This window comes from Podarcis melisellensis, assembly GCF_964234715.1.
Source record: "Podarcis melisellensis genome assembly, chromosome: 1".
Classification (NCBI taxonomy): Eukaryota; Metazoa; Chordata; class Lepidosauria; order Squamata; family Lacertidae; genus Podarcis; species Podarcis melisellensis.
The window spans coordinates 11553144-11697322 of NC_138528.1; the positions used below are offsets into that span (position 1 = coordinate 11553144).

Below are 144179 nucleotides of genomic sequence, written 5' to 3' on the forward strand. Positions count from 1 at the left end.
TACGGAAGAGCAGCCTACGTCTGTGAACGTAACAGAGCACCTTGCAAGACACAAAAAAATGAACATTGTTCAAGCTGCATACCAGGAAAAAAAAGTGTTTGTTGGGAGAAAGATGTACTGAAACATGACAGATCTTCCAGAGGATTTACTTTTAAAAAATCACAAACTGCTGTGGAAATGAAATGAAGATTTGGGGGTTTTTTTGGAGGGTGGTGCAACCAGAATTGACAGATTCCCATCCCCTCTCAGCCCTAAGCTCTAGGCAGCGAAGACCAGCCTTGGTATTGGTGGCCCCAGAAAAGCACGAAGGTACGGACGGTGGGAAAAGCAAACAGTATATATAGGTATTAAAAACCACACACAGTGACAGCACAGATATGGTTAAGGTGCTGAGGAAGAAGAACTGCAGCAGCAGTGTGCGAGAAGCTGCCATGGCTGTAGCGGAGGCCTGGGTGAGCAGCTGGGCAGCTGGTTTCCATTTAGCAGCTGCCGTGGTCTCAGCTGAGGGAGGGGGCTGCAGCTGCGTGCTGGCCATGAATAGCCAGAGCGGTGTGCCGGCTGGCGAGGCTGGGGGGTCAGGCTGGGCTTCTGAAAAGCAGTGGGGAGGTGGGGGTGGCTGGCTTTGTGAAAGGTTTCCTAGCCCAGCAGGGAAGCTGCAGTCCTTTGACTTCTGGGTTATTTGTTCCCAATGAGGCTTTTCAGTGGGGCATGGGGACGGAAGGGTTAATGGCAAAAGGGGAACGTGGGGTGGGGTGGGGGGTCCCATGGCCTAAAAGGTGAGAGCTGAGTTGTAACACACACACACACACACCTGCTTATGTAGATGGCATGGATCAAAGTCGCTGTTTTCTGCTGCTCTGGAGAGGGAAGGAAAAAACCCCACCTCCAAACAGCTGGAGCTAAGGGATTTTGCTACAGGTGCCTGAGCAGCTTTTGAAGAGGATACAGATGTCGCTGCCCAACTGATGATTAGGATGGCCAGGTGGAGGAGGAGGAGGAGGAGAAGGGGGCTCTTGCACCTTTTAATGGCAGTGCAGAAGAGGGAATTTCAGCAGGTGTACCTGTTAAAATTCCCTCTTCTGCACAGCTATTAACCATTCCTCTTCCACAGCTGCTGCTGCCCCCTCCTCCTTTTGATGATCTCAACAATCACTCCTAACAGCAGATTACCAAAGGGGGGGGGGGAGCTGAAGCAGAACTACTAACAAAATATTAAACTATTCAGAGGGAACCCTGAGGTTTGCGCATGTGTAGATGATGACTTCCCCCCTTCCAACCCAGAAAAAGACCCTGCTCACAAGAGGACTGTCCATGCTCAGTGGATGCTGTGGAAAGCTGAGCATCAGCTGGGGCCGTCTCTCTGAAGCCCAGTATCTGATGATTCAGCCACAACCGGGAGATGTTCTTGGGATGACAAATGCATAAGAGGACAGGGCTCCTGCGCTTTTAAGCATTGCGTACAAGATGGAATTCCAGAAGGGGCAGTTTCCCATGCAAGGGACACCTGATGAAGTTCCTTCTGGGACACAAATATTAAAGTTGGCAGCAGCCTTGTCTTCATTTTACCTCTGGACCTCAGCTTCCCATCACTAGCACAGTATTGAGCATAAGACCAGAAAAAAGCTAGGTTCAGATACCCAATGAAGTCATTAAGCCAATCATAAAATATACACATTGATGCTCATGGATTATAAGTGATAAACAGAAACTGAACCAGGACAAGATGGAGGTTAAGAGAGTGATGGACTCTAGAATAGGGATTCAGCTTGTTTTGAACAGGATACTGACATTTCCTTTTTAAAATCAGGTGTGTTGTTTTGGAGTACTCTGATCTAGAAGCTGAGACTGTCACTGTGGCAGCTGGTGTCTCGGCTCGCATCCTGGGACATGTCTTGGTTATGTCGAGACTGGATTACTACAATGCGTTCCTCTCTTCTGAAGACTCTTTGGAAAGGAGAGGATGTTAATGGGCACTCACCCAGGTGATATGTTTATTTCTATTATACAACAGCTCCACTGGGTGCCAAATTGTTTCTGGGTATGGTTCAAAAATTTGACTGGATTAAATATTTGTATGCCACTTTCCCAACGACACAGTTGACCTCAAAACAGCTCGTGACAACAGCAGAACATTAGAAAGGTACATTACCATCAATATAATATCACAGCTCCATTACCGGAGAAGCAAAAACAGTTGAATGCCGTTCAATAGAACCACGTAACTCAAAATAGTTTATCAGAAAATGGTGCTGAGTACCAGCTGAATTTGATTACCTTTTAAGGTGACCGGTGACTCCCTTTGAAACTGTGAATCAGGGAAGGGCAGAATCAAAGAACTGAGTTCCTCTGAACATGTTCTAAGTCTAGGAATTGATTTTCAGTACCAGAACTGAGCTAAGCCAACAGTGTGACGCGGCAGCTAAAAAAGCCAATGCAATTCTGGGCTGCATCAATAGGAGTATAGCATCTAGATCAAGGGAAGTAATAGTGCCACTGTATTCTGCTCTGGTCAGACCTCACCTGGAGTACTGTGTCCAGTTCTGGGCACCACAGTTCAAGAAGGACACTGACAAACTGGAACGTGTCCAGAGGAGGGCAACCAAAATGGTCAAAGGCCTGGAAACAATGCCTTATGAGGAATGGCTAAGGGAGCTGGGCATGTTTAGCCTGGAGAAGAGGAGGTTAAGGGGTGATATGATAGCCATGTTCAAATATATAAAAGGATGTCACATAGAGGAGGGAGAAAGGTTGTTTTCTGCTGCTCCAGAGAAGCGGACACGGAGCAATGGTTCCAAACTACAAGAAAGAAGATTCCACCTAAACATTAGGAAGAACTTCCTGACAGTAAGAGCTGTTCGACAGTGGAATTTGCTGCCAAGGAGTGTGGTGGAGTCTCCTTCTTTGGAGGTCTTTAAGCAGAGGCTTCACAACCACATGTCAGGAGTGCTCTGATGGTGTTTCCTGCTTGGCAGGGGCTTGGACTCGATGGCCCTTGTGGTCTCTTCCAACTCTATGATTCTATGATTCTAAGTCATAGGTAACTAGGAAGCTGCATTATACTGAGCCAGGCCATTGGTCCATCTAGCTTTGGATGGTCTACACAGACTGGCAGTGGTTCTCCAGAACTTCAGAAGGCTCCTCTCTCCCAGCCCTAGCTGAAGATGCTGGGGACGGAACGAGGGACCTTCTGCAGTTCAGATGCTCAACCACAGCGCTTCTGCAATCCTTTCACACAGAAGTCCACACCTGGTAACGCCCAGCTTTCTTCATTTTAGCATCCAGTGATCCCTTCCAGACTCCTGAAGGTTGTTGTTGTTTTGCAAGTGTATTATGCAACAGCATGCCATTGACACAAGAATAGTGCATTAGATTTATAGCGGACGGTTTGCACATCATCCTGCTTTAGGAGTTATCCTGCGATGCTTCGCCAATGTTCCCGCAATATTGTCGTCTCAAGGGGAACTCTTACGTTATATAGAGCAAGGAAAGTGGGGCAAAACCACCTCCAAACCATTGGTGGTATAGAAACTTGCGGGATTTCGGCAAGGAGTTACAGGACACGCACTGGTGGGAAACGAAACAGTATGCGCACCCAGAAACTCTTGCAAGTGCAAGCAAACTGGAAGTGGGTTCTCATGTAACCGCCCCGACACCATCAACAGCACAAATAATCATGAATGCAGAATAGAAAGGACATCTGGAGGGGTCCTAATTTAAGGAGGAAAAGCCTTGTCAGTCTACATGCAAAAAACCTACCATTCTGACCTGCATTATGTTCACCCTGCCATAAATGGCTCAGATGCAAGACACCTGACAGACCATCTCTTCTTAGACCAGGTTGCCTACTCTTGAAGGTGTACTGCAGACCCCTTTCTCTGTGACCCACCTATTGCTGAAGCGTGATTGGTAGAGATGTGCAAGAAAGGAATTATTGGTGGTTGCGCCCTGATTTTTGGATTAACCTACCCAGCAAGATCTGTTTGGCTCTCATTGTTTTTCTCGGACTGGCTAAGACCTTCCAGTTTTTATCTAAGCCAATCCAAGCCATGCAAGGGCAGATGTTATCTGTGGATGGCATTTGACTACTCAGAGCAGACCCAATGAAATTAATGAGCGTGACTAAGTTTGGACCATTCCATTTCTATTGGTCTACTCTGATCAAATAAATGCACACTGGAGACTCAAGGGCAGATGTTTTGGACTACAGTAACCATCAGCCTTGGGAAGAGACTTAAAAGGCCTTAAGGTGCATGGGGTATACAGACCAGTGTGTCGGTGCCTGTAGAAATTAGCCTACTGTACAAAGGGACTTCTATCATTGCTTTCTCAATCTGGCCTCTGGCCCCTGCGCACCTCTAGCATGTGGCCCTCAGGAGGCTGCTTAGAAAGAAATGCGGCCCTTCCAATTGTAAAAGATGCTTCCCTAAAACAGCATTGATTTGTATGGCTCTTTGGGACTTTTGTGGTCCACCACAGAAGGTTCAGGGTAGGGTCAAATCCTGCTGGATCTGTGTGCCAAATAGTCAAGGAGAACAATGTACGTGCTGAAGACTCCCAGCGGTTGATCACATAGCCTACCTCCTCAAACACGAGCCAGACTTTCACTCTGGTTTATACTATTCCACCTCCGCACTTTTTCGAAAGGACCAGGCTGCAAACCTGCGTTGACTTACTTGGGAGATGGACCGACGGAACTCTGTGGATGCCTCTCCAGAGTTGGCATCGAGGGTTTGGCACAATGGAGAAACCATATCCCCAGCACACCTGCTCCTCCTCTTTGCCACTGCATTGCAACGTGCCTGCTCCATCTTTCTCCTGCTCTAGCCAGAGGAGATGAGGAAGGTGAGAAAGGGGTCCTGGTTGCTACCACCAGCAAATTGCTCATTGGCTCCATCTGGCAAGCAGGCAGATGGAAGCAACAATGCAGTAGAACAGCAGCAGCAGCAGCAGCAGCTGGCAGTCATAACACTGAGAGGGTGGGCTCACTGAGCAAGGAGGGGCCATTGAGGGTGTCTTGCTCAAGCCCCCTCCCCCCCCCAAACTAGGACTGGGTTATTACTCACTGCAAGTCAGTTACCTCAGGCCATGCACTAAATGTTGCTACACTTTGGTAAGTGGGGGGGGGGGTATTCCTGTCTCATTAGGATCATTTTCTAATTTATTAGGCCAAGGCCCTCTTAGGAATGATGTGTGTACTTCTGCCAAAATGATAAACTTTGCAGTTTGTTGGGGCTCTAAAATACTTTGTGGGCTTCCTCCGCTGACCTTATTTGACACAGTGTGATATTCCTAATTCCCCCTAAAAAGCCCATACTCAGATGCATGCTTACTTGGGAGTAAGGTTTATTATTGTACCAAGGGCCTTTCTTCCAATTCCTACTTTTCCTGCTGGGAGAGTTCCGCTGCTTATTCGAAGGCTCGACACTTAAAAAAACAACAGTGAAACGAGACGTTGGTCGCTGGAGTTCAGAGGGCATCCCGGATCCAAAAATGGATGACCACCGCTTGGTTCGGGAGCCGATCCTAAGGCCCCTAGCGAGAGACGTTCCCACTTGAATAAAATATTGGGGTGGGCGCATAATAGATCACAAGACGTGGCTCAACCATGCCATTTGAATGGCAATGCCCATCAACTTTAGGGGCCCGGCCCAGCCTGCTCAAATATTAGAGTGAACAAAGGGACCACGGCACCTTGTTAGGTATAAAGAAGCTTAGGATCGCGTTGCGCGCGCCACGCAACCATCAGCGCGAAAGGCTCTACCTGCACGCGCGGGAAATGAGAAAAAAAAAGAGGGCAGTCCCTTTCCCTTCTTGCTCCCTAGTTCGCGGGCGGCGGCGCGAGCCGACGTGCCGGGCGCAAGAAGGCACACGCCCGATCCGCACCCCCGTGCAGCCGCGCACGTGCTGGGTCGGGCCCGGCCCACGCGCAACAAGTGGCTTGCGCAACAGCCCGCCGCGGGGCGGACGGCGAGCGGCAGGTCGGCGGCTGCGGCGCCTCCGACGGCTCGCTGGGAAGCGCGCACGCTCCGGCGTCCCCGCCTTGGCCCGGCCTTGCCGCTCGCTCGCCCAGCCCTTTCGGGAGCCGCGTGGCCACACCCGCCCGCCGCCGCCGCCTCCTCCTCCTCCCCGGGCCCTTCCCCCTCATGAATATGAAGGCAGTGGCGGCGCCGTCTAATGGGCAATGAAGCTGTCACTCCGGCACCTACTTGTTGGCTGTTCGCGCAGCAGAGGCGCACAGAGGAGCGAGCGCAGTGGCGAGGCTGAGCTGCCGGCGGACCCGCGCTTCCCTCTGGCTGCCGCTGCGGCTGCAGGAGCGCGCCAGGCGCCCGCCAGGATCTGCCCTGCCTCGTCCGTCAGCCCGGGGCTTTGGCGATAAGGAGCGGCGGCGATCTGCAGGCTCCGGCCGGAGCTCTCCACCTTGCGCGCGGCGCCCGCCCTGCTGCCCTTCCCGCCGCCGATGCTCCGAGCAGCGGCCGGTCGATGGATTGTCTTCCCTGATCGACGGCGTTCAGCTCGGGGTAGCAGGCATGCTGGATTCTGGCAGGCGGCACTGGGTTCTCCTCGCGGCGGCGCTTAGGCTGTGGCTGCTCCTAACTTTATGGGTGCAGGTAAAACAACGCGGTCTCTATTTTTTGCGGAGGGGGGTTTGCTGTCTTGCAAATAAAAGGGAACAACGGGAAAGGGATAGGGGAGCGGAGAGGACCTTTATCGCAGCGCCCGCCTTACCTTTCTTCTTCAGCCTCCTGTGCTGCAGCGGGGATTGCTTTTGGGATAATATTTCCCCTCCTAAGAGAGTGGCAATCTGGAGCGCACCCTTTTTGCGAAACTTAAGCCCGATCTCGCTTAAGGGGAAGAGGGGAGAGAGAGAGGAGAGCGTGGCTTCTGCTGCAGATCTCAGCCAGCCTCCCTTTCCAAACGCGTCGCTTCCAAGCCGGCGTGTTTGCTTTGGAAGAGCTCAGGCAAAGTTGCCGTGTGCAATGTTTGCATGGAGAATTTTGCTCTTCTTCTCTTTCCTCCAATTATGATTTATAATCCATTCATCTGCCCACCCGTGGAACGCTCGCTTTTTTTTTAAACAGAAAACAAAACCGGTTTGCATAGCTCGACTGGTCACCCTTAAGACTTTGCGGTATGAATCCCAAATCATTTTATTTGGGAGTTGCTTATTTCAGTTGCAAATGGGAACATTCTGCAGTTCCCTTGCACGGCTTGTGAATATTTCCCCCCTCTCTATTGCCACAGCTAGCCGGAATTGCGGCACCGTGTCCCGTCCCCCCCTCTCCCCCCAGCTCTCGATCTCATCTTTTAATAGCACCGTCTAGTTGTAATAGTTGTTCGGGAAGGCTTGCTTTGCCGTAGGAAACTCCAGAGTGTCTGTTGGCTTGTAAATCTCCGCGCACTTTTTCTTCCCAAGACACTGTAGTAATGAGGTTGTATGTGTCTGTCACCCCTCCTTCCCTCTCCCTCTCCCTTATTTTTAGGTGTCCCAGTCCACGGGCTATTTCGAGCTGCAGATTAACTCGGTGAAGAATGTAAACGGAGAATTGTTGAATGGGGAGTGTTGTGATGGCATGAAAAAGCCCCAGAACCTGGACTGCGCGCGGGACGAGTGCGACACTTACGTGAAAGTCTGCTTAAAGGAGTATCAAGCCAAAATCACGACCACTGGAGCATGCAGCTACGGCTCCGGATCTACTCCTGTTCTCGGTGGAAATACTTTTTATCTCAACAACCGCAATTTTCATCAGGGGAAAAGTCACGACATGGGCAGGATTGCTATCCCTTTCCAGTTTGCGTGGCCGGTAGGTCAACTTTCCTTTTTTAAAAAATATGTATGTATAAAAATGTGTGCGCGTGTTTGGAGATTTGCTCATCATTAAGCAATAGGCATAAGTGGTTTTGTGCACGGTATATAGGCTATGCGCTGAATGGTGTTTGGTGTGTGTGGGGGGGGGGAATAATTATTTGGGTGACCTTCCCTTTGTGGCTAGCTGCAGTTCTGTAACTTGAGGTGCTTTTCCTTCCGCCCTCTGTGGTTTTATGCGAAGTGCATGGCTCAACTTGAATCGCGGTTCATTGCTTGGAAAATGCGAGGCGTTTTATTCTAACTGACAGACGAGAGGCGCGCACTGATCGTTTTCTCTTCGCTTCTCCCCCGGAAAGGAGAAACGAGGAGCGGTTGTTTGTTTCCTGGGGGGTGGGGGAGAGAGCAGCCCCGATGCCGCTAGGCTTACATTATGGATTTGCAGGAGGGCTTCCTCAGAGCAGCGACAGACAGTAGCAGACAAGTGACTTGCACCGCGCGGATCTGCAAGGATGTGGCAGCTGGTGGTGCAAATGGCTGGTTATTTACTGGGAGCGGGGGAATCGGGCAGTGGAGATTTTTTTTTTTCAGGGAGCCCCAGGTGTTGGGGATAATGAACTCCTAGCAGCGTGTTGCATGGAAAGTGGGGAGGGGGGGCGCTTTTGCCTAATAAAAAAAACCTGGGAAAGGGCACACCCAGAGGCATCTCCTCATAGGGGCGTGCCTGCTCCTCATAGGAGCAACTGCGAGCGGCGGGGAGGAAGGAAGCGCCTTGCGTGACAGCCTCCTCCCCGCGCTTTGCAATATCCAGGTGTGAGCGGCCGAGGCTGTTTAGAGGGGGGGGGGCGTACTGTAGATGCGAAGGTGCTGCTGGCTTGCACGAGCTTTGATCCATACCCTTGGGTGTTTGGGGGCACAAGGCGCTGCTTGATTATTTTTGTTTTCTTAAAAAAAAAGGGGTGGAAATGCTGTAAGCAATTCCCGCCCGCTGTCCCCCCCCCAAAATGGGGCGTGTATTTGCAAAATAAAAATAAAATGAAATGGTACCATCTCCAGCAGGGGGCGCCTTGCGCTCGTGCCGTTTAATTGAATACATGCATATATAAAATGCACAACACCATCCCGCTCTCAATGCAATGCCCAGAGAACATAGGGCGGGGGTGCGTGTGTGTGTGTGTGGAGAAGTGTGCCGGCAGGGCGTGGAAAGAGGCGGCGGCGGCGGTTTCGCAGTGCAAAGCAGCTGCGCTTTAGCCGCGGGCTACGGGGAAGCGCGGGGCGCGCGTGCTGCTGCTCGCTTAGGGCGCGAGCGGCTTGGCTCCTGGGACCAGACCTGGCGGGGAGGGCGGGGGCGGGGCGGGAATGGCTCGCCCGCCTGGCGCGCGCCTCGGCAGCGACCGTTGGAGCGGGGCGGGCGCGAGAGGGAGCCGCCAGCCTCTCCCTCCTCCCTCCCAGGCTCTGGGTTCAAGTAGTGCGCGTGGTCGCAGTAGGGCGCACTTCTCTGAGGGAGGAATTCTGTGGAGAGAGCAAGGCACCTCTTCTCAACTTGGGGTCTTTTCAAAATGCATCCCTCCATGCCCAGAGTTTTGCCCATGAAAACCACATGCAACTGCCCCTGCCTTCTGATTTATTTATTTTTTAATAGGAGTAACCAGAGAGGCGCACGCCTAGTGAAGTAGTCGTGGCACAGTGTGGTGGCCTACAAATGTATACTTGGGGTGAACCTGTTGACATTGACACGCTACTGACTGACTTAGGGATGTTAATCTCGATGGGTTAGTCGTACGCAAGCCTCTGAGCAAGTGCAGAGTGACTTGTGTCCGATACAAAACGACGCTTTCCTCAGACGTTGGGTGGCTCGTGGAGGATGCAACCTGAGAATTTGTCTGAGGCCACAGGTCTCTTTTTTATGAATCTTAAGCCCGGATTGAATCTGCTTCTAAGTTTATCCATATGCACACAGCCAGGGTGGGGGGTGGGAGAGAAAAAAACACAATTCCTTCCTGTCAGAGGCCTGTGACTGACAGAAAACATCCTTAACTCCAACAGCTGCTATTATTGCCACGATGTGTGATTAAGAGAGGTTATTCTGATCCGGTGAACTTTGGCGTTTTGGCCATTAAATTACCAGAGTTTTGGAGGTAGAAGTTTGGCACACTTCATTTTGTGTTTATAAAATTGTGTCCCCTTTTTGATCTTGACCTGGTCTAAATGGGCAGACCATGTGAAAGCTCATGAGGGTTTGGGTCTGGTAAATACCACATATACACAACCTTGGGTTCCATGATTGAAGGAAAGTGGGGCTAAAATATAAGTAAATGTTCATGTGTTGTAGCCTTATGAGGCTTTGCCCTCGGGTGGGAAAAATATTGCGCCCGGGGTGATTATTGGGTATCCTGTTCCTTCAGTGTGACTCAGAGTTTTACTATGTCTTCCCCCAAAAAATGCGCACATCAAGTACACAGCAACTGTATGGGTTTTTTAATTGCCATTTTCAGCCTCTCAACAGCTGTGTGATAGTCCATTTCTCATCAGCTGGTGTGCACATGTGTCAGTCAAAGAGACCTATGGAAATACTGGTAGTCATGTAGTTTGGTCTTCTCTTGCTGTGTCCACAGGATGACATCGCAACTCCACAATAGCAGGTAATAGAACAAGGTGTGTCCTGTGTGCTATGAAAAGGAGTTGTCTAAAACACGTTGGTTGATCTTTAGAAGAGCTTTGGAATGGATGCCTCTGGACTCTTATAGTACATAACTGTAAGCAGTAAGCCCAGCTGCCAAAGACAGACTGGTAGATGGTTTTGTATATATTGGAACACATCTTTTTCATGCTTCTAGATAGAAGTGTGTTCTGTTACTTAGAGAATTTGCTTTGCAGACTCTGGGGTGGGAGTTAGGCAACTTAAGTGTTGTGGAAGAAACTTGATGGCAAGCTGTGTTTGTTCTAATAGTTCTAATTTCTGTTTTAATGGTTAAACTATTTTAATGGGCATATTATATGTTTTAATGATGGATGTTTTATAGGTTTGATGAAGTTGTTTTACTGTGTATCTTGTACATGCTCATTATTATGCATCTTAATTATGGGCGGCTGCATTTTTGTGAGTGGCTTTATAGTTTACTTTGCTGTTGGCTTTTTTATGTTTGCGAACCACCTCTGTATTTCTTCTTGAAAAGAAAGATGGTATATAAATTCCAGTAGTAATGCTGTTTGTTAGGGGCCGGGCTCTGAGCTTAGAAATCTGAAGAAAGGATTGTGTGTTGAGTCGTTTCAGCGCTAACAAGTACAGACCATGCCACCTTCTGTATTCAGCAGAGTGTATGTAGTAACTTGCTCAGTCTTGTGGCAATCCTCTGGACAAACATGCAGTGGAGCTGATTGAGAGCAGCGCATCCAATATCCGTCTCCTACCCAAATATTTGTTGCTGGTATTCATTTTATGGATTGCTAGTCTGATTGCCATGGTCACTCTCTTTAAAGGGTACCTGGTTGAATAAGACTTGTGGCTGGCCTTCATATTCTCAGCAGGGGATACTTAATGATACCCATTCAGAATCTTCACAATTATTGCTAAAAACAAAGAGTACAGTTTTCAAATTAGTGGGAAACCCAGGTCTTTATGTGGGATAGCACTTCCATTGCCAGGAGTATTGCAGTTTCTAATAAACCAAAACAGATGGTTTTCATCATAGCAGTTCTATTCTGTCGAATACAGTTGTGTGAATGTGATGAAAACCTGTTAGGTTGCCTGCTACAATTAGTAGAATTGCCAAATACACTGTGTGCCATATGTGCCCTTATGAATTTTAAGAAGTTGTAGTTCGGTCTAGAGACTGAACGTGTACCCCTCATGCCTCTCATGGGAGAGTTCATGTAGCCAGGGGTGGGGGAAGCAAATATTCCCACCAAGAAAGCTGCTTATTCCCCACTCGGCAAAGTCCCATCATTTTGTAAGACAGGCATAGCTTAAGAATTTCTGAGATCATCTTCCTTAGTCTCAGCTCCACCTATCCACACTGTTTATAAGCAGTAAACAGGAAGATAGCTATACCTCTACAGCTCTGCTATGGAATACCTTTGCACTGCAGTTAGGTTCTGGGATATTTCTTTAGAATGTGCAGAAACTAAGCATACCTGTTGTCTTGCTCATATCCTGTACGTATTAACTGTGTTTGTGCCTTAGAATGCACCATTACTCTCCTGTAATAGCCCATTGAAGATTAAGCCCAGTAGTGGGCAACAACTCATCCAAGTCAGAAATCCCTGAATGGCCTCTGTGGAAGCCTGAGGCACCCTGGGAAATAGACAGAATAGCCTTTTTGTAGAGCAAGTGATTTGCATTCTCTTGCACCTGCACACTTTGATTATGTAGGTGCCACAGGATGTCATGCTCATCGAGGCTAGGATGAATTTAGCATTGAAAGAGAAGTGTGCTGTTTAGAAGTGTTGTTCTTTGTAGGTATATGTACCTGAATATTTCAAAGTGGTGAAAATAAGTCTTGTTTGTCTAATCTTAACTTTGCTCCTCCTCTGTATTTTTGAGGACTTTAACAGAACTATAACTTTTACTGAGACCTCCGGGTATAGGGTAGTATGTAAATTCAGTAAATAATAATAAGAGTGCCCTAACTCATGATCTCCAACAGCCCCCACCCTGAGTCCTCTTTTGCAAGGTGATTCAGGTGAGGAGAGGTGCTGACTCATGTTGCTTCTGTTTCAGCCCCGCTGAAACAGAAACAAGCCCTATTGCTCCTCTTCCCAAATTTTCTGATCTGCACAATGGGCATGGGGTGTGCTTTCACCTCTTGCAGTGCTTTCCAGTAGGCACTAAGTGGCATGGATTTCTCTTCTTTCAAGGCTTGGACTGCACCACAAGTCTCATCTTCTGCAATGCTAGTATGAAAAGGAAATACCTTTACCTAGTGCTGTTGAATTCCTGGAGAACTTGCAGGAAGGGATCGCCACTGTTAAGCAGTTTAGGGGTTCCTTAGAGCACTAAACGCAACTGGTTATTGTATTTCCATTTTTGTGTCTTACGTTTGTTTATATTAACATTTAGCCATTGAGGTTACGTTTGTCCCTTGGTCTGTGTTGACGATGGCTACAGCTATTGCAGATAAATGAGTATAGAACAGGCAGGCTCTCAGATACCAGAGTCCCAATCTCTTTGGACTAGTCTGGAAAAAAATTGTGCATTATTGCAGCTACTGTACTTGTATGATTTCTGAGTTTTGTTCCTTTTCTTCTTTGTAATTCAGTAAGAAATATTGAAACTGCCTTTGGATCTTCTGTTTCCTTGTGCATAATGTTGCAGGAACACTTATTCCTAAACATTTGATGTGTACCTTCTACCCTTTGATCTTACCCCTATTGGATTTCAAAGAGACTGGTGCTACATTTATGGTTGTCGGTCTAGTCAACAGAATGGTATAGAACAGCATTTAATTCTTGCATGGTGCAGCCAGCTACAGAAAACTCCCCTTCTTCAGCTTGGATAGAGCCTGCCCTTTTCTCTGATGCTAAAACTATCCCAGTTAATCTAAAGCACACGTGTGTTTTTATCGTAATCCTGGCTTGTAAATCATCACTTTCATGGTCACCTGTGGAAAATATAATGCATTCAGCCAGGCATATTGCTTGCCAGTTCCTTCTCCTGTCCTCCAGGCTGTTGGTATGCTACAAAATAATTTACATGGGTATAAGTTGGCAAGACGTCAATATATTTGTAGGTGAGTAACTCAGTAGACTTACTAAAAGGCTTTTATTATGTCTGAAAGGTGTTTGCAATGTTTGGGGCTGTCATTCCATGCAAATTTACTTGAGGATAAGTTCCCAAGTGACACTTCCTTCAGAAGTGGTTCGTTCCGGCTTCCAAGTTATGCATCTACAGTAGAACAGTTAACTCTCAGCTCTTCAGATAGTGTTGTACTTGGAACTTCTACCAGCCCTAGTGATTAGGGCCAGTAGTCAGGGATGATGGCAGATGCAGTCCTGGCTCCTTGCAGTTCATTTCTGTTTGACAGCTCTCACAATCCGGTGCTGTTGGCACCTTGGCTGCCTTGCTGTACAGACAGCTTTAACTTTAGATAATTTATGTGCAAGTTTAAAAGCACATGTCCCAATACTGATCCTTGGAGGACCTAACGTCTTACTTCACTTAAGTTGCAATCCTAAAAAATCCCATGGATTCAGCGGAACTTATAAGTTTTTCTGTTGTCATAAATCCAAAGCCTTTAGCTGTTGAAACATCTTGATCTCTTTAGAAGTGCTTAGACTGCTACCTTGGGGAACATTTTGTAGAAATCTGGTAGAGTGAGTCAGGTGTGGTTTGTATATGCAGCTGTCCTTTCATTACCGCTCTTCCATACTCCTTGCCCTAAACTTCGTTTAAAGTTTTCTTGCTTGAAAAGCTTTAACTTTAATTGACACTTTATTAGCTACTATACAAACACTGTGGACAAACTGTTAGATAAGCAAATGACTAAAACCGGCTCTTAGAACACCACACAGTTGGTTTACTGTGGTTTAAATGTAGTTTAAATGTGACTTGATCTAAAATCAAAGCTTTAGTTGCTTTTTAGTTTCTTGGCTTTCATAAACTTTTCAAGTGAAGTTAATGGTCCTGCAAATGGTTTATAGTTTGAAAGCCATCTACATGGCTTCTGGTTTCATAGTTGGCACAGAACTTTACTGAATGGCTACAATACAATCTCCTTTTATGTTAGGTCCATGCTTGGCAGGCAAAGAGTTTTCTGGGAATTTCTGGACCTCAATTGCTAGGGAATGCATTTTTTAAAAAAATGCTGTCAAGATCGTCACAAATTATACTAGAATAAAAGTTGCTATAGCAACCAGTAAACGACATGCTGCCTGATACCAGCACTTAATTAGGGTTGTTTATCCTTTACTTTGTGTAATTTGGCTTTTAACATCCTTTCTTCTCTATTGAGAGGAACCTCTTAATCTTTAGGGCATGTTCTATTTGGTATTACCTGTATTTGAGTTGGTTTCATAATTCAGGGGGTCTGATATATCACTAATAATTTGAATTACCCCTATCATTAGGTACCCTTTTTGCAAGGGGTACATCCAGCATTTGTATTGTTTTCAAGGACAAGTAAAGGGTTGCTCAAGAGAACCCTTGGAGCACTTGGCTTTTACTACTGTAAAATTCCAGGGCTTACTCTTGTAAAGGTCAGAAACGATCTTGTTGTCTTGTTCCATTTAACAGGTTTCTTCAAGCCTGCACATTCCTCTTAGATCATCCATACAATAGAACACATCCTCTGACTCAGGTTAACGTGATGCTAACAGAGTGCAGGAAAGATGAAGGGGCACAAAGCCAGAGGTGCCTAAGGGGCAAGGGATAAGTTTTAACAAAGCCACATGACTCAAGCCAGCAGCATCATGAGATGCAAAGGGAACTGGAGGTAGCATTTTACAAGTTTCCAGGCAGTTTGACATGAGAGAGGATGGTGGGGTGAAAAGGGGAACCTTCTCCAGTGTGCAAAATGAAGCAGACCAATATTCTGTGTACTACTATAAACAACTTCACTGGTACATATTGTGTACAGCAGTATTAATTATCACTATCTTTCCTGATAAAATCTTAAGATTGGGTTTACTGTCTTTTATGGCTTTTACTTAACCTCTGTTTGGCCTTCCATTCATGATTGCCTTGTACATTCATTCTGATGAGTAATAACTCTTTTGACAAGTCTTTCTAGATGCATTGCATCACAGTTAATAGAAATGGGCCATAGAATAGTTTGGGTCTGCACGGCCAGGCCCTAGGTTCCTTCACCTCTCTTGGGTCATTTAGACAAGTGGGCACCTATCAATCACATGACATCACAATGACGACAGGTCACCCAAATTAACATTTTTCCTTAGTGGGTATGATACAGCCATGCCTGCAAAGGAAGATGCTTTGCATTGCCAGCTTCGGTTCAACATCAAGTGTGGGCAGGTGGACATGGTTTGGGGAAAATTTTATTATGGGCCAGATTGGGACCTGTGCTAGGTCTAATTCGGCTCACAGGCACTGCTATACAGTATAGTATTCATTCTTCCTTTTTCATCCCTTTTTTATTCCTAAAGTATTTTTCTCCTGGCTGTTATTACCAGTTGTAGGGTGTCTGAGTTGTAGGGTTTCTGTTTACTTATCTGATGACAAAATCTTCTGATTGCATACTGACAACTTTTTCAAATCTTCTATAAACCATTGCCCTCTATTTCTAGCTGCTACAATCTCTCTCTCCCTTGAAAATTCAAATAGGTGGTGGGGCAGCAGTATTTCCTCACCAAATACCCTGTGCTTTGGTTGGGTTTCTACTAGTCTGTGAGAAACTTTATGTTCAGAGTCCTTTAACTGCTAGATTTCTCAGTCTTCAAGCTTGTCTAATGTGTCTCGACTACATGGGAACCTAATGTCAAGTTTCTATGCACTTTAGCAGTTCTCTTAAATGAAAGTTGATGGTTGCTTTTCAACTTCAGCACTGCTAAATATTCCATTTGAAATCAAGGGGGAAACAGATAATAGAGCTGTTTAGCCCCCAATTTTAAACTGCTTTTAATGGAGCTCTTTGAAAAGACCTTAAATTAAGAAGATAAACATTTGTATTCTGTGCATCACCAAGAGTAGATTTCACCTTTTTAAGACTATAATTTCACATTTTAATAAAAGGCGAAAGATTTATACGATCTGAGGTGAAACCAGAGTATTTTAAGAGAGATTCCCCAGCTCTCACCTCCAGAAATAATTCTTGACAAAACTCTCCTAAAAATCACAGGTGCTGACTGAAAAGGTACCCCCACTTGTTGATATATGAACATATGAACTCCTAAACTTTTGAACTTTAAATTGGAGGATCTCTCTTCTGACACCCCCAAGGACGCAACACAGCGGAAGGGAATAAGCTGATTTATGTGTGCAAACTAAGGACTGTTATAAGACGGTGGGTAGCAGCCAATCAGGGCAAACTAAAACCTGACCAAAGTGCCGCAATTTTACTATCTGCTGTGTTAAGTACTAAGTACCAAGTATTAGACTTTTTGTAAAAGTAAGGATGTCAAATTTTGGGGAAAAACCTGAGGGGGGAACACCAGTAGAAAGAAAGGGATCAAAGCAAGAGGGGGATTTTAAAGCAGAGATCCTGAGAATGTTTGCGGAGATAAAACAGAGTGAGAAAAATGTAGAGTGTAAGTTAGAACAAGTCGAACGCAGAATTGGGGAAGTAGATAAGAAGCTAGACGAAACAGTCAATGAATTGAAGAGCCAATTGAAGGAGGTATTTAGGAGGACACAGACAGTGGAAGAAGGTTTGAAAAAGACAAGAATAGAAGTGAGAGAAGTAAGACGTGAGGAAGAAAAGATTAAAACTGAGATACTGGATTTGAACAAAAGTCAAGAGGATATAAAGGATTGGATTGCCTTGAACGAACTAAGACAGAGGGAGGCTAATCTTAGGATGAGAGGTATACCGGAAGTCCAGGGAGAAAATATAAAAGAGAAATTAATAGCAGAATTAGCACCATGGCTGGAGACACTACCAGAAGAGGTTGAAAAGGCAGTGCAATTGGCTTTCAGGTTGAAAGTCAGGACACCAAGAAACAAAAAATTTGTAGGAGACTGCCTAGTTGTATTTAAGGACAGAGAAGTAAGAAACAGGATCCTCCAAAAAAACAGAGAAAAAAGGTTAAACATTGAAGGGAATAACATAACAATTTTTAAAGATATCCCAGTCAGACTTCTAAAACGTAGGGACCCCTATAAAGAACTGGTACAGATACTTAAAAGAAACAACATAGAGTTTAAATGGGAGTTCCCTGAAGGCATCTCCTTTACATATAGGAGTAAGAGACAAAAACTGACAAATCCGGAAGAAACAGATAAGTTTCTAAGGAAATACAAAGAATTAAAACCGCAAAAAGGCCAGGGCGGAGGGGGGGAGGGGGAGCGGGAGGGGACCCGGAGGGAGGGGCGGGGAGTCTAGGAGGGGAGGAGGAAGAGGAAGGAGGGACGGAGGAGGAAGTCTAAAAGGAAACAGCAGTTGCAGTTTTTCCTTACTCTACCCCCTTTCCTTCTCTCTATCCCCTCATTTTTCTTTTTTTTCTCTTTTCTCTCATCCCCTTTAATTAAACTAGAATGGTGTTAAAGGTCTATAGCTGGAATGTTAATGGGATGAATGACAAGGGGAAGAGGAATAAAATTGAGCATATCCTGAAGAAAGAAGGCCTGGATGTCATCTGCCTCCAGGAGACCCATATAGCGAGAAAGCATAAAAGAATTTTGACTAATCAAAGATTGGGAAATGAATTTATATCATCAGATCGGAGCAAAAAGAGGGGGGTGGTTATTTACATTAATAAACAAATAGAAGCGAAACAACTATTCAAAGATGAAGAAGGAAGGATACTAGCAGTACAAATTAGCTGGCAGGGAGAAAAGATAATAATAGTGGGAATATACGCGCCAAACGACAACAAGTCAGAGTTCTATGGGAGGCTAGAAGGAAAATTACTTGATTACGCCGATCAGAAAATTATACTTCTGGGTGACATGAACGGTGTAATATCGCTAGAGTTGGATAGGCAAAGAGCCACAAAGGGTAAAGAAGGGAAGCTACCTAGAACCTTCTTCTCTCTGGCCCGAAACTGCAATTTAGTGGACATTTGGAGATTCAAATACCCCCTGGAAAGACAATACACCTTCCATTCAGAACCCAACGAGTCATTATCAAGACTAGACCAGATATGGATCTCGAAAGAACTAGTTCCAAGATCGGTAAAGGTGGAGATCCAGGCTAGAATAATCTCGGATCATAACCCAATAAAAATGGATCTGAAAGGGCAAGAAAGTAGATTAAATAGATGGAAACTAAAGGACTACTTGCTGGATGATCAAGAGATAGTAGAAAAGGCCCAAAATAGACTAAAAGAATATTTCGAAGACAATTTAGATAATAGTATAAAGGCAAAGGTGGTGTGGGACGCAGGTAAGGCGGTAATGCGGGGTTTTTTCATTCAGCAGAGTGCAATTAAGAACAAAAAGAGGGAAAAAGGGAAAAAAGAAATTGTACAACAAATAGCGGAGAATGAACAGAAATTAATCCAAAACCCAAAAAATAAGAAAATAAAAGAGAACATTAAGGTATTACAAGCCCAATATGCATTACTAATAAATAGAGAGATAGAATGGAAAATTAAAAGACTAAGACAGAGGAGTTTCGAACACGCCAACAAATCAGGGAAGCTACTAGCGTGGCAACTAAAAAAAAGGAAGGAACAAAATACAATAAGTAGGATAGTGGTGGATGGAGAAATGATAAATAAGCCAAAAGAAATAAGGAGAGCCTTCTCGGACTTCTATGGAGGACTCTTCAAAAACATTGAAAAGAACAAAATGAGAAAAATAGAGAGATACCTAAAATCCAAAAATCTAAATAAAATGCCCACAGCAGCAAAAGAGGAACTAAATGCCCCAATTGAGATTGAAGAAATTAAAGCAATAATAACAGCCCTAAAAAATGGGAAAGCCCCAGGCCCAGATGGGTTTACAAGCAGGTACTATAAAGAGATGGAATCGGTTTTGCTGAATCCATTACAAGAAGTAATGAATAATATTCTTAAGGAAAGAGAAATACCAGAGACGTGGAAGGAGGCACTGATCACATTAATCCCCAAGCAAGATTCAGACCTAGAACAAATCAAAAACTATAGACCGATCTCCTTGCTAAACACAGATTATAAGATCTTTGCAGGAGTTTTAGCAAGGAGACTAAAAGCTATTCTAGCAGAAAGTATTCATAAAGACCAAGCCGGCTTTCTGCACATCTGCAGTTTCAGAAGACAAAGCTTCTAGTTTGTGGTTAAGATTTGTGGCTGCTTACTGGGCACATCTACATTACGTCTAGATTCACTGAAGCTCCTTCTCTTGCATGGAATAGACGTTTCTTGTCCACATACACACCTAGTGATACTTACATATGAAAGGGGAAAGTATGGCTGCTTTGTTGAAAGATATGCATTGGGGTCTGATGGAACCCTCAAGCTCAGCATAATTATCATCCAACCTCTACTTAAAGACCTCCAATGAAGGAGAGTTTAGGGAAGCTTTTAATAATTGATGAATTATTGTATTTTAATATTTTGTTGGTAGCCGCCCAGAGTGGCTGGGGAAACCCAGCCAGATGGGCGGTGTATAAATTGTTGTTGTTGTTGGTTGTTGGTGGAAGGTTTCACTTTAAGATACCAGATTTGTAACAGAACTTAGTTAGCGATCCTGGCATGTTTGTGAAGAAGCAAGCCACACTCCTGGATTTAGTCATAACATGAAGCTGTTGCCTTCCTTGTTTCTTCGCCTGATTGTGTGAAAGGAGAAACAAAACAGGAGGAGCAGTCAGGCAGTGTGTGCAGCGCTATTCATCCCAAGGTTCTTCACTTGTCATTTTATGCAAATGTGCCCGTTTCCTGTAAATGGAGAACTGCTAGGAAGTCAATGCCCCCCTTCCTGCATAAACTCAAGAACATAATAATATGGGAATGTGTGGCATTATGTTTGTACGCTGAATTGATGATGGACGCTTCCTGTTGAGTTCAGGTGGCCAAAAAAAAAGATCAGCAGTATGCTTTACATCTTTACAAGTTACTATTTGCCATCAGTTTTGTTCTTGAAGAGTCTAGACTCTGGTGGGTGAACATATTTGCATTTTTAGATCTCCTTCTTTGCTCTATATACACTGGGTTTCTGATATGTGCAACGCCACCTGTGTTTTTACTGACCATACCCTATTTGGATATTTCTGGCTTCTTTATTTGCATTGCCATAGTTATGGTTAGATTTCCCTATAATATATCTTTTAAAAAAGTTGTCTGATATCCGCACTCCTGTAAGATCAAAGGTGTGCTTTATGGCCAGTGTTTGGATTTCTAACTGCTTTTCTTTGTAAAGTTTAGTGAATACAGAAGTACACTATCGAATACAAAGCAGGTTCAGTTGGACTTTCTGACTTCAACTTTGTGCTACTGTAAATTAAATAGATTAAACTGCACCATATAAATATGTGTTAAATCCATGCAACTGTTTGAGTTGTTCTGCATTATATAATGTTTATGTAGTGCCACCTTAAGGCATTATACTATCCCGGGGGGTTACAGTCTAAAATTAGGTGCAACAGGGAGAAACAGAGGCAGGGGTAAACAGTAGAGAGAACTAATAGTGCATATATATTTGTAGGGTAGGCCATTATTAATACCAACAATAGACATGTGTGTTCATACACTAACAGAGCATTGGTGACTTGCCAAAGGCCACCTGTTGAGTTGATGGCAAAGACAAGGGGTGGTATTTAACAAATGTTTTACTATTAAAATTAAAGGACCTCAGTTAATCGTGTTCATTAATTTCAGTGCATCTTTTCTGAGCCGTTTTCAATTAAAATTTTGACTTTGGATTGCCAATGCACCAATATTGCAATGCCATTATACAAATTTATGGTGTGTCTCTATTTGGAGTACTGTATGCAGTTCTGGTAGTCTCACCTCGAAAAGGATATTGTAGAGTTGGGAAAGGTTTAGAAATATGAAAGGGCAACTAAAGTGATCAAGGGAATCGAGCGACTCTGTTATGAAGAAAGGCTGCAGTGCTTGGGACTTTTTAGTTTAGAGAAAAAGTGAGTGTGAGGAAACATAATAGAAGTTTATAAAATTATGCCTTACATGGAGAAAGTGAAGAGAGAGAGAAAAGTCTCCCTTTCTCACAACACTAAATTTCATGGATATCCAGTGAAGTTCGATGTTAGAAGATATGAGATATGTAAAAGAAAGTGCTTCATGCAGCATTTAGTCAAACTATGGTACTCCCCCAGGAAGCAGCGATGATTTAAAGTCGGTTGGGAATTTAAGGTGGGTTAAATTGATGAAAAGAACACACACTTTCACATTCTAGATTTTGGAAATGCAGCTGGAGAAACTTCCTGAGACCTGTCTTGCTATCAGAGTAGATAGTACAGAGTTAGATGGACCAAAGGTGTGCTACAGTACAAGACAGCATCATGTAGGCGGAAGAAATTGGAGGACTAGGGTCAGATTATGCAAAATGATCTGAAGATGTGTGAAGAGTGATATGCAATAGACTTCCAATTTGTGTGCATTAAACTTGCACAATTGCAACTTTATGTGCTTGGTGGCTGGCCAGATGACATCTCACATATTAAACACATGTAGGGCAGAGAGCTTAAAAGCTCTTTCCATGATGGGTTTTCCCACCTTGCTTGGTAGGCATGGCCTGCTCAGTGTGTTGGCTACAGAAAGATAGGGATGGTCACGTGAGGGCGCTTCCAGGGTTGTTCTGAGTAGACATGGTTCGGGGTTTATGCTCGGTGCCCCAGAATGTAATGCCTGCACAAGTTGTGAGTCTACTGTACTCAAGTTTGGAAAATGATTCTAGTATTTAGAATAGCAGAAGACAAAACAAGACAGGATCCAATTAGAATGGGCACCAAAATAGTGGGTGAAGTTAAAATTGAAGCTCTAAGCAGCACATGTTATGGCAAGTAATCCTGGACTCATAATTTGTTTGCAAATTAACAAGTTACTAGAGACACTTTTCCAGTAGAAAGCTCATTGAGCACTTTTGTCTTTGCATTGCGCATTACTGTAACACACGCTTTGGGTAGAAATAATTAATTGGAATACTGTTACGTGAATCTAATGGCCACTCATATTTAGAATGTTGTTTGCTTTCTTCTTCTCAATGATTAGAACTGTTGTTGATATACTCTCTTCATTAGATGTACAGAGGCCAATTAAGTATCAAAGTATCTGTGTATGGGTAGGATTATAAACTTCACTGGCTTATGAAAGAGGTTCCCCACCCCCCAGAGTTTTTAATGTACATCATGCAATAAAACTTGCCTTCCACACTTTTATTTATTCTCTCAACTTGCTTATTATATAGACCATGGAGAAAACATTACCAGCAGGCCTCCTGAATTACAGTGTCTTGTTTTAGTAAATATCTGCCTTAAATATTCATAGTCTCAGCTATGAAACTTTGAACCTGTAGCCTTGTTTTGGTTGCTAATTTGGAACTTTAATTATTTTAAAGATGTTCACCCAGTTTTCTGCTGTTGGTTGTATTTTGGAGCTGTTCTAAGACCATGAAGTATGCTTTGAGGCTTTCACTAATTCTTAGCTAGCTGAAATCTATAGGGGTCCACAGAGTCTGACTTACTATCCTCTCTCCCCATAGTTTTGCATTGTCCTGGAACTTGGCAGGTAGTAGTTCTGGTTGCAGGTATTGCTCTGACTGCATGTGTGACATATTTTAGTATCCAATTTGAATGTTTGCCATCAATATCCAAGTTGGGAATCTACTGTGTCTAACTGAATAGCTCTTATTGAGTCATGGATCATGTGAATGTGGTTGGATTCTGGTCAGCTGCTTGCAGTTAACCCCATAAACCACAGTATATGTGGATAGTACACTTGTATATGAAGAGATATCACTCAATGAGCTGCTGTGGCGAAGAGGGCGCTGCACTGTCACTTAACAATTCATTAACAGTTAGTCATATTTCCATGAAATATTCACTGCATTGTTGCTACTACCCATGCCTAAAACTTATCCTGGGGTTTGTGTATGCACATGTATAATAAATAGTGAAATGGAATATGAACTCGTATAAAGGAATGTACTTTGAAGCTTTGAAGGGTTTGTTGGTGCCTGTTAGTATGATTCATCATTAAAATTCTGTAACCTTTTTACTGACCTACTAGCTGCTAGGTATAGGTGCTGGCAATAACCTGACCTCATTCAAACATCACTTGGAAAACTATGTTTTAAATGTGAATGTACAGTGTGTTCATGCACACAGCTGAAATTATGGAAGCTTCACTCAACTGCTACTGGGAAACGAGCTATAATTCAGTTTACCATTTTGTCTGAATCTCCAAACAAACCCATCATTGGCCAAAGTCTCATATTGGCTTTCCACGAAATAAATCACAAGCCTGGGTTTGGACACAACACTAAACCATACCAGGGCTTGTTTTCAGCCAGGGTGAGGAATGAGTGAAGCACCGGGAATTCCGTACATTCTGCATGTATGCTGCATGTTCATACTTAAATGACAGTTTAATTGTAACCCTGGTTTAAGGTGATGTGTGAACTAGACCTGTCTTTTTGAGCCTTTGGCTCAGTGAATAAAACTGTTAATACAAAATCTTTTAACTGGAAAGATCATGTTGGAGGACTGATAACTAAATTATAAACTTAGGCTTGCTTCATGGGGAGGTTGCTAAGAAACTGATGAATAGTCTCTAGAGTAACCAGTTATGTGTTGTCTGGCCAGAGGCATGAGCTTGCTCTCTGAAGACTTTAGCTCTCTTGCTGGCTCATAGCTTGCTTCATATCTAAGCACGCACCTAGCTTTGCATATTTTAAGTAGCTTTACATATCTTTCCGAAATAGGAACCTCTGTTCCTTAATACTGATTCTGGAGCCTTAGCATTTAAAGTTCAGCACTGTTTTTTTCATAACATAACTTGCAAAATCTAAGAAAAGATCTTGAGTTAAGAGCTAGAAATTGAGATGCTAAATTTAAAAAATTTCAATTTCTCCTGATGCAGAAACTACAGAACTGGAATAGTGTCTTCTTTTTTCCAATAATGCTCAATCCTGCACATGCCACTTTCCTGCTGGAAATGATCCTTCTGATAGTTTGGAAAAAGAGAGACAGCTGGAAAATGGGATGGAGAACAGTCAAACTTCTTTTCTCCCTCCTTTTGCACCATAGTCTTGATCTGTGAGTGGGGGCTGCTCTGATCCATCACTGGGAGGCCCTGTAGAGGAAAATAAACAGGGGGAATCCAGAGTATGTTCAGGCATGCTATTAAAATGACATTTAGTGGCTCTGCATATTGAAGTGAGCTTTAGTGTCTGTCCAACTGTCCAACTGAACCATGACTTCCGCAGACCAGTTAGGTAGAGTATATGGTTAAAAGGGAGCCAAGTCTTTGCCCTGCAGATTGATAACACTCTTGTCCATCTGAGCCCAGCCTGTGAAAAGCAGACTGTGAGGAGAGAAACTACTGCATGCATGCATACTGGTGTTTTTCTGCAGCAAACAAATGGGAGACACACATCTGCTGTGGGACATAGCTGTGTACATGTAATTTGGCTTGCTGTGGGAAGTGCAAAGTTGCCTTAATCTTCATCTCTTGTAATTTATTCCCTGTGATCTAGAAATATGTACATTCAGCCCCCCTTACCTCTTCTAAATTATTATGAGATTCTTCCTGGCTTTACGTCATCCTGCCACATACCAAGAAACTACTGACTTCAATTGTCCCATCTGCTTGCTTATCCATTGTTTCCCATCCCCTCAGTTAACATCATCTTTTGTCCTTTCTGTTTAGAGCAGGCTCCCTCAACCTTGGCCCTCCAGATGTTTTGAGATTACAATTCCCATTATCCCTGACCATTGGTCCTTCTTGCTAGGGATCATGGGAGTTGTAGGCCAAAAACATCTGGAGGGCCAAGATTGAGGAAACCTGGTTACCTTATTGGTCCGAATATAAGCCACACCTTTAAAATTGGAGGGGGGAATACCCAAATATAAGCCACTCCCTTCCTCGCTGCTCCTGGCTACATACTAGGAGGGAGGGGGAGCCACACGGCATTGCCAACGGCCTTTCCCCATCCTCGCTCTCTTCCCAGCCTTGGGGGAGAGGATGGGGCACTACACGTGGGGTGGGGCGCCACTTTGCCACGCTCCTGGCGCTGTTTGCCCTGCGCTCCTGGCTGCATACTGTAAGGTTGCGAATATAAGCCGCACTTTAACTTTTCATGGTTGGAATTTGGGGGGAAAGTGTGGCTTATATTCAGGCCAATACGGTACATGGAGCCATGCAAGGCACACTGGTCCATCATACAGGGCCAGCCCAAGTTAACTGTTACTTTAATCACTGTAAATTTGGTGTTTTAACACTTCCATATGCACACCCATTATATAGCAAAACTACCAGTTGTTGTTGCTGTTTAGTTGTTTAGTCGTGTCCGGCTCTTCGTGACCCCATGGACCAGAGCACGCCAGGCACTCCTGTCTTCCACTGCCTCCCACAGCTTGGTCAAACTCATGTTAGTAGCTTCGAGAACACTGTCCAACCATCTCATCCTCTGTAATCCCCTTCTCCTTGTGCCCTCAGTCTTTCAATACCAATTGTAGTCACCCCATTAGAATTGGTCGGAGTTTTCCGTAGTTCACTTGGCGCTTCCTGCAGTGGAGTGGGAATGGAAGGAACTGAGAAACAAAAATCTTATATGACATTAAAATGTGAAAAAAATGTGAAGTGAACATTTGTACCTTTAAAGGTATTGTAGAAGTGAGACAAGAATAGCAGGCATTGGCAGACTAGACTGGAATCCAACCTGCATTCCAGTTCTTTACACTAAGTGAATCCTGATTGAAATGAGCTCTATTGAAATAGAGTAAGTGTGCTTAGGAGTCCACCTTAAATGTGAATTACCAGGAATGGAACTTTTTCAAATTCCTCTGATGGTGTTTCCTGCTTGGCAGGGGGTTGGACTCGATGGCCCTTGTGGTCTCTTCCAACTCTGTGATTCTATGAGCCGTCAACAAATTTTGGGACTATTGAGACATGTTTTAGAGCCTAAATTTATTTATTTGTTCTAGGAGTAAAATGTTGACACTTGCAGTCCGCCAGTATTTTAATTCTTTTGTACATGCATGCATGTGGTATTTCAGTTCTGTGTTCTGAATGAAGATGTAACTAAGTTAGAACAGCTTATGGTAACAGTAAATGGCATGCGTGTAACTCAATATTCTGGATAGTTCTGCAACTTACATTGGCAGTAACAGATGGCTTCCTTTTTTAAGGTGCCCTAGTTGGAGGCATTAGACTGAAATGATCTTGCAGAATTGTAGAACAAGATTTGTTAGATACAGAAACAGTAGGTCTCTATTGTTTCATCCCCTGTCCTGCTGTGCTGTGGCATTATTTCAGTCCTGCAAAGCATTACAGTATATTAAAACTGGAGTGAATGAAGCCTGGCACTGAACTTTTGTCCATAGTAAAGTAGCTAGGAATGGGGGAGAAATTTTATTGAGTTCACACATCCATCCTTCAAAATTCACATCTCTGAATTTTGCAATATGATTACCCAGCCAACTAATTGTGTACAAAAATGTATGCACTATGGTGCAGTGTAGATAAAACAATATACAGTAAAAGATAATATACAGAAATGTATCGTATTGGGAAAAATGAATACAAGTGTGTAGATTAGGGGAAATTAGCACTAAAATGCTGATTAATTTTAACGATGAAAACATTTTAAATCTTGAACCTATGTGAAAATGAGCTGAATTTAAGATTGGAAAAATGAAAAAACAAATCAACAGTCCCTGAATGTAATGAGTAGCTTAAATATAGTTCTAGACCTCACATGCCAAGTCCTTAAAAAAAATTCATTCGTCTCCAGGCATGATGATACTTTGCTGTCTTAGAGATAACCCATCTCAAGCCTGGAATGAACATTTGCTTTGGGAGACGCACTGTGTGTATATGAATGCCCTGTCGCAGCTGCACACAAGGTCTTCTGGGCATATCTAGTCTTGGTGATAATGCCTTTTCCACCCTAAGGTTCTTCCATGAGGAACACTGTGGGGAAGGCTAGCATTTTGTCAGTGAGGAACCAACTATTCCCATAACACATTCTGGAAAGGGTCTTAGTCAGACCTGGCAATTGAGACTATAACACTGCTTATTCGCTGTATATATTGATAAACTGATAGTACCTTTTGATCTCCAGAAGTCTCTGCAGGGAAGCATGGAACTGTATGTTGGAATATGTGTTTTCTCCATTCTCTCCTTTCCCCAATAACTCTGTAGTCAAGGGAACCCTGGGTTTTGTCAGTATAAATTGCTTTCACATTGTGTAATTTCAGTCAGTATAATAGCACTGCCTGCTACTGCACAGCTCACCAACACACACACACACACACACACACACACACACACCAGTGAAGGTGAGGAAAAGAGAAGTGGTGGATGTCAGCAGGGGCAAAGCAGAACTGGGGTGTAGCTGTTGGAAAGTTGGCAGAGAGGTCAGTGAGCTGTTATTACACTGTAGTGTGCAGTGCCACCTGTCAGCAGACATGTGAACTACATGGTGATGACACCCTTAACAATTTTATTATATGTAGTAGGGGACTATTCTCCCCAGACAAGACACTGCTTGCTGAATTGTCCACCCAATCAAGAAAGCTTCCCAGCTTCTCCCTTCTCTTCTGTAGACCCATTTTCATCTTCATTCCCATATCCATGCCGCCTTCTCCCCCACCTCCTTTTTTTGAAACCCTTCTTACATGTAGACCAGAATTGTGATTCCAGAATTGGCCTCCACAGTCACTTACGGACTCATTGTTAAAACCGTGTTTATGGAAGACAATCTTACTTGGCAACAAGTGATTGCCAAAGAAGAAGACACGTAAACCATCAACATCCTGCATATTCTTCCTCTCACACAGTGTAACTCCTCACCACCGTTTTACCTTTTGCTGAATTATGAAGCCAGTATCCTCTCCTACTCTACAGCCCTCCTGCTTCAGCAGTTAATAGTCAGAGCAACCCTGGAATTGTCCATTTAAGCTCTTACCAGGCTCTGGGAAGCATAGGCTCTGGGAGGCTCCATCAGGAGACCTTCCCAGAACCTGGTAAGCAAGCCTGAGAACTCAAAAGCTCTTTCTGTGGGGGGAAACTTGGTGCATACAGAGCTTTTAATCTGTGCGATGTCAGCTGGCCAGCCACCAAGAGTGTGTAAAGCTGTGATCACAAATGTTAAATGTGCACATGCTGCAAGTCTACTGTATGTGGGTGCTAGCTTGTTAATAATAACCCATGTTTTAAATGACTGAATTGAATCTGGAGCTTCATATTGAAGACAATACATGGTAACAGTAGTAAAATAATATTTGGGGGAACTGAGAGGGAAAGGGGGTGGCAGCTGTAAAGGTTTGAGTAGAGCAAGCAGAGGGGAACATTGAGAGGAAAATGTGCGTTAAAACAAGGTTTGAGTACAGCAAGAAGGGAGTTTAGAGTTTGTTCTGCTAGCTTTTTGGAGTTGGCTTCTATATTGTACCTATCTCTGCTATTTCTCCTTGCAATTTTCTTTTAAAGCACCCCTCAGTGTTCCTCTCATTCCAGTCTATTCAAACCCTTCTTGTTGTTTTAAACCATCATTTCCCCCCTCTGTGTTCATCCCTTCTTGCTCTCATGTCACATCCACTACTACTGTGCAACCTTCCTTCTCTTTTGCGCCCCTTCCCCACCCAGACTTCATGCAAATGCAGGCTTGTGATGTGGCACTACAAAGATTCCAGCGAGGGCAGTGCGGTGATGGACTGCTCCAGTATAGTATACGAAGATAGACAAGCTAGAATGGAAATCATTCAAGGGAGAGGGGAGGCCAATTAAAGTCCTCAGCAGAGTTGATTCAGTGGACATTTTTTGCATCCGTGTCTATGTCTTCCTTTCTGTAGCCTGATGGAATACTGTAGCTTGTTTTTAAATTGCCTTACTCACCAGCATATCAGATGACTTGTATTGAGGTTCTGATGACAATATGTAAACTTAAAGGATTTTGTTTAATTGGTTTTGTTTACTGTAAACACATTGTAAAAATTGTCAGTGCCATATAAGCCATTTCAGGCTAAATGAATGACCACTGGTTCTATATCATCTGAGTAGCTGACCCACTGTTTTTTGTCACGGTTCTTTTTCAAAGATAGGAGCCATGAGATATGAGCATGCAATGTGATTGGCGTTTCTGTTTGGAAACATTGTGTGTGGGCTTGTGTGTGCGCGCGCACAAACAGTTCATTTGATTAACTAATGGCTTTGTTATTTAAGGCATTAGCATTTCTAAGTGGTGTACATAAAATACAGGGGGCAAAAGAAAAAAACCATCTAAAAAAACCCCAGATATTATCTTAAAATGCTTCCTGGAAAGAAGTCTTTGTCAAGTGCCTGAAGTTAAGGAAGAAGGGTACCTATCTAATCTCAGTCGGGAGAGCTTTCCCTTAACTTGGGTCCTACAACACTAAATGTATGTCTTCTGGCAATTAGGAATCACACATCCGAGCCAAGGGTGACCACCAACAGAGACTCTCACTAAGATCTCAGTGATCAGGCAAGAGTATAAGGGAACATGTGGTCTTTATGATATCATGGACCCAAGTTGTTTAGGGCCTAGTAACATATGGGCAGCTAGTACAACTATTCACCACAGTTATGTGCTGGCAGTAATCTATCCCCGTCAACTGTCTTGTACCAGCTGCAACAACTGAACCAGGTGCAAGGATCCAGGTGCAAGGGTAGCCAGACATATAGAACACATTATAATAATTCAGTCTTGAGATTACTAGTGCGTGAATCATCATGGCCTGACCAAGAATGGCCATAGCTTGTAAAAGGTGCTGCTAGCCCTGGAGCATGGTTCCAGGAGCACTCCCAAAGTATGAAACTGTTACTTCAGAGGGTTATTAAGCCCTATCAAGGATGAGCAAAATTCCTGGACATGGGACACACACATCCTGGGGCCTCCACCTTCTCATGCTTCAGACTCAGTTTATTAGTCCTCATCCATTCCACAACTGCATCCAGACATCCTTCTATCTAGGCCATGCCCAGTCTCTTCTGACTCAGATGTTTTGAAGAAATGAAGCTGTATATCGTCCATGTTAACCTCAAGCAGCAGGGGTTGGTGGAGATGCTGTCCAAGGTTTCAGATATTTTAAAAAAACCTATTCTACTTTCTATATACAAGTGGTATAATTCTTCTTTTCTTGATGGACACACAGCAAGGTAACCTGATTCTGTATTTGAGGCATCTGAGAGTTCTTCTGTCCATACACAGATTACTAATGGTATCATGTGATCACCCTGAAGATTTTGAGGATGCAAATTACCTTGAATGCAGGAATGCATATGACACTCCTTTAGTATCAAAAGCACAAATAATGCCAAATGAATATTAAAAGACCCATATCACTGTTTAATTCTGAAGACTGTTGTGTGTAAAATATTCATACTGTGCATGTTGGATGAATAAAACCTTGTTTTAAAAGTGTTTAATTCCAAAGGAGAAAATACTTTATATGGGGTTTCCCCCCCAGTGTTCCCCAATTTTTCCAGATTTTCTAATGGGGAAAAAATGAATTTTTCCAATCCTTCACATTTCTTGTGAAGAGCTGAAAACTATTGTGTTGCACTTTCTTCTTCAAAAGTGGATCTGCTTTATTTACAGGAAAAGAGTTGGTCGTCCCCCCGCCGCCGCCCCCCCCCCAAGGTTTTACTACACAGGAATTAGTTTGTCAAAGTGGTTTCCTATTGTGGGTCTGGGAGGTGAAAGTGATGCTAGTGATAATCTCTGGCCAAGATTTAATAAAGTCTGAAATTGGGGGGGGGGCGGAGCCCCACTTCTGAAACCTTGATATAAATTGCTTTCCTTTCCTGGCCAGTACAGAATTTATGGTGGTTCAGTTTGTCTCTAAGTTTGTTCTACACACTTCAGAGTGCAAAACCTGTACATCCAGGACAATTTCTCCTTCATTCTTCAACTTACATGTGTGTACTGTAATGAGTCGCACATGAGCAAGGCTTCCTCAGCAGCATTGGGTAGCCTCTTCATTGGTTTACTGGTCAGAGGCTTCAGATGTCACCCACCCTAAACTGTGTTTCCTCCCTTCTCTGATAACTGAGAGACTCACTGCTTGTGTGCAAACATGAATTAAACCAGCAGTATCAATTAATCACTCTTCCATCACCAGTATCTTGCTCAGTTGAACAGAGATGATTCATTCCCCAAAACAAAATGTTAATCTTTGACGATGCATTTATCCATTTATCATAGGAATATCTTTCAAAATATGTTCATTGTAATCTCTGACTCAGGACATACTAACTTACGCAAACTTTAAAATCATGAATACTAATAACCTGGTAGTTGATGTCTTGTGGTGTTACCTCTTAGCAAAGAGAAATGGCTCTGCTGTGGACACACACGTGTTTCAGGCCAGAGGTTAAGTTTCTAGCTCAATATCTCTCTAGAATATTTGTTGGGAGCCATTCACATGGACCACATGGACTTGCGCAGTTAGGCATTTTGACACACACACAATCTAACACATAAGGCATTATTAAACCTGGCCAGTTTTGTGTTCTATTAACTGGAGTACATGTGGGAGAATAAAAAGTTTTGCAATCAGAGCCATAGCTAGGTGATGTTGTGCCCCTGGCAGAACCGTTCAGATTGCGACCTCCCTAGCCATGGACAAATTAGCTCTTTTTATGCCTTTCTTCCAAACCCCCACCCCACCCATTCAATTCACCCTCTATTTAAAACCTTTTCTTATGAGGCAATAATGGATATTTTACTTGACATTATGGACATATTTTTGCCAATTTTGCACCCCCGCCTGTGCCCCGGCGGGCGCCCTCCTCACCACCCCTCCCCTAGCTACGGCCCTGTTTGCAGTAGACAATGCAAAGCTTGTGTATTCAGGTTGGTAGCTGGAAGCATGTAGAATACGCTGCAAGTCAATAAATTCCTGGCCTAACATGGTGCTATATATGTCAACTACATATTTATTTACACCGTTCGTGGCATGCCATTCTATCCATTTGAGACACTCATTGTGGCTTGCAGTCCTAATTATAAAACCTTATTTGCATTAAGGTGACTGCTTCAGGCTCAGGTTAATGGGGCCGCATCCTGTGGATCCAGACGATGGTGCAATCAGTTTTTCCTGTTTAGGTGTTTGTGGACAAGACCTGAGGAAGTAGTCAGCCCTGATCAGATATGTTGGCATGTTGTGATGCCAGTGTTGCTTACCTGGAAGATATGAACAGCATTCACATATAAAACAGCTCTAATGACAAGTTAATAAGCTTGAGCAACTAGATGTGCCATTGTTACTTTTCTGGTAGCGTGTAGTCCTTGTACTCCTTCATGTTGCTAGCAGTTACCTAACAAAACAAGTATAAAAATGGCAGTTCTGATAATAGATATACAGACCCCTCGCCTTGGTTTAATGGTCAGTATTGTGTGTAGTGAGTATTTTTGTGAGTTTCTTGCAGGGTGGTAAGCTGATACAGACGCTATGCCTGGTATGACGGGGGGGGGGGGAATTGGTCTCATGAGTGCTCTATGGTTCTCCTTCTGTGAAATTAGAAACCACAACCAGCAATTCCACATACAGTGGTACCTCGGGTTACAGACGCTTCAGGTTACAGATGCTTCAGGTTACAGATTCCGCTGACCCAGAAATAGCACCTCTGGTTAAGAACTTTGCTTCAGGATGAGAACAGAAATCGTGCAGTGGCGGCAGTGGGAGGCCCCATTAGCTAAAGTGGTACCTCAGGTTAAGAACAGTTTCAGGTTAAGAACGGACCTCCAGAACAAATTAAGTTCTTAACCCGAGGTACCACTGTACCCCCCCCTCAATATTAATGCTTACTTTCATGGCTCCCATGTTGTTCTACTGATGAGCAGGGATTTTTAGAGTGAGTCTAGGCCTGTGGTAACACAACCGACCTTTTAATCCACTTGACTGATTCTGAAATGATTGGCTTGCTTTCATAATAATATGCTTACAAAATGAGGTACGAGAAGCATTTTTTAAAAAAGAAATTTAAAGCTCTTCTATCTCTGCTCATCTCTCTCTCTCTCTCTCTCTCTCTCACACACACACACACGCGCGCACACACACACACACACACACCAATTCCAGAGTGGATGACAACTAAAATTTTTATATATGCACAGCAGAAAGTTGCAACCAAATAATAAAGCAGAACAATTAAATTTGACATTAAACTTCAGTCAATGCCTGTGTAAATAGGCAGGTCTTTTAACAGATGCCAAAAGCTGCCATTTGTTTTAATTGTACCTCAGGAGTTTTAAAGCTGGGGTGCCACCACTGAAAGGTTTGATCTTGATTCTAACATCGTGTTATATTCTAGTGCTTTGTAGTATTTTAAACAGGCTCTTATCCTCCTGGCCTAGGCCATCTGAATTGTATATGTTTCAGTAAATGTGGGTTGAGTATATTATTACATAAGCTTGTACTGTACACAGAGTGGGGAAATACATAATGAAAATGTGGACTTTGTTGGATGCTGCCCAGTGTAAGCATCGGGGGGGGGGGGAATCTGTATTTGGCCAGGGCTGTGTGATAGATGTATGCTCACTTGGTGAGACCTATCTCTGTGTTGCATAATAATATTCTAAAATGTGGTTTGAGGTATGCTTCAATCTTGTGTGGATATTTCATGCCATTATTTGTGATCACTGCTAAAGCTGGCAGGTGCAAGAGTCATGGAAAGTCAACTGTCGAGAAGTTTTGGTGTAGGGACAGCCTCCAGTCTCTGCAGTTTTAGGAGAATTCATGAGAGGGGAAGGGGATTTGTTTACTGCTGTGTGTTCTATCCAGGACTGGAGCTTCTGTCAGTGGGCCTGGAGGCTTAGTCTCATCTGATCACCGCAGTTGTAGAGCCCTTGATCAAAGGAAGTATCTGTGCAGGGAACCACTACAGTCAGAACTGGTAAAATTCCCTGGGTACCAGAATCAAAGTTCCTAGGCACCTGGGCCTTTGAGCCATTCGGCAGCACTGGTTGTGTACATTCATTAGTGCTGGTCTTACGACTCAAAACTAGTGCTGCAGGAGCTGCTACACTTTTGGAATTTGTACTTGATCTGGGATGGCTTAGTGCCAATTCAGATGTATGCACTGCTACGGGAAGCCATTATTCCAAGCATCCAATGAGAAGGGCCAGCATTAGGGGTACTGTAAGCATATTTAGAATTCACAGGAATTGCTGCCAACAGTTGAGAATACTGTCCATAACCAAATGTTAAAACTCCATATTCCTTTGCAAAGTTGTCTATTATTGTCCCAAATTGTTGTTAGAATGAAGAATAGGGAATGGAATGGGAGAGTAAAAGCAGGTCGTTTCTGTAGCTGATCTGCTACAGCAAGGATTATCCACTATTCTGAGGTGTCAGACCAGTTCTTGGAGGCATTGATAGGCTGGATGTGGGCCAATACATTGAGGTTATATCCTGTATAGCCAAGTATGTCTTGAAGTTGCAAGTCTGGGAGGTGGGGAGATTGCCAGTCCTGGACAGGGTTGCGCTTGCTTGGATGGAACAGGTCTGCAGCAGGGGAGTGCTCCTGGGTTTAGCTGGAGACTCAGGTGTCCTTTATATTGAGATGGTGGATTTAGGATGCTTTGATCAGAACCACTTTAGCTACTATGCAAGTCCTGAACATTTTCAATCTGTTGGCTATAACAGCTTATGCAGGCAGAAGATGTGATGTCATTCTCACTGATATTAACTCTCCAAGTGTACTTTGCGAAGTTTGACATCGTAAAGAGCTTCGGGTGGCAGCTTGAACAGTTCTTTAAATGTAATATTTGTATACTATGCAGAGTTGGAATTGTTTAGATTGGTAAAGGGTGTGTAGAGGAGTTTTCATTGGTGGCCATTCTGGAAGCTAACTTAAAATTTACATTTTTATGGTTTTGAGTAGCTTGAAGCTGAATTGCTATTGTGTTGTAAAAGTTGGGTATTACAGAGATTATGTTTTAACAGTGAAAGTTTCAAATTGTGTTGCATACTCCTTTTAGATCTTCACTTTTTTATCTGAAAGAAGGCTTTCCTCCCATTCATCACCATAGCATTTTGTTTTCTAACATATACAGCCTTAACTTTTTTTAAAAAAAGGAAAAGAGGAATATTCTTGAAGCTTAGTTTGCAATGTATTTCAGAGAAGGCTGAAAATATAACTAGAATTAGGAGGTGAGAATGGTGATTATTTCAATAAGTAGGAACTACAAAGAGGAGCCATATGTTGTACCCCTCTCTACAACTGTCACTTCTGTGGAGGGAGGGGAAAGTTTATAATCCGAAATTGGCTGTGTTAAATCTCTAGTAGCAAGTTCTGTAAACTAACTAGTCTTAACATCTGTAGAACCCCTATTGCTGAGTCAGCTTTGCCATATGTTCCATATGTCTGACAAGGTATAGGTAGAATCTGCAAGACTAGCCAGTGAATTCCATACATTCCTCAGGCAATAGTCATCTCCCACTTTTGGTTCCCAGCAATTCAAAGACATTCTTTATCTGAACCTGGTAGCCATCATGATGTGTAGCCATTTATACTTGAGACTGAGGCCCACCTCCATGCAAGTATATGGAGGGTATCCTTTTTCTGGAAGCTATCATGAAAAAAAGACTGCAGGGAGGATTCTGTTAATGCTCATTTGGGGGCTTGGTATAAAGAGTTATCTGTTTTAGCAGGAGTAGCCAACATATAGTCTCATGATCAAGGACGATGGCTTTGTAGCCTGTAAAATATGGAGGGCACCAAGTTTGTGGCCACTGCTCTGGACTGCATTGCATGATATGAGGAGCACAATGAGTTCTAGAGGTCTCTTTGATTCTGTATTCAGGGAAGTTTTTAACGTGTGATTTTACTGTATTTTTGGTTTTTATGGAAGCCGCCCAGAGTGGCTGGGGAGGCCCAGCCAGATGGGCGGGGTATAAATAATAAATTATTATTATTATTATTATTATTATTATTATTATTATTATTATTATTAGTATAGGTCCTGTTCAAAATGGGCCTCCAAATCAGATTTAATAGGAAGGAATCCAATATGGGATGGTCTTCTCACTGGTGCTTTCTACTACCACATGGCAGTGGGACTACAGCTGTGTTATATATGTACATATATAAAAACCCTTTATTATGTGACTTACAGGAATGGGAAGGAAAGTCAATGTCGTTTCTGTTTAAAACAATAAGCTAGCTGAAACAGCCATTCGCCCAAATTGTTCTCCATTCATCAAAATTATTTGCGGTGCAGTTCTCCAGCCAAGTAATACGTACAAAAATGCATATTTTAGGGAAGATACAAAAGGTGTTATATGGGGGGGAGGGGTTTAAAGCGAAACTAGGCTTTATTTCACTCAGGTCAAAGACCCAGTTGTCACCCCCAAGTGCATTTATATACAAATACACACACACACACACAGGCTGAAAGCCTCAATGTTGCCCCTCTGGAGGCTTCACCTGGGGCAAAAAATGGCTAGCCCCCCTGTAGTTACAGCTTGGGGAGGGGTAGCTTTGCAAAGAATGTGTGTTAGAAATTTGCGCTAAAATGCTGGTGGTGAAAAATAATAAACTGATGTGGAAAACTGAATTCAATATTGAAATAATGAGAAGCAAAAATGAACAGATGTGTCCATCCCTTAGTGACTTACCTCACCTACTTGAGTTATCTGCTTCAGATTATTTGTACTTGTGACACAGCTGTCTCCGATTGTGTTGGGGCTGTAGTGGCCTGAGATCATTTGTGGATGGCATTGCTTGGCAGCAGGAGCTTATGGGCACATGTAGTGACTTCTGTGGGGGTTTTCCCTGGCGCTCCCCTCCTCCGCCACTACTTTTTTAAAAAGGCAAGCATATGCAAAGCTATGAATTCCACCCACTTTAGAGGCTTCCCCGACTTGATATTCCCCGCTTTTGTACAGGGCTAGGGATGTGTGCTTGCAAATTCAGTATTGATAGTGCTTGATGTTGAACTTGATGTTTCTGTCTGTTCAGACTTCAGTATCACACTTTAAGTTAAAGTTCTATGATGGAGGAACCTTTCCTGGACTTGGAAAACAACTTGTCCATGGCACACTGAACTGTTACCTCTTGTGAAGCGAGTTTCCTCATTAAAAAAATACCAGATATTTATAGTGAAACCTGAGAAGGCTGGTTGTTAGTGTGTGAGGCAGGGAGGATTTAGTAACCAGTACAATCTGTGGCATCTTAAATTAGCTCAGCCAACTACTCCGGACGGCCGCCAGTTGCCTGCACCCGTGCCATTCTTCCTCCCCACCCCCATGCTACTATAACAGTTGTGCCAATCTCCACAGCAGGAGAGGGAAGGGACAAATAAAAGTGCATGTACTGCCCTCATAGTGTTGCCTTGTTTATAACTCTTCACCCTGCTCTAGGCCTGTTGGCTCTGAAGCGAGAAAGAACAAGGAGAACCATGTGTGTACACTTGTAAAGGTAAAGGAACCCTTGACCATTAGGTCCATTCGTGACTGACTCTGGGGTTGCGGCGCTCATCTCGCTTTATTGGCCGAGGGAGCTAGCTTACAGCTTCCGGGTCATGTGGCCAGCATGACTAAGCCGCTTCTGGTGAACCAGAGCAGCACACGGAACCTCCATTTACCTTCCCACTGGAGTGGTACCTATTTATCTACTTGCACTTCATCATGCTTTCGAACTGCTAGTTTGGCAGGAAGTGTACAGTCATACCTCGGGTTAAATGGGCTTCAGGTTGAGCGTTTTCAGGTTACGCTCCGCAGTGACCCGGAAGTAATGGAGTGCTTTGCTCCCGGGTTTCACCGCATGCACAGACGTTCAAAATGACATCATGCGCGGAAGCGGCAAATCATGACACGTGCAGACGCGGGTTGCGTTCAGGATGCGAACAGGGCTCTGGAACGGATCCCGTTCACATCCAGAGGTACCACTGTACTTTCATAGAGCTGCCCTGCTTCAGATGGAGCTATGTAGTGATCTAACCTGCTGAGATAGCCTGCTGTTCTCGACAAGCCTGTCACAAATAAGTATGTAGTGTCCTGCTAAAGGACATACGCATCCCCCTGTTCCTTGTTTCAGGTTTTTGTTTGTATATTTATACCCCACCTCCTCCAAGGAGTTCAAGATGGCATGCACCATTCTCCCTCCCTTCATTTAATCCCCACAACAACAACCACTTGAGGCAGGTTAGGTTGGGAGGCTCAGTGACTGGCTCAGTGTCACCCAATGAGTTTCATGGCTGAGTTGGGGTGGGTGGGATTTGAACTCCGATCTTCCAAGTCCTAGTCAGACACTCTCACTTAGGGTGGTCCAACTTTTCATACCAAGCGGGCCACAGTAGACAGAGAACCTGTAAGCCACACAATGCTTTGCTATCCAGGGGTGAGTGAGGGCTAAATTTGATGCTCTCCCTAGCCCTTTCACTGCCTTTCCAGAGGGCTTTCCTAGAGCTCTCCCATCTCTTTCCCAAAGTTGGGAAAGTGCTAACTAGGCTTTTGGAAGGACTCTGTCAGAGCCTTCATATCTCCTTCCCAAAGCCCAGCACCTCGCTTAGCCAGGTTTGGTAAGGCTGTGGCGGGGTGTGTGCATCAGATGTTGTAGAGTAGGCATGTCCAACAGATCGTGGTCCACCGGTAGATCATTGGACGTCTGTGATAGATCACTGCCCCCCCTAAAGAAGCTCATCAACTTTTGCTCCCCTAAAAAAAAAGCTCAAAAACTTTGACCTGAACTCCTAAAAACAGGGGTTTCCATCCTAAAAAAAGCTCCAAAACTTTGACCTGAACCCACCCATTTGATGCAGTACTTCTGAACGTTCAACATGCTTCACATATCTTGATTGTTATGGTACCCTGTAAAGTAGATCAGTGTTACATTGGATATAGGTGTACGAGGTTGGGAGTGGCTGGCCTTGGAAAGCAGAGGGAAGAAGGGGGGGCATGCCAGCAATTGGGAGCCAATTTTAACAAATCTGGGCTGGGCAACAAGTATTGCTCCTTGTTCGCTTCCTGCCTGCTAGTCCTTAACCAGGCATCCCCAAACTCGGCCCTCCAGGTGTTTTGGGACTACAACTCCCATCATCCCTAGCTAATAGGACCAGTGGTCACGGATGATGGGAATTGTAGTCCCAAAACATTGGGAGGGCCAAGTTTGGGGATGCCTGTCCTTAATAGTCACTAGCTAGTTATTCACCTCTGGAGCCATCAGCGATGTCTAGCAGGAGCAGCAGCCTTCACCCAAGCTGCATTGCACCAATGCTTCAAACAGTGTCAGAGTCAGCCTGATAGTGCATATACCTGCCGACAGGATCAGCATAGGTGACTATTGAAGCAGATGTGCACTCAGGAGGGCCATCCCTCAGTGGCGGAGTATCTGCTATCATGCAGAAGATTCCAGGTTCAGTCTCCAGCACCTCCTGTCTGAAACTCTGGAGAGCCTCTGCCAGGCACTGCAGGCGATACTGAGCTCTGATGAGTCTGATGTTGGTGCAAGGCAATTCCCTGTGTTTCTGCACTTTGATAGGAAACAGGGGGCCCATCGCAACTGCAATTCTGGAAGTCTCAACAGCCGTGTTTCAGCAGATCCACTGGTGTATTTAGCTTGAAGCTTTGGTGTGATTCTGGGCCACACTGTATGGTGTGTTCAAAGTGGGTGCCCTTGATGGAGTAACGTCACAGACATAAAGTGTACTAGGAAGCAGTATAAGACACTCTCAATCTCATCCTCTAAATGACGTCTCAGGGCAGGGATTAGTGATTACCTGGAAAAATTAAGCAAATTTTGCTGCTTTCCAGGTGATGCCGATATTGCTTTGGTGTTACTAATAGAGAAGTATTTATGCAGACATTACCGTTTTCCCTGTCACTATGAAGTGGTGATCAAGGTTGGATGCTAGTTATTAATGGGTGGAATCAGGGATGTGGAATGGAAAAAATCAAATTATATTTTTCAGGGGGAAATTTATAAAAATGCTTCTGCATAAATGAATGGCTAGTTGCAGTACCAGTCAAATCGTGCGGTTTTCACACAGGCTTGCAGATTATTCCTATGAAGCACACAGGTGTTGTTGTTTTTAGTTGTGCTTAAATGTATACTAACACACCCTAAAAGTTATGCATGATGTATCTGTTTTCTATGCATTTGTTTTGCTTAAATTTTAAGCAGTGCAGGGAAGTATATACGTTGCTGCCGCTGCTGCATTTGTCTTGTGTCTTTAAAAAGATACATATTAGCTTTTAGTTTGTTTGAATATAGCATTTAAACCACTGTAAGTGCACTTAATTGATTTTTTTTTTTAGCACATACTTTAGTTCAGCTCCTCTCAGCATTCTGAACATTTTTATGGATTTATACAGTGCATAAACTGAACATGGTGTACTTTAAACAAAATTAGTATTGGGGGTTTGGAAAACTTATGGGTTCAGTTTTTTAAAGAGAAAAAAATCACTGGGGAAATCAATCCAAAATGGCCTAGCATTCCAACCCTTTTGTTATCGGTACCATCAAACTTTTAGACACTATGATTGATTCTGATACTTTGGGATCTGATCAGAAAGGACTTGAGAGCCTGCAGTGTGCAGTCTCTTGCCTTTGTAAACTAAAAGCCAGTGTTTCTGTAGAGGGGGGTCAGCCTGCAACTGTAATTGCCTTTTAATGCCTATGCTAGCTGAAAACCTTTGTTTTTAACTTTTTCTGTTTTTACTGTATGGTTTTATGCATTTTGTTATAAACCGCTGTGATACTTTTCATGAAAAAGCAGTCTATAATTTTTTTAAAAAAGAAAATGAATGAATGAGTAACGCAGTCTTTCATTTCTGGAAAGCATATCTGCTTTACTGAATTCATCCTGATCTACTTGTTCCTAGTGAACTTTCGGTTAATGAACTTTCAGAAGAATACCTGGGCCTAGTTCCCTTTTATGCATACCATGTGTGTATAAGGAGATTGCTCTTGAAGTCTGAACCCTGATGAAAACTATCTAAAATTGCTTGACAGCCAAGAATGTCTTTATTTGTTCTGGAGTTGTCCTCCAGGTAACAGCTTAACATATTTGTATATACAAAGAGCAAATATTAAAATACTCAACAGGCACTGTAAATTGAAATGAAGCGCTGGCTCCTTTGAAATCCAATAAACTCACAATAGCCAAATCTCTGCATTAAGGTAGCTGAAGCATAAAAAGAAGTTTTGATATGATTTGGGGGAAACTTCAAGACTGAACAAGACACCATAGTTTACTTAAGCAGAACAGTCCTCAGTGAATAAACCAGGCTTTGGGTCATATGTCTTCATTTTATAAGCATGTGTTGTGTTGTGTTTACATGCTCTGGGAATGCTTTTATATATTCCCAGTTCGAGAAATATGTAACTTAGCTGTGTGCTTTTCTAGTGTAGCACAAGATTGTTAATGTCAGTCTTGCTGGAAAATGCTCCTAAAATTGATCAGGAGTTGTAAAATGTTTTTCTGTTTTAACAGCTGACAATGCATATATGCTTTTGGGGGGGACATTGTTTACTGTGCGCAGAACATTTTTCATTGAGTTATGCATGTGCTGTTGCAATGCACGTTACGTTGTATGAGCACCGTGTTTTGAAGCAAGCACTATTTTGCCCCACAGAAGCAGTGGTTGCTAGAACTAAAGCTAATAATATGTTTTTAGTTTTGCAAATGGAATTTTCTAATATTTTGAATAAACTCATACAGTATTCAGCTACACTTGCCAACAAAAAGATATTCTAAATGTTAGCTTCTTAAATGTTCAGCCTTAAATTAGAAGTGTTTAAATAGTTTTCCTAAATCAACCTTCCTCCCTTGCACCCCAGAAATAAAAATGTTGGAATCCACTCTTTTATTTCTCTGGAAACTATTATATTGTTGCACAGAGACATGTGCGCACCCACTTTTTTCAACAGAGTCAATGCATGAAAAATTAGGGCTCATGTCTATCCACACTGTCTCCCAGTTTGATTTTGACTTGGACGCTAACTCTTAAAACTGGTTTATCCCCTCTGATTCATAACGTTCCATCATTAAAAATTTTATTACACCAACTAAGACAATCGTGAATATGTAACTCAGGTATTACACATGTCACATCCTCATATCCGGTCATGTTTGACCACTGAGGACACAGAATATGAGTGGCTTCAGACGTTGAACAATTGAGGGAAACGGAAAGTGCAAATGAACTTGTGCTTCCTGTTTTTATGCTTCTGTTTTAACACGTAAAGCAGGGGTTCATTCATATCTTCCTCATGAAAATGCATGTTCCCTCTTCATTTGGAGCTCTCACGTGATCCCACAGGGGAAGAGGTGCTAATTCCACTTCAGAAGTTACACAGAATTATGGAAAAACAGAAAGCAAAGTTGGACTCCAGACAGTCCAAAGGAATGAGGACCAGTTACAAGTATACTCTGAGAAGTAATGCAATCCACCCAGACATTTCTGACCCAAACCCTGGTCATTCAATTTATTTGAAACAAAACTTTAGCCCAAAACATGTACTAAATTCTACATTTCCCTCCTTCTGTCTTCCTCCTGTAAGAAAAGAAAGTGCTTTCTTCTTCTTCTAGGAAATATAGGTGCTGGTACTCACCATGAAGTTGTTACAATAAGTGCCACACTTTTAAACGACAAAAAGTGGTGCCAGTACTGCGTACCCTTGAGTACCCCCTTTTTTAAAAAAGCACAGCCTAGGATCAAGGTAAATGCAGAAACCTGATAGAGCAGGTCTCCATTTCTATACGGTTGTCCCCAAACAAATCTTCTGAGCACTTGTTACATAATGCCTTACTTTGCATGGTTGCCAGCTTTGGTGTGGTGATAGGCTTCAGTTTGGGTTCAAGGGGAGCAGGTTTAAAGTTAGACTGAGTTCCGGTTTACTGTATCTGACCTAGCTTTTGAGTTCAACTTTGTAATTACAAGAAGGAACCCCATTCCATGCACTCGATCTTCTCTCTCTCTCTCTCTCTCTCTCTCTCTCTCTCTCTCTCTCTCTCTCTCTGGGTTTTCTCCCTTTGCACCAGCTGGGAGGGATTGCTGCTCGCAGGATCTGTCCAAATAGCACAGCAACCCTGGTGCTAAAGCAGCTATGTCCATATCAGCCGTGATATTAATACCCCATTCTGGGAAAGAGGCAACACAGAAGTGATTAGGAGTTATGGCATTTATTTATATTGCCTTCAAGCAATATATAATGATATCATGCTTGGTAGTGTCTTAGCTCCTCCTTAGAAACACCTTTCAGGTGAATACCAGTGGCACCATCGAGATAAATACCTTGCTTGAGGCTGCTGTCACTCAAGGAAACTGTTACGCTAAAACTCCTAGGTCCCAATATGTGTGAAGACTTTCTTATGAGCAACTTTGAAATGACTTCACGTGGATAATTCATGCGGTGAATGAATAGTTGTGTGCATTAATTTTTTGCAAAACTGAATATTTGCATTATTTGTGTTTATCTGGTGCACAAAGGTTTTAAAGATTTTTCTTCTCTCCTTGTGTGAAAAGGAGAGACGTGTTGTTAGATATTCTCCACTATCCTTTATGGAACCTGCCACTTTTTAATCCACAAGGCCCCCAAGATGATACTTAGTCTGGGACATTATGAAGGATAGAAAATATAGGCCCAGTTATCAACTCAATTCCTGCAATGGCAGCAAAAAAGTAAAACATTGGGAAGGAAGCAAGGGTTGTGCTGATGTCGCTACTAATGATGAGCCACACCCCCAAGAAATTCTCTCTGGCGAATATTTAGCAAAACGATCCCCCGCAAATTGGGTGAAGAATTTGGGAGGCCGTATTTGCTCAGCTTCCCTCCCACTTTTCATTGAGAGGAGCTCGATTAACAACATATATGGGCTTCCAATGTAGTATATCCCGGCCATGACCAGCCCACCTAGACATGGTAAAGGCAAAGGACCCCTGGACAGTTAAGTCCAGTCAAACTTGACTGTGGGGTGTGGCACTCATCTTGCTTCAGGCCGAGGGAGACGGCGTTTGTCCGCAGACAGTTTTCCAGGTCATGTGCCCAGCATAACTAAACCGCTTCTGGTGCAACGGGATACCGTGATGAGTGCCAGAGCGCACGGAAATGCCGTTTACCTTCCAGCCGCAGCAGTACCTATTTATCTACTTCCACTGGCGTGCTTTCAAACTGCTAGGTTGGCAGGAGCTGGGAGAGAGCAACTCGAACTGCTGACCTTACAATCTGCAAGCCCAAGAGGCTCAGTGGTTTAGACCACAGCGCCACCCATGTCCCTCCCCCCCCCCCGCCCAGCAAGGTTGAAACAAGTGGTATGGGCTTTATGGGAAATTTTGAACTGGGAAATTTTCCATTTCAAGTGGCTGACCTGTGGCTCTCCAGATGTTGGTGGACAACTCCCATAATCTGTCACCAATAACATCTGGATGGTCACAAGTTAGCCACTGCCCTCGTAATAATAATAATAATAATAATAATAATAATAATAATAATAATAGATTAATTAATTAAATTAAATTAAATTGTACCCTGCCCATCTGACTGGGTTGCCCCGTCAAGGTATTATCTCCTACATGGTTGCAGTATTAAATAGCTTTCCTTTAAATAGAGTCTCTTTGACCATATGTGACTTGGGTTTCTAAAATACAATAAATTCGGTTACTACACATATCAACACTTAAGTGTAGCTGTAAAACTTGCTTTACAGTATGTGAGGTTCTCGATGATTGCCTTTTCAACCTTTCCTTGCACAAATGACTTGTATGTTGTTGGAAGAAGCAAAATAACATTTGTGAAAACAATAGATGCTTCGGCCAAATCAGAATCCTGCAACTTTCAGAACTATAATTTATTTTGTTCCTCTCCAGTAATTAATTTGTGTTTTTGTTTCAGAGATCCTTCACGTTAATAATAGAAGCCTGGGATTGGGATAATGAGACAAAAGCTGGTGAGTATATCATTAAAAATTTAACATTATGGAACGGACAAAAGTAGAAAAACTGCTGCATGCCATTTTTAAAAAGCTTGGAGTGACCAGTTAGATAGCATATGAAGTGAGGGTGTCATTACAGATTAAGCCACAGCACTTATGAATGCATCAATATACTTCCACTATAACTGGAAATGTGTTCTCTAACACATTTGCAAGGGGTTGGACTAGATGACCCTTGGGATCCCTTCTAACTCAATGATTCTATGGCTCTTCGATTCTAAGAGCCAGTGTTCAAAACTCCCATTGTTCTAGGCGCATTTTGCCACAGGGAATTTCATTAGTGTGAGCAGCTTCTGAGCTCTGGGCAGTACAGCCCCTAAGTTTTCAGATTAAAACTGCAGAGTGGAAGGAAAAGAGGACCTTTTTCTTCCTCCCCACTTCCAGCTACTCTCTGAAGACTGAAGAAGAGACTCTCTTAAGAATATTAGAGGGGTGGACAGGGGAAGGACTAGACCATAAGAAAAACGAACATAATATTTTAGCTGCAGTTCATTCATTTTCAGCTTTGTATTCTTGTTATTAAAGAAGCGTGCCTAGACATTCCATTGTTGCACCCATAACCTTGGCTCTAGCTTTCATATCTCAGTTTCTAACACTGCTAAGGGCAGCTGTTGCTCTCAAGCTTGCAGCTTGGTGGATAATGGGAATGACATTTTGTGTGGGGCTAATTATTTGCCTCATTTTTGTAATTGAAAGTTATGCTGGGAATACTGGTTGGGCTGAAGACAAGGTGTCAGTTAATGCATGCTGTGTTGCCTTTAGATTTATTCAGTCTGGCCTGTATTGTATAATCAATGTATGATCCCATAAATGTGTGGAGAAACGAAAGTAGATTCTGAAACATCCTTTAGGCCACTGACAGCACTTTCCCCTGGTGCTTAGGTTATGGGCCTCACTCAGTGGCGTAGTGTGGGTTGTCAGCACCCGGGGCAAGGCAAGTAATTTGTGCGCCCTAACCCGTGGATTTGCGCCCTCTAACCCTAACCCCCAGATGTTGCGCCCGGTGCGGCCGGCCCCCCTGCACCCCCCACGCTACGCCACTGGCCTCACTGCATTGGATTCATTATCTGTTGGACCTAGAGACATTTGGGACTCATAACATCTTCTGAGAATCAACACTAGCGACGCCTTCAAATATCTGAAAATAGGAAATTTGCCGAGAGGTGTTTTTCCTTAATTCTTCTTTGCCTGCCAAAAATTATGGCTCAGGACAAGGAAAATCTGGTTGATGCATATATTTATCTAAATGTTAAGCAGCAAAAATATAGCTATTCCGGTTTGGAAATTGCTAATCTGATTGATCCTGGTTCTGCAATACTATGGTTCACTTTACTTCGTTACCATTAAATTGAAACCCCTGCCACTCCTTGGATGTTTCTGTGCTGTTTGTCGTTGACTTACTGTACCTTGGATCAAAATAGGAGAATGCATCTCTTCTAGAAAAATGGTGTTTCTTAGGAGTCCTGGTTTTATACCTAAAGAACCATGAGTACAGTGTGCCTGCTGGTAAAGCTCGCCCAATTTCCAAAATTGTGTGGTAATTCTTCTCTACCAGCTTTTCCTTAATTGCATGCCAGCTTACAAGGTGTATATCTTGGTCAATGTAAATGGGATTTCACCTAACAAACCCCACCAGTATAATCCCTGCAAAAGGGCTTCCACTTACACAATGAGGCTATCCTGCAATGCCCTTCCTTTCAAATTGGCTGGGGGGGGGCATCAAGAGAACACCCAGAACAGCAGGTGGGGTGGGGGGGGGAGGGTAATAATCAAGCTTCAAGCATGTGCAAAAAGAATATTTGTAATAGCACAACGCTGAATTCCACTCAATACTTTTTTTTTTAACGCTGGCTCAGTAGTTTCTGAAAAAGTAGTATTCAGAGAAATGGCTTTCTGTAGACAACTTGTTGCCTCCAGTCTCTTTCAGAATTTTGGCTGATACTACTAAAACAGCATACGGCTTTCCCTGTAAAACAATGCTGGTTAATAAATCATTTTCAGTGAGGGCACTTATGTAGCAATGGGAAACCTGGGGTTTTTAATACGGAGGTGAACATCCCATTGAAGACAAAGCAGCGCATCTTTAGTTGGCTGTGCACCTGATGTATGAGCATGGTTCTTTATCGGGCAAGTTATCATATTTGTGTGCTTGGGTGCTCCTCTATTGCTGGCCTTTGGAGAACTGCAGCAATCGCTCGCTTAATATCAAGAACCAACGTTAGCAAAACAACTACTGATCCGTCAAAAGTTAGCTTGTTGTCTATGAACAAAGCCGGTGGCTTAATAGTCAATGGTGACTTGTGGGCTTAAAACACCCCAGAAGGTATAAGGGGGAAAATTATATAATGCCAGTTGTTCCCCACCCCCAAAGGCACACTCCTCCATTGTCTCCCAAGACAGACAGATATCAGTGAATGTTCCTAGCCAGAGCAAATAAGTGCTTCCTTTGTTTTCTACCAAATTGGCACATGCAGTTTCTGAATCTGAGCTCTTGAAGCAAAGCTTAAGCAGTCCAAGATGTGGGAGGCATAGGACGCTGACGGTTGTGACGGGGGTGGGGGGGTGGGGTAAGTTATGGGCACCTGCGTCCTAGCCAAGATTCATTAGCAGAAGCCTGGTGGATACCTCTATGTGGGGAGAAGTTAATTACCAGTGCCTAGTCATGTATCATTAGAGACGGAAGCAGGGTGATGGGTAGGATGTAAGCAAAAACTAAGGGTAGCAGCAGCGTATGCCAGGCTGTGTGTGTGTGTGTGTGTGTGTGTGTGAGAGAGAGAGAGAGAGAGAGAGAGAGAGAGAGAGAGAGCACCTCCCAGTCACCCCCCCGTGCAATTTAGCACCTGCTGATTCTCCCCCAAGGCTCCTTCTTTCCTGCCCATTCAAGCTGCACAGGTTTCCAGTTTCAGAGCTATGAAATTATTTGCAATAAGAAATCACCAGGCAGGAGAAAGGGTAAGAATTCTCCCTTAAAATGACCATTTACCCCTACGTTTCCTTTGAAAACCCAGTGTTTGCTCTTAACGGCTAGTTTCCCCACTAATGTCGAGGCGGCTGTCTACATCTCTGTGCTTACCTTCACAAACTCATAGAAATCCTCCCTCCAGCAAAGCACTTGTAACAAATGAGGTTCTGGCAAACAGGATGCTGAGTAACATACCTAATAAATATTAAATGAATGGGACCATAATGCATATCGGAGTACTGCACTTAAAAGCTTGAACTATGCAGTACCTGGAGTCATCTGGTTTCAACTTCAGGCGAGGCAGTTTCCACGCAGGCTCCTGCACCCATCCCTTTATCAGTTATACATCTGGCTACGGATGTGATTGGAAGTTGTTTTGAACTGTTTTTAATACCATGCCTAGATGATGGTGACGCACCCTGGGAAGTTAGGGTGAAGGATGGGTTATTAATAATAAAGGTATGAGCTGGGATTTTGATGATAGCCTTATGTGAATCTTCAAAAAAACAAGCATGTATGAGAAGTGCCAGCTCTCTACAACAAAGCCCATCTGGAAGCACCCTTGCTGAAGGGAGTAGTACCCTAATATGTATTCAGGAGGTATATGCAGAAGGCCTGGTGAGAACCCTGCTAAGCTGTATTGTACGGAGTAGCAACGATGCTGCCTTTTGCCTTGCATACAAAGGGCTAATTCTAGCTTCCCTTCTCTGCTTGCACAGGTGCTGGGTGGGTTGAAGGGCAAAATGCCAATGCAACAAGAGAAGGTCAAACTGGAATTAACCCTCCTATACTGGAACATGCAGGAATCCTGCAGTTTGGAGTTGCAAGAGCATGTCTTAGTACAGTGGATATTTTACAGGGTTTTAAAAAAGGGAAAAAAGCTTGCTCGCTGTAAGCCATTGTTCTTAGATTTTGTATTTACTGCGTATCTGAGAGAGCAACACAGAGACTTCCTCACTGCTGCCCTTCTGCATTTTTGATTTCAGGATTCCCTTCTCTCTGACACTGTCCAAACTAGCTGCAGCTTCCTGGTTCACGGTACATTTTTAAGCTGGCCCTTTGTAGTGAACAACATGCCTCTTCTTGCATATGGGAGAGAATTTCCTCTCCTCCCTTCCCCCAAACAATCTAAAATAGTTTGAGATGAAATTTGAGTTCAACTCTAGCAGAGGCTAGCAGTGTATTCTCAAGTGGGTGTACTTCTGAGAAACTGGCTACAGGAATGTACCAACTTATTCATGCCTCTGGTATTTTCTCTTTAATGTAAGTAAACCCCGGAGGACTGCAAATGTAAAGGCTAAACTATAGCTGTGACATTGTTAAATGCATTTAGCCCTTACGTGCGTGCATTTAGTTTTGTTTTAAAAGTTGGTATGGAGGGCAGGAGGTGAACTGGATAGAGACTGCTGTGTGTGTAGTGTATAGAGGTGTTAAAAATCAAAGCATCATAGAACTATAGAGTTGGAAGCAACTGGGAGAGTCATTTAGTCCAACCCCTTGCAATGCAGGAGTCTTTTGCCCAACATGGGGCTTGAACCCGTGACCGTGAAAGTAAGAGTCTCATGCTCTACCAAATGAGCTATCCCAACATGTCTCACCTGTCCTGGAGCCCTGTGCTTTGAATTCTCATGGGGGGGGGTCACACAATGGTATCATATTTAGTTCAGTTTAGCAGCAGCAACATAGCAGGATCGGGATTCTTGATTTGTTAATGTTGTTGATGATTGTGCAAATCACCATTCAGAGTCAACACCTCCTGGTGCAGAGTCCTGCGAACAAGCCACAAGTTGACTTACGCTGACCATTTTGTCCCTATGATAGGAGCTACTCTGTGTCAGAATGGATACGCACACTTTGGAAACTGAACTCTCTCTTTGTTTTTCAGATGAAGAACTGTTAATTGACAGAGTGCCATTTGCTGGTATGATCAACCCGGAGGATCGTTGGAAAGCGCTTCAGTTGAATGGTCATGTTGTTCATTTTGAAGCACAAATACGAGTTAAATGTGATGAAAACTACTATGGCCCCCAGTGCAATAAATTTTGTGGCCCTCGTGATGACTTCGTGGGCCACTACACATGTGACCAAAATGGAAATAAAGCTTGTATGGAAGGCTGGATGGGTGACGAATGTAAACAAGGTACCACACTACTCAATCTTAAAACTGAATATTACACTCCTATCTTAAAATTCTTGATTCTTTGTTCATGACCTGATCATGCCACAGAACATTGTATAATAATGTTTAAAAGGCCCAGGTTTGCTGCATACAGAGTCAGACCATGGATTTCTCTAGACCAGCCTGACATCTTCCAGATGTTTTGGACAGCATCTCCCATCAGTAGTGCTGACTATGCTGACAGAACCTGTAGCCCAAAACATCTGGAGGGTGCCTGGTTGGCAAAGGCTGAACTAGTTTACAATTGTCTTCTCCGATAATGACCCTCCAAGCTCTTGGAGGACTTATCTGACCCTACAGTCTTATATCGTTTTAAACTGGAAATGCCTGGAATGGAGCCTGTGAAGGTCGGCACGCTTGCCATGTGCTCTTACACTGAACCATGAAGCAGAGATTAACTTTCATTCAGTGTTCTCCACCAAATCTGAAACTCCTAGATAGGCAAAGAATCCCGGAATTTTGACTGCATGCAGTCCTTCTCTTGAGTTCTTTGAATGCCCATCATCTACCTTCATTAAGCCATTTATTAAATACATTTAATAAATGAGTGGTACTCAATACATTTTATAAATGAGTGGTACTCAATACATATTAAATACATTTAATAAATGAGTGGTACTCAAACGGCTTGGCTCCTGAACGCCTCAAACCCAGAAGTGAGCGTTCCAGTTTGCAAACATTTTTCGGAAGACGAAGATCCAATGCAGCTTCCGCTTGAGTGCAGGAAGCTCCTGCAGCCAATCAGAAGCCGCTCCTTGGTTTACGAACGGTTTTGGGAGTTGAACAGACTCCTGGAATGGATTAAGTTCGAGAACCAAGGTACCACTGTATTTTTATCTGACCTTTCAATTTAAAAAATGCTCAAGGCAGCTTGCAAGCTAACTTCACTCGCCTTGGTGTACCAACAATAATCACTTTGTATTTTTCACATACCCTGGTTGTAGCTGGGAGTTGGGGTTTTTTATCCAAGGACATTCTCCTTTCAACATACTTCAGCCTCAGCTTTAACAACTTGAACATGTAAACTGATGGTCAAATGAGAGGCTGGATTGCTCTAGAAGCTTAATCTGAGGGGACAACCTGAAGTCTGACTGTGGTGCAGCAACTTGAGATACTTATGGAATGGATTTTTGTGTAGACAGTTCTGGTTGAATTTTTTTTAGAGCTATGCATATTTTAAAAGCTGCAGAGCTTCAATATATAATAGTTCGTAGGAGTTCTTATATCATTGAATATGTATCTTGCCAGAATTAGAAAGTGTTCTTGGCTGTATAAGAACAGAGATAAATGCCACTTTAAACATGAAACTCCTGTAGAGGAACAGGAAGCACAAGTGTCTTGTTGTGGTTCCTTTCCCTCTGCACTTCTTGTTGTGTCTGAAATAGAACTTCTGTATCTTTCCTGCCTGGAGAAAACAGCTTTCATATTCAGGAGATGCTGAGAAGTAGTTAAAATGCTTGATAGGTGTGTTACTGAGGTTTGTTTCATGAAGAAAATGCAGTGTTCAAAATGAAGCCATTTAAATTTTCTAAAGTGTTGGCATTCACTGATGTTTAACCCTCTTTCTTTGATAGCTGTATGCAAACAAGGATGTAATTTAGTCCATGGGGGCTGCACTGTACCTGGGGAATGCAAGTAAGTATATACGCAGATTTGGGTTTGGGGGATGTATTTTCTTAAATCTTACCTTATGCTCTTGTGAGAAAGATGCAGTGGCTAAGCAAACCTTCTAGATTTGGTATATTGGTCTGGTTCACACACAACTCCAAGCCATGGTTTGTTAAACAACCATAAGATGTTCAGCCCATGGCTTGTTTCATGAATGCTTGGTTTGTTTTCCAGATGTTCTTGCCTTGTTCCATTGTAGCTTAATGGATTTCTGGCATAAAATGTCAGACTAATTAAAGCTTCAAAAACAGACTATGACTTCAGGTTATGGTTTGTTAGTAGTACACAGGCCATATTTAAGGTGCTGGACATGATTTGGATGATAAAACAAGCCATAGTGCAATAAACCATGGCTGGCTTTAACATGCAAACCAGGCTATTGACTTCGTAAGGTTGATCTTTTTATTTCAGATATGTTATGTCCTGCTTTTTAATTTGACCCTAGATTTCCAAAACTGGTGCTTTAAAAAAATGCATATAGCAGCAAACACAAAGTGTGTTTTTATTTTATAGTTGAAATAATCCGAGAGGTGTGGTAATTATTTTGGTCTCCTTTTTCCATTTTACTTGTTCTGGAAAGTATGGCAGCATGTCTCCAAGAACAGGCAATTCTGAACCCTATTGCTCACATTTCTAGCAAGCAAAGTGACTGTCTCCATGATCAGCTGAATGTGTGTGGCAGGAGAGCCTGGGTATTACAGTAACATACTGACTTACATTTGTTTGCTTAAATGTGTTCAGTTACATGGAGTTGTTATTACTGACTGTTGGCAGCTGAAAATGGGCTGGTGCCATTACACTAACTGTTCAGTGTAATGACACCAGCCTGCTTTGAGCTTCCAGCACAAAACTACATACCTCCTTAGGGTAGTTAGTCTGAGTTGACTAATGGTGATTAAGAACATGACTGCCTTAATCCAAGTCATAGCACTGGTACATTTAGCTCACTGTTGTCTAGCAGTTAGTCTGTTCTGGTTGGTAGTGACTCTTTAGGGTTACAGGTGGGTCTTTTGTGGTCTGACCAGAAGATGCCAAGGATAGAACATGGACTTTCTGTACTCAAAGTAGGTGCTCAGCTACTGAATTACAGCCTTGTACTAGCACCGTCTGTTGTCTTTGTCCATGGAGTTTTCTTGGCAGGGATACTGGAGTAGCTTGCCAGTTGCTACTCCAGGTGGATCACATTTGGTCAAAACTCTCCACTATGACCTGTCCGTCTTGGGTGGCCCTGCACGGCATAGCTCATAGCTTCTCCGAGTTATTCAAGCCCCTTCGCCATGGCAAGGAAGCGCTGGAAGAAATATCAACAACCGCAGATATGCAGATGACACAACCTTGATGGCAGAAAGTGAGGAGGAATTAAAGAACCTTTTAATGAGGGTGAAAGAGGAGAGCGCAAAATATGGTCTGAAGCTCAACATAAAAAAAAACGTTAATGGCCACTGGTCCCATTACCTCCTGGCAAATAGAAGGGGAAGAAATGGAGGCAGTTAGAGATTTTACTTTATTGGGCTCCATGATCACTGCAGATGGTGACAGCAGTAACGAAATTAAAAGATGCCTGGTTCTTGGGAGAAAAGCAATGACAAACTGAGACAGCATCTTAAAAAGCAGATACATCACCTTGCCGACAAAGGTCCATATAGTTAAAGCTATGGTTTTCCCAGTAGTGATGTATGGAAGTGAGAGCTGGACCATAAAGAAGGCTGATTGCCAAAGAATTGATGCTTTTGAATTATGGTGCTGGAGGAGACTCTTGAGAGTCCCATGGGCTCCAAGAAAATCAAACCTATCCATTCTTAAGGAAATCAGCCCTGAGTGCTCACTGGAAGGACAGATCATGAAGCTGAGACTCCAATACTTTGGCCACCTCATGAGAAGAGAAGACTCCCTGGAAAGACCCTGGTGTTGGGAAAGAGAAGGGGACGACAGAGGACGAGATGGTTAGACCATGTTCTCGAAGCTATGAACATGAATTTGACCAAACCGCAGGAGGCAGTGGAAGACAGGAGTGCCTGGCATGCTCTGGTCCATGGGGTCACAAAGAGCCAGACACGACTAAACAACAACAACAACCAGCACCATCATCTGCATGTCAGTAAAGGCTTGTCCACACTTCTTGTTCTGTGCTTTGTAGGCACAAGCCCAGGTGGTTTCCCCCTTGCCCTGCTCCTTTCTCAGGGAAAACCTGCTCTTTAGTGCTAAATTGGAGCAAACGTCAATCCATAGGAAACAGGAATTGCCGTGACAAGAGGAAATGTGGATAAGCCCTAACTCAGTAGCAGTGGCGGTGGTATGTTTTGAACTGGGTGTGTGTTTACCCCTTCCTATGACGCAGTTGGCTTCTGAAATTGAGATCTCTACTAGTCCTTTCCTGTCTTAAATGTTTTACCTAAATTTTCCAGTGCAAGCATATGTGTAGGAGTTTGCCTTCATTAGGCTGATGGCCGTGGTAGTTCTTTAAAAAAAGATAATGTGCATCGGATGCAGTTGTGTGCTTTACAGGTCCACCAGCGGTGTGGAGTATTTTGTAGTTTTTTCTCGTTTAGCCTCCATCCTATTGAATGCATTATGGCTCTTATTTTATGCTAGAGATGGGGACTCTGTGGCCCTCCAGATGTTGTTGGACTACAGCTCCCATTGAGATCCACCATCATGGCCAGTGGTCGGGCAAGATGGGAGTTGTAGTTCAGCCACATCTAGAGAGCTGCAGGGTCCGCCATCCCTGTTTTATGCTGAAGTGCCTTCTCTTCAGAAGTCCTTGGATTCATTCTGCTTCTGAAATGTTTTGAATGAAACTCTGGTATATCCGTTCTGATCTTTGAATGGGGATGTTGAAGAATCCTGCTTAGTCAGAGCTCTTAAATGATTCCTAAGGGAATATTATGCAGAAAATCAACATATTAGAAGTTAATTGTATGGTGAAGAAAGCTCTTGAATTCATGAATAGGTGGCTATGTGTCACACACAAACACACGCACCAAAGTTCAATTGTTTTTTATGACTGCTGGCAAAATAGTTTGGGGCTTTTCAGAGGCAAAGGGGAATTTGTGTGACACTGTATTTGTGGTGCCTTGGTGATACAGACATTACTCTTTTAATTCTTCATAATAAGGTTCGTAATAAACATTTTGCAGTAGCAGTTTTTATGTAGCCAATCACAGAACAGTCCTATTAGTTCAGCAGTGAATTAAAGCTGCAATGAGCTCAGACTCCCATTTTTCTTTCCCCTTTCTTAGTTTCAGTCATGATGAAGAACTGTTCTCTTTAGACATCCTCTTAATTTTCCCTGTCAACATTTTGATTTTTCAGCAGGCTGTGGGGATGTGTAGTAATTCCTGAACAATTTCACATACAGAAATGAAATTAAGCTGTTCTAGCTTCTATTCATGCTGAATATGACCAGACTTCCTGTTAGGCAGGAAACCTTCAATTTATCCTTCCTTTATAGATGTGACAACTAATCAGCTTGCTGTACATAACCTTTTGACTTGTAAACACTGCGTTCCTTTGGTTAGGCAATCATTTTTACTGGTACAACATTGTAATAGGAAGCTAAGTATTTTCTTGCAGTAGGATCATGTGCAGTGGCAAAATATGGGAGCTACCAAGGGCCCATTGGTGCTGATGCCTTCTCTAGATTGGATCTTGACTTTTCCATCCCCACCTCCAACTTTGGTTTTGTGAGTTGCCTGTGATTTTAAATTTCCCACAGTGCCCACAAGCTGTGCTATGTTGGGGAACTGTGGGAAATTTAAAATTGCAGGTGGCTCATGGCCTTCTGATTTTAGGAAGACAAGGCACCAGCCCCCTCAAAACCTGGAGCCCCCACCCCAGAATGTACTGTAGGATGCAAGCTCTGCAGATGTTTATGTTCAAAACTAGCTGCTTCTTAAAAGTTGTGATATATATTATGGGCTTACTGCTTTCTTGGTTAGCGTATCAGCCACAGGGGCAGCAATATGTGTTTTTACTTCCTTTTGATAATCGAACTAGGTTGAGAAAATGCATTTTTGTAAAGCAGCAGCATGTTTGGATAACAAGAACCCTTATTTAGCCAAATGCTTTCTAAATTAAAGTAATGGCATTAAACTGAACCAGTTCTGATGTTATGAAGCTTAAAAAACCAGGGAGATAGTTGTTTCCGCATCCCCCTCCTAATATATAAATTAGCATACAAGTGGGCTGTTGTGGAATATTGTGGGATGTGTGACAGTTTACCGAATCTGCTGTAGTGGTGAAGTAAACTGAAATATTCCACTTTAATTATATCCTATCTCTTAATTTTCAGCTGTATTAATGTGTATCTTTATCCGCATTTCAGTTACATATTCCTATGTCTAACTTTCCATTATTTGAGTATGCAAATAATATTAGAGACAGTGGGCTGAGGCAGAATAGCTTGGTCAAAGATACTTAACTGAGTTTATGGCTGACGTGAAATTTGAATCAAGGACTCCCTGGCCCACGAGCACATTTGCATAGTGGCAATTACTTGTTTTTGATTCTGGAACATCATTGTAAGGAGTATCTTTGAAGGCATTGAGGAGAGTGGGTGGATGGGGAGAAAAACACAAATTCCCATTTCCCCATACGTCCTCTTGCATTATTTACAGATGTTGCCTTTCTGATGTGTGGGCAGAAAAAGAGTAGCAGGTGGGAGTCTCCGGAGCAGTTTAGAAATTCTCTGCACGTTGGCGCCAGTACAAACTTCCAACCCTTTTCCCATTTAACTTTATACCTTGTGAAGTTTCAAAAATCTGCAAGGTTAATAGATAAAAAGTGTGAAGGGTTTCTGGCATTTGCTTTGATAGCAAATTTAGATACTGGCATACACGCTGACAAAAGGGTCATATAAGGGGATAGGAAGGGCAGCTCAAGCTTGTGTCCATTACTCCCCCTCCTTTTTTTATCTTCACAACAGCCCTGTGAGGTAGGCCGAGCTGGGAATTTCTAGTTCAGACACCAAAATGGTGAAATTGCACTTATTTAGATTATTTTTGGCTTGTTATTTATCAGGGTTGGCAAACGTTTTTTGGAAGGGGGTGTTTTGTGGTAAATATCAGGACTATGAAATCTTACAGTTAAAGCTGGAGGGGTTGCTTTTCTAGCTTTGTGCTTGTTTGTTTATCTTTACATTCATGGCATCATATATTTGTGTTTTGTTTTTCCTCCCAGTAGCTCAGGGTCGCGTACATTACCGTATTCTCCACTTTTAATCTTTGTAACTGTCCTGTGAGATAGACTAGGCTAAGTTAATACATGTAAGTAAGCAGCAGTTCTTGGTGGGGATTTGTGGAGGTCCCAATCCACACACAGCCTAACGGGCCTAGGAAATCCTGTTGGCATCCCTGAAAACAATTCCCATAACTCATCTCCTGATGTTGCAGCTTGCAAAAGTTGGTTTCTTTCGAATTCTGGTGTTCCTGACACTACTGCTCTTGCAAGGCCTGTAGCAACTCCAGAAAAATAGCTCCACATGCTCAATCAAACTGTCATAAGACGCTGGGGATTGTCTCACAGTCCAGGTGGAATGGGGTTCCTGGCTTATCTTTGTGGTTTGAGCCAAGAAGTTTAGGGACACTGGGGGAATATGGTGTTAAAAGAGCCTCTGCCTTACTCTTTGTTCGGAAGGGCAGCAATGGCAAGGACAAATGAATAGTGAGGGTGAGGCTGTTTTAGCACTCCATTTCCTCTGATCAAATGCCAAGGTTGCAGGTTTGGTCCCTGTATGGAACAGCTGCATATTCCCACATTGCAGGGGGTTGAACTTGGTGGTCCTCAGAGTCCTTTCCAACTCTACAATTCTTGGATCAAGGGAGGGAAGATGCAAGACATTCCATCTAGGGCTAAAAGGTAAAGGACCCCTGACAGTTAAGTCCAGTCGCAAACAACTCTGGGGTTGAGATGCTCATCTCGCTTTACTGGCCGAGGGAGCCGACATTTGTCTGCAGACAGTTTTTCCGGATCATGTGGCCAGCATGACTAAGCCGCTTCTGGTGAAACCAGAGCAGCACACGGAATGACCGTTTACCTTCCCGCCGGAGCGGTACCTATTTATCTACTTGCACTGCCGTGCTTTCGAACTGCTAGGTTGGCAGGAGCTGGGACCAAGCAACGGGAGCTCACCCCGTCGCAGGGATTTGAACTGCCAACCTTCCAATCGGCAAGCCCTAGGCTCAGTGGTTTAAATTCCTGAAATGATGCCCTAAATCTTCAGTTCCTGGGCGTAGAAACCTCACAAGGCATATTTGCCTGGCTTCCCTCCCTCCATTCACTGTGCCAGTTCATCTTGCACCTGAAGCCTACAGCCTCAGCAGTCAAGAACATGCAGCTTCACTCTCCCCTTTCAGCAGTCTCTGTGGGAGGTTGCACTTTGGGAAAACCCGTGCTTTGTTGTTTAGGTTTATGAGGCGCCCAATTATATGCCTTCCTCCCCCACCCACCCACATTTGAGGAAAACCTTCGCAAGGATCCCTTGCTGTTCTAGATTGTAGTTGCAAGAATGCATGCCACGCTAATACAGCAGGAGCTTTTGTCATTTAAGCACCTAGCAACCCGTTTACCAAAACTCTTTAATTATCCAAATGAACTCGCTGTCCCTTGAAACATGTTGATAGTGCAGCACAAAATCAACTAGATCTTTACAACTTGCATGGTAAGGGAGCATGGAAAATATGGATAATGTGTATAGTCACAGGCTTATTTATTTGGTTCCTGCAGAAATTCGGCAGTTAAACCACAAGCCTTTTCCATGTGCAGGTTTGCATGTAGGTAAACAAAATGAATGTAAATGAACCTCTCTGGTTTGCTTTGTTCTACTGGGTCTTTAGCTTTATACTGCCACCGGGTAAGTTCCTGTTAACAATACCTGTTTCTTAAATGGAAAGACTGTTCCCTAAAGAAATGAGATTCCTCCACGACTCCTCCCACGTGGCTTCATAATGTTCCATTTGCCTTCCAACTGTGCTTTGTGGGATAGATCCATGCAGTATTTTCTCATTCCATTCATGCAATCATTCATGTAATCATTTCCAGTTTGGGGCGGGGGGGGGGGGAGTGCTGTTGTTTACGTACAGCCATAGCAGCACTACCCCTGCACAAGAGGAGTGACATTGGCAGACTTGCAGGAGGAGGAATGTTTGGAGATGCACAGAAAAAAAACTTCAGGATGAAAAGAGGGGTTTAAAAAAAAAGCCAGAAAGAAAAACTTGAAGATGCATGTTTTGGGGTGGTGGGAGGGAAAGGGAGCAAATGAGGCAAGAAGACTGGTCTTGAAAAGCTCCTGTTCATAGCAAAATTGCATGTTAGCCAAGAGGCAGTGTGTTCATTGAGTCTTATAGGGAGAGGGAGGCTAAAGCAAAAAGGGCAGTCGAAGACCTGATAGGGAGAGGCAAGCAAAGCAAAGAAAAAAACCCTGTAAGATAAAGGAAGGAGGAAGGGAAGAACACAGCAGAAGCAAAAAGGAAAGGAATTAAATAGGAGCTACAGCAAGAAACAGAATTGACAGAGCTGTAGCTAGGTGGTCTTGCGCCCCTAGCAGAAGCGTCCAGATTGCGCCCCCTGGCCATGGACAAATTAGCTCTTCTTTCCGCCTCTCCTCCAACCCATCCCCCTTCCACCCATTCAATTCACCCTCTATTTAAAACCATTTCTTATGAGGCAATAATGGATATTTATGGCCCACCTCTCCACCCCCTAGCTACAGCCCTGGTGACAGGTGGGGGGGGGGGAGGGAAGGAAAGCCAGAGACAGAAATGAAAAGTTGCCTGCTTAGCAGCCATACACAACCTAAGCGGGCAGGAGCAAATCCTCATGGGACTCTCTGTGCCCCACATATAGCTCCACAACTGCCCTCCATCATTCCATTCTTCATGGGCAGAGCATTTCGTTGGAAGGGGTTCCATGTCACCTTCATTTTCTGTTTTGTGATTGAGTTATTGTTGTGCTCAAGCTCTTGTAGAGGGAGTGAATGGTTTTTTGACCAATAAAAACAGCAAGCTGTAATGAACCAAGTATTCCCGAGACCGGCAGTGCTCAAAACTGGGCCAGGGACTGCTAGTGTGTCTGCTCGCTTTCAGATGCAGCCCATCCCCTCGTCATTCAGTAGCCTTTGGATTATACTGTCTAGCAGCAGCTCCAAGAGTAATGGTAATAATAAAATGGAAATAGACAGGAAGTGAGTAAGAGATGGGAGCTTCATAAGAGCAAGAATTGAATGTAAAATGGACAGCAAATACCTGTTACCCTATGCCAGCCTCCCAAGCTTCCGGTTTTAGTGCAAAAGGAGAATGCGAGAAGAAATGAGGGGAGATGGGTAAAAATGCTATGAGGAGCATGTGATGAGGAAGAAAAACAAAAAGCAGAAAGCCTTCTCTACACAGATTCGTAAAATCGATACCTCTGGAACCAATAACTGTATATAGCGTGAGGAAAGCTGAACTACCTGCTACAAGAAAAATTCCAAAAGGGATTAAATAGAAAACAATGCCAGTAATTTCCAGTTGATTAAGCCAATCTCTGCTTCCATCTGCCTCCATATTTTATTTTATTTTATTACTGCTCTGCCCTTGTACTCCTGTTTTGTGACTGGTTGGCCTAAGCCATTTTTAGGCTTCTCAAATGAGCCCTGGGGTTTGACTATCTTGTAACTTACTGTAAGTAAGCAGGGACGCTGCTGTAAGCTTAAAGAGCATTGTGAAGACAGATTAACTTTACAGTCCTATGCACATGTAAGTCTCATTGAAACTGATGGGATGTGTTAAGCAATAAGTATGCTTGGGATTACAGCAAATCTGACACAGTCTATCGAAATGCCATCGAAGTAAATGGAGTTTGAGCATCATAATGGCAACTTGGAGAGATTTTCATTTTGGGCTATTTCTGGGTCTAAAAAAGGAATCGCACATCTTGGTACAAATAAGCTGCTCTTGCCTAAAACAAATTCCGCTTTGTCAGTTGTTTCGGCTGCGGTGGAGCTATATTTCTTTTATATATGGAGGTTTTTCTGGGCAGAAGTCCTTTATTCACCTGGGAACTGCCAGGTTGTTTTTTTAATCCTTGTAGAGTATGGCTAGCACATCATGAGATGCGCATTCTGACAGGGGAACACAATAATACTCCAGTATTCTGTTACATGTGGAACAATTAGCCTGCTTTAAATAATAAATGCAGTGCTCTGAATATGTGTATTATAGATAATTAAGCATCATGTTGCTAACATTTAACATGCACTTATGTCTAGGTGTAATTATGGTTGGGAAGGGCAGTTCTGCGATGCGTGTGTCCCCTACCCAGGCTGTGCTCATGGGAGTTGCAACGTCCCCTGGGAATGCAAATGTGAAACCAACTGGGGTGGTCTGCTCTGCAACAAAGGTACTGAACTTCCATTCATAGTTAAAATTTAAATCTCATTACTAACTAGTAACCTGATATCGATTGTTTTTTCCAAGCATGTGCTCACTACAGAGAGCATCTGTCATCTAACTCTCTGGTGGCACTTGCCTATTGCATTTAAGCAAGTAGGCAGGTTTTGCCATTTGCAAGCTTGCCCTTGCATGGTTTGCATGTCACGCCATCCCTAACCAAGGCTTAACATGAGCACGTGGGCTCCCAGAGAAGAAATGCATCCACTTTGCTCCTCCCCAGTTGTTTTGCTGCCACACTAACAGTGAACTAACCCATGATTTGGCTTACTATGTCATCCAGGCCCAGCTATGTGGTTTAGCTTTCTCCAGACAAGCCACAAACTCTAACCAAGGTTGTCCCTATGGTTTACGGCTTGTGGATTGTCCAGAAAGCTAAACCACAAGCCAGAGTCAGGACAACAAGCTAAGCCCAAACCATGACTTAGTTCAGTGTAGCACAGCACCAAAGCAGCCAGGAAGGAGCAAAGTAGCTGTGATGTCCTCTTCTGATCCTTCAGGCTCACCTTAAGCCATGGCTTGATTTAGTGTGATGTGCAAACCAGGCCAGTGTGAGAGTAATGCATTTATTCCTAAGAGATCTGCTTTATATTGTCTTTACATCACAGATGTTGGTTGAGACAGCAATATACCCAGTGACTGATACGAAGCCAAAATGAATTAAAGGGGGAAGGTGGGCACAGGTGTATGGGTGTTAAAGATACTCTGCCTGCCTCTACCCTTCTCTTGAAAGATCTCCACGTAGTAGTTCTGCATCTTCTTGTGTCAAATAACCCAACTCCACCTTCGCCCTCTGTCTAGATTTAAACTACTGCGGAAATCATCACCCATGTGTGAATGGTGGAACCTGCATGAATACGGAACCAGACGAATACAGCTGTGCTTGCCAAGATGGTTACTCTGGAAAGAACTGTGAAATTGGTACTGACAAACAATTGCATGTCTTTTTGTTGTTGTTGTTGTTGTTGTTGTTGTTGTTGTTCAACTTTCTACAATGACAAGAATGTTCCTCCATATACCTTTCATGATTAAATGAAACATAGCTGTTGGTGATTTTGTCATTATTTGTCACCCTTGATGACTAATCTAAAATAAGTTTTCTTCAGATGGCTAAATACCAAACCTGTGTGCAGATTGATAAGACTTTGGGCCCCTTTAGATATTAACAAGCCTTGAGGAGATTTGTTCCTTCCTCTTGTTCCTCTCCCCCATCTCCAGTGCTTGTTTGAAGCAAACCACAGTTTGTTGTTTCATATGGATAGGCAAAGTCGGGTCAGAAGTAGGGAATCGCTACCCATAAGTGAGGAGAGCCTAGGAGTGCATGCGCCAAAAGTTTCTGCTTATGCCAAACCTGGATTAGGAATCTGAGTAAGCCCTTTGTGTTGCGTAAGGAAGTTCTAGTTCAAGTGCAAATAGCTTACAGAAGCAGACAAATTTCAGAGTCTGTAAACCTATTCCAGATAGAGCTTCCAGTAAACTTGGGAAGATGGCAAAAGGCTCTTGTGAAGAAAGGACAAGGCCTTCGTTACATACTTGGAAATAAAAGTGTTTAAACCTGGATTTGGGTACTGAGGATACATTTTCTTTTCTTATTAGCTGAGCATGCTTGTGTATCAAATCCCTGTGCTAATGGTGGAGTTTGCCACGAAATTTCATCAGGCTTCAAATGCCAGTGCCCAGCAGGCTGGAGTGGACCAACGTGTGCTATTGGTAGGTACAGCTTGGTTTCATATATATTATGACTTGTATGTGCACATGAAACAAACTGATTATGCAAACACCCCTCTTAGGTACTTGTAACTATAGCAAACGAATGTTCATTGGGTGAACTGAAATCGCACTTCCACTTTGATACAATAACAGGATTGTCACTTAGCTAATAAAATCTTAGTTGTATGAGTTTGTCAGTCGATGGATCAAATCTGCATGATAAAGCAACACATCTGGAGGAGAACATCTTCTACATCTTTAGTCACGCGTGCATGTATGTATCACAGGCGGCGCCATCTTAGAAATCGCATTGGTTCTGTCATATGTGAGAAGGGCAGAGGCTACTTAAGATGTCGGCTGCCATTGTGGTTTTAAGAATTTTTTTGTGGTTGTCCGGTTATTAACACCTTTCTTGGTCAGTCAGAAGCTTAATTAGTTGATGTAGCAGATTAATAGTTAATCAAGCATTGCACAGCACCTAATGAGTGCAAGTGCTTAAGAGCCTTGCTAACATGCTTATAATCAAAAAGTTCCTGGCAAAGTAACTTTCACTTCAAGTGTTATCTGGGGGCTGTTCTCCTTTTCCTTGTGGCCTCTGCAGCACCACATTTAGGATTACACGTGTATAGGATCAAAACAACAGAACTCTCTTGAAAGTTGAGGCAAAAAGCAAACTCTTTGATTTCTTCATGCAACAGTACATTTGCTAGGAGGCGCGGGAGGAGAGTGGTATATTTTTGGAGGTGGCAGGTAGCAAAATAATCAGTAGTGGCAAGTTGTGTTTTTCTGTTTCTGCTGAGGGCTTGCATCACTATTCCTTGATGTAATACTTTGCTCTCAAAGGCATATGGTAAGGAATTAGGCCCCAGAATGGACTTTGGACATGCTTTGATTAATACCACAAATTGTAAAGATATATTTACACTTAAGCAAATGGTTAGTGAATGAGAGCTGGTTGCCTTTCTTTTTTTAAAAAAAATCGGGATTGTTCTTAGAGCTCTCACACTTAACATTGTGGAAGGTTTAAAACGTGTCTGTTTATGAGTTGCACTGCAGTGGAACTGCTTTAGGATCTTAAAGAAGGATGATCACTTTCTGATGGGAAGCACTTGAGCATAAACACATCAGAGCTTGAGTTGGTGATTTCCAAACTGCCCATGAGATTTGATAGCCTTTTCCTAAAGAGTTATGGTTATGCCCATTTATCTGCATCAAAAACAACATGTACGGTTGTCTCAGACCATTCTTTTCCTCCCCAGATATTGATGAGTGTGCCTCTAACCCATGTGCTAGTGGTGGAACTTGTGTTGATCGCATTAATGGGTTTGAATGCATATGTCCACAGCAGTGGATTGGGGCAACCTGCCAGCTTGGTAAGTCAAGACTGTAAGCTATCTTTAAAATTAGTCGCGTTCATTATTGTAAGTATATTGTTGTCATTTTGTGCAAATGGTTCCTTTGATGTTTTAGCTGCTTCTGAGTCATTTTGTATAAATGCTTCCTTTGATGTTTTAGCTACTTCTGAGTTAATCTTGTGAGAATCAGAGTGTGTGATGCTTTTAAATGCCTCTGAGTGCAGGAACAGGCTATGTTGCATTCTGAAAAGCATCCTTCCCCCACTTGCTGCAATCTTGAGCAACGTATGAAATTGTCTTCAGCATGATAATAGTGGTGGACTTAACTCCTAAGGTGGCTAAAATTAGGGCATGCTTGCACTGTTAAGCTACTACACTTGGCTCCTGTTGCCTCGGGGTGTGTGCTTATCGACTGCTCCCTTATTCCTGCACGTTGCTTGACCCAAAATATTTTTTCTTGTACTACATGCATGCCTCAGGGCTATGCAGAAGCATTTAAGTAGTCTCTGAAGATGAGTGGGCAGGCTAGACCTGTCCGTCACTCCTTGGGCGCAATCCACCGTTAAGCACTCCCCCAACCTGGATTGTATTGTGCCCAAGACCCATCAAACCACGAGGGAAGTCACAGGAAATGGGCAAGGACAGCAGGGGAACAAGTCAATGGATGCACAAGTAGAGGCTGCTGGGCCCTCGTGGTAACCAACATGGCAGATTTCCAGTTTCATTCTTCCAATCTGCTGCATTTCCTACCACTTCTATACAAATTCCTAGGCATTGTCGATGCTGGATATCATTTACATATTCTCCACACCTGGCAAAACTTCTGTGGTAGCCGTCATTGCTCACAGTACCCCAAACTAGTATTTATTATACTTTTGCTCAAAGGCTTGGGGAGGTGGCCTGTTCAGATAATCTCTCTTAGCTCCATAACTGGAGTTTAATAGAACCACAAAGTCTGAAGCTTATAATCATTGGTGCTTGCTTTATAGGGAAAATTATGCAGCATGCATGTTGAAAATATCAGCAAACGTGTCACCATGACGTGTAGCTGATATTTTGGAGGCTCTGCTTTGGTGCAAGGGCAGTCTATTTCTGGGTTTGTTCTTCACTCCCTGCTTTTCTTTCTCTTCTTTCACAGATGCTAATGAGTGTGAAGGGAAACCCTGTCTTAATGCTCATTCTTGCAAAAATCTTATTGGTGGATATTACTGTGACTGCATTCCGGGATGGAAAGGAGTAAATTGTCACATCAGTCAGTATTTAATCTTGCGTATATATATATATCTGACCCTAAAAGAGCTTTTATTTATAGAATATATCAAAACATTCCTAATTCCTAATTTAAGACATCTTTAGAAATGATAAAGATATCTTTAAAGCCTTTCAAAGAACCATGTATGGTGACTCCCTTAGCAGATGTTTCCTTGCATCTAAAGCCTTAACGTTTGAGTTGTGGAATGAACTAACTTGGGGAGAGTAGCTTCAGTATTCTGTTCTTGGGAAGACTAACTTGACGTTTTTGCTTGAATATTGCCTGGTATTCAAACCTTCATCACCCATACAGCTTGTATTTCCTTGCCTCTGGAAGACTTCAGATTGCTTATTAAGAATGAACAGACGTTGCTAACTCATCTTCAGTCTATTCGTTGCAATTGAGTTCCAGTCTTTTATTTTTTATTTTTAATGTCATTTGTATTTTATCCCTAGATATTAATGATTGTCATGGGCAGTGTCAAAATGGAGGAACTTGTAAGGTAAGATTAAATGCATTTGTTTTGTTTTCTTGTTTTGAGGTGCTCTGGAGCTGCTCCTCCTTAAAATTCAACCTATGGCCCAGTTCACATGTTAATGCTAATCCAGGCTTCCTCAACTTCAGCCCTCCAGATGTTTTTGGCCTACAACTCCCATGATCCCTAGCTAGCAGGACCCAGTGATCAGGGATTATGGGGATTGTAGTTCAAAAACAGCTGGAGGCCCAAGGTTGGGAAACACTGCGCTAAGCCATATTATGGTTTAGTTATATGCTGGAAGTCGATCAAAGTGACTGGGGCAACCAAGTCAGATGGGTGGGGTGCAAATAAAAAAATATTACTATTATTACTACTGTGAATGAGCAGCTGTGCAGGCTCCTGGAAAGAAAATTGCAGCTGCTTTGCTTCTCCAATTCTGCTGCTGTGCTGAGTGAAGTCATGGTTTGGTTTGAAGTGTTGCCTTAACCCAGATTCCTGGTTTCACTCCCCCAGACAAACCACAAGCTATAGCCAAGGTTTATCCTATGGGCTTACAGTTCATGGTTTGTCTGGGAGATTTAAGCCATGAGCCTGGGTTCACACTAAGACAGGCATGGCCAAACTTGGCCCTCCAGCTGTTTTGGGACTACAACTCCCATTGTCCCTAGCTAACAGGACCAGTGGTCAGGGATGATGGGAACTGTAGTCCCAAAACAGCTGGAGGGCCAAGTTTGGCCATGCCCTCACTAAGACAACCCATGGTTTCACTCAGTGCAGCATCAGAACAACTGGAGGAGGAGCTAAGTGACCATGATCTCCCCTCTGGAAGCCCACACGTTGGCTCATCTTTGCCAAGCCATGGTTTAGCTTAGCTCCGCATCTGAATGAGAACACGACAGAGCAGGTAGCACTGGTTGTCGGACTTGGAACTGCCCCTCACCTTCCAGGTGTTGTTTCCCTGTAATTCCCCACTCTCCTCTTCTCTCCACTCTAACAGCTCCTCAGGAACAGTTTGAGTGTTTGGGAGGTCTGCAATATATTTGAGCTGTTTTTCTTCTGGCAGCATTTAGCCTTGCATTGATTATCACAATATATTTTAAGTTGCTTGTTCATTGCTAGTTTAAAGAGTAAATCAAGCCAGCCTACACAAAACCATATTTGAGGGCAGTGACGTGGGTTTTCTGGAAAATTTGGATAATTTGCATGAGAATTTTTTCAGATGACAAGCTTGCTTTATATCATAATTTGCAGTTAGCAGCCATTTGTTGTTGCTAAAGAACTTGCAAAACGGGGGGAAATTCCATCCCGCGTCACTGAGGACCTCCTTGTATCATGCTGCTTGTTGTGCTTCACATCCCATACACGCATATTTCTTTTTTGGGAAGTTGAAAATTATGCTGATGAAGGGATAAAAGCCACAAACAATCTAAATAAATGGGGTACTATGTAGCCAACCTGAGTGCTTTTGAAGCACAATTGATTTCAGTGGGAGCAATTCATATCCCTTCCATTGAAATCAAACGGACATATGTCTAAATTTGGTGGATTGTACCTGAGTAGTTATTGAACTGTATGTGCCTACTATTTTGGTTCAGACTTGTTTCTTCGAGAGCAGTTAGGTAGAACTCTGTCCACACTGACCCCTTCCCTTTCTGTTAAAAAAAAAAAAAGACTGTTGACTTGACTTTATGGTACTAAGATTAGGTAGGAATGCTGCTGTTAAATGATTCTTGGAATAATCAAGAACATTTGAAGTATGGTCCACATGTTAGCATTTTGAATGGCAAACGGGAAGAACTGTTCCTCTGAAACGTTCATAGGATGGCTTTGGAGCCAACTGATTAAGTTAGTAGTACTAGGTGGCATTTGTCCAAGAATTCTAAAAATTCAAACATGAAACTGCTGAGCTACTTACTCTGGTATGTTTCTCTGTGTCATCAGTCTCTGTACTACAGGGTTGGAAAGCAACTTTCTTTCTTTTAAAAAGGTTCTAGGAATTTATCCTGGAATAATAAGCATGATTTTAAAACTTAGCTTTTTCACTTTTAACCAGAATAGCTATGCTAGGGGGTTTAAAAGTGAGCATAGGTTTGGTAAAAAAAAAAACACCTAATGTGATTTACATGGATAACCAATTTGGATATGTAATGAATGTAGCCATTTCATAGGTGCAGTTTTTTGGATGCACTGCAAGTGGTCTTCTCCTGAGAACATAGTTATAAAGAAATGAAATCTAGCAGCGGCTCATCAGTTTGTTAAAAGGCAAGAGGCAGAATGTAGGCCTATAAGCAGTCACTTTTCACAGTGTGGAGAAGTGAACATCCAGCAGGCTCAAAGGAAGCAGGTAGCCCCATGGGTCTAGATTTAATCTCTATTGGAGAATAGCCTCTACCAAAGGCGTCGTGGACTTTGACAAAGCACAAACTCAGGTCAAAAGGGAGAAACATGCTAAGAGGAAGGCATGTTTGGCAAACCCTCACCTTGATCAGCTCCCTCCCGGAAACCTATGTCCCTACTGTGGAAGGATGTGTGGATCCAGAATTGGCCTCCACAGTCACTTGAAGACTCATTGTTAGCACCATATTCATGGAAGCCAATTTTACTCGGCTACGAGTGATCACCAAAGAGAAAGAAAGAGATTAAAAGCTATAGGAGAATGGGCTTAGGAGCCACTCGTTCTGTACTAAAGCATAATTTCGTTGTTAATCCAGATGAACCTTGCCTCTCTTGTTTAAAAAAAATGAAATGAAAATTTGTGGTTCTGAGATTCTAGTTTCATTTTATTTGAAGAAAATGATACGAAAGTCTGTTCCCAGTACCTTCTGACATAAGCGCTCTCCTTTCGATCTTTCGTTTCCCGTAGGATGTCGTGAATGGTTACCACTGCATGTGCCCCCCTGGTTTCATAGGAAAGAACTGCGAAACAGAAGTTGATGAATGCATGAGCAACCCATGTCAAAATGCAGGGCGTTGTGAGAACTTGGTGAATGGATTCCGCTGTCTCTGTCCTCAAGGCTTCTCAGGAGATCTCTGTGAGGTGAAGGATCCCTTGGCCTTCTTAATAGCTTTGATGGATTGAATTCTGGAAAGAGTCCTGTTATAATTTAAGCCCGAGCAACCCATGGCTGTGTAATTAGATAATTGCCACTCAGCTGTTCACTTTACTGTCCCATGTAAACAGGCAAACTTCTGCAGTAAAATCCCAGTAGCTATAGTATTTAAGGTCATAATATATTTGGAATAAGCACCTATTAGTTACTGAAAATATCAATGTGATGCTTTTTTATAGGGGTCTGATTTTTACACTATGTGCCTGCCACATTCATAAATGCTAAACTTTCATATGGGCTAGAAATCAGATTCCAAATTTAACGTGGCCAATTTGTGTGCATTCATACTGCTGTGTGAATTTTCTAATGTGTTTGGACAAGTATATTCTATTGTGATACGTTCCAGAGATAAATAGTGTAGCTTATCATATCCTGGGGGAATAACTAACTGCTCCATGTCTGGGTTTCGCTGCAGGAAAATTAATTTTTCATTAAAAGGATACAAATGCCCTTGCAATATTCCCCAATAGGGAGTGTTGAATTTCCCCTCTTTCATATTCCGAAAATGATATGTGATAGTTCTGAGAAAGATAGTTCTAACTCAAGAGTAGGTCAGGGACAACTTCCGCTGTCTGCAAAAGGACTTTTCAGGTGGACATAGAATAATAGAATTGTATATTTCATTGAAAGTTTTCATCCAAATTTCAAATCTAGGAACTTTTATCAGATAGGTGCCATGCTTTTTCTATGTCTGCCTTGCTGACAGGTAGATGGTGCTTAAAGTAAATGCAGTTGGTATTAAGATTAATAATTTCCTTAAAAGGATTTGTCTTTGTAAATGCTTACATGGTGCAAGGCTTGTTTAAGTTTGTCCCTTTTCATCACCATAATAGTAACAAATCAGCTTTAAACCTCCTTGCTTAAATGTACACACAGAATTAGAAGAGCGAGCCTTTTCTCTCTCCCTACAATCTGAATCCCCTGCTAAATTCTCCCAATGGCTGTGTCGGCACATGCTTTTCAAACATTTTCCCATCTTGCAGAGAAGATGCCAGCCCAGGGGGAAAAAAATGTTGGGAGATTCTCTGAAAATGATACATGTAATCCCTATCTGTATATTGCATTTTACATAATACGGGGGGGGGGGGGAGAGAAGTCATTCTTAACGTAGCAATACACCCTCTCGTCTTAGCAAAAGTGACACTCCGTAATTTATGCTTCTGGTGTAAACAAAAACTTGATTTGGACTGGAAAATGCTTTTGTTACTGGAAAGCTACATCCCTTATAATTGTGTGCAACCAATTTGTAAAGACTGAAGTAACTGCAACAATTTTAACATGCAACGTTATGTGTTGGCATACTTTAGGAATGTTAACCCATGTTGTCTTAAACTTTTTGCAGCTTGATATTGATCTCTGCAAGCCTAGCCCTTGCCAGAATGGAGCTAAATGTTATGATCTGCGAGAAGACTATTATTGTGCTTGCTCCGATGACTATGATGGAAAGAACTGCTCTCACCTTAAGGATCACTGCAAAAATAATTCGTGTAAAGGTATATTTGTCCTGTAAACCTGTTTACTTGGTAGTAGCTAAGTACCTACCATAGAAGCCATATAAAAATGGACATCTTGCAGGAAAGGTGGCTGTTGGTTAAATTGCTGTTTTTCTTAATTAGTGTGACAAGTCTTGCAATCTTAAAAATGTAAAAGCAAGCAATACAATTTGATTTTAGCAGTAAAACTAAAACTCTAGGAAGGAAAATAGAACAAGGTACAAAAACTAGAATGTGCCATCCTTCCTATGGAAAATTAAATGAAAGGGGGAAAACGTCGCCTTCTTTCAATGTACACTTGTAGGCCCAGCTCTCAAATCTGCTTGTGAATGAAGTTTCTTAGAGCATTCTAAATATGCCTACTAAATATTAGGAAGACTTAGTTTAATGAAATGCTGTGCGCTGCAGGTGAAAAAGCTGCATTGGAAGGTGGACTGTATGCAGGATCTGTTTTGTTTTATTTAAAAGCCATATGTCTTATTCTTAGTAATAGACAGCTGTACAATAGAGGTCTTCACAAATGCTACCCGGAAAGGCGTCCGATTAATTTCCTCCAGTGTATGTGGACCCCATGGACAATGTGTCAGTCAACCAGGAGGCAATTTTACTTGTGCCTGCGAGAAGGGCTTTACTGGAACATACTGTCATGAAAGTAAGTGGCAGCGGAAAAAAATATTTTATTAAAAACTAAGCTGGAATGTACGTTGTTGCTGTTGCTGCTGCTGTTATTTCGATTTATATGCCAACCTTTATCAAAAGATCTCAGGGCGGTGTACAGCATTAGAAACACATTTGTTTTGAAACCATTTAGAGGGAGAGCTTAGGCTCCTAATGGGATTTAAAGGATTTCATTCCTAGGTCATTGGTTCAAGATTCAAAGCTTGATCATGGCAGACCATTTCTATGAACAGGAAAAAGGCAGGTGTCATACCACAGACAAACAACATTGTAGTGCAGATATTAAATGGCAGCTACTTCCTCCTGAATTCTTGAAGACTGATTGGATAATTAGTCAAACGCCATGGTTCACCGGGTGGTTGTTTCTATTTCTTTAAAAGATGCCTGGGTACCATTTCAGCAGTTCACAGCAAAACAATCACCTGTTACATCCACACAGAAGGCATATTGTAGTCAAACATTGGTTCTATTTGGCCACCACCCTAAAAAAGTGTATTAGTGGGTTAAACCACAGAGCCTAGGACTTGCCGATCAGAAGGTCGGCGGTTCAAGTCCCCGCAACGAGGTGAGCTCCCATTGCTCAGTTCCTGCTCCTGCCAACCTAGCAGTTCGAAAGCATGTCAAAGTGCAAGTATATAAATAGGTACCGCTCCGGCGGGAAGGTAAACGGCGTTTCCGTGTGCTGCTCTGGTTCGCCAGAGGTAGCTTAGCCATGCTGGCCACATGACCCGGAAGCCGTACGCCGGCTTCCTTGGCCAATAAAGCGAGATGAGCACCGCAACCCCAGAGTCGGCCACAACTGGACCTAATGGTCAGGGGTCCCTTTATCTTAGATCAGAATCTACAGGAAGATCTTGGGGAGATTTGTAGTAGACTAGCAAAGGTTTCCAGCTTTCAAATGTTTAAAAATAGCAACTCCCCCCAAAACCAGCTGAAACAAAGTTTGGAGAGGACTGGAGATTTGTGTGGCAGAACTTGGAGGTTAGTTCTGGCATTGAATAAATTCTAGACTGAGCATGTGCGCAGAAGCATCCTTTTCCTTTGTGTTCTTTGTTCCCTGATCCACAACTTTACACCTTTCTCCAGTTGAGCTCCTGGTACCTAAAAATTATTCCCATCTCTGTTCTACAAGTTGACACACCTTTTCCAGCTGGAGCAATCATGACTTTCCTCAATAGATGAACACTCTTCTGGTGGCATGTCACACCAAATAAAATGGTTCCAGTGGTTGATTGTGCATTGTCTTCCTTAGATATCAATGACTGCCTTGGAAATCCATGCAAAAATGGTGGGACCTGCATAGATGAAGTTAACGATTTCAGGTGCTTCTGCCAGACAGGCTGGGAAGGAAAACTGTGCGATATAAGTGAGTACAACGAAATGTTTAAATAGCAGAAGTAGTCATGAGTAGGGATGAGGCAGAATTTTGTTTTGGTTCACATTTCAATGCAAATCTACTTAATTCACGTGTCCTAAAAATGCAAGCTGAAGTACAGCTCTCCTTCAGAATTCACACTTCTTCACATTTTACACTCTTCAGTTCTGCAATCAGATAATCTGTGGAAAAATTCATAGTTTAGGGTAGGTGCATAAAATGCCTTTTACTACAAACAAGTGGTGTGTAAATTTTGTTAATTGTAAAAATAAATCTAAAAAATATGTGGGTGAAAGTAACAAAAATGCATTAGGATTAATTGCTTGCAAAATGTGTATATCAGGGAACATTAAATATAAAAATGTGTACAGTAGGCAAAAGGCACAATAAAATTCTGATGAATGTTGATTGGAGAACTGAATTTAAGATTGGAAAAGTGAGAAACCTTGAGAAGCCAAAACTGACAACCTTGTCCATGCCTAGCCAGGAGACTGACCCTTACCTGCAGCCCACATTTTACTCAGAAGTTTACTGGAGCTTATTTCAGGAAAATAAGATTATAGCCGTAAACTTGTTTTTCATTTGACCAAGCGTTCCAGAGGGCATGCCTAATTTAAAAACACACACACCCCTAAAGAAAGAGGAAAATGGCTCTACTTATCCAGACTATAATTCTTAAGAAGAGTTTGTCTCTGTGATCTTGTTTGATAGCTCTCAAAATAGAAAAGGTTAATTCAGAGAAAACATCTCCTAAGTGCTACAGTACAATTTGTATCTTTCTAAATATGAACTATCCTTTATATCAGAATGATTTGACTTCTGTTAATTAAACGATATGTTATGACACCATAAACAATTCATTCTGGAGCATATAAAATAATTACCATTTGAGCAGAAGCCTGGGACCTAATTTTTACTGTTCCACTTTAAACACTATAAAGTGCTGTGTCTAGATCAAACTGATCAGATTCTTTATGGATGTGAGTACATTAAGACACTGCCTTTATATCGAATCAGGTTACTAATCCATGTTGCCCAGTGTTGGCTGCTGACTGGCATTGCCTGTCTACTGTGTTGGGCAGAGTTTCCTTTTCCAGCTCTACAGCATGAGATGCTTTAACTGGAAAGGGCAGGGGTTCTGGATGTGAAGCAAACACTTGTCTTACTGAGCTGTGGTCCTCCTATAGAATTAGCAGGGTTGGGAAAAAGGGGTGATGTAAGGTGCTGAGATTTCAAACGGTGATTTGATTCAAAAGACTTTCTGGTTTGGTGCTCAGGAGTCAAAAGAGCCTAGTCTATGGTTTAAAGTAGGATTTGCCTTCTGATTAAACTATAGTACTATATAAATACTGAGAGTCTTAATCTCAGGGTTGTGGGTTTGAGCCCCATGTTGGGCAAGTGATTGCTGGATTGCAGGGGTTTGGGCTAGATGACACTCCCGTCCAACTCTGCAGTTCCATGATTCTATTAATCTCATCTTGGCTTCGTAGGTCATTTAATACTGAAAACAGTTTCTAATTGCTGCTGCACAAGCCATGTTACTGAGATAGGCATCTCTCTTTTGGTATTCTTTTCAAAAATTAATTTCTGCCTCTTTTGCTAAAGTACTTCTTCCCTTGGAATTTTTCAGATTTCAATGACTGCTTGCCAAATCCATGTCACAATGGAGGCCGATGCATTGATTTAGAGAATGACTTCTATTGTGAATGTACAAGTGGCTGGAAAGGCAAAACATGCCATTCAAGTAAGTGTGCTTTAGATGGTATGGTTCAGCTCAAACCCAGAAGTTAAAGGAGGAAAGTATTGTAAAGTAACTGAAGTAGCTTTGAAGGGACTCTAAAGAACTGCAGAAAGGGATTTGATGAAGAGAGTCATGTAGAAACAAGTCCAATCACTGTCTGCTTTTCCCCAAATGAAACCACTAAGTTAAAAAAAATAAAAAATTGGCACACTATATTGAAGCTGAAGAAAGAAAATTTGGAATCCTGTCATATCAAAATGAAAACTGCAGCTCTGCCCAATGCTTGTGGCATAATTTTATGAAATTAAAACTAATTTCAAACTGTCTTTTGGAGCAATTACTTCCACGGATGAGTGAATCATTTATATATAGATCTACTCATTTAGGTTTGTTAGCTCCATGCCATCCTGGAACCCCCTGAGTTGTTCCAGTGCATAAAACAAACACCCTAAAGAATAAGCTCTAAACATTTTGGCTCGTAAGATTCCATAGTAGTGTATCTGGCTCTAACAAAACATTCGTTTCTGGTTCCTAAAGCAAAAAAAAAAAGCAAAACTTGGACATGTGATTAGCTGCTTAAATTTGTTTTCATGGCTTTTTAGGCGAGTACCAGTGTGACGCGAATACTTGCACAAATGGAGGAACGTGTTACGACGACGGGGATACTTTTCGGTGCTCTTGTCCTCCGGAATGGAAAGGAAGCACATGCAACATTGGTAAGTGCTTAATCTGCTCAGTAATATATTCAGATTGGATGTACGTCTGCTTTGCTCAGGAAGCTAACTATAAACAGCCTGTGCTCCCCCCCCCTTCCCCAATCTCATTAGTGATCAGGGGAAAACATGGTTAGAACATCATAGTAAACGGGAACCCTTTACTAGTCTTGCTTTTGCTTAGCGAGCTCTCCTCCGTCACAAAAATCACAGGCGGTTTTGACTATAACTGCACAGGAGAAGAAGTAGAAATGTTTTTCTACAAGTTGGCTACTCTAGAACCATTTTGAAGCCAGAGCTGTGGGAAGAACCGCCATTTCTCTGAACAGATACAGTATGGGTAAAAACATATTTTGGCAACATCAAGCTATCGTTGACACATTTAAAATATAGTGGTACCTTGGTTTATGAACTTAATCCGTTCCTGACGTCCGTTCTTAAACCGAAGCCGTTCTTAAACTAAGGCGCGCTTTTCCTAATGAGGCCTCCCGCCGTTGGTGCCCTTCCACCGTTCGGCTTCCGTTTGTAGACTGAGGTGAAGTTCGCTAGCCAGAACACTACTTCCGGTTTTGCGGAGTTCGTAAACCAAGTAGTTCATAAACAGGGCTGTTTGTAAACCGAGGTACCACTGTATATAAGGTTGCAGGTTCAATGCCCATAAGGGATTGCTACATATTCTTCCATTGCAGGGGGTTGGACTGAAACATAGCACACACATGCTTGCAGTCAGAAGTGTGGTTTGTTGGTGCCAAGGGGGGCAGTGCCCAGACTACAGAATTCTCCCTGAGGGAGGCTCGCCTGCCTTTTTTTGATACTGGCTTTTAAATAACCTGCAAAAGCTCATTTCATTTTGGCAGGCTTTTGCTGACAATTGTAGTGTTAGGTTATTGACTATTGTATCGATTACTGTTGTAACCAGCATTGGGGTCTAAAAACTAAAAGGTGGGATTAAAATACGTTTCATCAGATTGATGCAGTACTAGGACTTTTGGCTTTCATATTTTTTATTTCCTATCTTCTTTTTTTTAACATTAAAGCTAAGAACAGCAGCTGCCTTCCGAACCCTTGTTTAAATGGTGGAACCTGTGTTGGCAGTGGAGATTCCTTTTCTTGCATTTGTAAAGAAGGTTGGGAAGGACGTACGTGCACACAGAGTAAGTGTTTTCCTCTTTTGTGTCAAGACTGACACTTCTAATGGCTGTAGATTATTCCGATTTGGGCCCAGTTCCCAATGGCTTTACTCACAAGGATCACGGGAACATGCAAACCCACTCACCACAACAAGCTGACAATCCAGTGAGTGAGTGGCTTTTACAGATAAAGCCCTAAATGGACTGCGGTATCTCAAGGACCTCCCCCCCCCCATGACCAACGTGGACCCTGCAATAATCATCTGAGGCCCTTCTTTGTGTACTTCCTCTATGAGAGGTCCAGAGGATGACAACATGAGAACCAGCCTTTTCTGTGATGGCTCCATGTTTGTGGGAGGCTCGCCTGGTAGCTTTGGTACATATTTTTAGGCACCAAGCGAAAGCATTTCTCTCTTACCAGGCCTTGGGCTGATTCTCTGACCTTTTAAATGTGGGGGTTTGGAGGGGAGGGGCTATTTGGTTTGTTTGTGTTTTTGTTTTGTTATGTATTTTGTGTTCTCACTTTGTATTTTTATGTTGTGAACTGCCCTGTGATCTTTGAATGAAAGGCAGTATACTACTACTACTACTACTACTACTACTACTAATAATAATAATAATAATAATAATAATAGTGTAGTAGTAGTAGTAATAGTAATAATAGCTCTTGTTCAAAATATCCAGAAAGCTCATGATTGCTTATGATTGGGAGTCCTGCATATCACCAGCTTTTGAGACTGAACTATATAAATCATGTCGGAATATTTTCCTTAGTACTACCTTGGGAGGCTTTAACTAGCATGCCAATATGCTGATTTGCTTAGGTGTGGCACAGTTTGACTTTGTGGCTCAAGTCGGAACATGCACAAAATGTTATACCTAGTCAAAAACTTCAACCCTGCATTGAAATTACATTTAATTGCCTCTGGTTAAGTTGTTAGCCCTCACCACTGTTTATAGTGCATGGAGCTACCATTTATTTATGCCTAAAACAGCTGGCTAGGAGAGAGAGGGAGGCTGTTCTGGTAGTGGCTCCATGTGAGGGAGCAGTCTGTGGTACCTGGAAATGACTTCTTGCTGTTCTTCATTCAGCAGCTATTCTAGAGCTGTTTAAACTGTTTCCTTACGCACTTCGTAAGTTGATTAGATAGGAGAGGAAGTTTCCTCAACACACTTCAATCTGGAATTTAGCTGCGTATTCGAAAGGTCAGTGGGAGGTGGAATATAGTTGAAAGCAAGGAAAGGAATCCTTAATTCAAATATTGTCTTGTGTTAAGTGGTCATTACACAAATTACAAGCCCAAAGCAGTGGCGTAGCGTGGGTTCTCAGCACCCGGGGCAAGGCAAGTAATTTGTGCCCCCTAACCCGTGGATTTGCGCCCTAACCCCCAGATGTTGCGCCCGGTGCGGCCGGCCCCCCTGCACCCCCCACGCTACGCCACTGGCCCAAAGTTCTAAATATGGGGTCCAGCCCTGATTACTTCTACAAGGTGTGGTTTACGCACATAGCCTTATATAGTGGGAAATGACATAAAAGCTGGTACTTGCTCAACATATCTTGAGAAATGAATTCAGAGGTCCCATCCCTCCTCTTAAAAGTACATTTGTTTTCCCTCATTATATTTTGATGGGCCTTACAATACAGTTCTCCTATATTGCTGATAGCCACATTTAAGAGTTGAAGTGGTTCCTTTACTGTCTAAAATATGTCATTTTTGAGGTTGGTAACTGATGTTTGTGTGCCACTATACCTGCAACAGTCATGTGACATTTCCATAGTGCTGTCATGTGATGAGAGCACATGTAATGACATTGGACACACACAACAGAAAACCATGGTTTAGTGGTACTCAGCAAGCTTCTAGGAGCCCAAGCAAAACCTTGGAGTTGCATGCTCTCCCATTTTCCTCCTGTACAGTCCATCTTCTCCTTCTACATATGAGAGGAAGACTCCTGAGTTTAGTTTTACTTTTAACATATCACTGTTTAACGTTTTTAATGTTTGAGGTTTTATTCTGTGTTTAATGTTCTGTTGAAAGCCGACCAGAGTGGCTGGGGAAGCCCAGCCAGAGGGGCAGGGTAGAAATAATAATTATAAAATAACAACAACAACAACAACAACAACAATTTGTTGTTATTGTTGTTTATTACAGACCAGGGATTCTGTTTTAAAACTCTATAGTTTCTAAATAAGCCAATAAATTAATACGAGTGGCATGCAAGAAAACTGTGTATACATAGACCTGCTAGATTAAGGTGCAGTTTTTAACCTGTGTACATAATTCAATGCACTGATTCAGTTTAATTTTCTTTGTTCAGATATTAACGACTGCAATCCACATCCATGGTAAGTACTCATGATCATTCTTTTTTCAAAATGTCCTGTTACAATAGCTGAATGTGAATAATCCTGTTAATCAAGGCTACTTAAGCCCTATACTGTAAACAATTGTGCTGGTCTTTCCAATGAACTTCCTGTATTTCTTTGCTAACTGGCAGCTCTGCCAATACGTATGCTCCTATGGAGCCTTGTTTCTGCTCCGTAGTGGTAATATGAGATTTGTAGTTTGAAAAGTTCTATGAAATTAGCCTAAAAAAAATAAAAATCCCACTAAAGCTATTAGGCTCATTCAGTTATAGGTATTTGGCATTTGTGTCAAGAGTAGGAGTTTAAAGTGGGAAGACGGTAACAAAGCAGAAAGCGCATAAGTGTTAACCGTAATGAATTTTGATATGAAAATAATACCAATGGTTTTATAATTGAGCATTTGAGGACACAGTGCATACGAAAGATTCCTGTGCCCATTTTGACTAAATCCTTGCATCTGAAGGACTGAAAAGGACCTCTTCCATCTAGTTGAACTTGTTCTGCCCCACATTTTTAGAAGCCAAGTTGTGAAGGTTTACATACATGCATACCCATAATTGTCGTCAATGAGACAGTGTGCTATGGATAGAAGATCTTAGACATATCTGGCTTCAAAAAAATAGTTCATACCATTTCAGATAAGGGTAGAAAGCTGCCTGCTCCGGAAGAAGTCTCAATGGCTAACTAGCTCAGTATCCAGTCTGACCCAATCAGCAGGACTTCCCAGCAGCATATATGAATGGCTAGTTGACCCTTAAGTGTAAAGAACCACCTGCCCATCCTCTTAAAAGCTGCCTTTCAGATGTTAGGGATGAGGAGAGAATCCAGAAAGCTGTATCTCCAAAGTGGACACACCCTACCCAATTACTCTGAAACCCACCCTTGCCAGATTTCTATCCTCCTGCAGATTTGCACATGAGGTGGTCTGACAGCTGCTTGTCTGTCGTCAGCTTTCGCTGTTTTTAAAAAAGGTAATTTCAACTGCCTAAGGGTGGCTAGCTAGCACACGGGGCTCCTCTCACCTCTCACTTTGAAATCAATGTAGAAAGCCCACCTGGAAGTAGTTGGTCTCGACAATATGCTGTTGGTCTCAGTTAACTTTATGTTCAATTTCCCCTGAGACTCTATAAGGGGGATTGGATGTAAAATGCACATATAATTTCTCCTGAGAGCCAAGGTGCATCATCAGAACTTCTCTGCTCGGGCGACTTGCTACATTGATTTCAATATGTGAAGCAGTAGGAGCCTCGCACTGTCACTAGCTTACCTTAGGCTGCCAAAATTATGTTTTTAAAAACAACAGAAGATAGGCAGACCCCTCGTAATCTTTTTATTAATTTGTACGTTTAAAAAATCTGTGCGCCGTTTTAGGGATTTATATGGATTTGTCCTCAAAAGCACACCTGGAAATGAAATAGGAGAGACTTTAGTCCCATTCCATTATGAAGCAGACAAACACAGATTTTGGCCCTGTGTTCATCCATAGCTGGGGAATACTGGTCCCGTGTCCACAGAGTGTTGTCCTCATATCTCTGTCACGCTTGTATTGAAGCGAAACAGTACAGACATCTAGGGAATGTTCTTGGGAGTGAGCTGCAACTGGCCAGTGCTCACTTCATATGTGAAGTTTTGATGTGTTTGCGTCTCCACTCTTTCCAGTCACATATTACCGAAAGGATGCATGTTGAGGATGCAAAGGCAACACATGCTTTCCCCATGTAATGTGCGAAGCATCCTTCAAATTATTCAGAGAAATAATTTCTATCCCTTCCTTATAGTCCTTATCCAGTCTTTTTTAAAAGTACATTGTTCCTTCCACAATCTCAGGAAAGCTGATTGCTATCTGCTTATTGAGCAGCACAGTTCTCCAGTGCCTCTTTGTCTTTCAGTATTCCTGCCCTGTGTATAATAATTAAGACTTTGGTGTACTGTACTTTGTCTACATGTTGCAAAGCTTCCAAGTCTTGTTCCCGGCCCGTGATGGTTGTAGAGTTTCTGGAACCTACTATAACTGCATTCAGAAGCTCTGCAGTCATAAGAACTTGGAACATGACAACCTTTTTTGATGCAGTAATCTAAATGTAATGAAACAAGTGGATTTTAAAATGTCAAGTTAGCTTTGGAATGAGTACACATTTCTAAAGCTGTGTCTTTGCTTAAAAAGCAATTGGTCTAAGAATTATTCTATATTGCTCCTTGTATTCTTTAACGCATGTCTGTCCCATTGTCTTTCCATTTTATTAGAAAATATGGGGTTTGAATGAAAACTGATTCAATGCTATCCTTAATATGCTGCTTCTCTTAATGGGAATAGACCCCCTCCTCTGTGCCACTGATTATTTGATTAACAATGTTTAATTGGAGAAGTTAAAACAATGCAGATGGTTTATTAAATGGGCGTACATTATGAATTAACTAAGCATCTTGAATCCTGCATGACTGAATAGTGAGACAATGTCTGTTGATACAAATAAAAGAAATTTGCATTTGAACAGGCCATTATGTACACAAACCCAAAGCTTCTTATCTCTCAGCTTGTGAAACTACCCTGACAGCCTTCATTGCAATGATAGGTTTATTATTTTTACAGTTACAATGGAGGCATCTGTGTTGATGGTGTGAATTGGTTTCGTTGTGAATGTGCACCTGGGTTTGCTGGTCCAGACTGCAGAATTAGTAAGTACCTGCGTAAGGAAAGGACCGAGGAGGTTGTGCCGTTGACCTGAACTCTTTGTTGCATTGTACCCTTTGAGTTTCAATGCATTAAGCATTCATCATCTGTATCCCAAATAATGAAGCAGAAGCTAACTGAATTATTCACAGATGCTGACCCTTACCTTGTAAAGAATGGTGACTGCTTTGCTTTGGGACAGAATTCCTTTCTTCATTTGACAAATGCAACTAACAGTGATTTGGTGTAAATTGTATTTAAGCTGTACACCCCAGCCCTTAGTGAAACCTTTCCTTAGACAGTATCCATAAACAAAGCATTGGTATTTTTTTTAATAGGACTTCCCCCTTGAAGTGTATCTTTACATGCATTTCACATACTAAATATATGCTGCTTGAAAGAAGTAGTAATGTTCTGATATCTTCCTCTAGTAAGAATGCATACTAAAAATGGTGTAACCTATCCTGAATCTTTTAGCGGCAGTACAACTCCAGTAGAACATCTTAATTCCTGGAATGCTCAGCAGTGTTGCTAGATCATCGGGACATAAATGTTAGCTAGCATGGGGAAATGCAAACAGAATTATCTGGGGGCATTTTCAGTGCACAGCCACAGGTTACACAGGACACTGACTAGTGGTTCTACAAATGAGTCCTCTTACTTTTTAGCATTCTGTAATACTGTATAAAGCCTGTTTTCCTCCCTTTCAGATATTGATGAATGCCAGTCCTCTCCGTGTGCATACGGTTCTACGTGTATTGATGAAATAAATGGCTACAGGTGCATTTGCCCCCCTGGGCGAGCTGGAACTAGATGCCAAGAAGGTAACTTAATGCTTTAAACTGAGAGCAATAAATATCAAATGCTGCTTCGCAGTGTCTTGCACAGCAGCATGAGCTATAGCTTATCTGTAAGGTGAACTTGGTATTCTCTCTTGGCTTGATCCAATACTTAAAATGAAAACTATTCCCTGTTCTTTCTCTCTCCCCCCCCCCCCAAGTGATAGGATTTGGAAAGTCTTGCTGGCTTAAAGGAACATCCTTTCCCCATGGCAGCAGATGGGATCAAGAATGCAACAACTGCCACTGTCTGGATGGCCACATTGACTGCACCAAGGTAGTTACATGAAGTTAAATGCTAAATCATTTAAATTGCCTATTCCTTCAAACTTTTCAACCCTCACCACACTCACGTGTCAGCTTCATTAATTTACTTCTATGACATTTTCAGCACATGGTTGCATTGAGAACTTCTACTCCCCCATCCCTTTGCTCCCTCCAAGTTTCACCTGATATGTACAGTGGTGCCTCGCAAGACGAAATTAATCCGTTCCGTGAGGCTCTTCGTATAGCGGTTTTTTCGTCTTGCGAAGCAAGCCCATTGACAGCTTAGCGGATTAGCGCTACAGCTGTCAAGCGGCTTCCAGCGATCAGCTGTTAAGCGGCTTATCAGCGGAACAGCTGATTAGCGGCTTAAGAAAAGGGCGGAAAAAGCGGAAAAAACCCCGCGGGGGGATGCAAGATTTTTTTCGTCTTGCGAAGCAACCCCATAGGGGAATTCGTTTTGCGAAGCACCTCCAAAACGGAAAACCCTTTCGTCTAGCGGGTTTTTCGTCTTGCGAGGCGTTCGTCTTGCGGGGCACCACTGTACCTGATATCATAAGCATTTAGAAATATTATAACTTAGGCTTGTTATCCGTCTTGCTTGGGAGACAGTGGAACAGGGGTCCCCAAACTAAGGCCCACAGACCAGATAAGGCCCGAGGGACTTGTTTATCCGACCCGCGGCGACCCCCGCCGCCCGCTCTTACCGGCGCTACGCTGCTCAGCTGCCCACTTCCAGGTTGGAGGAGCACCAGAAATAGCTTGTGCGCATGAGCAAACATTATTTGCACATGCGCAAGCATTATTTCCGGTGCACATCTGGGTCGGAGGAGGCCCGCGCACATGCGCACAAGCTATTTCCAGTGCTCCAACCCGGAAGTGCGCCGGAAATAGCGTGTGTGCGCGCGTATGGGCACGCGCTCTCCAGCCCGCCGCACAATCGGCGCTGGAGACACCGGCCCGAGGCGCGGTAAGTTTGCTGACCCCTGCAGTGGAATAATTCCTGTAATGATTGTATGCACAATGTAAAGGAATCAGTTTGATTTGAGTGGCATTGCTGAGCCTAGAAGTGCAAGTCTCGGTGCTTTGTAATAATCACCTGAGATAGGAGATGAGCATTACAGTCTACAAAATCTTCTGTGGCTTGGATTAGCTAGAAGAGAAGCCTCCTTGTTTGAACTACAAGCTACTCCATCCCTCACTTTCATGATTGTCCATTGTTACACGCTAAAAAACCCCTCTGCTACATTCTAGGTGTGGTGTGGGAGAAAATCTTGTTTGTTGACCAAACATGGGGACCATGCTAGTCACCAATGCTCCAGAGGTCAAGAATGCCAAGAGAAAATGTACACCAAATGTTTCCAACCGCCTTGTGCTGACTGGGGGGAATGCAGTGAATCAGAACCTCTTCCTGCCAACATCAAGTGTCCCCCCAATTCGGGTTACTTGGACAACAGCTGTGCAAGAATCACTCTGATTTTTAACAGAGACAAAGTACCCCAGGTGAGAATTTGAAGTCTTACGAACATCTTGACAGAGTTTCTAAGCAATGCACAACATTGAAACCTACAAATCTTGCTTGAAAAATATGCTGCTTTATCACTTCCAACTGCCTCGGTTTTTCAGACATCTGCCATGGAGTTCAGCTGAGTGATCCATAAGAAGGTACCTTAGACTGAGTTAGACCCATTGGTCCATCCAATGGGCCGATAACTGACTGTCCCTGGCTTTCTCAGTTTTCAGATAACAATCTTTCCATGGGATTGAACCTAAGGACTTTCTGCGTGCAAAGCATTTGCTCTACCGATGAGCCCTTTCCCCTTTGAGCTCCGCTGAGCAGAGAAGGAAAAGTGCTGCTTCTAAGCACCAGAATTACTCAGCACTAGTTAGTTCTGAAATAAAGGCTTTGCGTGGGTGCAGATTAGGGTGCAGCTGGTTTCCTCCGAGGAAAATCCATTGAGACTCCTGTGCCTTGGTTTGAGTTAGCTTTGGATTTAAAGAAAGGTGTGAATTGTTTGTTTTAAATGCTCTAATGCCTTTCAGTGCACTGCCCCAAAGAACGAACATCAGTGATAGATTGCAGTGTAGAGCTTTCAGAACGATGCAAGGACGCAAGCCAGTTTTGTGAAGGTTAAGTACAGGTGCTGTGGACCTTGGACTTTTCCCTGTATTTGCTTTTTGAAGTGTCTTTTAAACAAGCCACCAGCCTTCCAGTCTTTCAAAACTTGCCTTGCTTGTTAGGCCCTTATCTGCACTATGGAGTTTTCTGCAGGATGTTGGGTGTCCTCTGACTTGCCAGTGGCATCTTCAGTGGGCTACCATTCCTCCTGCTCCTAGTGAAAAGGAAATGCAGCAATCCCAAAGAGCGAGCACAACTTTAGGAAAGCTTTGGATGCCAGTCCATAGAAATTATTTATTACTATCCTTTATGCTTTCCCATCCATCACTGTCATCAGTCAGTGCAGCAGTTTGGAGTTGAGGTTACTTTATAAGTAACCAAAAGACCATTTCACATTGGATTGACCTGTAAAGTAAGCCAGTGTTGTGCTTTACCTTTTCTACCTATGAATTCACAAGACAAACACTTTTGTAGTGTCAGATTATTTCCTCCCAGCCTTGAGAATGAATTCTGTGGGGGAGGGAGGTCATCTTGGGAGGCGAACCCCCCCATTCCTTTTGTTCAGGTCTTCATTAATACCGCCTGTGATTTAAGGCTAACTTCAGTTCCCCTCCTATCTTCTCAGAATGCTCCAAGAGAATACAAAATGGTCCAATGAGAATGCTGAACATTGGAGCAGTGCTTCTAATGTTTTAAGTCCCCTGTTTGTGTGCCTGTACATCAAATGACACTGGGAGATTTGGAGCGAGCCTTTTTTCTACTTTACTGTTACATCAATTTATCATTTCTAAATTGTTCTGAAATTAGTGTGTACTTTAATTTTTATACTCCGGTTTTCTAGAAGAGTTGGTCTTTTTTTTTCTCTCACAGGGCACTACTGTTGAAAATATTTGCTCAGAAATCAGATATTTACCAGCCACTAGGTCCGTTTCTAGTGAGAGAATGCTACTGGTGTTGTGTGATCTATCATACTCCATAGAAAACGCCGTGGAAGTTGCTATTGTAAGTATTAAACTTATTTCTAAGTGGGAAAAATGTGTTGTCTGTAGTAGCCTTGATGAAAGCAGGTGTCAGAAAGACTCAAGACCCTGCGCTAGTTACCATGAGCTTAATCAGGAAACCAGTTGAAGACTTACTTATTAAAATATTTCTGTACCACCATGTCATAAAATATATCAAGGCAGTATACACTGAAACAAAACATCATTACAAGGTTTCATCGCTTAAAAAAAATAAAATACCAATAGTCGATTCAGGTGACAACTATTCAAAAGCTAAACAGATGTTGAGATGCATTGTTGGAATGCGGCCAAATCTATCAAAGAAACTGGCATAATGACAAGAGCAGAAGGGTTGGATGTGTGAGTGCGTGAGGCAGAGGGAGAATAGGGTTGAGACCTTCCTTGGGTGAGAGACAGAGGAGCAGAAGGCCTTCAGTTCACAGTTAATGCAATTATGGAAGAGGGCAATGGATGTCTTGGGTAGGTAGAATCCAGGGAAAGACTGGGTTTAGCCTGGTAGCCACTATACAAAAAAATTAAAGCATTCCACTAAGCAATCTTTTGCTGCTACCCTGTACAGAGCCAGCTTCAAAACTCCATTGTAACATTGCTGGTTACACTAAGACAACTGCTTGAGCAAAACAAAAAAGCATCAGAGAATGAAGAGAAGTACTTGAGATTTGTCTTCAGCCCAAGAGCTCATCCATACTTTTAACCCATATCTTGATCAGATTGTGTACCAATCAGTTCCCCGGGTACAAGAGCTTTTCTCATCATAGCTGTGCCTTGCAAAAATCCCATCTGACCTGCTGAACTGAAGCTTGCTTAAAGCAAAATCTCTTCCAATTTTACACACATATGATACAATCTGATTCAGCAGGTACGACCTGATTTTTGCAAGGCAAAACAAGGAAAGCTCTCAGATCTTGGGGGGGGGGGAGTTAATTGGTTACACAATATGGGTCAAGCAAAAGTGTGGGTGACTCCTAGCACTCTGCTGCTTTTCTTAACTGCCATCAAATTGTTTTATGAATTGTTTTACTGATTGTAACATTTAAGTTACTGTGTATGCCTCTTTTGGTGGTGGAACAATGGGATACATGTTTTGTGTGTTGCTAGTGGTGGTTATTTGTACCTCGTGCATCTGACTTAGCGACTCCAGGCTGCTTCCAACAAATATACAAACATAATAAAATACATATAATGCTGGAGTCAAGTGTGAATTGAGAGAGATGCTGCTACCTTTTCTTTATTTAGAAGGAAAACATTTCAAGTAATGTAACAAATCCTGGCCCATTGTTTTCCGTGTGGCAAAGCAGTTACGATTACAAACACAGCTCTATGTCCTCGCTGTTCCTCTGAAATTGGAAAGTGACTTAGGACCAAAGACTGCTGTTGATGGAGGAGATCCTATTTTGTTTGCGTGTGTGTGTGTGCACGCGCACACACAAGAGAGAAAGACACTTAAAATCAGGTGTGGAAGTCTCCATTTTTTTTTCATTGCGGCAGTGGTGCCAGGGAAGAAGGCATTTAACCCTTCCTGTAAAGAATTAGCCATAGGGTGAGGAAACTGTGTGAGCCTCTGTTTCTTCCCCCACCCCCGCTTTTGTGGGATTAATAGTAGCTTGTGGGGAGTTTGCACAAGGGAATATCTTCAATTACTCTATTCCCCCGGTAAAACTGCTCTGACACACATATACACCACAGCTGTTTTCAACAAACAAAAACCAGATGGGCTAGCCAAGCACGCATCTCTTGTGCCGCATCTGTTTCAGGATTTGATGAGTAGTTGGTAGGCTCATTGGGAAAGCTACATAGTTGGCCCTCTCAATACATGGAGCTGGTCAGAAAATAACAGATCCTGCTTGTCTCTGTCAGCCCTTAGTGCCTTCATAGGTTGGAGAAGGGAAGAGCAACGATTATAGGATATACACGTGAGCAAGCTAGAGGTTGCCCTCCTAAACTTGGTTTCTTTCTACTTGCAACATGAATTGCCTAGGAAATAAACAGTTACCTACAATTGGGCAGTTCAGAGTTTGGTTGTAGACTTCCCCTGCTGCACTGCTTCTGTTTAAAAATTGGTTAGTGAAGTCACCATGAAATTGCCTCTGATGCCTCTGGCAGAAAGGTAAGGTGAGTTCAGCTTGGAAGAGGGGAATGAACTTGGATTCCCTAAGGCGGAAGGCTGTTAGCTGTCACCTTCCTTGTTATTAGGGCAAGGGAAAGAGGTCCTCGCGCCAGAAGGTGTAGTATTGGCCAGATATTCTTAGCTGCTCTGCTACATCTGCAGCTAAAGAATACTCTGTGCTATGATGCAAACTGGAAAGCTCACGGTTATATATATCAGATCGTATCATTAGTGTAGATGCCTAGTTGGATACCTTAAAAGCCTCCAAACGATGACTAAGTTTAGCTCAGAGGTGTAAGTAACACGGAAGTTTGTCATGTGTAACTTACCCATACTGCTCTTAATGGGCAGGGCGCACAATGCTAGCATAATATTTCTATACTGGCATCAAACCAGCACTCATCCTTTAGCAGCAAACTGGGATTCTCAGGTTCTCAGACTTGAGTCTGGTCCCCTAAATATAAGGTAACATGGCTATTTTTTTAAAAAATACTTCATTGTAAACTTAAGTTTCCTGTCTGTTTTCTCTGTTCCCAGTCTTTCATCTCGCATCAAGAGGAGACTGATAACAGCCTTATTCAGAATGCAGCCAACACTATAGTAAACACCATTACAAAGCGACAAAACAGTACAGTTATGCTGGCAGTAACTGAAGTCAAAATAGAGACCATAGTGGTTGGGAATTCTTCATCAGGTGAGTTGTGTGTGCCTTAAGTTTTGGGTTATTTGATGGCATAACTCAAAAGTTAAGCTGTGCATTGCATGCCATTCCACGAGGCTTTTGTGAGACGGTTTTTGTTCCGTTTTTACACCACAATGCAGCTGCTGAGGTTGCAACTTTGAAATGGAAGGAACCTCTTGCATAGTCGTCGCCCCCCCCCCCCCCCGCGCGCGCACTAAAAATAGTTTCCTGGAGGCTATTTTTACCTCCACTAGGAAAAGGTACCTGTGTCTTTTCCCTATTAGGGGTAAAATTAGCTGAGGGGGGCGATTATTAGCAGGAAAATGGTGCAGGGTTTAAGAAGCACCACTCTCCCCCACTCCAGCTGGTTTTCTACCTCAAATTGAGGGGCTGCATTGTGTAAGGGGTGTGGGCAAGGAAGACCAATAAAAATCATAACGCATAACATTATGCTTCGCTTTTATTCATGCAGTGAGCAGTGTTAGATACAATTTCAGCCCGCTCCCCCTTTCTGGAACAAGGGCCGTGTGATTCAGAAGAGGGCCTGCATAACTCTGCAAGATTATTCTTGCTAGCTGTGCCAAATGTGGCTGACTAGTACAGAGGTTCCTTGGAAGTCGAACGGAATCCATTCCGGAAGTCCATTCGATTTTCAAAACGCTTGGAAACTAAAGCGCAGCTTCTGATTGGCTGCAGGAAGCTCCTGCAGCCTAGTGGAAGCCCCGTCAGACGTTCAGCTTCAAAAAATAGTTCGCAAACAGTCACTTCTGGGTTTGCGGCGTTCGGGAGCCAGCTTAGTTTGAGAACTAAGCTGTTTGAAAACCAAGGTACAACTGTATTTGAAATACTAACAAATTTGATACCTATCGTATTTGGCCTTTACTCTCCCCTCTTTTTTTTTTTTTTTTAAAAAAAATAGTGTTGAAGTCTAGGCTGGCTATTGAGGGGTTGTTTTTACGTCCATGTCACTTCTATTTCCTACTGGCTAGCAGATACCATTGCTTGGGCATATTGTGTCCATAAAGGTTAGATTTTGTGTTTTAGTAAACTGAGGCAGGCGCTTTACGTTGAAGCAAGTTCCAAATGGGACAGCTGTAGGCACAGGGGGTTTACGTTGTTGCTTTCTGCTTTCCACACAATGCTCTTGGAGGACCAAAATGGGCAAAACTTAAAGAAAAAACCAAAAAACCTCCGGGATCATCCACACTCCTATTCGTCCTGTGCTTCGAAAGCATGGGTCCAGATCCGAGCAGTTTCCCCCTTGGCCTGCTTCTTTCTCAGGGAAAACCTTCTCTGAATCGGAGCAAACAGTCAATCCAGAGAAAACCCAAATTGCCATTTTTTTGCTCCAATTGAGCGCTAAAGAGAGGTTTCCCCCGGGAGAAAGCAGCAGGACAAGAGGAAGTGTGGAATGAGACTTCAGTTGAACAACAGCTAGATTGTTAATGTCCCCTTGGAGCAGGTATTTATCACGCCTCTTGGAGACTTTATTTGCACATGCTTTCAATTCTGTCTTGCTTAGCAGTTGCTCACTAAGCTGTGTGTTTGGCTTGTGTTTTCTAGATTACCTGGTTCCAGTCCTTTGTGTAGTTTTTAGCATTGTGTGGTTAACCTGTATAATTATCTGTGTGTGGTGGACGCGAAAGAGAAGAAAAGAGAGAGAGAGAAATCGCCCATCCATAGAAGAGGCTGCAAATAACCAATGGGCGCCTCTAAATCCCATATGGAATCCTATTGAGAGACCTTGCAACCGCAAAGGCATTCATTATGAACCCAAAAATTTTATAGCTCCTCAAAAAAGAACTTACGACGGCGTAGAGGAGTACACAGAGTATGAGGAGGAGGAGGAAGAGGAAGAGAGAGAGGTCATGGAAATGGACAAATTCCTCTCTCACAAACACTCTAAGCCTTTGTCAGCAAAGGCAATGGACTCCTTAGAGAATAGTCCTATTAAGAAATCTCTTCAGACAACCAAAATGGACAACAGATCTGTAAAAAATGTGAACACAGCAAACCTTGAAGGCGGAAGAGACTAAATCTTTGTTCGGACCATATCCGCGCTGTCAACGTTGAACAGAGTTGGAGAAATTGGCATCTCCGCTTTGCACCAAGGACTTAATTGTCTGGAGTCAAATGTTCATAGTTACTTTATTTTGAATAAAAAAAAGTTAAAATGATAAAAACTTAATTTTGTTTCTTTTAGCCTTGTATAAATTATTCAATGACTGTCAGATGATAGAGTAATCTTTGATAGTTGCTATTTTTGTAAACTTTATGTGGAGAACACTTGCTGTGTTGGCAGAGGAGGGAAGTTTGTATTTTCGATTTCATAAAAGTTTATCACCCAAGACTCTACACTGTTTACAGAACGTGTTTCTTTTTACCTGTTGTAACAGTAGCTTAAAAACCTCCTGGTTGAGGAAGTTACTGGACTTAAGGGGTAAAAAAAACCTCACATGAACTGTTCTTTTGAATCCATACTTAGAAACCACTCCCTGCGCTTAAGTTCTGCAAGTTTCCCCCCACCCAAAAAAAAATGCCTTATTTTTTTGGAACAAAAAAATCCTATAGAGATCTTTCAAACTGTGGTTGGAAAAAGTGGCCTTTTTAATTTGACTATGTAAATTTGTTTTAATTACCTTAGGATTGCAGTATTGAAGCACGCGTCAAGTGCCTTGAAATTTCAACTTCCTTTTTCTATAGCAACTGTCAAAGACTGCCATGCCCATCTAAGTTTACCATAAGAGGATACCATATTTGGTATTCTCAAGACTGACAACAGTTTATTTTCAGATTACGAGAGTGTGTTTTTGTAAATATGTACATATTTAAATGAATCATTTCTGTATATTTGAGTTAATAACTTAAAATATTTTTGGTCTTTTTTTAAACGTCATTCCTTTTTAATTTATGTCACAGAAAGGGAAGTTTTATGGCAGTTTCTAAAAAAAAATGAAAAAAGAATACAAATAAAAGTTATTTTGGTATTATGTCCATATTAGGAAGTGATGTTAATGCAATCAATGTTGGGAATCTGTTGATCACCTTTTTTTTGTACTTTTCCAATGTATCACCATCATTTCACATGTAAATAGATCCAGACTGTTTCCTCCCATCTCAAGAACGCAGAGTAAGTATACTGTACAGTATAAAAACAGGGCAATATTTTTCTTTCTTTCGTGAATGTCTTACATGTGGTATTGCTTTTTTGCATTTTTTTTTTTTAAAATACAGGCCTAATGAAGGGAACAATATTTTTTTTCTCATTTCTTGTTTCTGTTTTGCTTATTCACCTCTGTGGAACAAGGCTGGCAAACTTAGATTGGAGCCAGGCATTTTGGCAGTTCCCACCGCTAACACCAAAACAGCAGTCCTGGCACCTCTTTTGTCTCCCTCTTTCCTTTGATAGCAACTAGCAGTTCGGAATGCTTTGACATGACAATGCCCCCACCCGCTGAGTTTCCCTGCCTCTGCTCCCCTTCATTGGCTGCTACTAGTGGGGGTTGGGAAACTTGTAGCACATCATGCCACACCTTTTGTGTATTAGATGTCCGGGGAACTGCTCTTCTTGACCCCATGATGCCCAGGCTTCCACTAACATGGACTCCTGGCTTGGCTATTGTTAAAGGCTTTGTTCCAGAATTTACTGCAGCGCCCGAGCATAGATCAGGTTGCATGATTCAGAAGTCACTGCAGAGCAGGGGCAGAGGGAGGGGGTGCGGTAGGTGTGGGCCGCCCCAGGTATCCTCACTGAGGGAGGGGTGACAAAATGCCAGGTGGCACTCACCGTGGGGCCTGCAGCGCGCCCAAGCCACGCGTCTCTCTTTTTTTAAATATAATTTTTATAAAGTTTTCCATATTTTATTACATTTCAGTATCAAAAAATAACTTACGACGTTGCTTAAATAAAGCACCAACCTCCTTTCTTCCCTCTAACAGACTTCCATATCTCATTACCAATTTCTCCACATTCCTAAATTCACTTTTTTTACGTTAAATCAATCTTTTAACAATCACCTACTTATAAGTAAATCAGCTCCTTAATTTCCCATTACCAAACATTTCAACTTAAACCTACAAACGTATTCAACTGTTTGCAATTCTCTTTCATATAGAGTATAAATTTGCCCCAGTCCTTTTGGAACAAATCATCACAGCGATTCCGAATCTTCCCTGTCACCTTCGCCAGCTCCACGTATTCGACCATCTTTACTTGCCAATCTTCCAATGTGGGGAGTTCTTGTTGCTTCCATTTCTGGGCCAGGAGCCACGTGTCTTTCTTGGGAGAGACACAGTGGCTCCTGGCCCGCAGGCTCCACGTTCCCCAAATGGTCCTCCCGCTGCCTCCCCCCAGCTGTAGGGCGGCTGAGTGGGAGGAGGCAGGCAGACCCCGGCGGCTCCATGGTGCGCCCTGCCCCAGGCGCCTGAGCAGCTTTCCTTGCCGCTGCTGCAGAGCTCTAAACTGTGTGGCTAGGTGTAAGCTAATAGGCCCCAACACTTGAACCACACCCTAGGCTCCGCTTTTGGAGACTGGGCCAGTCATCCACGCGGTTGTTTTCACAAGCCTTGGGTCTGGGCAAGCAAGTGGGGACTCCCGCACAAAGGCCGAGTCTGCTGCTGCAGATGTTGCCGTGTCCTCGGTGACACAGCTGGCGTGGCCAGCTCTCTGTCCCTTCTCGCCTCAGCTCTCTCCCTGGAGGCAGGCAGTGCTGCCCTGACAGGAGACAGCAGCGGGAGGCAAGTCAGACTGCTCCCTATGACAGCCAGGGTTATCTGCTGTCACTAAGGCAAGGCCTCTCTCCTAGCCTGCTCTTCTCCCCAACTCCTAGACCAGCGTCTCCCTGGGAACCCCCGTTCTGCCCTCTCATTCCATTCCTCCTCCTGGCCAGTCCTGCCAAGATGTCTCCAACAGGGGTCATGGCACAACATCTGTCAAAATGCCTGTTTCCGTCTCAGAAGGTGGAATGCCTTGCAAGAAATGGTTATTCATAACGGAAGGCTTGTGCATTATTTGTGGGGTGGTTGTTAATGATTTTTTTTTTAAAAAAGAAAAAAAAGCTTTATTATTAAAGAAATGAGCTATATCTTTATTTTAATTACTGGGAAAACTTAACCCTACGTTACTTAGCTAACCTATCATTGCAAAGAAAATCGATGTTTCTCTCAACGTTTTGGCCACTCAATGTAACCCTGAATGTTTTTTTGAATCCACTTTTATTTTATACAGTACATGAATGCGGGAATTTGCAGGAACTTCTGTGCAGTACATTTTGTTTGACATGTTCTTCGATAGCTTTCGGAAGAAAACTATTTATTAAAGCATTTTATAACAAATGTTGCCAGTTGACACTTTTGTTCCCCCTTACTTGGCTCTTTAAATGTTCAAAATGGTTTTGGGACTATCATCCCATGAGATCTCCCTTCTCATTGGATATTACTCTACCCCCCCCCCAAAAAATGCAACTTTGAATGGGAGAACCATTAAAAAACAAAACATTTCTTGCCCTTGTATAGCAGTGCCACTGCCTTCCAAAACCTAGTAAGATGGTTTCACTGGTGTAACATTTCAAACTGCTTCTCCAATGCTTTCTGCTTTCCTAGTCCCTTGGACCCTGTGGTCGTTCAGAACTGGACGGCAAGATGTCAAGCTGGCCGTGCTAATAGCAACTCAATTCAAATGCTGAGTCCCAAAAAGAAATGAATGCACAGGTGCTTGTAACTGCAAATCACTTGAGGGGGGGGACTGTTCTTTACTTAATCCACCCAAAGTGTGTCATCAGTGGATTCTGAAGGGGGGGAATTCAATCTGCACCTCCTAATCTGAACATGCAGAACTTTGGGCTGGCACTGCTGCTGCTGCTATTATTATTGTTATTATTATTATTTATTATTGCAACCTCTTTCACTCACCAAACGCCTCTGATGTTCCAGCACCAATTTATGCAGCCTGTAGTTCTTTTGGCCATTTGCCGTTTTCTGTGTTTGTTTGTGTTCGTTCCCCAACCAGGATAATTAACCCTCGGGAGATCAAATAATACTTGAGTGAGACTCCTGCTGCAGAATGAATCTGAGGGAGCTGGCCTGCTCTTACAAGAGGATTCTTGGGGTGTTGTGAACCTCTTGGATTTCCATGTCTTCCCCCATCCCACCCACCCCCACCTTCAGTGGGTCTCTAGCTTCTGTGCTGTGGGCCTGGAGATCCGTTTCCTAATAGAGGAATCCTGTGAACACTCTTCAAAAGCCAGCAGGGTCCAACCCTTTGCAGAATCTTTGGACCGGGCTTTCAGGGTTGTATTCTGGATACAAAATGGATTTTTCTGTTGCAGCTTGCAAGCAGCCACTTCCTTCTCTCTCTTTCTCGGCATTTTGCAGGCAAGTCCTGGCAAGATTCGAGTTTAAGGTGGAATCTGGGCCAGGAACAGTAGAGTGCAAAGGCATGCAAGTAGGCCAGAAAGAAGAGCAGGATAGGAGGCAACAGGCAAGTAATGGCAAAGGTCCTATGTAGACATTCTTAGTTAATTCACACACGGAGAGAGAGGATAATCTCTGGCTTCTGCCCCTTCTGCTTTAGGATGTAACTTCCCAGGCCATTGCTGCAGACCATACATGATTATTTGGACCTGTCTGCTGTGTACAGATGCCAAAGGTACAATTTCTTTGCCTTAAGGGAGGAATGACTTGTATGTTGAAATTAGCAGTTGGTCGCCAAACATGGAGACATCTGACAAACATGGAGACAAACATGGAGACGTCTTCCAGATGTTGAACTACAGGTCACATCATTCATGACTGCTTTCCATGTTTGCTGGGGCTGAGAGAGGCTAGAGAGACCCCAGACACCCAGAATACCACAAGTTCCCTACCCCGGGTACAATGACGTGCTCTTCAGAGATGCTGCCTTCTCAGTGGTTTACTTGGGATCTATCAAGGAGTGGTAGTTGGAGAAGGATCTTCTCCTAGATCCACTCCTTCTGGAAGAGGGCCTTAATAGAATGCAGGTGACCGTATTAATCCCTGGTGTGCATCATTTTTTTAGCTGAGCCAAGGAGAGGTTGATGGGGTGGCAGGTCAGTTGGCAAAAGAGCACATTACTTCAGTGTCGCGTATAAGAAGAGGGTGCTTCAGATAAGTGTAAAGTCCTGCACTAGAGCAGTGGTATGGTGTAAAGCAGTGTCTCCAGCTGTTTTTGGTCTACAACGCCCATCATGCCTAGCTAGCAGGACCAGTGGTCAGGGATGATGGGAATTGTAGTCCGAAAACAGCTGGGTCCCAAGTTTGGGAAGGTAGCTATACCACCTTAAGTGCCTCTGATTCGGCCCCCTTGGCCTGTTTGGGGATCTGGCAGAGTTGGAGGTGGTTTGGAAAAGGGCAAACGAAGTGATCCAGAGTATGGAGAGAGACCCACCTATGAAGGAAGGTTGCAGCGTTTGGGACTTAATGGTTTATAGAAAATGTGAGTAAATGATGACATGATAGAAGTTCCTAAAATGATACGTGGCATGGAGAAAGTGAATAGAGAAAAGTTTTTCTCCCTCAAACGCCAGAACAGGGGACATCCCGTGAAGCTGAACGGTGGAAGATTTGGGGCAGATAAAAGAAACTCCTTCATGCAGCACATATTTAAAGTTATGAAACTTGCTGCCAAAGGAGACATTCATGGCCACCATTCCCAGATGCCTTTAAAAGAGGATTGGATGACTTCGTGGAGGAGGGGGACTACATTTCTACATTTTCTTTAAAAGGAATTCTCAAAAAAATTCAGCATTTTCGTGAGGATTTCTATTAATAAGCAAAATTGCATGTATATAACCAACACAATCTTTGCAATGCAATTTCCCCTAACATAATGCATTTGTTATATTATTTTCACTAATATATGCATTTTATAGACACTTTTCTGCAGTGTATGTGTGTGTATTTGTGCACAATACTTGGCTGGAGAACTGCACTGCAAAATCTGAGAAGTGTGGTTTTTTTTGAAGGACACTACAGTTTACATCTTGCTCTGGAAAGTGAGGATTAGGCAACTTCCCTTTAAATGCAAAGTGGGTGGAATCCCTCCCCCCCCCCAAATCCCCATTCTGGGATTGCCTGGGCAATGCAGAGTGGTTGAAACTTACTCAAGTAGCAGAATGTCTTGAGCTGGCCTTGACCTGGGCACAGCACAATTAGGTGCATATTTTATGGAGAGCAATCTCTTCTAGCTCCTATTGGTGATTCTGCCTTCCGGTACAGACTTCCTTCTCGCTGGGGGCAGGACAAAGGAGCTGCAGGTGGACCTCTGGGTGGGCTCCTGAGGGTGTCAATCTACAGAAGCTACCTTTCCATTGGTATGTTGCAGGGGCAGCCAATGAGGTGCTCTTCTGATGTTGCTGAAATACAACTCCCATCATCCCCACCCATTGGCCATGGGTTACGATGGGTTTGGAATCCATCAACATCTGGAGATCATAGCACTCACTGCCCTTGATATTTTTAGTAAAACAGTATGGAATTTGCAGACATACCCACTCGGTAAGTTTTGAGGAACTGACAGCAGTTCGGATGGGATGAAGTGTTCACCAGCTCGGGTTGTAGATGTTGCATGTGTGCATGCATATGAATATGATAGCATCTTAACGCTCGTTTAACTTGTGCAGCTGAGGTCCAGCCGTCTGAAATTGCACCAATTAAAATGTGCAGAAGGCAAAAAGCTTAAGAGCTCTTTTTTTTTTTGCTCTGGGTTTTCCCAGTGTGGGAAGAGTTTTTAAGCACTTGCGCCTCGCTCACCTGGAAAGGCCCACTCAGCACACCGGCTCTGGAAGCCTGGGAATGGTTACGCGAAATCTCATGGAAATTAGGAGGGCTCTGCAAAATCTCCCAAGAGCATCCCAGAGCCCATGTACTGAGCAGGCCTTGCTTGGGGGTCCAGGACCACTTGCAGCACGAGCTGCAGAAAGATAAGGATGCTCATATGAGGGGCGCGGTTCTAGTGTATACATTTTTGCACATACATGGAACCCTTGGAATGCAACGTGTGTGTGTGTGTGTGTGTGTGTGTGTCAAGATTACAAATGACGATGCTCAGTTCCCCCACAAAACCATCCCCATTAAGCTTTTAGGAGGCTCCACTTTACAACCGATTAAACTGCTCTTCATTTATTATGGATTAGTGCTGATGGAGGAAAACGAGTCCCAGCAGAGCGGGCAACGGGAATTGAAGAGGACCTCTGAAAAGGGCAGAGCATTTTCAAGCTGAAGGGCAAACAGAATAGGCTACTTTAACCTTACAGTGTTGTAAGGTAAAGGTAAAGGGACCCCTGACAGTTAGGTCCAGTCATGGCCGACTCTGGGGTTGCGGCGCTCATCTCGCTTTATTGGCTGAGGGAGCCGGCGTACAGCTTCTGGGTCATGTGGCCAGCATGACTAAGCTGCTTCTGGCAAACCAGAGCAACACACGGAAACGCTGTTTACCTTCCCACCGGAGTGGTACCTATTTATCTACTTGCACTTTGACGTGCTTTCGAACTGCTAGGTGGGCAGGGACCGAGCAACAGGAGCTCACCCCGTCACGGGGATTCGAACTGCTGACCTTCTGATCGGCAAGTCCTAGGCTCTGTGGTTTAACCCACAGCGCCACCCGCATCCCTTTTTTCCAGTGTTGAGTCCACATCCAATTACTATGGTGGGCTGTTCCTTTTTTGAATGGCTTCCCCTGAGGAAATGATGTTCAAACGCTTAGAAGTGGGATCGCATCCATCATGATTGGGTATGTTTTCCAAATTAGTTTAGGGCATCTTCCTTTCCTCTTTTGAGGACTGCATTTAGAATCCAACATTCACCTGTTGGCCTTCTATAACTGCATGCACAATCTAACATGTCTTCTGGCCTCTCGGAGTGTCGGGGGAAAATATCGCCGTACTCCAGATATCAATCTGCAAACAATGCAAGAGTCTGGATTTACTTTTCCGGGCATCCAGGAAATTCAGCCGGTTACTCTGAATTATTTCTAAGCGTAACAACAACAAAAACGAATCCTTTTATCACAATCGGCTCTACTAGACATTAAACAGCCTTTTCATTTTCCCTCAGTCCAAAGCTAGATTGAGAAAGGAAAACCTTTTATTTTGTTTAGGTGAATATGAAAAAAGAGGGGTGTGGGAAGAATAGCTAAATAAAAATAGCTGACAAGACTTCAGGGGATTCAGCAACAATTTGGCTCAAGGCGCTGGGGGGGGGGGAATGTTGTTCCAGCCACGAAGAATGTTAGGCCAAGTTAACAATGGACACAGTTTACATCGAACTGTATGATCTGCTGCCAAGATCATCCCCTGGAAAGGAACTGGGAAGGCAACTCTGCAGAGTGTGGCCGTGGAGATACCCCACAGCATATCCTGCTCCCTGTCTAAGTCTGCCTTTGGAACGGAGTGTGAAATATTTAGCTTACAATAGCTTTAATATCTAAAAGAAACCTAGAGCGGAGGGGGAGGCCCACCCTTCCAGCAGGTTGCTTAACCTACAAAGAAAGCGGGTGGATTTTGTGCTGGGTATACAAGACAAGGATTCTGCGTAACACAAAGCACGCCCCCATACCTAGCCTTGCTGGAGTGGGCCTATATAACCTGTATACTTTTTTTTTCTAAAGTGACTTCATTGTGGCACTTGCATGCCACCAGTGGCATAGCGTGGTTTGCCGATGCCCGGGGCAGGTGCACACACCAGGGGAGTGGGGTGTGGAGGGTGAACGGAGCCTGCCACACGAGCCCTGCCCTTGCCGCCAATGCCCCCAGAGCGGTGCCAGCCCCCAGATTCTGAGAACAGGATGAGCCATTGACCTGATCCAGCAGAATCTTATGTTTTCATGTTCCTATGAACTTTCTGGCGGGGAGATGCGATGGAGGTGATGGTCCGATACCCACTGCTTGCTTAATTCTCAAAGTGACACCAACCAAGATAACCGGTTGCTTTGTAAGGTTATATAGATCCAGACAAATTTCATAGAGCTCTGAAAAACACTAGCTGGTTTGCAACGAAGTTTTGGCCTGTTCAATTTCACTCCTAGGGGAGGAAGGGTGCTGAATAAGAAGGTTATTATTTATATGCCACCCATCTGACCAGATTGCCCCAGCCACTCTGGGCAGCTCCCAACAGAATATTAAAAACACAATAAAACATTGAACATTAAAAAAACTTCCCTCTACAGGGCTTCAGATGTCTTCTAAAAGTCATAAAGTTGTTTGTTTCCTTGACATCTGGTGGGAGGGTGTTCCACAGGGAGAGTGCCACTTCTTAGAAGACCCTCTGCCTGGTTCCTGCAGCTTCACGTTTCACAATGAAGGAACCGCCCGAAGACCCTTGGAGGTGGACCTCAGTGTCCAGGCTGAACGATAGGACACTGGAATGGTTGTTTTTTTTAAAAGGTCTACGTGAGCTAAAGGGTGGATAGGAACTCTTGGATCAGAACACAATTCTTTCCAATACTTTTTTTAAAAAAATGCATCAGCCATTTACCTAGTGGGGACATGTTGATCATTGTGGGTAACTGGACCTAGATCTGAAATGACTCTCCCCTGGCAAAATGGCAGCCTCTTCTCCCCTTTAGCCCATAGGAGGCAAATGCACCAAGCCTGACCCAAGCATAGTTGTCGCAATGAAAAACAATGCATTTCTTTTCTCCCACTCCAGTAACACATCTGGAGCACTTTCAACTCTTTGATGTGTTTGTGTGCTTTTAAGTACTTGAAGGAATATGGGCATCCTCTGTGCCACTGAGAGCCAAGATCGGGGACATACCTTGGAAGGACACACATTCCTGAAAATAATGGATTTCTTCCAAAGATGCCCAGGATCACAAGAAGCATTGTTCCGATGTGCCTTTGACAGTTGCCCCTACAAGAAGAGGCAAAGAGGAATGGGTGAAAATTAGGATTCAGTTTCCATTTAAAGGTGAACCAACCTAATTCACTTTCTCTGAAAGCAAATTTCTGAATATTCGCTTTCTGAATGTAATTTCGCTTTCTGAAATTTGGAGAACAGAATTGGAAACGTCAGAAACGGAGAGTGGTCAAAATTGACAGCTCCTTCCCTCATTGATGCAGCATGATTTTGTGTGGGTGTTTTGCGGTGAAGGAATATCAACAGGCTAAGGGACACGGGAGGCACTGTGGGTTAAACCACAGAGCCTAGGACTTGCCAAACAGAAGGTCGGTGGTTCGAATCCCCACGACAGGGTGAGCCCCTGTTGCTCGGTCCCTGCTCCTGCCAACCTAGCAGTTTGAAAGCATGAAGTCAAGTAGATAAATAGGTACCGCTCCGGCGGGAAGGTAAACGGCGTTTCCGTGCGCTGCTCTGGTTCGCCAGAAGCGGCTTAGTCATGCTGGCCACATGACGCAGAAGCTGTACGCCGGCTCCCTCGGCCAGTAAAGCGAGATGAGCGCCGCAACCGCAGAGTCGTCCACGACTGGACCTAATGGTCAGGGGTCCCTTTACCTAATATCAACAGGGGGCCTCTTTCATATATAGAAATTGTCAAAGTGTGTCTTCTGCTGACATGGAATATTTCTGAGCTACTGGGAGAAAGTTTAATTAAAACGAACCAGCCTTTAGCTCTTGAGGCGTTTTTGCTTTTTCTCACCAAACATGCCTTTTCTAGCTCCCTCCCAGAACCAAGTAGGAAGGGAAGACAAGAAGAATCTAAGGAGCTGGAACTCCTCTTCCAAGAGCTTTCCCCTTCTTTTTGCACAAAATAGGATTGGCAAAAAGAAACGCAAGAAAGAATATATAAACCCTGCTGCATACCCAGATACCGCTCGCAAGAGTGAATGCTGGCTATAATAAAGGAGATAAGATCTCTTCATGGAGGCATGGCAGCAGGTTAGAGCTCAAGGGAATTGTGCACATCTATCAGGCAGACTGGTTAGCATTCCAGAAAAGAACAGCTCTGCCCCACTGCTTCCTGGGCTAGACCAGACCAGGCACGCTTGCCCAGGGAGGAATGCCCTGTAGTGGCAGCTTGTGTGCTAGAGGAGAAGAATGAAGCTAAGCGAACAGGGAGGATGCTTATCTCATTTCAGTGGGATTACAAGACGCAAGCTCCCATTGGGCCTCCTTTACCTTTTGGCGTGTCCTTGGTACGTCCACCATGTGCCAGCAGCTGACTCCTTTAATTAACTTTCTCCTGGTATTTCATAAGTACCCCACAATCACCAGGAGGAAAGGGAGGAAACAGTTGCCCAGCTTTGGGAACAGTGAGACGTTCCAGGGAGAGAGGGATGAGGAAGGGTTGCAATGTTTGGGGCTTCTCTGTTCAGAGGTGGGTAGGAGGAGACACGGCAGGAGTTTGTAAAATTATTCTTGGCATGGAGAAAGTGGCTAGAGGAAAGGTTTTTCTCCAGCTCTCATAAGCCTAGATCTCGTGGACACGCAATGAAGCTGAATGCAGGAGCACTGTGGACAGATAAAATAGAGTCCTCCTTCGTGCTGTGGTCTAAACCACTGAGCCTCTTGGGCTTGTTGATCAGAAGGTTGTTGGTTCAAATCCCCATGATGGAGTGAGCTCCCATTGTTCTGTTCCAGCTCCTGCCAACCTCGAAGTTCGAAATCACACCAGTGCAAGTAGATAAATAGGTAGCACTGTGGCAGGAAGGTAAACAGCGTTTCCGCATGCTCTGGTTCCTATCACGGTGTTCTGTTCTATTCTGTTCTGTTCTGTTCTGTTCTGTTCTGTTCTGTTCCAGAAGCGGTTTAGACCTGCTGGCCACGTGACCCAGAAAGCTGTCTGTGGACAAACGCCAGCTCCTTCGGCCTAAAAAGCGAGATGAGCTCCGCAGCCCCATAGTCTCCTTTGACTGGACTTAACCATCCAGGATTCCTTTGCCTTTACTTTAGTTTAATGACTGGGGGCAGTGATGGCTACCAACTTGGACATCTTTAAAAGAGAATTAGGGGGAGGGCATGGAGGAGACGGCTCTGTGACTATTAGCCATGATGGCTATGATCTGCCTCCACAACTGGAGGAGGTAATGCTTCTGAATGTGAGTTTCTGGAAACCACTGGAGAGGTTGGGGGGTTTCTGGTTGGCCACTGTGAGAACAGGATGCTGGACTACATGGGCCATGGGCCTGATTCAGCAGACTCCTCTTACATTGTGGACACTTAGATCTTTTGGCTTCCTTTAGAGGAGAAGGAGCATATCGATATCTATAATCTGAAAACAGGCAATCAGGAGAACAGAAGGTTTGCTTTGAGCTGAAGACCGAAGGCACCCAGGAATTCTGGAAGTAGCTTGCCAAATGAGGTGGGTTCGCTGTGCCAGCTTCCCAGCAGGTAGGTTGCTGTTGCTTTCCAGGAGGAGGGATGCACGGGTGTGTGTGTAAAGGAACCAGTAGGAGCACCAGTTGGGCTCTACCACTGCATTTGCAGATGCTTTTTGTTATTTAGTCGTGTCCGACTCATGTGACCCCATTGACCAGAGCACGCCAGGCACTCCTGTCTTCCACTGCCTCCCGCAGGTTGGTCAAACTCATGTTAGTAGCTTCGCGAACACTATCCAACCATCTCGTCCTCTGTCATCCCCTTCTCCTTGTGCCCTCCATCTTTCCCAACATCAGGGTCTTTTCCAGGGAGTCTTCTCTTCTCATGAGGTGGCCACAGTACTGGAGCCTCAGCTTCAGGATCTGTCCTTCCAGTGAGCACTCAGGGATGATTTCCTTCAGAATGGAAAGGTTTGATCTTCTTGCAGTCCATGGGACTCTCAAGAGTCTCCTCCAGCAGATGCTTTACAGCAGTCCTTCAAAGGGTGATTAGACAAATTCATGGAGAATAAGGTTGTCAACAGCTGCTACATTATATCCTACTTCCATGATCGGACACAGCCTGTCTCTGAAAACCACTGGCTGGGAAGCAACAGCAAGAGAGGTCTATTGCACTAACATCTGGCTGCCCAAGATGTCAGACTTGAAAAGCCATTGGCCTGATTCAACAGGGCTAATGTCCTCCTCTGGCTCAATTCCAGCTTGTGTGCATTTATCAAGACGCACCCTCTGAAAATATCCCCTCTACTGGGGCTCCCATTTTTGAATACCAGCTTTAGCTCATCGGGAAGGCCAGAGACCCACGGCTCTCATGACAGCCTTTGACTTAGATGGCTGCCGACAGCCTCTCTGCAGGCTGCTGTCATCACACATTCCATTCCTCTTCCCTCCTTGGATAGACTCTGCAGAAAGCATCCTGCAGGAGGATGAAACCTTGGCCTGAAACATACAAGCCCGTTCGTTCCGGACCACTTCCTGGATGGCTGCCTGCTGATTGGCTGCTGTGTTGGCCTTAGAATGGAAGCGGGATGAAGATGGGAAATGAACCATGCAAGGAATAAAATGATGGAAGGGTACCTGAAGAATGAATGCTTAATTTTGCAAAATGGCATGGTTGCCTCTGCCACTCCTCTTAGTCAGAAGGGAAGTCATGTTTCTCCACTGCAGCAAAAGCCCTGACCTGAGAGCAGAGCTGCCACTGGGCATGAAGGGCCTGGCTCCAATGAAGGAGCCTGTGGGAGTGTGTGCCTGGTCACTGTTGTTGTTGTTTAGTCGTTTATTCGTGTCCGACTCTTCGTGACCCCATGGACCAGAGCACATGAGGCACTCCTGCCATCCACTGCCTTCCACAGTTTGGTCAAACTCATGCTGGTAGCTTTGAGAACACTGTCCAACCATCTCGTCCTCTGTTGTCCCCTTCTCCTTGTGCCCTCCATCTTTCCCAACATCAGGGTCTTTTCCAGGGAGTCCTCTCTTCTCATGAGGTGGCCAAAGTACTGGAGCCCCAGCTTCACGATCTGTCCGTCCAGTGAGAACTCAGGGCTGATTTGATATTCTCAAGAGTCTCCTCCAGCACCATAATTTAAAAGCATCAATTCTTCGGCGATCAGCCTTCTTTATAGTCCAGCTCTCACTTCCATACATCACTACTGGGAAAACCATAGCTTTAACTATACGGACCTTTGTTGGCAAGATGATGTCTCTGCCCCTCTCAAAATATTGCATGCCTACTGGCATATGTGTGTGACATCAGCACACCACAGGGGGTGCCGACATCAGGTGTGCTGATGTCAGACACCCTTGTACCCATAGTGTGCATGGCCCTGGGCACTCACAGTCCCGGGCCCAAGCCAGCAGGCCTGGTAACCAAAAATGGATGTAGCCCTAAACCAGATCCAGCCAAGGTTTCATTTAAACAGAACATCTTCAGCTGGTGCCCAAAAAAAGACATGAGCGAAGAACGCAAAAACATAAAGGAGGGATGGGGAACCTTTGGCCCTCCAGATGTTTCTGAACTACAACTTCCATCATCCCTGACCGCTGGTAATGTTTGTTGGGGCAGATGGGATTTGTAGTCCGAAACATCTGAAGGGTCCCACATTGGTTCCCTGACATTAGTGTAAAGGATTTGCTTGGGAGTGGCAATGCTTTTAAAAACTGGAGTGGCAGGGAGGCACTGCTTTGGGCAACAAAATGTCTTCTGCTAACACCAAACCTTTTGGGATGGAAGAATCATGTGCAGCAACTCTCTTTGCCTATTGCAATTCAGAAAACAAAATGTGCTTCAAGGGAAACCTCCATTTACGTTTCCTACTATGGGGAAGGAGTCTCAGGAGCAGAGAGGGAGAGTTGCAGTAGAAAAGCGATGGGAGGGAAATGGGTTAAGCACACTCACCCCTGCTGTTTCTCTGCTGTAAATCCACACACACCCTGGCTCCTTTTTCTCTTAAAAAGAGGCAGAGAGAAAGAGAGAGCAGCCACCTGGGATTTTAAAATGTTTGCATCTAATCTGCCAAGCCTATCAGAGGTTCAGGGGATGCTGAGCTAAGCAGATCAGCCCTGGCCTTGCGAGAACATCCTGTGCCCCACCTGTGTCCTCTGTTCCAGGGTCACTGAAGTGCTCAGCTCCTCTGTGAAGCCACCAGGCCTGCTCCCTGGCCCCCTGTGTATTCGTGCTGCCATGCCACCAGTCTCCTGCGTTGAGGTGCTGCTATGCTTACTGGTCTCCTGAGGGCTACGGCTTCCCTGCTGGGCACATGAAGGCTTGTTTTCCTCCCTCTTCTGTAACAGAGTCTACCCTGGATAACCCCTAATGCGCCTAAAAAATAAGCAAAGGGGGTTGTGCCGGTTGCTCGCTTCAGCACGTTGCTACGCTCCTGTGCTCAGAATATGCGCCGCCTTCCTGGATGTGTGTTCGGAACAGAGGGGCCAAGGAGGCTGGACCTGCAGGTGGGGAATCCAGCTTGAGTTAGCAGGAGGGTGGTTGGAAGCAGGTGAATATTGGGATGTTTAGGGCCACCATCAGCCCCAGCAACTGTTCTATCTATCTATCTATCTATCTATCTATCTATCTATCTATCTATCATCTATCTATCATCTATCTATCTATCAATCTATCATCTATCTATCATCTATCTATCATCTATCATCTATCATCTATCTATCTATCATCTATCTATCTATCTATCTATCTATCTATCTATCTATCTATCATCTATCTATCTATCTATCTATCTATCTAATTTTATTAGTATTTTCCACACAACAGCAACAACACAAAAAATACCAATACAGTGGTACCTCTGGTTACATACTTAATTCGTTCTGGAGGTCCGTTCTTAACCTGAAACTGTTCTTAATCTGAAGCACCACTTTAGCTAATGGGGCCTCCTGCTGCCGCTGCACCGCTGCTACACGATTTCTGTTCTCATCCTGAAGCAAAGTTATTAACTTGAAGCACTATTTCTGGGTTAGCGGAGTCTGTAACCTGAAGCATATGTAACCCGAGTTGCCACTGTACACAAAACACAAAAACCAGCATACAAAAAAACCAAATCCATATCTTAAAGGTAAAGGGACCCCTGACCATTAGGTCCAGTCATGGCCGACTCTGGGGATGCGGTACTCATCTCGCTTTATTGGCCAAGGGAGCTGGTGTACAGCTTCTGGGTCATGTGGCCAGCATGACTAAGCCGCTTCTGGTGAACCAGAGCAGTGCACGGAAATGCCGTTTACCTTCCCACCGGTGCGTTACCTATTTTTCTACTTGCACTTTGATGTGCTTTCGAACTGCTAGGTTGGCAGGAGCTGGGACAGAGCAACAGGAGCTCACCCCGTCAAGGGGATTCGAACCCCCAACCTTCTGATCAGCAAGTCCTAGGCTCTGTGGTTTAACCCACAGCGCCACCCATGTCCCCAATCCATATCTTACAAGTTAATAATATAAACACTAAAAAGAAAAACAAACATTGACTTCATTCTGGACCATCTGGACCATTCCGGATAAGAAAGAGGGATTTATATCTAGATGTTAGGATAGAGACGATAAGGAAGACAGGAAGACACAATGAGAGGTAAAGGAGGTGTTGTGGGATTGGTGGAAGTCAATGAAACTGTGCTCTCTCAGCACATCTGAATGGCACTTTCTTGCAAGCTTCCCAAATAGGCACATGATTGGCCACTGTGAGAACAGGGTGCTGGTCTACATGGACCATTGGCCTGACCCAGGAGGCTGATCTTATATTCTTATGTTCTTAACCCACTCTGGAAGCCAAGAGGTACAATGGATAGAAATATCACCCAGTGTCATTAGGAAGATAGGGCCCATCTAGCCATAGCTGTCAACCGTCCCTTATTTGGCGGGAAAGTCCCTTATCCCAGCGCTGTGTCCCGCTGCTGTCCCTTACTGATGATGTCCCTTAAATTTCCCGGGTTTCAAAAGAAGCAGGTCCTCTCCCTCCCTGCCTGCTGGCCAGGGAGGAGGGAGGCTCCAACTGTGGTGCTTGGCTGCATTGCTCACCCAATAAGGAGTCTGTGAACAACTGTGGGGTGGAGCTTACATGCCTTGTGCCCATCAAATCGGCCGCATTGCCTGGGGACTCGCCTTTGCTCAGCGCTTCCCAGCGGAGAGGTGGCGGTGGTTTCCCTTGCTGCATCCCCTTTGCCGGGTTGCTGTGCTGTGGGAACCACTGCTTAAGCTTCATTTGGCTAGTGGCTGGGCTTTCTGCCTTTGGCTCGGAGGGGCTCAGAAGTTGAAGATACCTGTGCTTGGAAAATTCCTTATTTTGGCTGCTGATCCCTTATTTTCGAGGCTGCTGGTCCCTTATTTTCGAATCTGTAACTTGACAGCTATGCATCTAGCTCAGTATTGTCCACACTGACTGGCAGCAGTTCTCCAGGGGTTCATGCAGGGCTCTCTCCAAGCCCTACCTGGAGACACCGGGGATCGAACCTGGGACATTCTGCATGAGAGGCAGATGCTCTTCCACTGAGCTACAGCCCTAGACGATTTGGAGGTCTGGATGCTTCAACCCCTGGTGCTTGGGCAACAGCCATGCATGGAGGACTTGCAGAAGGGCTCAGTTTAGCTCCTTCTCTTCTTTCAGCACCGCCAGCATCTCTGCTGCACAAACGCCAAATCATGTCATCCGGGAGGTCAAGGCAGGAGGTCTGTGTGCACGTCCCTCATACCCATCTGGCTTCCCCGCTCTGCATGAGGTAGGTTAACTCAGGCTTGGAGATCAACTCAAGTGTATGCAGGAGAGAGGGAGGGCTGTGTTGAGGATAAGGGAGGCACATAGAGACATCGGACGAGCCAGTGTAAGAATAAGGTGGCCACCAGCTTGATCCAGCAAAGCTCGGCTTATGTTCCTCTGCTCACTAGCATAATTGCACCCACATACCCTTCAGTAGTCCTCCAATGAAAATAGGGACGTCTTATTCAATAATAATACAGTGGTACCTCTGGAGGCCCGTTTGCAACATGAAAAGAGCGCAACCTGTGGCGGCGCATCTGCGCACGTATGGGTTGCAATTTGCCACTTCTGCACATGCGCGTGACGTCATTTTGCGTTTCTGCACATGCGTGAGCGGCGAAAGCCAGAAGTAACCCTTTCTGGTACTTCTGGGTCACCGTGGGACGTAACCTGAAAGAACGTAACATGAAGTGGATGTAACATGTAATAATAGTTGTTGTTGTTGTTGTTGTTGTACACCAGCCATTGAATGTTACAAAACATCCCTATACAGGGCTGCCTTCAGGTGTCTTCTAAAGGTTGTATAGTTACTTATCTCCACTTCTCGGGGGTCAGATGACTCCATTCCCTCCAACATTTCTCCAGTCAAAATAGGGCCGTCCTAAGGAAGAGCAGAGGGACGCAGGTGGCGCTGTGGGTTAAACCACAGAGCCTAGGACTTGCTGATCAGAAGGTCGGTGGTTCGAATCCCCGCAACGGGGTGAGCTCCTATTGCTCGGTCTCTGCTCCTGCCAACCTAGCAGTTCAAAAGCACATCAAAGTGCAAGTAGATAAATAAGTACCGCTCCGGCTGGAAGGTAAACAGCGTTTCCGTGCGCTGCTCTGGTTCGCCAGAAGCGGCTTAGTCATGCTGGCCACATGACCCAGAAGCTGTACACCAGCTCCCTCGGCCAATAAAGCAAGATGAGCGCTGCAACCCCAGAGTCGGCCATGGCTGGATCTAATGGTCAGGGGTCCTTTAACCTTTAAGGAAGAGCAGGACATTCTGGGATCAAATCAGAAATTGGGGTGGCTTCTGTAAATCCAGGACTGTCCCTGGAAAATAGCGACACTTGGGGAGTCTGTCCTCAGTGCTTTATGGTGAGCAATTGTGGGCAACCACAATGGCAGCTTCCCAGGACACATCAGAGTACCAGTAAAGGATGTCCCGGCAGCTGTAGCTTCAACAGCAGCAGCTGTGGGCCCTTGGCAACTGTTTGTGGATGAAACTTCCTTCCATACAGAAAGGTCCTAAGCCAACTTTTCACTTGCTGTGTTGTCGCTTTCAATTTACAGGGCATTCTGGGCAGGTATTATTATTATACTTTATACTTTTTGGGGAAATAATTATCTGCAAGTAAAACAAAAACTCTCTTCGGTCAACCTAACCCCACCCTTCTCAGATTCTGGGCTGTCCCTTGATCAACTTGGTTTCATTTCCGGGGTGGGGAGAACGGGGAGGGCAAAATGGTTGTGTGTTTAACTGAGGTAAAACAAGAGGTTTGAAACTCCCTGCTCCACTGCGACAGCCTTCGTTAATTGCACCATCCAGCTCACCAAACATGAAAGACGACCCCAAATCACCGCAAATCACTGTGCCTAATGGTAGGACCAGCTCTAGGGACGGCACCGGCCGGGTACACAACACTGATTCTGGTGAGCTTTCTGATCCAGTCTATGGACTAACACAATGGACGCTATTCTGATCCGGGTTTTGGTGAGCTGCTTAGCTAGCACTGCTTTGTGTTACGACTTGTACATAAACACACAGACAGACACAGAGAGAGGCATGTTTCGAGTAGACACAGGTTTCCGGAGAGACTATCTTTCTGCTTCCCCTCGAAATGTCAGCCTTAAAGCAGGATGTACCTTGGAATTCCATTCACGCGGGTGCTCTCGCGACACCTCTGCCAATCTGCCCGGGCATTTATATAGTGGCTAACCTGATCCTCTTCCCAGAGCACGCTTATAACTGACGAGGCCTTATCTAATAATCCTCGCATTCCCCCACCATCAATCTAAACTATAAATGGTCAGCAAGGAGTTATTTTAGGGCCAAAAGTTGGGTGGCAGGTTTAAAGGCTTGCCTCCCGACGGGCTCTTTATCTCCTCCCTTAAGTCCCCTTGTCTCTATCCTGCACCCAAAGCGACCAGCCATGACATATTTGGTGTGGCTGCTGTGGCTTCTCCCTTGCGCTCAGCTGCACGGAGAGCCGTCAAGTGTGCATTGGACACGACAAAGTAGAGACACAAGGGAACAGGTGCCGGCTCCCATCTGCGATGCTCCAGATCCCTGGAGGGTCACAAAAGATGAAGCATGGCCCCAGAGGGATAAAAAGGCTAGGAGCCAGGGGCCTGCCTGGATCCTGGCATCCGGTGTAATTCTACCACCTTGACAGAGCAGAAGGGAAGGCTGGCTGAAGCTCCTTGGCCACAGCAAAGTCCCGGCAGAGGCACCAGATCAGTGCAGGAACTGGGAATGAGATTCACTCCCCTTTTTAAAACAAGCAAGCAAACATTTTATTTAGTTAACAAAAATATATGCCGCTTGATTGTGAACAGGCCATCTAAGCAGCTTGCAGAAACAAAACATAAAATTATCAGCGAGAAAGGGTTAAAAAGAGCTCCTCAGAAAGTTTATAAAGTAAAGCAATGAGCTATAAAACAGCAACAGATTACTTTTTTATTTATACTTTTCAAATTTATACATTTCATTAGTTTTACAATCCATGCAAATGGTTCATTGAATATTACAGATAACTTGTAAACAGATAAAAACATTAGCAGGATTGTTGTTAATAACCTGCAGTTGTAGAAGAGTATATATTTACAGTAGATAATTAAATGAGCAAGTTAAATGATTTTGGATATGCAGAAGATATTAAAAAATAAATTTAAGGAGTCGCAGAAAGAGGGGGAAAGGAAGTCAAATTTCGAAATGTTAAATAATGGATTGTAAAAAACAAAACAAAAAAAACAGGTGAGAACACATTTAGACTTCTGCATTTCTGGATAGTTTTGCCTGATCAAAAATGCTTCTTTGCAGAATTATAGTGACAGCATCTGCCTGCGGGTGTCAGTAAGCAGGGAGTTCTGAAGCTTCGATGCTGACATGCTACAAGATCGATTTCTTACAAGTGCGGAACAAATATATTAACTGCTAATTCTGCAGATCGAAGTTGTCTAGTGAGCACATATGGAGTAAGGCAGTTTCTCAACTAAATTGAGGGCTTTATGTATTAACAGTACCATCACCTAGAATTTGTTATTGTAACAAATAGACAACCAGTGGATTGCCATCTATTAGCGATATCCTGCACACCCACTCTCCCTATTTATCAAGGAAAGTCCCTATTTTGCAGGGGGGCTTCCCTATAGAGCTGCATCTAGCACCTTTGTTCCCTGGGCTTTGGCAATTATGGTATTCTGCTTTGTGGAACCCACCACTTTAGCTGAATTTACGCTGTTCTGTTCTCGCCAGAGCTGTTTTGTTTGCTTTTCTATATTTTACTCTTCGATCCCTTTCTGCAATTGTTTTGTAACTGGGGATGGGGCAGAAATCTGATTTTGCTTGCATTGCAATGAGAAACGACCTAATCCACAGTTCTCAAACCCATACGTGAACCGAAACCCAGCAATCCTTTGAAATTCACACTTCCATGGTGCCCTTAAAGCAGTGGTCCCCAACCTTTTTTTGGCCATGCCCCACCTAAGCATCTCTAAAATCCTGAAGCCCGCCCCCCCCATGACAGATAATTCTTATTATTCAATTCAATAATTCTTATTATTCAATTGAGTGCCACCACTCAATTTCACGCTGCCACCACCCAGGCCCTACCTGGTACAATACTGAGTCCAGTCAGGGTTAAATTGGAACATATACTTCTGTTTATTTATTGCAGTTTAACAAGCGTGTGGTTTCATAAACAGTCTCAGTCAATTACAATCATGGGGTGCCTATCCAGACCTATAACTTCTGCTATCTGCTCTCACTCACTAAACCACCTCTCAGATATTTACTTGTCTTCCTAGTTCCTAACTGTTCTTGACTCAGCTTATTTTACTACACTAACTCAACCTGCCCACAGACTCTATCCCAATTCACTCCCACTCCAACCAACCACCCAACTCCCAACAAACTCCTCCCTTTGCCCCTCCCAGAGCAGGTTTTATAGTCCCTCCGACTCCACCCCCTGGGTCCTGATTGGGTACCTATTTAACTATTTCACCTCCAGCACTCTCATGTGTTAACGTCACAACTGTTAATAACTCCTTCTTGTATTGCCCCCCTTAAAAATCAAATTGCCCCCCTGTGGGGCATGTACCCCACATTGGGAACCACAACCTTAAAGTCTGCAAGTGGCACTGACCCCTCTCAGACCTGCTTAGCTTCTGCAGTAGGATAGCTCAGTTGGCAGAGCACGAGACTCTTCAATCTCAGGTTCGTGGGTTTCAGCCCCATGTTGGGTGGAAGATTCCCGCATTGGAGGGGGCTGGACTAGATAGTCCTCGTGGTCCCTTCCAACACTGCAATTCTAGTATTCTGCAAGGTTTGCTGCAACGCTTGCTTGCTGCAAGGTTTGCTGCAACGCTTGCTTTCCAACCACACCCTGGGCTCTGGCAAGGCAGACGGCTATAGCTCACCAAGATGATCTATTCCCTTTGCCCCAGCCCCCTCCCCAGACCTCTTACGCTGGGATTATGACATGCTTGTAATTTACTATAGTGGGAGACCTCCAAAGCGGCAATGACATGGAAAGAATCCCAGAGTTTCCATCTGTTGGATTCCCAAATGACAGTAACCCGACTCCTGATGGCAGGGACGCGGTCTGTGTTATTATTGGGCCAGCGGATTGAGCTGCCTCGGCTCCGGGTTATGCATTATTAAGTGAGCTCACCAGGAGAGGGGAGAGCTGGAAAGCAGAGCCCCTCGCATGGGGGGAGGACAGGAGAGGGAGGAATGTCTGTCACGCTCATCTTTGTGGGGCTGCATTGAGATGGCGAGGCAGCCATTTTGATCGTCCAAGCTGAGCCTTCCCCTCCTCCTCCTCCTTCCTGGCTGGAAGTGTTGAATCAAAGAGGCTGTTGGGCTCCTGTACACATCTCTCTCTCTCTCTCTCTCTCTCTCTCTCTCTCTCTCTCTCACACACACACACACAGAGAGAGAGAGAGAGAGAGAGAGAGCATTTCAACCATTTCTTCTGCCAGATGAAGGGCCCTTGCACATGAGTAAAAGACCTGCTAGTAAAATGCACCAATTGCTCCCAGCGAATGCTTCTGTTATACCGAGATCAAATATCTGGCATGGGGATGTTTTGCAGTATTGTGCCTGTGCCAGCAAGGTTGTGTAACCCCATCCTGCAGCAGAAAACCAGCTGCCTGATGGACCAAGTGATCCCCCGAGTGGCGCTTGCCCAGCGCTGGATGGGGAAGGGAAGGGAAGCAGTGAGGGAAGGTCGGAATCTGGTGTCAATCTATCTTCTGTCCTGAGTTAGCACTGTGGGCAGGAGCGTCTGCCCAGGCAGAGCGAGCCACGCCGAGGGCTTCGTGTAGGTCAGGCGTGGGGAACCGTATCCGGATTCCTAAATCGCCCACCCTAGCCAACTCTGAAAGGTGGGCAGGACCACCCACCTGTCAGTCACCTGGTGTCATCATGACATCGGGTGATTGGCACCAGTCAAAGGTCAAAGGAGGTCGCTGTCACCATCGGGGAGCTGATCATCAGTTGCAGCAACGTACTTCGGAGACAGGCTTTCAGAATCGACCAGGTGATTAACATTGGGAGTTTGCCTTCAAGGCAGCTTGATGGGTCGCATTCTGCATCTTGAGCCCATGGGAATGGTGGAATTTTGGGGGCACACAGCCATTTGCTGTGCTTGGGGAGCGGATAAATGCCAAATGATCTGTGCCTTCTCAGGGTTCCTCCAAATCACCTGTTTATTAGCACTCATCCTGATTTGCTTGCACAAAGTTAATAGTAGTATTAGTAGGATACTGCCATTCTCCCGTAGATCTCAGGGTAGTTCACAGCATAAAAACACAAGATAAAAACACAAAATGCATAATAAAACTTTCCACACCCATTATACCACACTGGAAAACAGCTTTTGTGTGTGGAGGTTAGATTATTTCTGGTCTTTATTGATTATTTGTTTTGATGTATTTATGGGTCAGTTATACAACCATGAGCATTCATCCTGATCTGCTTGTGGGGTGTTTTCACATCTACATATTATTCATTTGTTCATTCATTCATTCATTCATTCATCACATCACCAGCACCTGGGAGACCAAGATTCCAATCCCCACTTGGCCACAAAACCTAACCCTGGGCCAATTGCTGCCTCTCAGCCTAACCTCACAGGGTTGCTTTGGGGATTATCAGAGGAAGGAGAGAACCACGTATGCCACCTTGGAGAAACAGTTGAGACATAAATGCAGTAAATAAATAAATAGTCTCCAGCACCAAAGTGAACCCTACAATCTGGAGACAATCTAAACCAGCCTTTCTCAATCTCGGGTCCTCGTATGTTGTTGGACTACAGTTCCCATCATTCCTAGCCAGCATGGTCAGTGATCAGGGGCGATGGGTGTTGTAGCTCCAGAAAATCCGGGGACCCGAGGTTTAGAAAGGCTGGCGTGGTGGGTTGGTCATTCTGGCACAAAGGCTGAAAAGTGAGTTGAACCCAGAGGACTGCCCTCCAGGACTTCAGGGTGAAACAATTCACAATAGAACTTTATGTGACAATGCCATCCCACTGTGCATTTTCAGCTGACTTCTAATGCTTCTGCTCTGATAGCCCCGCAGACTGCTGCAGGAATTAACAGCGGACAGATCTAACGCAAGGTCAACTTGGCTTTGATTTTCCTCGGTGTCGTTTTCCTTTGGCTGCGAAATGCTTGCTCCTGAATTTTACGGCAGCCGCGAGCGAGCGGATTTGGGTGGGGAAGAGAGAGTGGGACTATTGCAATGTGTGTTGCGGGTGGAGTGGGGGGAATTAGGAATTAGTCTTAGTCTAGATCAGCAATGGCCAATGGGCACTTTTATAGCCCTACCACATTTGAAGCAGAGAGCCCTGACTATCTTTCACTTTTATAAGCCTAGGTCAGTTTTGGTTTACTAAACTTACGTGTCACTGCCCAGAACAAAAGTCCCTGAGTAATTTATAGCAGCAGTAAAATACAAGAGTGAAAATACAGAAGCATATGAAAAAGGTACGAGTAAAAACATCCAGTGATTCATAGAATCATAGAGTTGGAAGAGACCACAAGGGCCATCGAGTCCAACCCCCTGCCAAGCAGGAAACACCATCAGAGCACTCCTGACATATGGTTGTCAAGCCTCTGCTTAAAGACCTCCAAAGAAGGAGACTCCACCACACTCCTTGGCAGCAAATTCCACTGTCGAACAGCTCTTACTGATTGGTGCTGCCCAAATGTCCAAGGAAACAAAAATGATAATAAAGTTGTTGCCTCCTTGGGGAAAGCATTTCATAGACAGAGAGCCACTACAGAAAAGGTGATTGGTGATTCTCCCCAAAAACTTGTAGTCTTTCTGCAAGCAATAATTTGGGGTTCCAAAGAGGTTGACTAATCTTTTTTATCTCTGCAACAACCGCAGCCAGATCTTATATGTGCAGAAATGGGAAAAGGAAGAGACTTCAACCCAAGAACAACTTATCAAATGAATGGATTTATATTGAAATGGTGAAATTGACTGTAAAACCAAGTGAGTGAAATGATGAACTGTTTATGGAAAACGGGAGAGGCCTTTGGGGGGACTATCTGTCAAAATATTTTAGCAACATGAAATCTCGTGCAGGGTTTGAGATACGGGCGGAGCGGGAGGAATGATGTTAAGATGGAGTTGGGGGGGTTGTATAGTATAGTGCAGTGCAGGATTTAAGGATAAGAATATAAGTATAGTATAGTGCAGGATTTAAGGATAAGAATATAAACACTGGCATGGGAGGGGTGGGAGGTCAAAAAAGAAATATATAAGTGAATAATGTATGCGAAGTAAATTTGTTAAAAAAATTATTATTATTAAAAAAAACCTAATAAAATTAATTTTTAAAAGGGAGCTACTACAGAAAAGGTCACATGGTGTGGGCCTGATCCCGTGGGGGGGGGCACTTCTTATGCTCTAATCCAGAAGCCCCCTGTGCCCATGAAAGCCTCCACCAGCCATCCTCCAGCCATCCCATCATTTTTGAACCCTGAGTTGCAAAATTCTTGCTCTGGGCAAGGGGATGGACTGTCCGCTGAAAGACAAGCTCCCATGATAAATTATGCTGAGCTTGAGAGAATATCAGGAAGATTAAGGGACCAAGACGAACAGAAATTTCATGATAATTGGAAGAAATATTTAACGTATATGGAATCTAAATCTCAGGTGACACTGGCGGGGTTGAAATAACTCTAACAGCGGGAAAGGCCTATGTAAAAGAGTTAAAAAGTACGTGACTATATAATTTATTCGATACTTACCAAAGGAGTGGAGGGAAGTCCAAGGCTCAGTTGAGACTAACTCAGTTATGTATTTTATTTATGATTTGTGAAGTGGATATAATTTGTATAAGGTATGTGGTGGATTTTTTGTTTATGTTTTTCCTGTATATATGTGTAATATGAATAAAAATTAAAAAATAATAAAAAAAGAAAGACCAGCTCCCAGGGTCAGACTGCACACTTTTCCTTTTGCAAGCATTATGCCACACTGGAAAACAGCCAGAGTAAGTAAGACAGAGGCATTCAGAGCTAGAACACGTACACATTTCTTTTAAACCCACCCCCCGCCCAAAAAAAGGGAGGGTGTGTAAAATAGTTGAGCCCTGGAGCCACCAGTATTTTATATCCAAAGACAAGATCATACATATAATGCTTAAGCAGTTATTTGTTTGCATGCTCAGTAACAAAAAAACACAGTAGTCATGGTAACGGGGACTGGCTGCCCCGGTTCCTTCCTATCGTTTCCATTAAAATGCTCAGATTCCTCAAATGTCTCCTATAGTGCTTCCCCCCATCCCAAAATCCCTCCAGAGCACATTTTTCTGGTCTTCCGTTCAGTTCTCCACGTTTCCACAACACTTTGCCATATATATTTTTAAGACCTCATGAAAATTCATCAGCATTTTGGTGTGAACTTCTCTGAATATTCACATTTTTGCAAAGCAACCTTTCCTAATAATAATGATTTTTTTTTTTTTTGGCTATGCCATTACATGGATATAGGCATTTTTATTTTTTTTAAAGTAATATTTATTAAGAGTTTAAGAATTACAGAAAGAAGAAGAAAAAACAAAGTTAAACAAAGCAATACATTACAATACATAAAAAGAAAACAAAAAACACTACTTATCTTAACAAAACAGAAACAAAAACAGAAAAAAATTAAAAACACATCCAATATTTCCACATCTTATCTTTCATTTACTTGTTTCATTGACCTCCTCACACCTCCCTTTTTTGTATTCTAGTTCAATTAGCTATTTCAGCAAATCCTTTCCATCATTCTCAGTTTTTGTCCTATAATTTATCTTAACACAATCTAACCTTATTTTTTTCCCCTTTGACCCAATAACAATCTATTTTTACTTAATTCTTTATAACATTTCTGCTAAAGCCATATAACTTCATTCCAGCATCCTTCTAACATTCATTAATTTTACAGTGTTTCTGTAAATAGTCTTTAAATTTTTTCCAATCTCCTTCCACCGACTCTTCTCCCTGGTCTCGGATTCTGCCAGTCATTTCCGCCAGTTCCATGTAGTCCATCAACTTCATCTGCGGATATAGGCATTTTTATGCATGATTTGCCCTAGTATATGAATTTTTGCACGCATTCTTTTGCTGGAAAACTGGTGGATATGAGTCATGTGCTTTAGCCATAGGGACTACTGTGATCCTCCCAAAGGCCTCAGCAATCAGGTGGGTATATAAGGAATCAGGCGGTCCTTAAAGTATCCTGGGCCCAACTTATTATGGGCCTTAGGTTCAACAGAGTTGTTGCATGAACAGGATGAAGGTTGGGAACCCCAAAATAGATTTAAGAGGTGTATGGGGGGGGACTCCAGTTGCCTGAGCAGAAATTAATACAAGAACTTTGAATTTACCCTAGTCTCATTTGGGCAGCCTGTGCAAAGCTTTAAGCTCTTGAGATATTATTATTATTATTATTATTATTATTATTATTATTATTATTATTAAAATTTGTATGCCACCTTTCATCCAAAGATCTCAGGGCAGTTCACAGAGTTATGAGTAGCTAGTTTTTGACAGTCAAAATCCAGTAACCATTTTTTAGTACAGTGGTACCTCTGGATGCAAACAGGATCCGTTCCAGAGCCCCATTCACATCCAGAACACAACCCGCATCTGTGCATGTGCAGGTTGCGATTTGCCACTTCTGCGCATGCGCATGACATCATTTTGAGCGTCTGCGCAAGCGCGAGCGGCGAAACATGGAAGTAATGCATTCCGTTACTTCCAGGTTGTCGCGGAGCATAACCTGAAAACGCTCAACGTGAAGTGACTTTAACCCAAGGTATGACTGTACAGTGGTACCTCTGATTGTGAACGGGATCCGTTCCAGAGGCCCGTCCGCAACCTGAAAGGAATGCAGCCTGCGCATCTGTGCATGCGCGAGTGGCAAAACCTGGAAGTAACCCTTTCCGGTACTTCCGGGTCGCTGCGGGACACAACCTGAAAATGCGCAACCTGAAGCAAACTTAACTTGAAGTATGACTGTATTTAACAACTCTTGCTGAAACTCTAACCGATTAAATTTCATATTCAACAACCAATAAACACAACAACAACAACAACCGGACACTAAAGGGACTGACAATGAGTGTGTAATACTGCATATTGTGACTTTTGAGGTCAACATTTCAGAAACCAGACATGACGTCTTTGAATTTCGCTTCCAGTTTTGAGATCTTGACAAATTGTGCATGGAATTCTTTCATTCTCTTAAGCAAAACGGCAGTGCTGCGGCCTTCAAAGTACTCTGTTCTCTCCTCTACACAGATGAGAGACTGAAGGCCAGATTTTGAAATGGTACGAAATTCTGTGTCCGCCCCAAGTATCGATTTACTTGGAGACATTTAATGATGAGCCTCAATGCCTCATCATTTATTAAACAACAGACAAAAGGTTTTTGCTAACAGTTGCTGCTTTTGCGACTGCAGCCTGGGAAGCTTTTGCAGTATCTGAAAATACTTTAATGGAAGCATTTTTCATGCGCCTGATTATTATTTTCTCTCCGGAGAGGACACGTGGCTTGTGAGAAAGTGAAAGCATCCACCATGAAACAGGAACATAAGATGCTTATACTGAATCGCACCACTGGTCCATCTAGTTCTGCAGTTCACTGATGGTTGAAGTGGGACTCAAAGACCGTGGGCAAGGAGGGGCCTGCTTCAGACCACGCCAGGCGGGTGCAGAGCCAAGGAGACCCCAGAGGGAAGCTCCTGGCATTTCCTCCCTGGTAGGTGAAGACCACCAGTGCCTTTTATTTACTGAGAGACCACTCTGGAGGGCAATTTCTCAGAGGCCAGATCAGTTGCTCTTGTGGATCCTGCCACCTCACCTTGCTTCAGGGGTGGGCCAGCCCTGCCGGCCACCGGAGGCCATTCATTTCCCCCATGGCAAATGCATTCTGGTCCAAATCACCCAATTCAAGTCCTCTGAACAGTTGTTTCAACCCTGATCATCATTCCTTACCATTCCTGGTGATGTCATCTGACAGACATGTCTCCAAGCCTCATCAAAGCCTCCTTGGAGATATTATTACTCAGATGAGCTTATGGCCCGGCAGAATAATCAGCTGCCATTGTCCCTTTCAGCTATGTCAGGGTGGGAAGCAGGGGTGGAGGAGAAATCGAATGCAGTTTGCATTGAATGCAAAACACTTTTCGAAACAGGAGGAGATCCGAACCACAGACATCCTTCGAAATGTGTCCATATCTGAATTTTGTGATGTGGTTCTTCAACCAACCAATGTTTGCAAATATGTTTGCAAACATGTTACGTTTGCTTCATGTTGCGGCTTTTCAGGTTACGAACACGGCAAACCCGGAAGTGTTTACTTCCAGGTGCACTGTGTGCACCTGCACAGAAGTGATCTGTGCGCTTTGCGCACGTGCAGAAGCACTCTACCACACTTCATGCACACGCAGTAGCGGCACTCTACTTACAGACTTTTGAGGGTGCGAACGGCACCCCAAAACAGATTGCGTTCGTAAGTAGAGGTACCACTGTATGCACATATTAGGGGCAAATGAAAATGCATCAAATTCATATAACTTGCTAGCTAAAATGTGTGCATTACTCAGAACCTTGTATAACGAAATTTGCACTAAAATGCTGGTGAATTTTCATGAGGTTTTTTTTTTTAAAAAAAATGCAAATTGCTGCAGAAATGTGGAGAACTGAATTTAAGGATAGGAAACCAAGGAACTGAGAGACCCAAAACTGACAGATCCTTCTGTCCCTGGCGGGAAAGTTGGACGACAACATCCTCTGGTCATGGTGGCTCTTGAAGTCCAACCACAATCCAGAGGACCATAAGCCTCTCCCCCATCTTGTGCTACACAGCTGGAGACCTTGCCAGAACCCTGAGGGCTCTCAGCTTGGCTTGGCTCGGCTCGAAGGAGACAGGAAACGCTGGTGCTTGCCAGGTATTTTTCGGTGGCACCAGAGTGCAAGAGAAGATGGGGATGTTGAATCTCTGTGCAAGGCTGGGATATGTGATTTTCTCCTCCAGTATCAGAAGAGATAAAGATATAGAAATGCACACACATGCACGCATACACTTTTAGGCTGTGTGTTTGCACACTCAGCCCAAGCGTTTTGCCAAGAAACCTAGAATTTCTGCCGTTCCAGGGCACCGCGTCTTCCATTTTCTTCTTAATTACAGGGTTGAACACGCAATTAAACAGCAGCTAAGCCCCTACACGCATGGAATGTAACACAGCATTACTTTGTTTCACCTGAAAGACAACTTGTAAAAGCCACAAATGAGCAATTAAAAGAAGAAAAGAACAGAAGAAACAGGCTGGAAGGGAGGTAATAAAAGGAGAAGCGAGATAAATGGTTTTCTCCCTCCTTTGTCCCCCCCCCCCGCTTCCCCCCCCAGTCAATAATTAATCTTTTTGCTATTCTGTTAAAAGACAACTATCTCCCCATCAGGAAGTGCTTGTCCCTGAAAACAGCTTCTGCAAAATTCTTAAAATGCGGCTTTTGTGGTCTAAAATGTAATGAATAATTTCCCGTTGGAAGGACTTTTGCTGATGCTGCTGCAGATTCCATAAGAAGGACTTCTGTAAGGCATACAATTAGAAATTATTTGCCATGTTCCTATTTCAACAAGTCCTTTCAAGGTGAGATCTTCCCCGGTCAGCATCTGTATTAGAATAGTTTTAAAGGTGTTTTATTGTTTAATCACATGTTTTTCGCCGCCCTGGGCTCCTTTGGGAGGCGGGGAGGGATGTTAGAATCACAGAATCATAGAGTGAGAAGGACTCCAAGGGTCACTGACCTCCCTGCAAAGCAGGAATCTCAGCTAAAGCATCCATGACGGACCCTTGAATTTAATGAAATAAAATTTCAAACAATTGAAGTTGTTTTTCCCTCCTGTTGTTTTTTTTATATGTGTTTCTTTCCAAAGTTTGTTCTTCGTTATCTCTTTGAGTTTGTCTTTTTGAAAACAGCAACCAATAATTATATTGCTGGCTGCAATATCAGTCTTTGCTGATTTCTACTAGTTATCGTCCTATTGGAATCGATATTGCATTGTTTTTGTCTTGTGAACTGCCCTGAGATTTACAGATGAAGAGTGCTATACAAATTTAATTAATTTAGTAGTGGTGGTAGTAGTAATATTGTACACATACCTTCACTGAAAATGTAATTATTTAAAAAATATTGCTCTTACCCTGATGTTTTTGTGAATGAACACACTACATGTTTTTTGACAATGAACACACTACATGTTTTTAAGGAACTCTGTAAATAAAGAAAATAAGTGAGATATAAAAGTTGACTGATAAAGGAGCAGGTTACAGCTGGACGTGTGTGTGTGTGTGTGTGTGTGTGTGTGAAATCATCTCAGGGCAATTCACAACATAAAAACACAAAATACAGTGGTACCTCAGGTTACAGATGCTTCAGGTTACAGACACTTCAGGTTACAGACTCCACTAACCCAGAAATAGTATCTCGGGTTAAGAACTTTGCTTCAGGATGAGAACTGAAATGGTGCCGCAGCAGCAGCAGCGGGAGTCCCCATTAGCTAAAGTGGTGCCTCAAGTTAAGAACAGTTTCAGGTTAAGAATGGACCTCCAAGACAAATTATGTTCTTAACCTGAGGTACCACTTGTTCTTGGTTGCACCTTGGTTCTTGAACGGAATCTGTTCCAGAAGTCTGTTCAACTTCCAAAAATGTTCAAAAACCAAAGCACAGCTTCTGATTGGCTGTAGGAGCTTCCTGCACTCAATCGGAAGCTGTGCCAGATGTTCAGCTTCCAAAAATAGTCACTTACGGGTTTGCGGCGTTCAAGAGCCAAAGCGTTCAAGAACTAAGCTGTTTGAAAACCAAGGTATGACCGAGAAGAAGAAGAAGAAGAAGAAGAAGAAGAAGAACAACAACAACAACAACAACAACAACACTGACCATAAATTCAGAGCTTTCCTGCATCCAAGGTGCAGTTGGGCAGTCTGGGATGGGCAACGTATGACCTTCTAGATGTGCTTGTTCTAGAGCTCAGCTCTGACCACTGGCCCTGCTGGTCCTGCTGATGGGAGTTGGGAAAACAACAACATCTGGATGGCCACAGGGTCTGCTTTGGGGTGGCCAGAATGCTTGCAAATATTTCCTACAAGGAAGAGGGAAATGGCACTTGGATGCAGTGGGGGGGGGGAGAGCAAGAAAGGGAGATGAATATCAGGAAGAGCTAGGAGAGGGGGAACATGAGAGCCAGCTGCTGGGGAAAGACAGAGAGCATCAGAGATGTGGGTAATATCTGGCCTTAGTCCCTGGTACCCTTGGGCAACTGCTTTGGCCTCATCACATTGGCAAGCGCCACCACTAGGCACCTTAATAATATATTTTTTTTCCTGGCCTGACACTCCCAATAGCACCAGGTAGACGGATCTAGCTGCAATTTCCCACAATGCCCAAGTGTGGTTTCCCTGAGGAATTGTGGTCTAAACCACAGAGCCTAGGACTTGCCGATCAGAAGGTCGGCAGTTCAAATCCCTGCGACGGGGTGAGCTCCCGTTGCTTGGTCCCTGCTCCTGCCAACCTAGCAGTTCGAAAGCACGTCAAAGTGCAAGTAGATAAATAGGTACCGCTCTGGCAGGAAGGTAAATGCCATTTCCGTGCACTGCTCTGGTTCACCAGAAGCGGCTTAGTCATGCTGGCCACATGACCCGGAAGCTGTACGCTGGCTCCCTCGGCCAATAAAGCGAGATGAGCGCCGCAACCCCAGAGTCGTCCGCAACTGGACCTAATGGTCAGGGGTCCCTTTACCTTTACCTTTAAACCCAGCTCTGACTGGGGTGCTGCTCCCTTCCGTTCCAGGTAAGCCCAGAGAAGGGACCCCACCATATTCTGCTTTGGCCACAGCCCTGTCAAACTCAGAGCTGGCCCAACATAGGGACTGAAGACAAAGAAGGAGAGCCAGAAGACTTTTGGAGCAGGTAGAAGAGACAGAGTGAAGAGAATAAAAGTCAGAAGGGATGGCACCAGGTGGCCTGCCCTTCTGCCACCTTCCTCCAAAATTTCAAAGGAAGCTACCGTCTATTAAATGAGAGTATTGGCTCTCAAATACTTCAGTATTGGCTACACAGGCTGGCAGGAGCTGTCCGGGATTTTAGGTGGGGTCTCTCCAAGCCCTACCTGAAGATGCTGAGGTCTGAACCTGAGATCTTCTACACTCAAGGCATATGTTCCATCAGTGCCTTCCCATAATGGACCCTTTGCTGAGGATAATGTTAAATGATCATACTGGCCTTAAGTGACCCTTCTTCCAACTACTCTGGCCCATTTCCTGAGTGAAGAAGCCCCCAAGCAGTGAATTAAAATCTACCAGCTTTTCTTTAAGGGTATTCTTATGTTTAAAAAGATTCTCACCCCCCCTTTTCTAGCAAAGGAAGAATTTCCATCAAAGCTTTGAAGGAGCAGCTATAAAAACGAGCGTGGTCCCTGTACAGAGCATATAATCTTCACTTTAACCTGTAATTTTTCCCCCTACTGGAAGATCAAATTTAGTTCTTTAAGATACAGGCCTAATTAAGTGTTTTTCTTCAGTCTTTCTTCCCTGTTCACCCTCCCCCACTCCTCCCTCAAACGGCAAATTCCTGCATAATAAAACAAGTTATATCACCCTGCAGAATTATTATTTTTTTAGTTGGAACATGCCTGTCATTCCAAACAAATTAGATATAAAAGGGTGGGTTTAGGCACATCTCTGAGCAGTAATAAAACAAAGCACTTTGCAGTATTAAGAGGACAAAGCTGGTTGTTTTCTCCAACCACGGACCAAGGTGTTAGTTAGGTCTGGGAATTATAGGGCAACTTGAAGAAAGATGTGCTATTTTAAGAGCTGTGGGGTCCCATTTGACCGCAGTCTTGCCAAATTCAATACAAATGTCCAGGGGAGAGCTCTGAAAAGACAGGATTGCAGGTTCTCAAATCTTGAACCTGGAATAGTTGCCTTTAGAGCTCCTGGTTGTTGTTGGACTAAAACTCCCATCATCGGTGGAACATTGGCCATGTGGCTGGGACTGATGTGAGTTGGAGTCAAACATCTGGAAGGCGCCTATTGGCTAGTACCTGTGGGACACAGAGCTCATCCACACTTCTGCTTCTCCTCTGACTAGAAAGCATAGGTGTAAGCAGTTTTCCACTTGACCCTTGTTTTTTAGAAATGGGTCCCAGCACTGCTCCTTTCCCATCATGGAAAACCCTCTCATTACAGCTAAATTGGAACAAACATCAATCCAGAGAAAACCCAAACTGCCCTGGATCATCTTTTGGACCCCAGCCAACTCTAGGCACTCGAGTCGCCAAATGAAACTCACGTGCTGATTTTTAACATTTGTTGGAAATGAAAATATAAAGTTATGTTAAGATTAAGAATTAAATAGATGAAAATACAAAGTTATGATATGTTAAGATTAAGAATTAAAATAAAAACAAAGAGGGAAAGGATTTGCTGAATTAACCATTCGAATTGGAATACAAAAAAGGGAGGTGTGAGGAGGTCAGGGAAACAAGTAAATGAAAGGCAAGATATAGAAAGATGGATTTATTTTTAATTGTTTCTTTCTTTTTTCTGTATTTTGTATTTTTTGTTTTCTTTTTTTCCTTTTCTTTTTTACTATTTTTGTAACTTTCTCTGAAATTTTAATAAATATCATTTTTTTTAAAAAAAGGAAAAATTAACAGTACTTTTGTTGTTGAGGTTTAATAAATATCATTTTTTTTAAAAAAAGGAAAAATTAACAGTACTTTTGTTGTTGAGGTTTTTGTATGTGTTGTGTGTTTCATTTCTGTTTCTGTCACCACTTGATTCTACTCATCCTAATCCTAGACTTATTTTTATTTTTAAAAAGCAAGAAAGCACAGAAGAAGAACCAAAACAACAACAACATGGAATGATTCTCTTGGCAATTTTGCATTTGATCTCTTTCCTTTCCTTTCTCTTTTCCACCAATGGGTTTTCCTCAACAGATGCTGCATAATTCTTCTGCAGCAACTGACAGATCACTAATCATCTCTTTTAGGGGGGCAGATGTGGAAGATCACACCTTCGAAGGTGTTGATTGAATGACAAGCCGACAAGCAGCCAAAATTTCAGGAGGAAAGGGGGCGGAGGCTCAGCTCCAAAGAGAATCGAAAACAGCTCTGAAGGCCAAAAGATCAAGGTGAACGGTAGAAGGCAACAGACCCCAGGGAACCTTAGGGCCACTCTAGGAAAAAATATATATTCCACAAGGGATGCAAAGTTGCAATACTCAACTGGGATGCATCTAGCTCAACAACGCTTCAGGATTTCTACGCCACCACAAACAAATAAATAAATACGTTGCTGTGTTTAACAGAGCAGAGGAGTTTTGTTTGTTTGTTTGTTTGTTTACATGGCAGAACATTTCTGCTTCCTCCTTCATCAACTGCTCTGATAAAGATGAAATGACAGCTGTTTCCAAGGTGGCCATTGTAGAAAACCTTGAGGGTGGAACACTCAGAAGGGCTTCATTTTTGGTGATGCTAAAGCAGTGCTGGCTAGCGGGTCCAATGATCTAAGCACAGAGGGATAATTCCTGGATGCACAAACTGGACACATTATCATCGCCTGGTCTCAACCTGGATGATAGGCACAATCGTCATTTTTATTTTCAATTTTTTAAATTAAATTTTCCAAATTTATAAGAAATAAAACACACCAATGGAAAAGAAAAAAACAACATTACAATACTAAAACGGAAAACAACAAAAACAAACATATAATTACTTAATACCTAATTTAATTTTCATTATTAGCTGACTTCCTCGACTCCCTCCTTACTGAATTTCATTGAAACACTTTTTTAACAGCTTTCCAATATCTTCTTTCTAATCAAATTATACTCCTTTAATTTACAATGTTTTTTTCTCTTTTCATAATTATCCAAATCCACAATATTTTACAATTTATTCTTACTATAATCCTAAGCCCATTTGGTACATGCAAGTATTTTCTACGTATCGTATGTTAGGCACTATTGTCATTTAGGCATGCTACAGAAAGCCTAAAGGTTTTCGTATCTCAGGTAGTAGAAACCAGAAAACACCAGCAAGCTTATCTGTGTCACTGAACAATTCTGGGGATCAGCACCTGGCAACTTTGGACAGCTCCCAGTGGCCCAACACATTGGTGCTACCATTAAAATGGCAGCCCTCAACCCCTGCCCCCCAGTGCTGCTTGAAGCCTTGCCTAAGCCTACAACCATGTAAGCCAAAAAGGTCCACTAAACAGAGGAAAAGGCCCGCCAAAGTGCCTTTAAGCCAGGAGCCCTTCAAACCTGGAGCTCCCCTGAATGTTCCTCTGCCATTCCCTGCCTTCAACCCCCCGTCCCCCGTCCCAGCACTGACACACATCTCTACCTTAGAAGCAGCGGTGGGAAACCTTTTTCTGACCAAGGGCCACACTTCCTTCTGGGCAGCCTTTCAGAGGCCACATGCCAGAGGCAAAAGCAAAGGGAGCATCAGATGTCAAGTTCACAATCTAATAAATAAATACGATTTCTATACTTCCCTCCATCAAAAGATCTCAGGGCAGTTTGCAAGATACAAAACACAAGGAAAAAAGCACAAATAGATACTGCCAGGAGGAAGCCAGAAGCCAATCACACAAAAGCAAGTGGAATTAACTCTGTGGTAGGGAAAGCAGGATCTGCACAGGAGTGCCAGGCACAAGGAGAATAGCAACTCTTATTTGGTAGGTCTTGGGCTTATGAAGCAGCTGGCAAGACTGAAGGGCCCCACCTCCCCACAGTTTACTAAGACCTCTCATCTTCGGGGTTTTCCCCAAGCAATCTGAGACTGTGCCGGCATGCCTGCCTTTGCTCCTCTCACTTCATGCCTCTTCTGGTTCTGGGAGGCTAGAGACAGGGGAGATTATCTAAGCAGAAGGGGGAGACACCTATGACTCTTCCCCAACCTGGATCATCTCTGCCTCTTGGCCTCCCTCTTCTCACTCTCCTGCTTCAGCTTCTGCCTCTGATTCTGGAATTCTCTCTGCCACAGACTCTCCCAGCTCACTAAGCCCCGTCACCTCTTCAGCTTCCAACACCTCCTCTTCCCAGTCTTCTCCCTCTGACCACTCATCACCATCCCACCACCAATGGAGCACTTATAAACACCATCTCCAACTCCTCGAAGGACTCCATCAATGGTATCTCCAAAAAAATTTACATATCACTTGGGAAGACAGGCAGACTAATGTCAGTGTACTGGAAGAAGCAAATATCACCAGTGTCAAAGCAATGATTCTTCAACATCAACTTCGTTGGACTGGTCAGGTTGTTCTGATTCCTGATTATAGTTTTCCAAAGCAACTACCCTATTCCAAACTTAAAAATGGAAAGTGTAATGCTGGTGGTAAACAAAAGAGGCTTTTAGAAGGCATCTGAAGGCAGTCCTGTTTAGGGAAGTTTGTAATGTTTGATTCTATTTTTAATATTAGTTGGGAGCCACCCAGAGTGGCTGGGGAAACCCAGCCAGATGGGCGGGGTATAAATAATAAATTATTATTATTATTATTAAAGACTCACTCAAGTCAAATCTAAAAAATATAGTATAGACACTGGCAATTGGGAAACCTTGGCCTGCGAGAGAGAAACGAGCTAAGAATAAGGCACATTTGGCAAACCCTCACCGTGATCAACTCCTGCCCGGAAACCTATGTCCCCACTGTGGAAGGACGTGTGGATCCAGAATTGGCCTCCACAGTCACCTACAGACTTACTGTTAAAACCGTGTTCATGAAAGACAATCTTACTCGGCTACGAGCGATCGCCAAAGAAGAAGAAAGAAGGCCACCGATCCCTAGGTTTTAAGCTTTCTTTCCCCAGCTGGCTCCTCCCACCATTTCTCTGCGTCCAACCAATGCATGACAGCTGCTTTCTACACAAGCTCCCATGCTGGCTGGGGCTGATGGGAGTTGTAGTCTGGAAGCTGGCATCAGGCTGGCAAAGACTGTCATGGTGTTTCATATTCCCTCTTCCCAGCTAACAAGCATGCCACAGCTGCAGATCCATCTGATATCATCTTAGCGCAAAATGCTTTGCTGGGAGATCCCAATGCTTGCGACGAGAACATTCTGCTGTGTCAATCACGCTCTGTCTCTTCTCCCCCCCCCCCATCCTTTGGGGTCTCTCACCAAACCCAGGAATTTGTCAGTTCCCCTAAGATATGGGGACACGTCCCACCCACTCTGATAACAGCGTGCACAGTGACTAAGAATAGCTTGTGCCTCAGTTGTCTCCCTCAGACTCGGGAGTGACAAGAGTATCGCCGGCTCAGAGGAACAAAAGAATCATGACGGCTATTAACCACAGCGCCAAGAATATTTCATTTCAAAGAAACTCAGCCCACAACAGCTGGGGGAGCCCAGGCTGCCCTCACATTAGAGCTTGCAGAAGACAAGACTATCATCAGCTCTCAGCTATGTTGATGGCATGCTACCTCTCTCAATACCGCTGGCTGGGACTTACAGGTGGGGCAAGGTCCTGCTCAGGTCCTGCTCATGGACTTCCTAGAGATATCTAGTTGGCCACTGTGAGAACAGGGTGCTAGATTTAGCTGGTAGAGCATGAGACTGTTAATCTCAAGTTTGTGGGTTCAAGCCCCACATTGGGTTGGACTAGAGACTCTCAGGGTAGGTTTGCCATATTTCAAAAAGTGAAAATCTGGACAGAAAAGTTGTTGAGATTTTTCTGGGAAAGCTGTTGAGCTTCTTTTCTTTCTTTTTTTAGTTTTGACTGAAGTGTTTAGGGCTAGGGCTAGAGCTAGGGCAAGGGTTGGAGGTAGGATTAGGGTTAAGATTGGAGGTAGAGTTATGGTTAGGCTTGTGTTCTGGGTAAGAGTTAGAGTTATGGTTAGGGTTAGGGTCAAAACTACCATGGTCCAGTGCACCAAGTGATACGTATCGTGAACCCATCGTTCAGCCAAGTTTTACGTATCATTTGGTGCACGATCAAAACTACCATGGTCCAGTGCATGGGGTTCCTGCAAGGCAAATGCAGCCCTCCAAGCCTCCCCCATCTGACCCTCACCACCTCCCATCCCTGGGCCACCCCCTCATGAACCCTGCTTTGCACCCTCCATCGGTGTTTCTGATTGGCTGGATTCTCAGGACCTGGTCCTGCCTCTTGCTTGCTTGCATGAAGACCAGAGAAGTGTGTGTAGAAATTAGCATACTATATACCAGTAATATACACTTCTTGCACTGGGACACAATCCACACACCCCCCCCAAAAAAAATGCAAAAGAAGAAGTCATGACTTCCCAGTCATGAAAGTAAGTGTTCCGGTTTTCAAACGTTTTCCAGAAGGCGAACATCCGATGCAACTTCTGCTTGAGTGCAGGAAGCTCCTGCAATCAAACGGAAGCCGTGCCTTGGTTTTCGAACTTTTTGGAAGTCAAACAGACTTCTGGAACAGATTACGTTCGAGAACCAAGATAACAATGTACAATCATTGTGATGGTGCCATCTTATCCCTGCTGCTCTTGATGGCAGACTGGGAGCTAAGAGGAGTTGCATGGGATTTGTCATGGATTAGATCCCTCCAAACCAACCAGCTCTAGATTTGCGTGGCAGTTCCAAGAGTGAATGTACCGTGTTTTTCCGTGTAAAAGACACTCCCATGTATAAGATGACCCCTATATTTTTAAACCCCCCAAAATTAAGAAATCAATATTTTAAATATCAAACAGAACAACTCTGAGCTTTTTAAGGGAGATGTTGCCCAAAGCTGTTCAGCTTTTTTGAAGGAAGTTGGCTAAAGTTGGCCCGAACCGGAACCCCAGTGCATTCACCATCCATGTATAAGACGACCCCCAATTTTTGACTAACTTTTTTGTTTTTAGCAAAAAACATTGTCTTATACAGGGGGAAATACAGTACATCATCTTGAGTGGGGTTGGGGTTCTGTGTCAGCAAACTCGCCGTGTCTTGCTCAAAATGATCTCCACTCCAACATCAAGCTCAGGCCAAAATCATTTGCATTTTGACATCAGAAATCAACTGTGCACAGTGTTCGCTGGCTAGCATCTGTGCATCACGCACACACCATCCCTGGAGCCGCTTTGAAACTGTTGAAAAATGATTTCAAAATATGGCTTTCTTTATTCGTTTTGCCTTAATTTTTAACTTTATTTCAAAATTAAATTCTGGGAGTGGAGGGAATAAAGTTTTCAAATAAAACGATAAGCAGCACTTTAAAACAGCTTTCAAAGGCCTCGAAGTAACGTGAAAGGTTCAAGAAGTACAACTGAATCAGCATTTAAATGTCTGGTTGGTGCATCTCTCAGATGCGTTGTGAAGAGAAGGGGCAGCTGGACTCAAAGGGGACAGACGGAGGAGCAAATCTTCTTTTAAAATATGTCTTTATGCATGTAACGAGCATGGATGGCTTGAAGAACCAAAAGAGGCAGGCAATCTAAAAATAAAAGAAAAATTCCTTTCCCCTGACGAATATTTTCTGGTCCCTAATGCTCCCCTTCTCCCAAAATACCACTGCCTCGCCCCCACTTCCCTTCATCTGCAATTGCAGCATGGAAAAGAGCAGCGATAGTTAGCTCCTATCATGCTTTCGCATCATGTTTCCATGCACCTTAGAGTTGCACCATGTGGGCTTGCCCTGTACAAAAACAGGCTCCCGTGCACCTGTGAAGTGGACCTTACATTAGACAGCCTGGCTCTAAGACATAGTGCCATGCAATGTAATAAAATATACAATATAGCAATCTACGTTGCAAGCCTTTTAAAGCTGCAGTATCCTGCATTGCAAAAGTCGTAGAATAATGGAGTTGTAGGAAGCTGAAGCTGAGGCTCCAATACTTTGCCACCTCATGAGAAGAGAAGACTCCCTGGAAAAGACCCTGATGTTGGGAAAGACGGAGGGCACAAGGAGAAGGGGACGACAGAGGACGAGATGGTTGGACAGTGCTCTCGAAGCTACCAGCATGAGTTTGACCAAACTGCGGGAGGCAGTGGAAGACAGGAGTGCCTGGCGTGCTCTGGTCCATGGGGTCACGAAGAGTCGGACACGACTAAACGACTAAACAACAGCAACAGAGTTGGAAGGGAGTCCAATGGTCGTATAGTCCAATGCAGAAACCTCGGTGAAGAGATGGCCATCCGACTTCTGCTTAAACATCTCCAAGGAAGGAGAGCCCACCACCTCCCGAGGGAGACGGTTCCACCGTCGAACAGCTCTTACTGTCTGCAAGTTCTTCCTGATGTTGAGTCGGAATCTCCTTTCTTGTCATTTGAAGCCATTGGTTCAAGTCCTACCCTCCAGGACAGGAGGAAACAAGCTTGTTCCATCTTCTGTGTGGATCTTCCTTGAGATCTTTGAAGATGGCTACCATATCTCCTCTCAGTCTCCTCTTTTCCAGGCTAAACATACCCAGCTCCTTCAACTGTTCCTCATAAGGCTTGGTTTTTCTCCTGCCAGAGGTTTCATGGGGTAAGGTGAGGTAGTACCTGAGCCCATTTAATTAATTACTTAATTAATTAATTCTCTGAGGAACTCAAGCTGATGTATTTGGTTCTCCCACTTCTCATTTAAATCCCACGACATCCCTGGGTGGTAGGTTGGGCTGAGAGGCAGTGGCAGATCTAAGGAGGGTCTCCACCCCCATCGTTCAGCCTGGACAATGAGGTCCAGCTCTGATGGCCTTCTGGTGGTTCCCTCCCTGCGAGAAGTGAGGTTACAGGGAACCAGGCAGAGGGCCTTCTTGGTAGTGGCGCCCACCCTTTGGAACGTCCTCCCACCAGATGTCAAGGAAAGAAACAACTATCTGACTTTTAGAAGACATCTAAAGGCAGCCCTGTTTAGGGAAGTTTTTAATTTTTGATGTTTTTATTGTGTTTTAAATATTCTGAGGGGAGCTGCCCAGAGTGGCTGGGGAAACCCAGCCAGATGGGTGGGGTATAAATAATATATTATTACTATTATTATTATTGTTGTTGTTATTATTATTATTATTATTATTATTACCCAGCAAGCTTTTTGCACAAGTCTCCCAGGTCCTGCTTCAATGTTCTAACCAGCCTACCACACTGTCTCTCCTGGAAATAGACAGGGTTCTGGCAGAGCAGGTGGGGTGTGCTGCTGCCAGTCAATTTCAACAATACAGCTCCCCGTCTGCCTATTTAAATCAGCCCTTTGTTCAGAACCATGAGGGCCAGGACCTCATTATTATTATTTAAGGGCCATGCCGTGGCTCAGTGACAGAGCACGTAGACGGCAAGCAGGATTTCCCGGGTTCAACCCCCAACACCTCCAGGTAGCGGTTGGGAGAAACCTCCAGCCCCAAACCCTGGAGAGTAGCTGCCAATCAGTGTAGACAAGTACTGTGCTAGATGGACCAAGGATCTGACAGCTTCCTATGCCCCTATATGCTTTCACTTTGAGATATGACTGTGGCTCAGACAGTAGTTGAGTTAAAATGAGAAGAGCCATAAGCATGCATTCTGTTTTTTAAAAAAAACTCATGCCAGCAACTCACAGGAGCCCGTGAGCTGGTCAGGAGGTTCCGAATTGGCTATTTTTGTGTAAATGGCAACACGGCGGCTGGCGTTACAGCTTTCCTTCCCAGCTGTTCTGCAGAGTAAATCTGTTCTATATCGGTTTGTTTACCTAGTCTGCTGTAGGAACAGTTCCCATGACGGTCTCTGTTAGCCAGGAGCCAAGAGAGCGACTTCCCGAAGAGGTGGAAAGGACCCTTGTGTGGAGGGAGTGTGTGTGTGTGTGTGTTTCAGAGGGCGAACACCAAGATGTCTTTGAATTTTTGCAGCATGTTCTCATTGAGGCTTCAAAAGGGAACGGAATTCTAGCGCGCTCTCTCTCTCTCTCTCTCTCTCTCTCTCTCTCTCTCTCTCTCTCTGTGTGTGTGTGTGTGTAAATGGAAGTCCAGATCAGGAGCTTTCGGTTTATTGAATTATTTGCACCGAGTACTCGGATGCATCAAATATTTGGAAACTGGCGCATTTGCCTTCCAAGGGTTCTTTGTGGCATAAGAGGACTCACGGCAAGGAATGCCATTTATGCCAAGAGGGTGCTTTGCGGGCTCAGAGGCAAAGACAGGACACGGCAATGGTGTGTGCAACGCGTCCCAATATAGCCCCTTCCTTACCTTGTCCCATTTACGAATCGCTTACCTCAAAGCGATTTAACAATGGAAGCAGCAATGGTGACCAAAGGAAACCATTTCAAATATGAAAATGATCAAAACAATTTCACATATTTTAGTTAGTTAACTTTAAGATACTGGTACCTGCTGTTGTACTGTACAAAGGATTTAATTCCCCATGATCTATCTGTTAGGACTAAATCTCACTGGCTGGGAACCAGTTTCCCTGGATGGGTGTAGCATAGGAAACCCAATAGGTGGGCACACCCCACGTTCAAGAATCTGCTTCCCTCCCACCTTCTGAAGGTTGCCATCTCACCAAAGTTATATTTAGCCCAGGCATCTGTGGGGACAGTCATATTATTATTTTTTAGTATTTAGGAAATGCTAGTACTGCCTCCTGGTTGGGCGCCAGGTGCTACCAGGAAACATTTGTTGGAATTATTTTGGGAGCTCCCAGACCACGGCGGCTATCAATCACCGATGTGGAAGCCGTTCAGATCTGTCTGGGTCGCTTCAGCTTCCCATGCCAATGGTGACAGAGGAAGGAGGGGCAGGAAATCTCCACCCCTTGTCTAATGGGCAAAGGTGATCGTAACTCCATCATTGTCAATTTTGAGAGTTAAGGACTGCCTGTATCAGGGCTCCTTATGTTACATCGAATGCATCTGTGTTACAACAGAATAATGGGCTATAAAACTGGAAGGGTCAATGCAGGAACCACCACCAATGAATCTCTACAAGAAGGCATTTTAGCAAGTTCAAGTTGAAAATGTTTGAAAAACCTAAGCAGGCAGTGCCAGGCCGTGGCAAAATGGGTGTATGGATATAGAGTCAGGAAGGAAATTTGAGCCACACTTAAAGGCAAACCTATCTAATTTGCACCTTCTGAAATGATACATGGACGCGGGTGGCGCTGGGGGTTAAACCACAGAGCCTAGGACTTGCCGATCAGAAGGTTGGCAGTTCGAATCCCCGCGATCGGGTGAGCTCCCGTTGCTCGGTCCCTGCTCCTGCCCAACTAGCAGTTCAAAAGCAAGTAGATAAATAGGTGGGAAGGTAAACGGCGTTTCCATGTGCTGCTCTGGTTCGCCAGAAGCGGCTTAGTCATGCTGGCCACATGACCCGGAAGCTGTACGCCGGCTCCCTCGGCCAATAAAGCAAGATGAGCGCCGCAACCCCAGAGTCGGTCACGACTGTACCTAATGGTCAGGGGTCCCTTTACCTTTACATGGACCAAAACACAGCCATTCTTTGAAATTTGCACTTCTCTGAATTTTGCTCCAGCCAAGTGGACGAAAATGCATATATTAGGGTCACATGCCCATAAAAATCCACACATTGGGGGGGGGAGAAACATGCATTGTTTTGTAGGCTGGCAAAATTGCATACAGACATGTGTATATGAGAAGACATTGAATGCTGGTGAATTTTTGTTAAGGCTTTTCTTCAATGCAAACAGATGTGGAAACGTGGAGAACCACTGCCCTGAAGATTGAAAAAAGAGAGAATTTGAGAGAAATCAAAATGGGCAGATCCACTCACCAAAACACAGATGTTTCATCAGACTTTTGGTTGTTGGTCGAAGACTCAAAGAGACCTTAGAAAAAGAAGACCTTATAAGAAGAGCCTGCTGGACCAGGCCAATGGTCAGTCTAATCCACCATCCTGTTCTCACAGTGGCCAACCAAATGTCTGTGGGAACCCCACAAGGAAAACCTGACAAAAGGAACACTTGCCCCTCCTGCAGTTTTCAGCAACTGGGATTCAGAAGCATTGACTGTGGAGGCAGAGCATCGCCATCGTAGCTAGTAGCCATCGATAGCCCTCTCCTCCACGAATTTGTCCAATCCACTTTTAAAGCCATCCGAGTTGGCGGCCATCACCCACCTCCACAGAGAGCCTGTTTCCAATACAATCTGAGCTGGAATCCAAGAACAGAGCTGAAAGCATTTCTGCTGGTTCTTGGGAATAGCTGAATATCGATACCTACATTTAGGCAAGCTTTTAATGTTTAATAGATTGTTGTATTTTAATATTCTGTTGGAAGCCGCCCAGTGTGGCTGGGAAAACCCAGCCAGATGGGTGGGGTGTAAATTATTATTATTATTATTATTATTATTATTATTATTATTATTATTATTATTATTATTTCTGATAAGGGACTGATGCTTCCCCTTGAGATAAGATGACTCTGTGCACTGGCCTTCTTTTGTTTCGTTTTTTTGTTACGGATGAGCTTTGGCTGGTGGTGCAGTGAGGACTGGTTGGTTGCTGGGTTTTTTGCATTTAGAAAGCAAATGTAGTAAATAATAGATATGTCTGAAAGGATCCAGAATTGCTGACTGCAATGAAAGTGCTGATTCGATTCTGCAAAGGCCCTTCATATTTTATTCAGCAGATAAAAGCTTTCTCCCACCCACTACACATTAACAGAGTCACAATGGAAAACACTGTGTTACAGAAAGACGGGGGGCGGGGCTTAGGAACATAGGAAGCTGCCTTACGCCAAATCCAGTCATTGGTCCATCGGTTTCAGTGTTGTCTACACAGACCGGCAGCAGCTCTCCAGGTCTGCGTGGAGATGCCAAGGTTTGAACCCGCAACCTTTTCCATGCAATGCAAGTACTTTGTTATATTTTATTTACTTATTTTGTTTCTTATCTGCCATAGAGTGCCAGGGCAGGTTGCGGCAGCATAAGATGCAATTAAGAAAACAGAGAAAACATTTGCAATTGTGAAAGAAATAAAATGGCTTCAAAAGGAACATCCAGCAAAAGAGTCCCACAGAATAAAATACCTTACTTGTCAAAGAGGAACATCTTCAACATGCAGCAAAAGCTGTACAATGAAGTTGCTAGACGCACCTTTGTGGGGAAACAGTGTCATAATTTAGGGACTGCTACCAAGAAAGCGCAGGACGCGGGTGGCGCTGTGGGTTAAACCACAGAGCCTAGGGCTTGCCGATCAGAAGGTCAGCGGTTCGAATCCCCGCGACGGAGTGAGCTCCCATTGCTCGGTCCCTGCTCCTGCCAACCTAGCAGTTCGAAAGCACAACAAAGTGCAAGTAGATAAATAGGTACCGCTCCGGCGGGAAGGTAAACGCCGTTTCTGTGCGCTGCTCTGGTTCGCCAGAAGCGGCTTAGTCATGCTGGCCACATGACCTGGAAGCTGTACGCCGGCTCCCTCAGCCAATAAAGCGAGATGAGCGCCGCAACCCCAGAGTCGGCCACAACTGGCCCTAATGGTCAAGGGTCCCCTTTACCTTTACCAAGAAAGCCCGCTCTATTGGGCTGTCGTTCCTCATATTTCTGAGGGTAATGGAAGAAGCAAGAGAGGCCCCTCTGCAGAACTTAGCACTCAGAAAGGTCAGCGATGATGAGGAGAACATCCCCCAAACATTTCTCTGATGAAAATAGGGATATCTTATTCTATTATTATTATTATCCCGCCCATCTGACTGGGTTGCCCCAGCCATTCGGGGAGGCTTCCAACATATATAAAAGCATAATAAAACATTGAACATTAAAAAGCTTTCCTATACAGTCATACCTCGGGTTACAGACCCTTCAGGTTGCGTTTTTCAGGTTACGAACCGCCGAAACCCAGAAGTACCAGAATGGGTTACTTCCAGGTTTCGGCGGTCACGCATGCGCAGAAGTGCTGGATCGCAACCTGTGCGTGTGCAGACCCCTTTTCGAACATCCTACCTTGGGAAGGGTTCCCTCAGCCTCCTCACCTTCCCCCTCTCCTTGGGAGTCCTCTGGGCAGCTGCAGCTGCAGCCCCTGGTCTCTGAGCTGCCCCCCCACCTGCCCCAAAGAGAGGTGCCTCCTCACACTGCTCCACAGGGGCCTGGGATTCCCAGGTTGGGAAACACCCGCTGGCCACCCCCAGAGGCACCATTTGCCTGGGGAACTTGTAGCCAGGGCTGCTGCAACAAACAGGTGTGCAAGCCTTTGGGAGGCAGAAATGTGAGAGGGCATCGGAGGAGGGAGGGAAGGAAAGAGGGACAGAGGTCAGTGTTTCCCACGGCACCCCTGACCATCATTCAAGGCAGCCCAGGGTGGCTCGGCACACTGGTTGAAAGCCATTTGGTCTGCAGGAAATCTACTCCTCATTCCACAGTCACTCAGAGCAGGCCTTGTAGTGTGTAAGGAACAACATGTGCATTGATAGGCAAGATGCACCCACTGTCTGCACTTTCCAGAAAACAGTCGAATACACTTTTGCTTTGATGGGCTCTCCCAGCTGGATGAATGGGTCTCTGCCGTGGGTGTCTACTTTGTGTTGCTTTTTAAATGCATTTGCTCTGAGTGTGGTTTTCTTACACTGCTGCCAGCTGTTTTTATGGCATCCTTTGGATTGCCTTGAGACCCGTGGGCAAAAGCAAGGCTTAATAAATAAAAAATAGATCCCAATATTTCGGTCTGCCCATCCTCGGGACAGTTGAATGGTCTGACTCATCTTCGTGCACTCATAGGCCCTGCCCCGCCTGAATATTTTCCGCTCTGTCTCCCAAATCTCTTCCAGCCTGAGACCCAATTTGGATCTTATCTCTGCTTTGCTCAGTGAGTTTGACCAAGGAGAGCTCTCTCGGTTCAGTTTCTGAGAGTCTTGCCAGCACGGAGCCCCAAGGACTAGAACCGAGTCTTCCAGCTCTTTCCAATTTCAAAGTGCTTTCTAAAACAATAATTAATTCCCGCAGCCTCCCCTGTGGGGCAGAGAAAATACTATCATCTCTTTACTTGGAAGAGACTTCCAAGAGACTTGGAAGCTGAAGCGAGGAGTTTGTGGGACTTTCCCAAGAAGGAGAAGACAAACCGAGGTGTGGGGTGGGGGAGGGAAGAATTTTAATTGGGTGGTAATTAAAAAGAAGGTTCATTAGAATTAAGAACATTCTCTCCCAGCAGGTTTTTAAAAAAACATTTTAGAGTAATGGGCCAAATAACCATCACTGTCTGTCTTGACATCAGAACATGGCAATATTCTCTGCATTGTTGTCTGGAGGCAAAATAAGGAAATGATGAAAAGACTTTTGGAGGAGTGGGGGCTAATCTACACAACAGTTCAGGGCCACTTGTTTATTGCTGCTTTCTGCCCACCTCATTTCCCCCCATATATCCTGGCTTGTCTTTTAATTATTGTTTTTAATAAATTGCCTCCCCTCTTTCTCCATCTTTCATGGACCCAGAACAAATAACAACTTTCAAGTTGAAAAGACCTATGATTCCTTAAAGGCTGTCTTCCTCCTCCTAATAAATAAATTTTTAAAAAATTGTCCAGTAGCACCTTAGAGACCAACTAAGTTTGTTCTGGTTTGTTCTCACGAAAGCTTATACCCAGAAAAAACTTAGTTGGTCTCTAAGGTGCTATTGGACAATTTTCTTATTATTTTTGACTGCGTCAGACCAACACAGCTGCCTACCTACCTCCTCCTCCTAAGTGTGTTAGGGACACTCTGGGCAGGAAATGAGAGCACTCCTTTTCCACACTGCCTCCGCTGCTTCTGCAACCGCTCCTCCATTCTGCCTGCCCTGTTTCCTCTGTCATATCTGGGCTATTCAGCCAACGGCAGCCATAAAGCTTTCTGCCCACCCGCCTCTCTGTGACACTCAGGTGGCGCAATGGGACAGCACATCTGGCTGCTAACCAGAGGGTTGGTGGTTCGAACCCACCCAGGGGCGACTGTGGGCAAGAGTCGAGCATTGCAGGCGTGAAATATACTTGGAGTCCTGTAGTGAGTGATTTCATGCTCTTTATTGCAGCTTGTAAAACAGTGATTGAATTGCCCCTCAAACCTCAGGCTTTTATATACTTTACAGTGGCACCTCGTAATGCGAGCGGGATCCGTTCCGGAGCCCCGTTCGCATCCTGAATGGAACATAAGACACGACGGCGCGTCTGCGGGTTGCGTTTTGCCGCTTCCGCGCATGCGTGTGACGTCCTTTTGAGTGTCTGCGCATGCGCGAGCAGCGAAACCCGGAAGTAATGTGCTCCATTACTTCCGGGTTGCCACGGAGCGCAACCCGAAAGCGCTCAACCTGAAGCACATTCAACCCGAGGTATGACTGTATTTACACAATGAGTCCTGTCTGATTGGCTGATTCTGCTTCCCTCCTGGAGCCTGATTGGTCTTTTCCTGCAGGCCAATCAGTTGTTGCATTCTAGAATCCTACTTGCCTATTGTTCTAGGATCCAAAGTTAGTACATAACAGGGCGGTTGGACTAGATGACCCTCAGGGTCCCATAAAAACTCAAGAACTGATTCTATGACATCACGGCAGTTCAGCCAATCATGTCAGAGGCTTCTTTGCCGTTGTGACTGCTGAGTGGCTGATTAGTCCCCTTCAGGATAGGTTAGCTCCAGCAGACGAACGTTAAATAAAAGTAAACATAAATAGGTGCTTAATTGCCAGCCTGAGGGGTAGGGGTGGAGGTTGTGTGTGTTTTAATTTGTGCTTGCGGTACTGCTGGGTGACAGTTTTAGCTGGAGACAAGACTCTCGCTTTCATATTCAGCTGGAAATAAAAGGCGAGGAGAAGAAAAGACGTAGCTGGAAGGTGAGGAGCAAGGAAGGAAAGCCAGAGGCCACACTTTGAAGCCTTATTATTAAAAAGCAACCTAGCAATTTTTCATGATTCATTCAGTATCGGGAGGAAATATAAGGGCCAATTACTTCAAAAGGAAAGTTTTGCACAGAAAGTGTGAATGCTTTTAAATACCTAATAAACAACAAGTGCTTTTTATTATTATTCTCATGACTTTTCTTTTTTGAGGGGGAGGGGTAACTTATTAAAATAATATATCTGTCACATTGATTTCTGATAATCAAAGCACTTGCTGTTCAAACAAAGATCTTCCTGAGTTAAAACAGAAGGCAGAAACGTCTTTAAAATGATTTTTTTTCAAAAGTAGTATAACAGGAATATGCACACAGTAAGGTAGGAATGGGAAACCTTTTTTCTGTCAAGGGATTAATTTCCTTGGGGGTGATCCTTCAGGAACCGCAAGCCACTGTTTGGATAAACCAAAGGCAGTGGGGGGCCAAAAAAAACACCTCCAAATGGGTGGGGCACCCTCTGTCTCCTTCTGCCACACCTTCTCTCATCTTCTCTCTGCCCCACCCCCTTTTATGACTGTGGGGTCCATCTGTACTGGAGAAATGGCCCAAGGAGGAGAGGTGAAGCACAATCCCAGACTAGCTTAACAATCAATCCATCTTCCCAAGGAATTCTGGGGATTGCAGCTCAGGTAACAGGGGTTTCCTAGCATATCTCTCTCTCTCTCTCTCTCTCTCTCTCTCTCTCTTAGTTTTTTAACATACCGTATTTTTCGCTCTATAGGACGCACCCGATCATAGGACAGAACTACCGAAACTGTATAGAAACTTATTCATATTCAGTGGCAAGAAGAAGAAGAGGAGGAGGAGGAGGAGGAAGAGGAGTTTGGATTTGATATCCTGCTTTGGAATATGCAGAAATGGCGAAACTTACTGGAAGAATAAGAAATCATGATAACAAACATTTTATAAAAGAATGGAAATTGTTTATTGAATATTTACAGATAAATTGTAAACAGATAAGAACCTGCAGTCTTATAAGAGTATATATTTAAAGTAGATAAATAAATGAGCAAATTAAGTTAATCTGGATATGCAAAAGAGATTAAAAATAAATTTAAGGAACTGCAGTAAGAGGAGGAAGGAAGTCAAGGTTTGAAATGTTAAAATTATTGTAAAATTATTGAAATGTATAAACCTAAAAAGCATGAATAATTTTTTATAAAAAAAATAAAACATGGCCACTGGATTGTTGCTGTTGTTGTTGTTTTAATCATGGCTCTGTAATACGGATCTCCTGAGGAATGTGGAAGCGGATGCGCTCTATAATAAGAGCGATACGGTATCAACGAAGACCGATGTGCGATGTGTTGGCTGCAGTAAGGACATGAGAAAGTGACACTCGGATCTCTGACACTTTTTATCAGGGCGCCAGAAGTGGTTGCTGCAAATGTGGCGCAGTTAAAGGAGCCCAAGTACTTGAGCTTCATTGAAGAGATTTCCATGGCGAGGAATGGAAGCTGCCAACCATTTCTCGTGTCACATCTGAGGTGTCCCTGAAGATGCTCGGCATCTGCTTTCGGCTAATCAGAGCTTCGTGATTACTAGAGACCTGACGCTACATGTTAACAAGAGGGGCCTCACCTCTGTGGCGTCCCACAATGCTTTGCAACTGATTGATGTATTGCTGAACCTAAGGACCTGACGTTTCTAGAAAGTCTTCCTGTTTTGCCAAAAGTTCATATTGGAAGAAATGCATTCATTCATTTATTCTTTCATTCATTCAGCCTATTTTATAGCCTGCACTTCCTCCCAAAGGGGGACAAGGAAGCCGTGCAAATAATGAAATAAGCTATTAAAAACCATATAAACATCAATAAAAAAACATCGTTAAAATGACAGTTACTGTGCAGAGGCCTCACACCCAGTTATGGTCCAAAGACCTGGATACTAGTGAAAATAATACAAAAATGTGTATGTTTAGTAGAATCAGCGCTTTTTTCCTGGCGGTACTCAAGGGTTCACAGTACTGGCACCTGTTTTCCAGATGTTAAAAGTGTGGCCTTTGAATCATTGTTTCTAAACAGTTTGTTTTTGTTACGTTCTATTTTATCATTGCCATTTTAAAATGCTGTAAGCCGCCTTGAAACCCAGCTTGGGAGAAAGGTGGGATATAAATTCATTAAGTAATAATAATGATACTAATAATTGGGGGAGCATGTTTGGATGCAGATATGTGCATGAAAGACTCTCCCAATGTTGACTGATGTCAAATGCATGGACACATGTGCCCAATGTCCATGAATACTGAGCATCTGAATAAGGTCCGAAAAGGCCCTGAAATCAAAAAGCTCGTGCCTGATTCACAGATTTGAGAAGCGGGCCTCATCTCAGCTCTCTGTTACAGGACCCTCGTCAAGCCAGCCTTGGAGATAAAGGGGCTACTTTCTTCTTATCATTTCGACAACAGACAAAGTAGCAGGCTGAGTGCTGACACCATTTCCCAGAGCCCTGACAGGGTCTGTGCCAAAGGGCCATCAAAGAGAACCAGAGGGGATGTTTGTTGTCTCTGAAGAACTTCTCACTCCCTAGCAAAGTGTAGGGGAGGGGCGCTGGGGGTCATGGCCCTGGGAGCACCAATTTTGAAGGACCACAAACCAGGTGACCCCACGCAGGAGACCCCAGCACGGCTCTCTTCTCTGTCCACCAATGGCAGTATCGGCCAGCCGGTCTCCCTCCTGTGAGGGCAGGCAGGCAGCTTAACACAACCCCATTTTGCTCCAGTGGCGGTGAGGTCACTCTGGCGGGGTCGGTGGTGAAGGCTGGGCAGGTCTCCCCCAATTATTAGTATCACCCACCTCGTGTGCATGCACACACCCCACCACTCGCCTATCCAGCACGCAAGCAAGCGCCCCGGGCAGCAGCAACCTGCGCTCTGCCACTGGTTGTGCTAGATGGCGTCAGTCAAGGGGAAGCAGCTCTGTACCTCTAAGATGCTCTATTCACCACAATGATTCTTTCTAGGAGAGGGCTGGCCCTACCATTAGGTAGAGCGAGGCAGCCACTGTAGGCAGGAGATGCTGCAGGAGGACAGCACCTGGTCCCAAGGCCATTCACTCCAAGCCATTCCCATCCTCATCTGAGTGAGCACCTGATGACAAGGACCTTTACCCCTTGCTATCGTGGGCGAGCTGTTTCACCACCTTCCCCTAACACAGAGCTTTCCAAACCATGTGTCATGAAACGTTAGTGTGTCAGCTACAGTGTATGTTGCTACCCGCACACCTCCCAGGGCTGGAAGGGCTTAGTTAATATATCTGCACTTCAAGTCCAACTTGGCAAATCTCCCCTGGAAAGGCTAA

The 144179-nt window shown here is 43.8% G+C and overlaps 1 protein-coding gene across 2 annotated transcripts; it reads left to right on the forward strand.

Annotated features, from left to right (window-relative positions):
- The first annotated feature begins 6256 nt into the window (after window positions 1–6256).
- JAG2 (jagged canonical Notch ligand 2) lies at window positions 6257–94154 on the forward strand. 2 transcript variants are annotated; one of them, XM_081909306.1, is made up of 26 exons: window positions 6257–6608; window positions 7482–7802; window positions 45380–45434; window positions 50327–50581; window positions 52195–52255; window positions 61533–61663; window positions 62515–62634; window positions 63310–63423; window positions 64683–64796; window positions 65917–66030; window positions 66486–66532; window positions 69372–69545; window positions 70961–71111; window positions 71599–71763; window positions 73042–73155; window positions 74795–74908; window positions 75508–75621; window positions 76656–76772; window positions 79068–79095; window positions 81707–81792; window positions 82498–82611; window positions 82788–82903; window positions 84145–84393; window positions 85880–86011; window positions 88676–88832; window positions 90384–94154. In XM_081909306.1, the coding sequence occupies exons 1-26, from the start codon at window positions 6528–6530 to the stop codon at window positions 90854–90856; spliced, it is 3717 nt and encodes a 1238-aa protein (XP_081765432.1). In that variant the 5' UTR covers window positions 6257–6527; the 3' UTR covers window positions 90857–94154. The 2 variants fall into 2 exon arrangements, with proteins under 2 accessions (XP_081765432.1, XP_081765433.1); XM_081909307.1 differs by lacking the exon at window positions 65917–66030 and having other exon boundaries at window positions 6258–6608.
- The last annotated feature ends 50025 nt before the right edge of the window (window positions 94155–144179 follow it).

Coding starts and splice junctions, on each gene's coding strand:
- JAG2 (XM_081909306.1), top strand. CDS start 6,528: ATGCTGGATTCTGGCAGGCGGCACTGGGTTCTCCTCGCGGCGGCGCTT. Junction 7,803..45,379: donor CTTTCCAGTTTGCGTGGCCG/GTAGGTCAACTT, acceptor TTTTTGTTTCAG/AGATCCTTCACGTTAATAAT. Junction 71,112..71,598: donor CAAAAATAATTCGTGTAAAG/GTATATTTGTCC, acceptor TCTTATTCTTAG/TAATAGACAGCTGTACAATA.